At 42.9% G+C, this 124,233-nt stretch overlaps 5 protein-coding genes across 8 annotated transcripts in view; all 5 read right to left on the bottom strand.

Moving 5' to 3' along the window:
• Positions 1-3,091: 3,091 nt before the first annotated feature.
• On the bottom strand, positions 3,092-55,254 carry appa (amyloid beta (A4) precursor protein a). Of its 2 annotated transcripts, XM_084714144.1 has the most exons (17): positions 55,068-55,254; positions 29,031-29,198; positions 25,073-25,202; positions 24,718-24,830; positions 24,039-24,229; positions 23,354-23,697; positions 21,926-22,093; positions 16,845-16,978; positions 15,205-15,279; positions 14,452-14,610; positions 12,824-12,952; positions 12,632-12,731; positions 11,036-11,248; positions 10,842-10,895; positions 9,715-9,806; positions 7,045-7,191; positions 3,092-6,346 (listed from the first exon to the last, which is right to left on the bottom strand). In XM_084714144.1, the coding sequence occupies exons 1-17, from the start codon at positions 55,125-55,127 to the stop codon at positions 6,245-6,247; spliced, it is 2,379 nt and encodes a 792-aa protein (XP_084570270.1). In that variant the 5' UTR covers positions 55,128-55,254; the 3' UTR covers positions 3,092-6,244. The 2 variants fall into 2 exon arrangements, with proteins under 2 accessions (XP_084570270.1, XP_084570271.1); XM_084714145.1 differs by lacking the exon at positions 21,926-22,093.
• A 1,265-nt stretch (positions 55,255-56,519) lies between these two features.
• On the bottom strand, positions 56,520-64,422 carry cyyr1 (cysteine/tyrosine-rich 1). Its single transcript, XM_084713986.1, has 4 exons — positions 64,033-64,422; positions 60,538-60,637; positions 59,185-59,345; positions 56,520-57,274 (listed from the first exon to the last, which is right to left on the bottom strand). Exons 1-4 carry the CDS (start codon positions 64,118-64,120, stop codon positions 57,141-57,143), a joined length of 483 nt encoding a protein of 160 aa, XP_084570112.1. The 5' UTR covers positions 64,121-64,422; the 3' UTR covers positions 56,520-57,140.
• Positions 64,423-68,472: 4,050 nt separating this feature from the next.
• On the bottom strand, positions 68,473-75,706 carry adamts1 (ADAM metallopeptidase with thrombospondin type 1 motif, 1). The gene is made up of 8 exons (XM_084713595.1): positions 74,724-75,706; positions 73,052-73,392; positions 72,680-72,812; positions 72,117-72,574; positions 71,813-71,999; positions 71,478-71,656; positions 71,021-71,196; positions 68,473-70,876 (listed from the first exon to the last, which is right to left on the bottom strand). The coding sequence occupies exons 1-8, from the start codon at positions 75,337-75,339 to the stop codon at positions 70,135-70,137; spliced, it is 2,832 nt and encodes a 943-aa protein (XP_084569721.1). The 5' UTR covers positions 75,340-75,706; the 3' UTR covers positions 68,473-70,134.
• A 6,602-nt stretch (positions 75,707-82,308) lies between these two features.
• Positions 82,309-98,413, bottom strand: adamts5 (ADAM metallopeptidase with thrombospondin type 1 motif, 5 (aggrecanase-2)). The gene is made up of 8 exons (XM_084713696.1): positions 97,068-98,413; positions 87,514-87,646; positions 87,117-87,284; positions 86,095-86,378; positions 84,650-84,833; positions 84,389-84,564; positions 84,125-84,300; positions 82,309-83,441 (listed from the first exon to the last, which is right to left on the bottom strand). The coding sequence occupies exons 1-8, from the start codon at positions 98,097-98,099 to the stop codon at positions 82,736-82,738; spliced, it is 2,859 nt and encodes a 952-aa protein (XP_084569822.1). The 5' UTR covers positions 98,100-98,413; the 3' UTR covers positions 82,309-82,735.
• Positions 98,414-105,997: 7,584 nt separating this feature from the next.
• Positions 105,998-124,233, bottom strand: part of LOC146304834 (sodium- and chloride-dependent GABA transporter 2-like) — a 21,409-nt gene continuing 3,173 nt past the window's right edge. Inside the window, exons 1-15 of one of the 3 annotated variants that reach the window (XM_084714133.1) lie at positions 118,530-118,672; positions 116,396-116,637; positions 115,966-116,100; positions 113,920-114,060; positions 113,502-113,592; positions 113,271-113,403; positions 111,225-111,359; positions 110,303-110,406; positions 109,816-109,940; positions 109,340-109,452; positions 109,104-109,241; positions 108,914-109,016; positions 106,873-106,973; positions 106,375-106,545; positions 105,998-106,238 (exon numbers count right to left, since the gene is read on the bottom strand). In XM_084714133.1, the coding sequence (XP_084570259.1) occupies positions 106,098-106,238; positions 106,375-106,545; positions 106,873-106,973; positions 108,914-109,016; positions 109,104-109,241; positions 109,340-109,452; positions 109,816-109,940; positions 110,303-110,406; positions 111,225-111,359; positions 113,271-113,403; positions 113,502-113,592; positions 113,920-114,060; positions 115,966-116,100; positions 116,396-116,606 (1,842 nt within the window). In that variant the 5' untranslated portion in view covers positions 116,607-116,637; positions 118,530-118,672 and the 3' untranslated portion in view covers positions 105,998-106,097. Of the gene's footprint in view, positions 106,239-106,374; positions 106,546-106,872; positions 106,974-108,913; positions 109,017-109,103; positions 109,242-109,339; positions 109,453-109,815; positions 109,941-110,302; positions 110,407-111,224; positions 111,360-113,270; positions 113,404-113,501; positions 113,593-113,919; positions 114,061-115,965; positions 116,101-116,395; positions 116,638-116,738; positions 116,956-118,529; positions 118,673-124,233 lie in introns of those variants that run through there. The other 2 variants (XM_084714132.1, XM_084714134.1) reach the window with 2 other exon arrangements.

The raw sequence follows: 124,233 nt of genomic DNA, 5'->3' as shown, positions 1-124,233 counted from the left end.
GTGTATGTAGAGTGAACAATGTGGCTGCAGCAGCGAGTTTAAGAGAAAATTTCTAGATGATTTGGAGCCGCTCTCCACTCTAGCGATGACATCACCCACTCTGGCTCTAAGGACTGCATGCAATACACACCCATTATAAAGTCTGAGAGGAGATGAAAACTTCATGTTTTTTAAACTAAAAACTAAAAGAAATATTGAAAATCTGGATTAGTGACTGAAAAATAATAATAAAAATAAAGAATTTTGGTAGTAGAAGAACACAATGATAAGAAGAAGAAGGATAATTTTCTGATGGATCATGAATGGGCAGAATTCAATAACTTTTTCTGACTCTTTAAAGCTCGACTTCCTTTTTTAAATGATTTGTTTCTAGGGAACCATGACAAACTTTGCAGCCCATGATGGTAAATTTGTAATATTGTTTATTATTCTGACAGTGAAATTACAGCTGATAAACAGATAAAGCAATACTGAATTGACTGATTGTGTTAGGGCTTATGAACTGTTTGGCAAAATCTTCTATAAAAGCCAAAATATGTTTGTGAAGTTTTTTGATAAACTTTACAAGACAAAATATAAATGAATCTGAATTGCTGTTTGTTTTTGTTAGATTTGGTTTTGTCAGAGCTGTGGAATATTAAATCATCCATCATTATCCTCAGGTATATATAAACTACAGCTTATATGAACGTCTTCATACACACACACACACACACACACACACACACACATAGATATAGATAGATTTTAAAAAGTCATATTATTAGTTACAAAGCCAAATTCTGAGATAAAAGCCCAAATAATCAGAAAATGTCATAATCAACGATACAACGTTATTATGATTTAAACTCCTAATTATGACTTATTATAGGGATATTGTTTTTACTGGTGTTTATCATCCGCCGTTATGGGAAATCCTTCATTTGCGTAATTCTCGCGAGATTTGCATATGTCGTTTCCTTATTGAGTACGTTGTATAAACGAATTATGTTTCATATTGTGGTTTTATAAGGCGACAACGCTGTGGTAAAAAAGAAAAACAAACCCGTCTGGGTCTATGGTTTAATATAGTTGGTTAGCATTAGAGAAATTTATGGTTTGTCGGTCACTCTCGCGAGATCTGTCGCGGCTCCGGAGTTCCCTTCTAGATGCGATCGTTCGATATACACTTTCGCTCAGTACTCATACACAGGTGGCGTTGATTTACTGTGACAATAACACAAGAAAAACTTGACAAAAGCGATAAAAAACGACATGTGACTTCACACAATAATGTCACAAGTCCCCCTTCATTTTTAATGTTAACTTTCCTTCATTTATTCGGGTGGAATGGCCGCTGTGCGGTTTGTTTATCCGCCTCAAACTGAATGTACACACAGGTGTTGTTAGCTTAGCTGTTAGCCACCTAGCAGCGGACGCAGCGACATTGTTATTGTTGTTTATGTTGTTGTTTATGTTTGTGTTTCAGCTTCCGACTTACCTCAAAACATCCGTTTTTGTTGTTGTTTCCGTGCTTTTGATCTCATTTCCCCTCTCGTACTCCACACGTCTTCATTAAACAGGTTTTATCCGGTGAATTTTCAACATTTTCGGATGTTTCCTCTAATCACTTCGCCGACACCGAGCGACGCTGCGCACCCCCTGAGCAACACGACCCCCCCGGGGAGGGAGGGGGTGTCTGGGTGCCAGGGAACTTTTTCGCCGTTTAATTTTTTGACTGAATTTTAGAATGACAGAAATGATTAAATCATATTTGGTTTTCGCTGCAGAACTGATATACAAGCAATAAATCAATATACAACTTTATAAAAAATAGTTTTGACTGTGCCGCCTTCAAAATAAGAGTCCCCAACTTCCGTCTCTGCCACCAGGTAAACAGTCGCATCAAAATATGAAAAGTTTGTAAAGGAAGTGGAGAAAATTGTATGATCTTGGAGAATCGTTTCATCATGCACACTTTTATGTATTTATTTCTAAAAACACATAAATGTAGTAATTAGGGCTTTCAAGTTTAATTTAAATTGAATTTTAGATTCATTACTTCCTGGTTCCTCAGAACTTGAAAGCAGTGATCTAACTTCCTAAGCCAATGAATCAGAGATACATCACATGTCTTTATTAGAGCTTTTCACTCTTTCCTGTTGCACCAGGATTCAACAGTAAGACAAAGACTTTAAAGTAGTGATCTATCTAACTACATAGATGAACCAGTGAATCACAGATACCTCAGGCCTCTTTCTGAGACCCTTTCAGTCTTGCAGTTGTACAGAGGCCTCAAAACTGATCCTATTTTTTTTTTTAAAATAACTTTTATTAAATGTTTGATTTGTGAATAAATTGATAGCCTTAAAAATAAAGTGTAACAGCATGAAATGAACGGACATGGTGCACCCACAGATGGGTTCATCTGTGCCAGGGGAAAAACACACTGACTCCCTGTCAGCTCCACTCTGCTGCTTCATGTCTGAGACTGACCTCTGACCTTTTTACATGAAGCACAGTTCCTTTTCCAAAAGTCAAATTCAAGCTTTCCCAGCACCTTACAGCTGTGATAAATGACATTTATATACACACACACACAAGATAGAAATGATCACTTCACCTCTTTGTAGAATTCTATCACAAATCATATTTTTGTTTTGTTTAATTAATGTGACAGAGGGATTTCATGTTTCAAAATTACCTGTCTGAGCTCAACTTCAATCTAAATAAACAGCCTTTTCACTTTTTTTCCCACTACTTTTAAAGTTGACGCTCACTGAAATAGAAACCTCCCAGCGTGTTGCCGTCTGTTGGCCTCTTTTCTTAATTAATTTTGTTTGCCTTGTTTCTGTTTTTTGAGTCACATATTTCTATATGTGTATAGCAAATAATATTCATGTTGCACATCCAAACATTTGCATATTAATTAAAAATGTATGGATCCTGTCCGTTTGTGTCTGCTTGTCTGTCACTCATCTGTCTGTCAGAATCAGTTTCCACTTCATTATTACCTGTCTGTTATTAAAAAACACACTTAGACACAAGTTATTACAATAAAACAGGAAGTGCTGCATTAAAAATAATACAAACCACACAGAGACATGTCGTCTGTATGTACATTCAAAACTTTATTATGGAATACAGTGTAGAAAGCGTTTTCCCAGTCAATGCAAATGGCCTGCACAATATTACACAGTGGAAAACAAAACCAATATATAATCCACAGAAAAAAGATAGAAAGAAAATCCTGCTTCCTCTTCTACTCTACTGCCCTCTGTTGGGCTTCTAATGAGCACCCTCTGAAAACCAAGGACCCACCCCACTGCAGCCTCCATATGTACATCGTTCACTCGCCATTCCCTCGCAGATCTCCCTCGCCAACGGAGTGAGAGGTCACGCCTTCGACATGAGCTGACTGTACGAAGATGGGCGGATGTCTGATCCTCGCTTTCACGCCCCCCCCCCACCCACCCCCCCCGACTCCCTCCGTCGATGGTGGACGCCTCTAGATCATCTATGTACAGACTACGGTGCTCTGCCTCTGGGGAGTCAAGTGTGCGTTGATGGCAGAGAGGTGAGCGGCATGCCTGAGGGGAAGTGAAGGCGAAGGAGGGAGGGGAAGGGGGAGGTGCTGGGAGGGGGTGGGGGGGCGAGTGAAAAAATCCATTATATATACAGACTGCCTGCCTGGCTGGCTATCCATCCGGAACTGCAAGTCATTTCCTCTCTACCTCGCCCTCCTTCGTCCTCCTCCTCCTCTAAGCTCTCCACCTGTTCTATCAGCAGACGGCAAAACGATAACCAAAAAATAAAATAAAATAAAATAAAAAATAGACGGCGTCGGCTTACAACTGGACGAAAACACCAGACTGAAAATTACAAAAAAAAAAAAAAAAAAAAAACACACACACAGGTGGAGAAAATCCAAACCCTCCTATCTTTCCGCTCTCGATCAACCTTCACGACACGCCCACTTCCGTAAAACACAGCGACATGAGTTGAACAAAAAAACGACAAAAATGACAGGATTATTTAACACAATAATATACAGACAGAGATGAAGCCAGCCCCCCTCCTGCAGCTTCAGGAACGTTGCGTGGTTTAAAAAAAAAAAAAAAAAAAATCAAAAGAAAATACAAGAAATGACGAACACACGTAAATTCCAAAAATCACAGATCTCTTTTAAATGTGTATTTTACATGATATCAAAGCAGAGCCCGTTCATCTAGATTTATATATGTTTTTCATCATTGTTTGAAGTCACGTGATCACGAGAAGATACTAAATGTACAATCTTGCTAGAATGACAATCTATAACGTGAGAAAGGATCTCGAGAGAGAGAGAGCAGCGATAAGATTTTTTTTGTTTTTCCAAATCCAGTTTGTCATTTGTCGTCATGCACTACATAGGAACAGCTAAGACTTCAGCATTACTTCAGTTAAACATTACACGCAATTTAAAAAAAGGACTTTACATTGGTTCGACTTCTTTTTTTTTTTTTTTTTTTCTCCGTTTTCATTCTTTTTTGAAAAACAAAACTGGAAAACGAAAGAGAAAAAACCCGGAAAATAAAAAACAGCTCATTCAGAATACGTAATTAACTACCGTCGTCTTCAACGTTATTCGTTTTATCATCAGCATCTCCAAGATATCCTTAAGAAGAGCCTTGTGTGACTTAGCACAGCCCAGCTGTCGTAAGAATGCGCAAAGAAAAGAGGATGGAGGGATGGAGGGATGGAGGGAGGAGGAGGAGAAGGGGAGGGGTATTTATACTCCAGTGTAGACTGTAGAGTGAGTGCAGTAGTGGTGCATTTGGTGGAGAAACACTGGGCCTCATTTATAAAAAAAAAAAATCACGTTGCTCGATTTAAAGGGATAGTTTAGATTTTGTGAAGCAGGGTTGCATGATGTACTTATCCATAGGTATTACCTAGCATGGAGCTAAGCAATGTACTGCTGTGGACAAGGTCAGCAATAAAATGTATTTTAGCCACTTAAAAAAGGTCCACCTTAAAAAAATGTATTTCATTGTAAGTGTGTGAATATTTAGAATATTTTTACACCATTACCTTGCCATCAGACAGCTTTTTCTGACAAGAAAATGTTGTTTTTTAAGCCAAATGTCGCTCTCTCCAAACCAACCAAACTCCATTGGCAAAATCAGTAATTTTACATTGCAAGAACACAGGAGTTGCCGGTTTATCGCTGCCTCAATCTTTTAGTTTCTTTGTCTTGTTGTGTGACTTTGGTGAAACTGAACTACCCGTTTCGAACACAGAAGTCACACGATAACACCGACAAACCAACCAATCGAGGCAGCAGCAGACCAGCAGCTCCTGGGTTCTGTGAAGTAAAATTACTGATTTCGCCTATGGAGTTTGGTTGGTTTGGAGAGAGCGATATCTGGCTCATGTAACGGCCTTTTCTCATCACAGAAGGCTGTCGACGGCGAAGTGAAGCATTAAAAATATTCAAAGTAAAATATTGTGAGTAACTGATATTGACTTTGTTTAGGTTGACTTTTTTAAGTTGCTTAAACACCTTTTGTTGCTGATCCTGTCGCTAATACACTATGAACCTCAAACAACCCCACTTCAAATAATCCAAACTATCCCTTTAAGCCTATATTTAATTATATAATCATTACAAAGAATATGATAGAAACAAATGACATGTGAGATGATTCTGCATGCAACTGATTTTTGTAAACGAGGCCCAGGTCAGCGTGAAAATCCCACTAATCAGCGGTCAGATTAGCCTACACAAGTCCACACTTAAAGCCAAAAGAACACAACTACACACTGGCCCTGAATTAGTGTGGAGAGAGCACGCCTCTTTCCCCCGAGAGTGGGTTTGTTTCGATGCACTGGGCGGGGCCTTTTTTTTTTTTTCCCCCCATACATCAGCAGGCCCAGACGGAGCAACATACGAAAACGCCTCTCTTTAATTAAAGGGCGTCCCGCTGCTCCGGTAAAGTGAACAAACTCGGTGCAAACTGGCTCGGCCGCGGTCCGCCCAGGCGAGAACGAAAGAAAAAAAAAACCCAGCTACAGTCGCTCCGTACGTTCGTGACGGACTATTTCGGTCACGCGAATGATCTAAGCCGCCGCTGCCTTTTTGGAGACAGCGTGGGACAAGACAGGGAAGGAGGGAAGAGGAAAAGGAGGAGGAGGGGGAGGTGCTTGATGTGTGGGGAGATGTTTGTGTGTGTTGTTTTATGTGTGTGTGTGTGTCTGTGTGTCGATGTGTGTGACACTCTCCTCAGTTCTGCATCTGCTCAAAGAACTTGTAGGTGGGGTTCTCGTAGCCGTTCTGCTGCATCTTGGACAGGTGGCGCTCCTCGGGGGTGACGGCGGCGTCCACCTGGAGGGGAGTCAGAGAGAGGGGGGAGGGTGAGGGGGATATAAGACTTCTTATCTCAAAATCATGACTTAATATCTCAAAATCATGACTTATATTTCAAAATAATGACTTGTTATCCCAAAATTATGACTTATTAACTCAAAATAAAGACTTATTATCACAGAATAAAGATTTTTTTTAATATCAAAAGACTTACTGACTCAAAATAAAGACTTACACTCAACATATGTTTACAGATGTAAAGAAAATTTTTATTTTTAATACGTCCTGGAAGTGATATTTTTCGTTTTCGGTGTAACTGAAAAAAATGAAGAAACAAAGCTGCCACAACAAGCGTATTTTTAATTAAACGGCTAATGAAAGTTGTGAAATGATAAAGGAGGATAATTAGAAAAAGGCATTCAGGAGATGAATTGTTAACAGGAATTAATCCCATTATATTCAGAGAGCAGATAATTAAATAAATACTTGTGTGAGGAGCGTACAGAACCATCCACTCTATACCATGATGCATGCATCAAAACATACTGAAAAACAGCTTGCACTCACACGGGCCTCACCCCCCACACACACGGCAGACTGACGGCCGTATAGAACAGCTTGTGCACAAACACACACACACACACACACACACACACACACACACACACACACACACACACACGTGAAAACAAACACACAGGTCAGCTGTTTCTCACCTCGATGACTCCGTGGTGGATGGAGGTGTACTGCTTCTTCCTCAGCATCACCAGGGTGATGACGATCACGGTTGCTATGACGACGCCTCCGACCATCAGGCCGATGATGGCGCCCTTGTTGGAGCCCACGTCCTCCGCGAAGAAGACCTGCGGGGAGGCGAAGGACGAGACAAGACGTCGGGCGACCTGTCAGTCAAGTTGGCAGCAGCCAATCACGACCAGCGTGACGAGTTTAACACAGTGAGAGTAGAAATGTGGTCGCCAAGGACTTTTCTTTACACAGTTAGCTCCTCTCTAGAGATATTTAATTCTACCAATGTGATGAAAAAACAGATCCTGTGACTCATTATAATGACAAACCTTCAAAATAAATGACTTAGAATTTCAAAATAATGACTTACTTTGTCAAAATAAAAACAAACTTTCTCAATAAATGACTTAGCATCTTGAAATGAAAACTTGCCGTGTCAAAATAATAAATTAGAATTTCAAAATACTTAATATGTCAAAATAATGTCTTAGTATCTCAAGTTACAGACCTAGAATGAAAAATAAAGATGCATTATGTTTAAATAATGACTTAGAATGTCAATAAGATGTCTTAACATCTAAAAATAAAGACTGAGCGTCTCAAAGGAGACACCAGTCTCTATTTTGAGAAAGGTTCTCATTATACACGTTGGCAGAAATGACCTTCCGTACATTTTTCTCATCGTGTGCAGTGAAAATGTGTTACTATGTTCTCCTAAATCTGCTGAGTGTTTTAGTTTTCAGCACAGGTTTGCTTGTCACTTCTCTCCTCTCAGCTCCAGTAGCTGCTACCACCTTAATTCAGTGTGTTGAAGAGGAGGATGAGAATCCCGGTGACCTTCAGGGTTACAGCCTATTTTTTTGTCATTTTTTCAAAAATAGCATCATTACTGAGTCAAATTTGGCTTGAAGATAACTGCTACGCTGCTAAGAAACAAAGGCGCAACACTTAAAAGCACATGGGCATTACAGCGACTGCAGGGTGAGGGATAATTTCCTGGTGGAGGCTTTAATTCCTTCCTGTGGCTGTCAGGTGATTTACAGAAAGCGGAGCGCGACGTGAGGCAAACACCGATGCAGCGTGACTCAGCTCCAACACAATACAGAGACACATGATTAAAAAAATTCTCACAAAAGGGGCCTCTCCGTCGCAGATTACGCCGCTGCGTGGAAGTCAAAAATAAACGGCTTCTGAAGGGAGGAAAACAAGTCCTGATGCGTACCTGCGCCGACGCCGGCGCAGGGGGATAATGGGACAGAAACCCAGTCAGCTGGCACAAACTTCAAAACGCCACTAAACTGCAGATAATCTAACAGGAACACATCTTGACATCTCGGCGCCGCTACCCCCTGCTTGTGTCAAACACCGCGCAGGAGTGGGGACTTAATTTCAGGGCTGGTGAGCCTCCTCCAGAATAATCCTGCGGAAAGCTGATTGGGGTTACGGTGAATATCAAATTAAGGAGTTGAGTTAAGGAGAGCGCCTGACACTCTGACTGCTCATTGTGAATGCAAGAAATGTGATATGTAATAAAATGTAGGGATTAAGAGATTAAAGCCTTTAGGTGAGAGGAATAAGGTACACGGATTTGGATTTGACTGAGGATGGATTGAGGTTTTTGTGCTGGCATTACAATGCTGGATGAGATTAATGAAAGAACGCAGAACTGGGTTAGAGCTTTAGAACGTTTGGGTAACAATAACCTGTGGCTGACCAGAGAAACACTTACACAGAAAACACAAAACTTAACTCTCATCAGAGGACAGAGGGTTTGTTTTTTTGTTTTTTTAAAGAGAGGAGCAGACAAGTGTGACGCACGTATTATCGCCGGTTGTCTCCATGGACACCTGTCTCCATGGTGACAACCTTGGGAGTTAACCAGGAGGACAGAGTGGAGACGCGGACCTGACAGCGCGCGTGTTTGTGTGTGTGCTTGAGGGGAGGAGGGGGGCAGAGTGCAGGCTCGCATGTGTCAGTGAATGCATCTTCGTGTGTGTTTGTGTGTCCATTTCTTTCTGCTTATTAGCATAAATTAATGACTGAATTTTAAATAAGTCTGCATTAGGGTGGCAAAGTCTGTGCATTTTTCTTAACCGATAGCTGCAAATACTAACAAACGATTGATTAATTAAGCATTAATAATTAATAAGATACAAAAATGCCTCATTCTCGATTTTTTTTTTCTCTCGAATTAGGGCCCAAGCAGTGAACGTTGCGACGATGCTATTGGATTAGCTCGGATTGTAATTTTTTTTCTTCTTCTCTGCAATATTCCACGTGTTGTATTTTAATGAACTCCTCCTACAGAATTCATCACAAAGATTTCAAAATTGGTGTGTGCCATCTAAACTACGCTGTGATCAAAAGCTATTAAAAGATCGCTGAACGGTGTGGCCATGGCGTGGCGCCGAGTTTTGATGTCTCGCCATAAAACACGAAATTGCTACAACTTTAGTATAAATGATCCGATCTGCACCAAACCATGACGACAGATGTCTCAAAACAATGTCAAATGACCTATAATTACTGCCATTTCTGGTCTGTAGATAACTTAATGGCCCTTAATCGATTATTGATCAATCACTAGTCTGCATATCATCACTGCTTGTGTCGGAGCGAGCTGCTGTGTGTTTGTTTACCAGTTTCTGGTGGTGAACTTCATATTCGGTGCTCTGCCTGTCCTCCGTCTCCATCCGCAGCTCAGGAATAGCTTCCATCTTCATTCCAGTCACTGGCGAGGAGGAAAAAAAAGTAACATCTATTATGGATGGTGACACTCAGCTGCTTTCACTTTCTCACACACTCACACACACACACACACACACTGAAATCAAACTCACTCGCTCAAGCCGGTCGGACAGCGACGTGTTGGATATAAATTGAATATAGCACATATACAGCGCATATACGGTACAGTACGCATAGAGCCTGCAGCTGCACCACAGCTGGCGCTTTAACGGAGGTCAAGTGGAGTTGACTGTGTGTAAATAACGGCTGACTGGAGGAGCGATAGCCGAAAAATACTGTCCTGACTTTGTTCTTAAAAACAGTCTTGTGGTGTATTTTAAGAGGAGAGTGTACTTAACCTGAACAAGTATCTCTTGTTAGCCTGTGAGCTACTTTGACATTTTTAAAGATAATATGTACCTTTAACTGCAATCTCATGAATAGATAAACCTGCATACGCTCACACAACCCCACTTAAAAAACTCCAAACTGTCCCTTTAAGAGCAGCTTTTCAGGTTGGCAGACACCTTCTGCTGGTGCATCATTAATATAAGTTACTAACAAAAGGGAAATTTCTGCAGACATGCTAATAAAGCAATTAATACTTAATTGAGTTTCTCCACATCTGCTAATTTTATCAGCAATTATGAAAGTCAATGATCTTTCCCAAAACTTAAAAGTTCTAATTCATAGCTTATACAGCAAATCTACACAGCATCAGTAACTTAACTTAATAAAAAGTGGTACATTTAACTCAGTCAGGACTGTGGAGATTAATTTCACTGTACTTTTATGATTTAATCAGCTGTTTATGACTCTTATTGCACAGTGGCTCTGATGTGGTCACAAACCCAAAGCTACAGAGCCTCCGATATTTCCACCAGAGGGTGCATTCCTTCATCAAGAACCCTCTTTGCACATAAGTAAGCAAACACTGATAAGGGACTTAGAAGGAACATTTTTAGACTCCGTAGCCTAGCAACAATCTGCACAAATACTTATTGCAATATTGCAATAGCTACTGAACAATAGTACCAACCTGGCCGTGTGGGAATGCCTCTGTCAAGATTGGGGCGAGAGTCCACCGGCTCGACTAGAGACAGAGAGAGCAATTTCATTTTGTAGCACAGAAATTATTGGACTTCATGTTGCTTTATAGCATTTATGGGTGTCGTTTCTATCGGCTTTGAAGCAGCCTAAATGCAATAAAATGTTAAGTGCTTCAGTGAGTACCCTGGTTCTCGGTGTTGGGCTGGTTGAAGCTCTCGGGGTGGATGAAGCCGACTCCCCCCAGGCCCAGCGTGTCCTCCTGGGGCAGCAGGTCGGTCTGGCCGTCTCCCAGCTCCTGGTCGGGCATCAGGGCGTCGTTGCCGTAGCTCATCCTCACGTCCGTCTGCAGGTTGGCCAGCTGCTGGGCCATCTCCGCCTGCTCCCTCTGCAGGAGCTCTGGAGGGACACGATGAGGAGGGACACAGGTCAGTGGACTACTACTGTACCTCAATGTATTATATACTATAACTTATAACTTATCTGATGTAGCCTGTGTTTTCCCAGAATTCATAGCAACTAGCAACAAGCTAGCAACAGAATGTCATATATTGTAGATTTAAGATATGACTAGGAATATGTCGCTTTTACAGCTCTCCCAGCAACGTTGTTTAACCGTCTTCAAACTTTGTTTTTCTTCTAGCACAGAGCTTATAAGCGCAGGACACAGGAAAGGACAAAGTTGACCAAAGTTCAAAAGGGGGCGGGACTTCAGGGAGGGATCAACTGAATCTTTAAAGTTGAAGATGTGTTTATCTTTCGGCTTAAAGGAAATGTCACACACAAGTCTCAGAAGGGACTGACAGCCACCAGGAAATGTTGTTTAGCTGATTTTTTTTTTTTAATAGACCTGGCACCTAGCACTCACTGATCGGTGTTTTTTCTTCAGTGTATGTTTGTTCCTGTGTGTGTATTTGTGTGTGTGTGTGTGTGTTTTGCCGGGCAGCACAGACTGTGACAGTCTCCGAGACAGAGACACAGATGGCTGCGTGACGCACTCAACTCCAATAAACCCAAAAACCCACAGAAACCTAGCGAATGCAGGGGTGGGGATGCAGGGAGGGAGGGGACGGGGATTTATCTCGCCAGCGAACAGTTTCATTTGACTATGAACAGAAGAATTAGGCCAAATAGCTCTGATGCCCTTATCAGCAACAACAACAAAAAAAATTGCATGTTTCTGGGGGCTGGAATTTGGAGCATTCAATCTCTGTGGTACATGCAGCACAATCAGGACAGTGTGTCTTCCCCTGTATCTGTCTCATGTCAGAGCCAGAGCAGAAAACATCCAAAACTCACATTTACAAGATGTGCTTCACGTTTTATTTTCTTGTCTCCCTACCTATTAAGTGCTCTCTCAGCTAAAGACTCTTCTCCATCTTTCTTAGTTGCACTTCTGTGGTTTTATTTTACGGCTGCCTGGATGTTGTAAAGCCTCTGTTTTCTCATTTTAAGACACCAAATAGCAGCTAGATGTAACGTTTAAAGGGTAACTTTGATATTTTTCAACCTGGACCTTATTTTCCCCAGTTTTTTTTTTAAATCTAAATGACACTAATTTTATCATCGTACTTCATTCATTCAATTAACCATCTTTCCACTGTTCCAATAATCATAAACTCTGGTTGTTTGGTTGAAATAAATCCTCAATTCACAGAGTTGTATGTGAAAATATTGTCACCCGACACGCTGTGTCTCCTCACCTCCCTTTCAGTCAGACACAAAAACATGGGAAAATAGTGACCCTTTGAGTGTAAGAATGAGAGAAAGTGAAAGACTCACCAACTTGGTCCTGGATGTCGTCGGCCACACCGGGCACCTTGTAGAGAAGTCCCAGAGACTGGTTCATACGCTCCTCGATGACACGCAGGTGGGTCAGGACCTTTAACGCACACAAGGTCATATAAAACTGCACCAGCATCTTCAGAAAAAAACCCAAAAACTGTTGAAAAAACATTGTGTGTCTGTCGCTACCTGAGGTCTGATCTGCGCGGCCTTCTTGGGATCCACCATGCGGACATGCTCGAAGTGTTTGAGGGTGTGCTGCCTGTCCTTCTGCTCGGCGCGCACGTACTTCTTCAGCAGGTTGAAGACGTGGCGAGGCTACAAGACACGAGCAGAGAGAACACGAAAAGACAGATGGTTCAGGAGCAGAAGGAGGACGGGGTGACATGTTCACAAACAGACCTTTGTACTGAACTGAAGCCAAAATCCAAACGATCCAAGCCATAAAATCAGTCAATAACATTGTTTTTTTCCTGCATATTTTTCTCTGAATATTAGAAAATGATTATATTCATTCATCAAATCTCACACATTCAGTAAATGCTTCAGACTGATGTTGCTTTAGAATTTAACAAAGAAGTTTTATGAGTGTTCAGCCAAGTTTTAAATTATTTCAACATTTATATAGTGCAGGAGAAAAACAGTTTTGCTGAATTGCAATCCAAAACATTTATCTGATTTTACAGCATGTACTGTATAAAGGGCTCAGTTTTTTAAAGTCTAACTTTGTATATTCTCCCATTTTTTGTGTCTAAGTGACTAATGGGAGCAACAGTTTTTGAAATTGGTCCAGTTTTGAGGTAAAGTGCTGCAGCTGTCAGAAGCACAACTAAGCTGCAACCTAATCTCTCCAGGCAACTGCACAGTATCAAAGACAATGAGACTAAAAGTGCTTGTTTTTTTTGCCGCTGACAGGCTCAGATTGTTTTTTAGAGTATCTCTCATGATTATTACATTAGTTTGGAAAGGATCCCTACAAAGACCGACCTTTTTTTAAAAAATAATATCGCTTTGTTGAAAGTGACCAGACTCCACTGACAAAAACAGTAATTTTACCTCTCTGGTCTGCCTCTGCCTCGGTCGTCTTTTAATCCTTTAAAACTACAAAATACACAAAATAACAAAACCTAACTAACCCATCAGGCAGTGGTAGACCACAGAGGTAAAGGTACTGTTTCATGCAAAGTTTGGTTGCTTTTAAAACAGCTGTTTCTAGAATTTTACTCTTAAAAAAGGTCCGTCTCTGTACGGATCATTTCCATCATGTTGTCAGACACTTAGAAAAACAATCTGAGCCTGTCGGTGGCAAAAACAAGCCTTTTCACTGGACCTACTTTGATGGCGAGTTTGCCTGGAGGGATTATGTTGCAGCTCAGTTTCGCCTCAGCTGGCTGCTCCCTCAATACTGGACCCGTTTCAAAAATTGTTGTCCCCATTAGACGCTTAGATGCAAAAACAAGGGAAAACAGGGCCCAGGCTTAAAAATACCAAAGCTACCCTTTAAGTGTATTTATACAGTGACAAAACATAGAAGCGGAGGACTAATAAAACAGGAGAGGTATTCATGTTTTGCAGCAGGTCAGATTAAAGACTAATAAAAATATCTCACTTCAAATAAAACCAGAGCAAGAAATATCCTGATGAATAGGTGAGAATCTTAAAAGCAACAACAAGAAGGTGTGAAACGGCGGGACAACAGTGAGCTCTGTGAGGAAATACGATTTTCACAAAGCCATGTAAATGACAAGGGGAGTGACATTGATGGGGACTGTTACACCGCCAGTTGTGTTGTACGCAAACTGTGTATGCGTGGTTACCCTGGGTGGGTCCTGCTGCAGCGCGGTCAGGTAGCTCTCCAGAGCCAGGCGGCGGCGGTCGTTGAGCAGAGCCTCCACCCGGGCCATGTGGGTCTCCACCAGCTGCTGGCGCTCGCTGGCGGCCTCCTGCTCCAGAGCCTCCACCTTCTCCTGGAAACGCTGCAACGCACAAACACACACAAACATGCGATTATTGCAAAATGCAGATGATCAAAATAAGCAACAGATGTTTGTGATGCAACTGCAATGCCACCAGACCCCCTTCAAAAAAATGATCAATTCCTATCAAATTAATCGCCAACTATTTTGATGATCAATTAATAGTTTTGAGCCATTTTTTAAGATAAAAATATCCAAATTCTCTGATTTCAGCTTCTCAAATATCAATATTTTCTGGGTTCTTTACCGCTCTATGACAGAGAACTGAATATCTTTGGTTTGCGGAACAGTGATCAACATTTTTCACAATTTTCTGACTTTCATGGCCCAAACAACTAATCTATCTTTCAAGAAAATGATTGACAGATTAATTGATAATGAAAAAAAATTGTTAAAAAAGGAAGACAACATTTTATTGATGGTAAACATATCCAATTTTATAAACACAGTAAACAGTAACCAAGATAGGCTACTTCTTTGTCACTTGTGGAGACAGTCTCCCTTAAAAAATCCCCAACTGTGAGGTCTCAATTCTGTTAAGACGAGGTGTAAACAGGCTTGTAGATCAATATGTCCAGAGGCTGGGCGTCTCACCTGGATGACGGCCTTCTTGTCTGCACGTGGAAGACTCTTTGCTTCCCTCTCAGCCTCCTCCCACTCTCTCATCACCTGAGTACAAGGAAAAGGAGGGAAAAACATCAGTTATACTTGTCTGTCTGCTTTATCTCTGCACATGTTCTATCACAGGTTGATTTTACACTCGAGCGAAACATCTCATTGCTCTTTGTGGCGGGGATCTGATCTTTTCACGGCTGTCTAAGTGGAAGAAAATCTGACATTTTACATGGCTGTGGAAAGATAACATCTGTGCTGCGGGGGGCTTGAAAATCAGATGCTTCCTGTCTGTGTAAATAATCCTGTCAGATCGACAATGACGATACGAGGGAGCTTCTGCTTTTTAAATCGCAGGGGGAGTTACACTGCCAGGTCAAAGTGCAGAATGATAAAAATAATCAGTTTCTGTTCCCGTTTTTGGTCACTTAGAGACGACCGTAGCTGCATCCTCTCTGACTCACCGGGCGGCTTCTTTAATTCAACCCAAAGACGTGACCCAACAGCGTCTGTAAGGGTGAAGTCAGCTGTGTGAAATCGGACGATGCTGCGCCTGTAGCCGCCCACGCAAAACAAACACAGCCATCCAGAGCCGCGCACAAACTCTGGAGAGAAAAACGAGCCTCCGAGAGCCGCACAAGGTTGTCAGCGTTCTCGTCTGGAGCTTTTGCAAACTGTGCCATCGCTGCGGACCATCTGGCTCTCTTCCGGAGACGCGAGCCAGTTGATTAAAGAACACAATTAAAGTTGAATTGGCTCGGTCGGCTCACCCGGGAGGGATTAACAAACGCACCTATTCGTCTAACTTGACGCACCTTTTTCTCCCTCCCTGTTCTAATCATAGAAATGTCTCCGTCCTCTCCCCGCTGCCAATAAAGTCCTCGTCTCTGTTCTCCTGCTCGGCTGCTCATTACTCATTCATGTGTGTTCATGTGACTGCTGAGCTGCAGACTCACAGCAGTGACTTATAAAACAATAATAAATATGTTAAAGAATAAGAAAATAAATGTGGAAATACAAGGAAGAATAAATAAAAGAATAAATGTAGATATTTAAAGACCAATAACAAAATCTAAAATAATCTGTTAACTGATTTCTGTTTATATTTTGAAGATTTTTATTTGTTTAATGCATATTAACTACTATATTATTTTATGTATATTTTAAATGTTTTATTTATTTCTATATAACGTAAATTATTTATTTTCATCCCTTCATTTTTCAGTGTTCTTTTCCCTATTGCTTTTGCGCTTACTTGAAGCGTCAAGAATAAGTAAAAAATAAAAAGATAGAAACAAATGACATTACATTTAAATATTAAAAAATATACACAGAGAAAATAGAGCAATTTATATGAATTATATATATATATATATATATATGTATGTATTTAAGCAGAAAAAAAATTTAAATGCAGAAAAAATAATATTTCAAAGATACATATTCTTTTATATTTTGTCTTTCCACATTAACTAACTTATTTTTCTTTGTATATATATTTATATTTTCATCTACTGATTTATTCTTTTATTTATGCATCTTACATGTATTTACTTATTATTTTGCAGGTGTTGGCTGTTAAAAATCCACCCACAGTGAACACAGTGAATCTCCGTCAGTACCTGGGACATCCTCTCGCGGTGTTTGGCCTCCAGGCTCTCTTTGGCCTTCTGGAAGTGGGCGTGTTCGTTCTCGTCGGCGGGCGTCTCCAGGTAGTGGTCCACGGCGTCGGGGGAGCTGGGCGTGGCCGTGGGTACTGCACGAAACGAGAGGGGGGACAAAAAAGAAAAGGAAGCGGGGAGGTGAAAAGACTTAGGCTGATTGGCTGGCTGCGCTGCCTTGGCACACACAAAAGACAAAAACACAGAGTCCAAAGTGGGTTAATAGGGTTAGTGTGAGATCGGGAAGAGAAAGAAAACAAGATAGTAGCTGTAGCTGGAAGCCAGGACCCTCCGAAAGCAAACAAGCGAAGTCCTCAGATGACCCTCTAGTCCTTTATAGAAGAGAGACAAAACCCCTCTCTCATTTTTATATAACTTCATTCAGAGCGGCTCTCGTGCCTTAAATACCGATGCTGGAATATTTCCTGCAGCTCAGAAAGTACAGACGTACCAGCGAGAAATAGAAACGGACCACCAATTGCGTGAAACCTGGATTTAATAAGTGGAAAGTTGATTATCTTTCACAAGTGCGTTATCAAAAGTGGAGTGTGAATCTATGGGTGCATGCATGAAGACTGCGCGTCATGTAAAATTGATTATCCCTGCTTTCCAGATTGAATACTATTTTACACACTGTTGCATGCAGTATGCAAACAATTGGGACACACTACTTCCTCATAGCATGTTGCCTTAAACTGCTCATACACCTATGATGCTGGGACGTTGTGTAACATGCAAATAGAAGTGGTTTTCAGTGGTATGGGGGGGTCTGTTGGAGCCCATGGCCCCATGGGTAACTGAAAATGTGTGGTGCATTACGGAGCACAAAATACAACAACAAAGACCCTGCACTCTTGAGCACCTGAAGCATATCAAGCAAGAATGAGAAAGAATTTCACTTTCAAAACGTCAATAATTAGTGTCCTCAGTTCCCAAACACTGAGTGAGTGTTGTTAAAAGAAAAGCTGATGTATCACAGTGGTAAACAGGCTCCTGTCACAACCTTTTTGGAAGGTTTTCCAGGCATCAAATTCAAAATGAGTGTTTGGGGTTTGTGTAACTGGACCACAAACTGCATAAAACCTGGATTTAATCAATGGAAAGCTGACTATCTTTCACGAGAGTGTTATCAAAGTTCGTGAAGGTTGTGCGTCATGTGCAGCTGGTTATGTCTGATGAGAGCGCGTGACCGCACAAGACTCAGAAACGACGGCGAGATGTTATTCACTCTGACCTGCGCTGAGTGTTTTGTTAGCCTCTGCTCCTCAGAATCATTTCAAGGATCAGTTCACAGAGCTTTCTGGTGGTACGATAGCAGCAGATAACAGCAAAGATCTCTGGGATTCCTGCCTCGACCCCCGACAACAATGGAGGTGGATGGAATTTAGCTCGGGATGCTCGCGGCATTGAAAAATTCTGTTTGAGGAATTCAATACAACTCGCATCCTTGTTACTCTGATAATCCACGGAGCACGCTGTGAAACAGACTATTTGTTTGGCGGAAAAGCGGCTCCGGTGAAAATTGATCGGGCGTGTAGATTATCCAGAGTAACAGCGACGTTTCTTGAGGAAAGAGATACCCCAGCAGGCAAACAAAACTATCTGCATGGTTAGATAACACCAGAGGTTATAATTTTCAAAGTAAGGCTAAGCTGTCCTCTCTGGTCTTTAAAGAGCTTGTGAATCGGCTGCTAGAAAAACATACTTGCAACTGTTTTAGAGTGTGCATATACAGGCAGGGATAGGGGCTTACATGTATATATAAAGGAGTATAAACAACAAAACTATGAATGCAACATTCTTGTTTTGGCTCCCATTTTTCATGAGTTGAAGTAAAAAATGTACATCTTCTTCCATGCACACAAAAGGTTTATTTCTGTCCATGTCAGTGAGCCGAGATAATCCATCCAGCTGCCAGGTGTGGCACACAGAGATGCTGATTAAACAGCAGGATTATGACTCAGGTGTATCTTGGACTGGTCACAATAAAAGGACACTATAATGTGCAGTTATAGTAGTATATCACCTCTCTGGTGATAAACTTAGCATTGATGCTAGTCAGTATAGTCAAGGTCAAGATATTTTAGGGATATAAACATGAGAAAAACACATATTTGAGTGGATCTTTAAGTGATGGTGCAAAATGATGGTAGCTATCTGAAACATCACATCCACATAATTAAGTAAACTAGCAGCACAAGTGTTAATTGTGTACAAAGAGTCAAACACTGAACACGGGGATGATTTCCCTTGTTACTGCCCAACATATAAAGTGCATCACTTCCTAAGTGCTGCAGAACTTTCCCAAGAACGACCTTTTAGAACAGCGAAAGCTTTCATTAAGTGAACAAACACTGAATCAATACTGTGTGAGTCCGAACTCTCAGAGAACAAAAACAGAAAAGTGACATTTGCGGTAGGAAAATTGCTGTAATTATCATATGCTTTACATTTACAAAAAGGTGCCATTTGCAAAAAAAAAAAAAAAAAGACTGTGAATCACTGTTAATTGACCACATGTGCGAGTACAGTGTGTGTGTCTGTGTGTGTGTTTGTGTGGATCTGTGTGTTGGCGTGAGGGGAAAAAAAGAAAAGAAAAGACACTGCAGCACTTTCTCACCTCCTCTATGCTCAGCAGAGCAGAACTCTCAGACCAAAACACACATGCACATGCACTCTCACACCTAAACACACACACACACACACAAACAAATACACACACACATACGTACACAAACACACGCACACAGACTGTGGATAAAATTAGATCACAATATAGGGAGATGGAGATAGCATGACTCCATTTTGCTGCAGGGCAGATCGTCGTGACTGAGGCGCACACACACTCACACACACTCACACACACACGCATATCGAGCAAGGTCACCGAACCTTACACAACACTGAAATCAGCACTGAGCCAAACACTTAAACCGCCTCATCTGTAACACACACACACACACACACACACACACACACCGACACACGGCCCTGGCCATGAAAAAAGGCCAGGGGAAGAAGAATAGGTTACTATTTGAAATCCAATCAGTTCACTTTGTGACTGAATGATCTCGTCTACGCTCTTAGAAACAAGGGGTTCTTCTTGGAGGGGTGTGGTTCTACCCAGAACCATTTGCTGCTTAAGAACCCTTTTTTTGAAGTAAGCGTTCGTCAAGGGTTCTTTGTAAGAATAAGGATTCCATTTTTGGAAGAAAGAGTTCTTCAGGAATTCTTTTCTGCAGGGAATCATTAAATAGCTCTCTGGGTGGGTTCTAGATAAGACCCTTGGAGGATAAAGGGGTTCTCAGTAGAACCCCCTGGGTGGGTTCTAGATATACCTGTGGAATGTAAAAGGTTTCTCGAGATGCATTTCACCTTCTCCTTTGGAAACAAAGCGGGCGTGTCTTGTTCTGCAGGTTGCTGCACACATCCTTGGTTTCAGTGGTTCCCCTCAAAACTAGTTAGCACTTTTCCTACAGTGTAGCTCAACAGAAGGTGGTGAGAACTCCTCTTTCTGTTCTAGTCTTTTTCAAACGATCTAATGGACAAACACAGTAACATGGTGGGAAAAATCACGGAGCACAATCCTCATCCTCCATGTTCCCTCTGATAATCAATCACCACAATGTGATGCAGGAGGCAGGCGTTCTCTGAGAGTGTGTAATGATGTATTGACGAGCTCTTCCTCACCGCAACCCGAGGAAACCGCTCACGTTTAAAAGAAAAAAAAAAACTGCAGCATGGTAATTTGACATCCGGTTTTAAGTGAATGTAATGAATTAACCAGAACTGATTTCCTGGAGGAGGGAATAATGTAAGCAGGCCTGCAACAGCGTCGGGGTTGTGAGGGATAATGTGCAGCGAGGTGAGGATTATGGAGAAATAATTCCTGCCTGGATGATTTTACGGCTTGTCTCTGTGTTAAAGTAATATACAAGACGACGCCCATGAAATGACTGCAATCAGAGAAATTAGAGCAGTTATCATACATACTCTATAGGGAAACATCCCTGTTACCATGGCGATGTAAAGAGATATTCAGCCTCTAAAGCAAACTGTGCATGAAAATAAATCCTCTGTATCTAACTGTTATTATATGAGCATACTGTACAGTTTTCACCATCATGTTTCACTACTTAATATCAGTGATGGAAAGTAACTAACTACATTTACTCTACTGTACTTAAGAACAGTTTTGAGGTATCTGTACTTAACTTTAGTATTTCCATTTTATGCTATTCCACTACATTTCAGAGGGAAATGTTTGACTTTTTGCTCCACTATACTTTATTTGACAGCTGGATTTACTGAGGTGATTAAAGGGATAGTTTGGATTATCTGAAGTGGGGTTGTATGAGGAAGTTATTGATTGTCAGTGTATTTTCTACAGTAAGCAAGGTCAGGGTCAATTAACTATTGTGGACAAGCTCAGCAAGAAAGGGTACTTTATCCACTTTTTTTTTTAAAAAAAAGCAAGCCAAATATCGTTCTCTCCAAACCAACCATCTTAAATCTGGCACTAAGAAATACCAAAACAAGAAGTATCTTCACTGATGTTTCAGAGAAGCTTTTCAGCTTTTCAGTAACTAAAGCTTGGGCATAAAACCTGAAACACCTCTGCGACTCTTAACAGCTTTCAAAACACAACTAGGTCCGGTGCAGCTCAAAGGAAAACGAACTGTAAATGTCACATAGCTATCTTACACACTGGAAGGATTCCACCTACAAACTGAGTGTGAAAGTAAAGACAAAAGTGGCACAATCAGGTTGGTGGCTTTCAGAATCCACAAGAGATTACAGGGAAGGTAAAGTCTGTTTTTTTAGTGCAAACACATTTATTTGTCAGACGGACGCACACAGAGACGGGGAGTTTGAAAAGTAAAGGTTAGCCAGGAATGGAGCCCCCAGGTCAAGAAGAGAAGCACACCGAGCAAGAAACCTTAGAGCAGCTGTTAATATCTGACAGACAGCCGGTAAAAGCAGAGGGTTAGAGACAAAACGACTGGCGCTCAGGCCGGTTAGCTGCTGCCGGCAGGACTTACTGACGCTGCTGCAGACAGACAGGCAGTACTCCTCTGACTCAAAGTTATTCCTGTTGCCCCCGCAGCCGCCGTAGATAAACTGAGCACAGCGGCCCTCCTGGCGGTCAAAGTACCAGCGGGGCAGCATGGCCCGACAGGGACCTGTCTCTGCGTTGGCCCAGCACACATCTTGGAGGACACACACACACACACACACGTCATCAGAACACTACCACAGAAGTCTTTCTAGGTCACCATACACCATGTCATCTTTTTGTTGTCTGTCCACCTATAAAACATGCCACTTAAAGGGATAGTTCAGGTTTTTCTCCCCTGTTTGGAGAAACAGCAGGAGTAGCAGTGGAGGAAGGCGTATTTTAGTCACTTAAAAAAAAGCCCCAGCTAAAAAAAAAGAATATATATGACCTATATTTAGAATATTTTCACTGCTGTATTTTGTCATCAGACAGCTTTTTCTGATAGGAAACTGCAGCTATATACGTGAAATATTGCTCTCTCCACACAAACCAGCAAAAAGCAAAATCACTAATTTTACAGGGGAGTTGCTGCTTTACTGCTGCCTCCGTTGGTGAGTTTGTTTGTGATATTGTGTGCCTTCAGTGTTTAAAGGGTTCATTTGGATTCACCGAAGTCACAGAATAACTAACAAGCTAACAACAAACAACTTAACCAATCGAGGCAGCGACTCAATCAACTCCTGTGTTCCCATTGGAAAAGGCTGTCTGACGGCAAGGTGAAGCAAAGAAAATATTCTAAATGTAGTTATATATTATAGCTTTTAAACTGATTTTGATTTATTCAGGTGCCTCAAACACCTTTTGCTGCTGGCTCTGTCCCCAGCAGTACTTTGTTTAGCTTCCTACACCTGCACTCCTCCTGCTTCTTCATACTGAGGGGTGTGACCATGACCATGGATAAGTTCCTCATACAAACCCACTTCAAAAACTAAACAAACTATCCCTTTAAAGTCATGTTACAAAACAGGCCATGTGAAGAAAGCCAGGTTTAAGCATTATTAATGGTACTTGGAATTTAATTTAAGAGCAATTTAACACTAAAATGAAGAAACAAAGCTGGAACAACCAATTCTGACTCTAATGGAACGTAGCTAATGAAAGCTCTGAGATGACAAACGAGCACAATAGGAAAAATGACAGCAGGAAATTAATTGGTGAGGAACATGAAGTTCAATTGTGTTTAGCAAAGCATAAAAAATGGAGGGAAAAACATGTTTTGGATGGTGTACTGCCACGTTTGTTCCAAATTAATCTAAATGTGAAGAAACCTGTCAGCTGATCGCTGTATTTTCTTTAAGGACATTTTCAAGGCTTTCTCAAGGATTTCCAGGCACCTTGATGAGGCTGTTTGTATTCATGAGAAGATGAGAGACAAAACTAGACACACGCCCACGTCAGAAATGTTCCTCACCCCTTACAACCTCTTCCACAGACTCAGTGGTGGTAGTGGTGGTGGTGGTCGTCATGGCAACGTTGGTGGTGGGCTCATCGACGTCATCGTCCAGCGTGTCGACGATGTCGTCATCTCCGTCCTCCTCCTCGTCCTCCTCCTCCTCCTCCTCCTCCCCCACCACCTCCTCGTCCTCCTCTCCGTCTCCGTCCTGGTCATTGTCCAGCACGTCCTCCTCCTCCTCCTCCTCTTCCTCGTCGTCCTCCTCAGCCGCCGCCGCCACCTCCTCCTCCTCCTCGTCCTCCTCTACCACAGATGGCCTGGTTTCCTCTTGCTGCTCCGCTGGCTCCGGCTCCCGCACCATACTGGGAGAGGAGGGGGGAGAAAAATGAAGGTAAGGGAGACATATGGAGAGGACAAGAGCAATTGGGGGAAGGAAAGGTGACAGAGGAAGAGGGATGATGAAATGAGGAAGAAGAGGAGGATGAATGGGAGGGAGGGAAGGGCAGACAGTTTAAATTATAACCAACCTGCAGTTTGCTTCCAAGCAGAGAAATTTTATTCTCACGGCAACGTTGAAAATGAAAGTGGCGGTATCTATGATCATCTGAGCACTGATGTATTACTCTGCTGCTGCCTTGTCCTCATTTATCTGTGTGTGTGTGTGTGTGTGTGTGTGTGTGTGTGTGTCTGTGTGTGTGTGTACCTGTTGTCAGAGTAGTCAGTCTCCGCTCCGCCCCACCAGACATCGGAATCATCAGCGTCCTGCTCGGCGCTGTCGGCGTCGCGCTCTGCCTCCGCGGGACAGCAGACAAACTCCACTCCGCGGAAACGGTCGATGCCGCACGGCAACAGCATCCCGTAGTCGTGGAGGTTCATGGTGCGGTCTCCGCAGGACTACACAGACACAGAGTAGATCAGCCACTGTTCCTGCTGCTCATTACAGTAGTTTAAAGGGTAACTTAAAAGAACATCCACTGAAAGTACTTGTTTTGCCACTGAGAGGTTCAGAACATCCCTTCCTAAGTCCCACCCCTTTTTGCTCTGTGTTCCAATAACAGCTGAGCAAGCTTGGTACCAGGCAGAACGTCAATCAGCTTTCTCCTTTCATTTCCTGTGGGCAGATGTGATGTGTACTATTTAAAAAAAGCTCCCTCTATGTATGGATCTGTCCTATAATGTTATCAGACACTTTAATTAACAATCTGAACCTGTCAGTGGCAAAAACGAGCCCTTTTATTGGACGTAGTTTTACATTTTTTGCAGGATTTCACAGCTAACGGCAGGAGTCTTGCTCAATACTGGACCAGTTTCATTTTCACTTAGACACAAAAACATGGGGAAATATGATCCAGTTTGCTTTTGGTCTTTGTGCTTGTACTCACCTCCTTGGCCACAGTGTGCCAGTGCAGGTGGCTCTCGCACTGGTTCATGCGCTCCTGGTGCAGGAACTTGCACTTGTCGGGAACGAGCAGGGCGTCACTCACAAATTCTCCCACTGCAGCAGAAAACAATATCCATATTTATAATTCATACACACAGAGGGCAGCTTCAGACCGATTGAAGACACATCTCAACCAACGCTCATGACTCCCATTAAGCAGAGCTGACTCCTTAGTTGCTATGGTAACCCTTGTAGTAACCAGAGCATAGATAGTGTCTCTCCTGCTTTCCTAAAAATGAATGTTTGCTTTCTAGAAATGCTTTTACACGATCAGGAGGAACATATTTTGGACTCACCCAGGCAGCGGTAGGGCACCACAATGTGCATGTGACTGCGACACTGCTTGCGTCCCTTCTTGCACCAGTTCTGGATGCTGACTGGCTGGTTGGCCTCCACCACGTTGGTAATCTGGAGCTCAGGGTACACCTACACACACAGTATTATATGTTATAATCAAGCCAGTTTCTTTGAACTCATCTGGAAAGCTCTTGAAAGACCTTTTTTCTCAGTCTTTGTTAAAATATTCTGCTCTGTAACTTTAGGAAATTTGTATTTTTCAGAGATATCTCCATCTTTACATTACCGCAGTGTTCCCTGATGTCGTTTCTGCTCGGCAGCCTCGGCTCTGTTTACCTCTATGTTCCTCTCAGCCATGCATGACATCTGCCTCTGCACAATATTCTGAGTCGACGTGTCATCCCTCTCCAAACACCTCTCCCCTCATTCTTTTTCATGACACCTCCTCTTCTGTTTTCTCTCCCTCCGAGCCTCTCAGAATGCAGATAATAATTCCGTAACCTCCGCGGTTCCCTCTCGCATATGCCAAATCTGCTCTTTCATTCAGCATCGGGTGGGGAAAATCCTCAAGTTCTGCATATCGCTGTTTTTCTTTTTTTGATATTTGAGGTTCAGAACGTTAAAACATTTAAAGCCGGGGCCTACGACTGATTGTTTGTTATCGCTGGATGTTGTTATCAGTGGTTACAATGGAGAGATGAGCTTATCTCGCCTTTGAGTCGGTCTTACAAGCTTTTCAGAGAAATCTCATTATGCATCACCTTCTCTTATCAGACAACTTTTCTTACATTGTGCGTTTATGCAGCGAAAGCCTCCAGTACACTGCAGGAATATTCTCCAAAGAGATGTGGTGTGTGGTTGGAGGCAACAGGAACTGAAAAATCACAGTTTTATTCACCACAACAGTCGGTTTATGAACATCTGCCATGAGGAGTTTGTTTAAAGCTACAGTAGGTAACACTTAACAATGAAGACCACAAATATAGTGCATTATGGTGGCATTTATACCGGATTATAATGCATTCATAATGCTTTATGACCCTCATAAACACATACAATGCTCATGTGCAATCAGGGGTTGACTGATGGGGATTATTATTGCACATAAACTCTGCACCCATCAGCTGTAGTAAGGGCTCATATTATGCTATAATAGTCCATGCAGTATCAGTTGTTAGTTAGATAGTGAAGTGCATATTGATGCATCTATAATAAAGCATCCTTCATCATGGATGAGAGCAGCCTGTCTGGGTACTTTGCTCCTATGCAGGGTTTTTTTTTTATGTGGATACACCTGCTAAAACAGGTGACTGACTTTTTCCATTGCCAGCACAAAATTTTGCCTGTTCTTCTTTTCTGATGTACGAGCTCTTCATCACGAAATCCACAGCTTCAAGGGGGTGCAAACTCGCCACAAGCCTTCATTGCATGGCAAAAATATCATGTCCACTTGGGTGCCATATTTACATCACTGCCTATCTGAAGCCGATATATACCTTTGACTACTGCAGGGTCATTTGGCCCAAGAGCGAATGCCGGTTGTATCTTTTCCAGTTCAAGAAAAAAAAACAAGACATCAGCAGGTGTTAGTGACTTTTTCCTGTGTAGTGTAGTGTCTAGCTTCATTTGACTTCATACAAATTCGGAGGTCCTTGCTAGTTTAAACATATTAAATAAGAAAACCATTTCAATTTTTAGCTATTAGGAGCCCAGATCCACTGGCCAGTCAGGTGAACAATCATGCCAATCAACAATCAGTGTTGTTACATTAAAACTGACTAACTGACATATACAACTACTATACTGAATCTTCAGGTAATGTATTTCAATCTTCATGTTTTACAATATTAAGTCTGGATCACATCTGCGAGCGTTTAGCCAAGGGAAGCAGGAAACAAGTTGGCTTGAGCTCCCCTTCCTACATTATTTTATGCCTCTCACAAGGCTCATCGTTAGAAGATAGGTCAGCTCAATTTACGTGAATTATTAACATTAAAATACCCAAATGGACAGGCTGTTGAGCCAAACTCTGTTCTGAAAGCAGGTGTTTCATGGTAGGAACCTATTTTTCATAGCTACACCACTGAGACTCTTTTCTGATTCACTTTGATCCACAGACACAATCGGCACACATCATTTACGCGGCAACATCACTAATTAACCTGTGATAAAGTGTTTGCCACAGATGAAAATAATGACTGGCTGCTTTTACACTGGTTGTTTTCAGCCAAAAAGGGGGGCTATGGTTGTTCTTAAGACAGGGATGAGACATATGGCTGCTCTCATCCATAACACTTCACTGTTGGTGGTAAGTAAATGTAATACATTTTCATGCAATTAAAAGAATCTACGCTGCATCATAAGTGATTATTATGTAAGTGGCAAAATGGAGGGAATTACAAGTAAAATCTGTCAGCTTGTCTGCATTACATAGATGCATCAATATGTACTTCACTTTACTTGACACATACAGTGATAATCTGTGATACTGCACAGGCTGTTATAACATATTTTGAGTCCTTGTTGCCGTTAATTGTCGAGGTGAGAGCATCCATTCATTAGATCACATCTGTATTGTTCTATGATTGTTGATATAGTGCATCAGGAAGCATTAAGTGTGTTTGTGAGTGTAGTTACAAAGATGTTTTATTCATTGAAAGGGTTACTCTACAGTTCTCTTTGGTCAAACAAAAAGGTCTGTGTTTTCTTTCTGTATTCGGTTTAGTTAGCTTCACATTACCTAATAAAAGCCATCCAGAGCTTTTAAAATAAAGTCACATGGTTTTAAGCAGCTTGTTTACTGAGCGGAGTTTTGGCATAGTGTCACGCTGCCAAATTGGGGATTTTGGTGAGTAAAAACAAATCTGCTCGCAGACTCTGCAGCCCACTCACTTTTCTGTGCTCTTGTATTCTCTCTAACCAGCGAGAACAAACACCTCGCTCTGCATTTTCCAATTTGTGTATAATCCTAGTTCCGAAAAAGGTTGAGACATTGTGCAAAATCTGCAGTCCAGATCTGTCTCCCACTGAGAATGTTTGGTGCATTACGAAGCGCAAAATATGACAATAAAGACCCCGGACTGTTGAGCACCTGAAGTCTACATCAAGCAAGAATGAGAAAGAATTTTTCTTTCAAAACTTCAACAAATAGAGTCCTCAGTTCCCAAATAAAAGAAAAGGTTATGTATCATTGTCATGGACATGCATTGTCTTTGTACTTGGCTGTATTCAATTGAATACAAGCTGACCGCGTCCCAACTTTTTTGGAATTACAGTTGTAGCTTTTCAGGCAGTTTTTGGTGCCTTCGCTGTTGGAAAATTGTCCTCACGTGCCCAATCACGGCAAAACAAAATTGTAAATGTCCTAGAAAAATAAAGCCCAGTCTTGCTCGCTGTGCGCTCCCCTGAAGTCCTCTCAATAAAGTAGCTGCACCGCTACCTGCTCAATCATTATAATTTGCTCCGAGTGTCAGCTTAATGGCTAAAATGTAAATTATCCGACCCAAAAAACCCAACTAAAATGTCACAACTATAAAAATTTATCACCTGGGCTTATTGCTCACTCAAAACAAAATAAACACTGGGAAATTACAGTTTAAGTAATCCATATATCATAGCATACGTGGCCAAATGAGAGCCATTTTGAGGGCACATTAGGTGCTGAGAATGATGATTACAAATGGTGTGAGAGGAAATGACCTCCCTAACCTGACTAATAAATTATTTTACCTTCACAACATTATTATTTCAACACTATATATAACCTCCACCTTTTCTACAGCGCTTTAGGCAGATTTAATACAATACATACAATAGAGATTCATATCAGCTTTAAAGAGTGGATTAATACGGCTGTGTAGTATCAGACTTAATTGATTCTGCAGGGGAAATAAACAGCTGTACATATAAAACAGCCTCTGTTAGGCTAACGCCCACACACCCCCCGCGCTTCTTTACCTCCTGGCAGTAGTGCAGGATGCCCTCCTTGGTGCCGATGCAGCTCTTGGTGCCCGAGGGGTCCGGCTCCCACTTGCCGCTCTGCACGTTGATGTGCATGTTGAGTTTGCCGCAAAACATGGCCACCTGGGGCTCTGCCAACACGCCCATGGAAACATCTGTAGGCACCTAAGAAGAGAAGAGAGGCAGACAAGACAAGAGAGGAGGAGAGAGATTTAATGAGATATACCACTCATGTTAAACTCCTTGAGCACTCGCGCTGAAAAATGCAAGACGGATGCAATTAAATTTTATTACTTAGATAGAGGAGGGGGGATCTGGAAGAGGAGAAGAGAGAGGACAGAGGAAAGGAGAGGAGAAGAGAGGAGAGGAGAGGGAAGGAGATTAGCGCATTAGATGAAAAGTAAGATGAGGTGAGCTAGTTTAACAAGAGAGGGAGCGGGAGGACAGAGAGAAGAGGAGGAGAGGCAAAGATGGAGAGTTAGCAAAAAGGAGGGTGCACTCTCAGAAAAGGGTTCCAAGGGTTCTTTGAATGACTAGGGGTTCCATTAAGAACCCTTTTTTGGAGGAAAGAGTTCTTCAAGAACTGCTGAAAGCATTTTTTCTCAATTTAAACATTAATTGTAACATAGATTGTTAAAATGATGGACGACCACAGTATACAATCTAATTCAATCATTTTTTTGCCTCATCTGTAGAACACAATATGGTTCTTCATAGAACCATCAGAAGACAAATATATTTTTAGATCCCGCTGGGTGGATTTTACATGAAATCCTTATGATATACAAGTTCTTGGGAAATAAAAGGTTTCAATATATATATCACTTTCAATATATAAGGGTTCTTGGTAGAACACCGTAGATGGATTCAAGGGTAGAACACACTGGATGGGTTCTTGTCAGCACTGTTAGAAAGTGGAAAGCTTCTTTGAACAAGCCAGAGAACCCTACCAAAATAAATTAGCTTGGAAGTTGGTGGAAATGTGGCAAGTTTGCTTGATAGCACCAAGTTTCCAGGAATCTTGAATGGAACTGGAGCTAATGTGGTGGAAAAAAAACACTTTTATGGTTCTAGTTAGCATTTTCATTTCTAAGAGTGTCGGAACAAATCTTCCTCTCCAGACTTCATCAACATTTTGGGCCTGATCTCTGTGTTGCTCTAATCAGACTCTGCTCGATGCCTCTGTTCATATTTGCCACCGGAGAGTTGTCAGATCTGCAAAAGATCTCGCAGAAAAATGCAGGAAAAACAAGTGATGGACACAAAAATCAATAGCTTTAGAGGAATAAATTGCCTCAAACAAGAGGCCTGGAGCAATCCAATATACCCTCTGTTGTCTATGATGCTCATGCACAAGCACACACACCCACTCAGCTGGCCCTGCGCAACACCATTTATGGAAAAAGTGTACATCTGTGTCCATGCAGGCTGTTTTTAAGAGTTTATCCAGGACGGTATGGTGTTTATATAACCTCTGTTGATTCATTTTCGCTTCATTTCTCTCTGTCTGTGTGAGAGCGCAAGAGCAGGTTGGCTGGAGGCAAGGAGAGGAGCAAACGTGTGTGTGTGTGTAAGTGTGTGAGGAAGTGTACGTTCGCCTTTGGCATGAATGTATTAATTTTTGTGTTAATTTACGCTCCTGTGTGTGTTCCTGCGCGCGCTTGTGTGTGCGCGTCCCGCTGCTGTCTGCCTGCATAAGGAGGTTTTGTGCTGAAGTTCCCTCAGGAGAGGAGGTGCAGACAAACCACTGAATGTCTGCATTGTACTGGCAAATGAGCTAGAACAAAATGGGAGGGAATAAGAGGGGGAGAAAAGGGAAGGAGACAGAGGGAGGGAGGAGAGGGACTGTTGCCATTGTGTGCTCCCTAATCTTGTTAATGGTTTTGAAGGCCCTGGCAGGCAAACAAATGTTGTTTTGTGAGATGGATAGCATATTTTTTCCTCCAGACTTGATTCTCTCCAGGCAGCCGGGGGCATGAAGTCCTCTTCCAATATGAGAATAGCTGGTGGGGGGCCATCAATTTGGATACATTTGAAGCCGAAAACTAGGATCTCTGAATCGATTTAGCGGGCCTCTACCTGCTGTATCAGTGGGAAGATGAACTTTATTGGCTTTCTTTATGTTTCATTTATACACATTGACTGTATTTACACATTTGGGAGGAGAAGAAGAAGAAGAAGAAGAAGAAGAAGAAGAAGAAGAAGAAGAAGACAGCCCTCTCTGGAACTGTTAGTTCCTGTTCTATTTTTCCAGACGAGCCAGAACAGATAGCTCTGCACATTCACATCTGTACAGGTTAATGAAATTCAATGCTACTGCACACCAGAGAAGGTTGTAATGATCAGTCTGACGCCACAGAAGAACAGGCATGTTAATTCACTTCTGTTGCTTTACTGCTATATATTGCAATATATTTGCAGAGTGCGTTTAATATTTTGTCCAGCCTCCAGAGGTGAAAGGGTCGGGACTGTGACGGGTGCAAAATATTAATAAGATCCACAAACAAAGACTTTATTGCAGGGATATATTGTGTTGCATTAAGCTGCGCATTTGGGAAACTGTTCCTATCCTATAGATTCACGCCTGAGACGAGCAGATGTCACAATTCATTAAAGGTACTAACTCTGTATCTATATAGTTTGCTTCTTTACATATGATAAGCACTAAGTCTTCTTTGAGCAGAGCCAGGTATGTGATTGTCTGTCTGCTCAATCAAAGCAACAGCCAATTAAATTACTGACTGTCCTGTTTCTCATGATCGACACCGAGATGAAAAGTGCGGGATTTAAAGAAAAAAATATCTGCAATAAATATCTGTTATGGTGAAATTGACTGTATTAAAATGTTGAGCTGTTCATTTCTGTCTGTCAGTTTGTGTTTGCTCCTTACAACAGTTTTCTGGGAATGTCACCACAAATAAATCCAAACTGAATTTCACAACTCTGGAGTTCATCAGCTGGAGTCACACCTCTTTTTTTGGGGGAGTGGATGATCTACGGCCTGTAAAGTCATAAACCGCTAAATGATATATCACTCAGTCAGCTCAGGGAGGGTTTGGTGGTTTGTTTGGAAATATTTCAGAATTTAATAAGGTTTAGTTCTGCTAATGGTTCTGATTTTGTCATGCTCTCATGAGATATCACTGTTTATCCAGCTCACGGCCTGTTTTCTAAAGAACTGATATGAGCAATAAAATACTCTTAAAGCCAGGAGTTAAATGATTATCAGTTTGGTTGATTACAGCCTCTAATTTTTAAAATGATCAGACTTGTTTGTCTATAAAATAATACAAAAAAACAAGCAGGTAACCAAACAGACACTGATATAGTTGAGGTCTTTAAAATTTTATACTTTGAAGATTTTTTATTTTAGCATTGATTATTATACAATCAATAGTGGCTGATCCGTATTAAAGAGTGTGAGGAAGCCTAGTATCTATATAGTTCATATAGTATACTTTAACTCTGCACTTATTTCACCTAAAGGAACAAAACTCAGTCAACTAACATTTGACTGTAATTCGGTGCCATGAGGATCATTTTAACAGTCACATCATTTCTGCTTCTCTATGAAAAAAATCAGATTGTGATTATGAAGACAGATATTGTGATTGCAGCGGGAGCGGCCATTTTTTCCTTTAATTTTCACTGGAAAATAATATAAATGATGATGATGTGATTTTTGCATGTTCCATTATGTCGGGAGAATATGATTTGTAGGCCGGGGAACGTCTTTAGCGCCACAGTGCTTCATTTATAATGGAATGTTGTGACACTTTTTACCTTTATTAAAAAATCTGTCCACGCCGTGATTTCGATAATCGCTCAATTAATTGTTCAGCCCTAGAAACAACTGTCTAAAAAGTGTGGTGTTCAATCTCTTATTGCAGACAAATGGGGGTAAAAACAGCGCGCGCACACACACACAGATCAGTGTAACCTGATTCCACGGGTCAAATATCCACCTACAAAGTTCACATCCCTCACAGGCAACACGATGAGCCGCAAGCTGTGGTCGCATGGAAATGAGTAAATCCCTCACGCACAGACTCACGCACACACACAAAGTAGGTAAAATCCCCTCCTGCCCCCGGACCTCCTCAGCTCCAACACATGGCAACTTAACACTGGTGGTCATCAGTCTTGACACCGAGCCATCTGCACCACACGGGGGTTATTTAGGGGGTTTTTGCCGCCTGATTCCCACACTGCCATCTGTGAGCGAGCAGTGCTGACGGGGTATAGATCAAATCCATTCCTGCTCATTAATACTGAAACCAGAGGGAAAGTGAGAGCAGAAAGTTTTCAAATAATCTTTAAAAAGTCGTTTGCATGTGTGCTATCTTTTAATTAACTCACTTTCTGGGTGCCCGGTTTCATTTTGACCTTATCTGAGCAGCCTCTGGCCTCTCCCTGTCGCGTTCTGAAAGAGATAAACCGGCTTCCTCTCTGCTCGGGGCACAGGTAAGTAAATCTGAGCCAACTGCTCGCTGACATTCAAATTCTTTGTGTCGTCCTCTTTTGGCTGGCAAATCATCTCCTCGCCAATCGTTTCTCCTTCCTGCCTCTCCGCTGCTATCTCTCCACCGCTCCGTCTTCTACTGAAGAAGGAGGAGGAGGAGGAGGGGGGAGATCGGCCAAGCCTTCACTGCAAGCTTATAAATCAGAGTCCCAGGATGATGGCGAAGGCAGGAGCGGGGAGGAGAAAAGTGAGAGAAAAAGAACAATAACCACAATGGCGAGAGACGGGGAGAGATTGGAGAACAGATGAATTGGACAATAAGCCTTCGGGCTCGAGCAGAAGGTCAAGCGCTCTGTAGAACAGAGAGGATGTGGGGACGCAGACGGGAGAGGGAGGCTGGAGGAAATCAGGCGAGGCTTAATGGAGAAAAGATGGGGAATTCTGGTGTCAGAGAGAGGTGGTTTAGAGAAAAGGAATGACTGCATCTTCCATCAGTGAAGTTCAGCGCCGGTGAAAGATCAACCTGACAAACAGTGCTGGAACTCCAACGATTAATCGATTAACACTGGATTAGAGTTGAATCAATATGTAGCTGTTTGTTTACACAAATTAAAATAACTAAAAAATGAAAAATACATTTGTGTTAAGAAACGTTACATAGTTTGCTAGCTAGCCAGAAAGAAAACAAACGTTATATTGTTTTCTAGCAAGCTAAAAAGTTAAACACTGCTAGCTAGCCAACTAAAAATAAATTAGCCTTAACCTAGAATTATTTAGAACGAGAAACAAACATGTATTGTTTAAGATTATTTTAACATTTAAGAAATTTGTCCCTTCACAAATATCAATGACGACTTACAGGGAAGGGCTGGAAACAAGCAAAATTAGTTGCTAAGCAACCAAGACGCATCTCCAACCGTGCAAAAAAGGAACAATATAACTGGAACAATTACTGTGCGGTCAATGTTTCACCTTTTATATATGACAGTAAACTGTCATATATTTGGTTTGTAGACAAAAACATTTGGGCGCTTTGGGAAACATTTTTCACCATTTTCTGACACTTCATGGGCCAGCTAATCAATTGATCGAGAAAATAATCAACAGATATATCTGCAATGAAAATAATTGTCAGTTGCAGCCCTAAATGTTCCCTCTACTGACTATTCTGTGCACATAAATATCACAGCACTTGCCTTCTACATCTTCAAACGACTGCAGCAGAAATAAGGGATTGCACACAATTTACATTTTGCAAATCCTCCCCGTAAAGAAAAGATAATGACAGTGAGAGTAAACGGGTTGTTTTTGTGCTTGCTTCAGTGCTGGGAAGCCAGAATCGACCCCGAGCGAGCAACAGATGGACTGAAAGAGAGGCAGACTGACGGATGGCGAGACACATCAGCAGCAGAGAACGTATATTACAGATGAAGACGCCAGGCTTTTCTCATCTCCGTCTCTCTCTGTGCGTCTTTATCCCATCTCAGCTCTGGTTCACACAGTCCTGCCAGTCTGCCAGCCGTCCGGTCACCCTGCGGGGAGGGGAGGGGAGCGGTAATCTGGGCACTGAGGATTAGGACGGCAGCCTGGTCAGGAGAAATATCCCCTTTTGGTCTCAATCTGCCATGATAGCCATCACCGGAACGACAGGGAATAAGCCAGAAGGGGAAAAGGAGGCTGATGCTACACGAGATTGACCCTGAGAAGATAGTTCAATTAAAGTCAGCAAAAACCCCGGTCACGTACTGCTAGGCGTGCTAATTCCCCCTCCAGTGATGCAACTAAAGCAGCGATCCATCCATCAAAACTGTTTTGCAGCTTCTTGCGGCTTTTATTAGCCGTACTATCTGATGAAACCGCTCTGTAGGGGAGCTAAAAGTTGCAGTCGAGGAAGCAGAGTCACAATAAATTCCATAAAACAGATGGCACTGTGTCCAAAAATCAAGCCAGTCACGGAAAGAAAACACAGACTTAAGCTACCGGGCCTGCTGACCCATATGGGACCATGAAATTAAGTTGCACAGAGACCGTGTCCAAGTTGTTAAAGCTGGCCATGCAATGTCGGTTTATAAAGTATACAAAGCATTCAGCATCCCCATAATAATTTGAGGATGAATGGAATTTGTTTTAGCCCGGGGGAGGCACAGAAAAGAAACAAAAACAGAAACAGACAAAGCAACAATCTAATAATGTAATGCAATAACATACAAGTTTGTTGTAGTAAAGCGATTAAAGCGAGATTATTTGCTGCTGCAATTTGATAGAGTGGTTTGCTACCCCAAGGAGGTTTATGACGAGGATGACAAGCTCGCTGCAGCAGTTTGCATGAGCCGTGTGTGTGTGTGTTCGTGTGTGGGTGTGTGTGTACACGTGTAATTTTGTTACGCCATGTCTCAGACAGGTGACCTATTTCCACAGCTGGAAACAGTGACCCCAATCACATGCAGGCAAACCTCAGATACACGAAATGTGATCTTTGATTCGTCATCAATCATGTGTCCAGCTGTCATGTGTTCTGCCTTAAAGGATCATTCCGGTTTATAAGGAGGTCTTGTTTTTGTTTTGTGCTGTTCAGGTGTAGCCTGGGAATCGCAGGAATGTGCCAGCTCATGTTTCATTTGCTCTGGCAGATATAAGCCTGGCCAATGTCCCGCTCAGACAGATTTCCAGCCGCCTGGGTCTCCACAGACTAATCACAATCGCTTATTTAATACGGGGCAGCGACCAGAGTCACGTGTCAGTGATGTCACACACTTCAAGCTCATAAAGATCAAATTAGGCAGTGCTGATCAAACATGAATCACGATTCTGTTACTGCAGCACCTGTTTCTCACCTAAAATGTTTTCAGAAGCAGAACTGAACTGTAACTTGAGGCTGCCATTTTTTCCTGCTAGGAAATACAAAAAGTACTGCTCCAACTTCCATGTGTCGCTCAGCGCTGTCACACGTTTCATTGCAGTTCACGTTTGGTTGATCTAATTGGTTGTAGGACATGTTTAATTGCCCTTAGTGGTTATAGGTCATGTATCTTTGCTCCGATTGGTTCATAGCCACCTTTCATTGCTCTGACTAATCATAGGTCACGTTTTGTTGCCCTGACTATTTGCACGTCATGTTTCATTGCTCTGATTGGTTGTAGGTCACGTTTTGTTGCTTTGATTAGTTGCAGGTCACGTTTGGTTGATCTAATTACTTGTAGGACATGTTTTATTGCCCTTAATGGTTGTAGGTCATGTTTCATTGTGCTGATTGGTTGGTCTAACCAATTGCATCCAGATTTATTTTGGTCTGCATCTACTGATAAATCAAAAATGAGCTTAGAGATGTCAGGCTAGTGCAGATGCACTTGCTTTTGGCTTAGTAAAGTTTAAAATAAAGTTTGATTACAGCTGAAACTATATGGCTATTAATTGATTAGTTGATTGGCAAAAAAAAGTGCAAATCTTTTGCATTATTTTTCAAACAAAATTTCCAAGTAGTCCTGGACTGCCGGCAGGACAAAATGTTTCACTATTTTCTAACATTTCATATCCAATCATTCTGCATATCAGTAGTAAAATTTAGATAATTGCATCCTGGCTCAACTGCTGATTTTACAACCTGTCTCAACTCCACCCAAATTTTAGAGAATGACATCATAACTTAAGTTGTGATAATCCTTTACAGGCTTGTCTCCACATGAACTATTTTGACTTTGGGCGAAAAGCACACATTATCTGCTCAAAATTCAAAATATTCAGCCAGAAAAAAACCTTTTATAGTTTGTATTTCTGCTCCTCAGTCACCTCTCAAAGGCAAGAGCCTTCTCATCTATCTCTGCAGCTGCACGGCACTCCACATGTGTGGGACTTTGTACAACATAATAACTCCTCGTCTCCCCCCTTTATGTAAATCGCCTAACCATTCCCATCTCAAAGTCATTGTGTAAAGAGACTTGCATAAAATGTGGCGATATGTGTGAACGAGCCCGCTTAGGCTGGTGCGTTCACAGATGTGATCAGCAGCACTAAAAAGCAGGGGGAAAAAAAAGTGGGAAAAGGTTTATTACCCATTAAATGTAAATGGGGCGTTGTCAGAAAAAGAAATATTGCATCACACTCTTACAAACACACACACCCCCACCATGTTTCCTCTCACTCACACCGAGGCTGAGAACAGTTTAATGTATTCAAGTGCACAGTAAGCACACACACACGCACACATACACACAATCTTTGAAGTGTCCCCGTGGGTGCTGGTCCTGCGGTGCTATTAATTGTACTGTCTTATCTGAGTGGCCCAGGCCTGCCACAGGGAGTTGGGTGAAGGTGGTGGAGGGGGTGGGATGAGGGAGGCAGGGTGGGGGGTTGGGGGGGAGGGAAGGGTGTCTTAGATCTGCTCACATCCCAGGGGGAGACTCCCCGGAGAGCGAGATGTGTCGCAGGAGCTCCACACACACACACACACACTCTCTCCCTGGCACACATCTTTAGCAGGCATCTCTGGCTCCGTCCAAGCTAGCAGCTAACAAGACGAGGCTTTTATTGTCCAGGCCGGGACATCATGTACCACACCCCAGATAGTGTCAACCGCTGAGTGTGAGAGACGAGCAACAACGGCTCAAGTACACAATCGCTTTGTAAGAACTAGGGCCTGACGGATACTGGAGTTTTTGGGCACACATGTTTTGCAACGACACCGCTAAGTGTTTCAGGGATGTTACGGAGGCTGGGTGATTAGATGAGATTGGGTGAAATTCAGGACAGGGAGTTGGGGATGGGCGTGTCATGTCAGAGGGATTAAAATAGAATAATTTCATAGCGTCATTTGTTACTAATATAATGAAGATCAGTTACAGATTGGGGTTGAGGATGATGTGACACAGTGCCCTGGAACAGGTGACAGGTACATTACTGTCACTTTAAATGTCTTTTCAGCAGATAAATTGTCATTAAGCTGTCAAATACTTTTCTTTGAAAAGCATAAATTCCTCCAACAGTGGTGGCTGCTCAGTCATCTGGTTTAAACTGGTCAAATTACATAAACAATCTATTATTTATGACAGCTTAAACAGTGCAATAGACACATCAATAACACTCTTGCAAGGAACCAGGACAATTTATGATAATTAAAAGCAGAATTTTAGCCAATATAATTGATTTCTTCATCTTCTGTCACTACAACATTTAATTTTCAGGACAGAATTTGGGACATCTGCTTGTAATTTGGGACTGCACCCTATTCATTGGTATTTTTAATGATTACAAATATCTATAAATAAATTAAAAAACCCACACAAAGAGAGCAAAATATCAGACCCCATCTGGTATATAGGTCAACTGATATTATTGGCCTATCACAGTTATAGAACTATATCAGTCTTGGCATATATGCTGTTTGAAATGCACATATATATAAATTTTTAGGGTTTTCTTTTGACTGAACATTATGTACATTTTTTTTTTTTTTTTTTAGCTTTATAGGGCAGTATTTTACAAACTTTTGATATATACATATACATACATTTGTGTTTTATTTACATAGTTATTTATAATTTTTAAAAAGGCCAGTGAAAGTTTGCCATTTCATTTTGGACAATAACTTTTATTGCTACACTGTAAAATATCCTGCCTCCATAACATTTCTATAACATATCTAAGCACTACAAATATATTAAACACGTATATGTTCTTCAGATAGATGCACATCAGACAATAAAGGATATAGACTGATAAATCTAATATTGGGTCAATATCAGTCGACTGATTTATCGGTCGGGCTCTGGTAAGAAGAGACAGAGGGCGTCTCCTGCATGTTGCAGCTGTAACACAATGCAAATAAGGAGTTTATTGAGTTATTCTTGGCTGCCTTAAACATTTATGACCAGAATAACGCGTCGTGTAATACAATAAACTTATATTGCTCTGCTTTGAGTCATTAATCAATCAATTTGCGGTGGAATCGAGCAGAAGCGCAGCTGTCTGTGGGTTGTTTACAAGATACATCACTGTGGGAATTTGTTTGCTTAGCTCGAGAGGATACGTGACGGCTGAATTAGACAAGACTGGCGAGGTGACAGAGCTGCTCGATGCACGCGGTGGCGATTCCTGGTCGTGCACGTTCACATACACACACACGCTCTGCAGTCACCTTGGCAGGCAGGCGCTGCTGTTACTTAAAACCATCAGATCATCTTTGACTGGACTTCAAGTGTTGGTGCAAAGTTATCCCACTGTGTGTGTGTGTGTGTGTGTGTGTGTGTGTGTGTAAGTGTGTGTGTCAGCCTGATGTTTAGGAAGCAGATCCGGTGGGTTGTGATTACAGGGCCTCTTCCCTCCACCTCACACTCCCTGCCGGCCCAAAGGTTCAATTACAGAGCAGATGTAAAACCAGACAGAACGCCTTCATCAACAAAATTAATACACACTGTGGAAAAACACAAGTTCTGGCCCGAATATGTGACAGAAAATAAAAAAACTGGAGGTGGGATGGATTGCTTGGCTAAACGGCGCTGCCAACGTTTTAGGCTGAACTAAAAAGAGGTGAATCAAATTATTATGAAACCCGAGCACCGCAGACCACATCACACCATGTTCATTCAGGCATTTCTTCAATCAATTGATCTAAAGCAGTCTGGGAAATATTGATCTTCTAACTTATTATTGAGCTCGAAGAGTAAGTCAAGTCAGAATTCTCTGATTTCAGCTTCTTAAATGTGAATACTTTCTGGTTTCTTTGCTACTTTATGATGATAAACTGACTATCTTTGGATTGTGGGCAAAACAAGACATTTGAGGATGTCATCCTGGAATATGGGAAATATTGTTCAGCAGTTTTCAGTTTTTTTTTGACATTTTAGAGGCAAACAACGATTAACTGATTAATTGAGAAAATATACCCCACAGCCCTACAAGTTAGCATGGTGCAGCAGTTGGCGGATGTAGTCCAGTAGACAGAAAATAGTTCCTACATAAACTTGTTCACAACCAGGTCTGTGGATTATCTTGAGTAACAGGGTCATGATTTCAGGGAAGGGACATTGCTTTTGACTTTTTCAAATGGATTTGTTTAAGCTCTTAGAGCACTTCAAGTGCCGAGTACCATTTAGTTATATTAGATTTGAGAGAAGGCAGACATCTCTATGGACAATATCTCAGAAATTCTGCTACTCTCACCAAAAGCAGCACTGCAGGCCAGAGAAAAAAAATAGTATTTTTTGTTTTGGGGGGTGAACTGTCCCTTGTGGCACCTTTCAAACTGCAAACATTCACAACTATGTTCACATCTAAGATCAACCACACCAATGTGATACATGCTCTCTTCATGTGAATACCATGACTTTTTTTTTTTGCTTATTCACAGCTCGTCCTAGCAGTCCTCATCTTCAAAAGTTTATTGAGTCTGTGAGGAAAACATAAGTTTGTTTGGAACATTATCTTCATTCATATTCAATGCGATTAAGCTTTGTCTCGGGGGGGGTTCCACGGGAATTAGCATCTCAGACAAATCTGTTTCAAATCTGATTAGAAGTGTGTAAGAAAAATAGTTCTGACTTCTGCCCACTTAATTTGTCTAGACATGATGGAGGGACTCTTGGTTGCCTTAGTTATAATCACCATGGATACGCAGCCCTGCTCTCAGCCCTGGGGACCCGCCTGTTATAACCTCCCTCTGTCATTGCTGTGGCAACCTGAGGCAACACCATTATCCAAGTCACCTGGGAGCGGGAATTTCATCATCGGGGTGGTTCGCTGTCGTAAGGAAGTGTGCACGTGTGTGTGCGTGCAGGTGTGTTTGCGTGCATGAAACTCAACTTAAACCAGTGAAATGGCCGTCTCATTCATGCTAAACTGGCTCTGACCTCGCTGGTAATCGGCTGGGAGGCACCCTGCAGCGGACCGCCAACACACACAGATGGACACACACACACACACACACACACACACACACACACACAGAGTGAGGATACACTCAGAGATCTTGATCACACCACAAACTGTGGCTGCTCAGATCAGAAATTACCCAAATCTGTTTGCAATCTCACCCAAAAATATGTTAATGAGGGTTGTTTTTGCCAAAGCTAAACAGATCCATCAATGCCTTGCATCATAAAATCGCTGCATTTTGATTGATGATTCAGTCTGAGTATTTCCATGACACAAGCATTTTATCACTTGTTCTTTTAATGATGAAGGAACCATCTTCCATTTCTAAACTTCCACACTTCTCCAGAAGACTTTCCAAATCTAAATATCCCATTAAAACCTCAGTGTTGCTGTACATTGACTTTGTCCCTTTTGCATCATATTACATCATCTTTTTTTTTCCAGTGGTCCTTGTTTGGATGCATAGGCTACGTGTCAACTCTCAACAAAAAGATTCAGCATCTGTAGCAACAAACAGCATCTTCATTCTCCAGTTATATTAAAACCAAGCTGACTTCGCCTGACAGGAAATGATCAAAATGTGCTTTTCATAATTTGTCATTTGCGTCAGACACACGCTGGAAACGCACAAAGTAAACAACTTGGTTTAATGGAGCACATTTTTTCCTAATGTGTTCAGAAGAGGCTAAACGAAGCTAAAAGCAACAATTAACTGTCCTTAGAAAGCACGGCAGACTTTAATTTCAAACAAGGCTGAAATCATCCTGGCTGTGTGCAAACCAGAAGCCTAATAACCGTGATTGCAGCAACATAAACAAATATTTTACAGGTGATTATGATTTGAAGTCACCCTTAAAGGGCTAATTCATCACTTTAAATGTTATCAATCGAAGCAATAATGATATGGTTAATAATATATTTTGCTTTGGAATTGCTGTTGCTGGACAGTGTGGGCTGCTGAAACAGACTGAGTTAGCAAGCAGCTGTTAGCTTGTTTCCACAGTGCAGAGGAAATATACACCTGACAGTATGAGCATGCATGTCCCTGTGTGTTAAGCATGTGACGTAAAATGGATGTGCAAGTAAAAAAATAAAAAGTCAGATATCCCAACTAATCCTCTAAATGTCACTGATGTAAAATACGGGTTGAATCATAAAGACAAGAATCACTTAATATTTAAGAGAGTCAATTTTTACTTTCACTTCTATTTGATATCCATATGAAAACGGAACTGTCCCTTTAAGCAGTGGTGTTACTAGTATTCATTGTGAGTCAAGCCTCTGGGGTGCTGATGGGTGTGTGTACCTGGAATCATCATCAGTGGTTACGAGCACCGGAAGGTAAGTCGGGAACACAGTCAGTATTCCCAACAGGAAGAGTAATTAGTGCTTCTCTGTACAGAAAGGCTCCTACTTACCTCCTTCAACCTCACCTACATTTTAAATTAAATGAATAAAGACTGAAGTATTACTTTGAAATCACATTATATCAGCTCAAGGAGAAAATTTGGCGCTTTCCATGGGGATGTCCTATATTGACTGCATTCTCTTGCTGCAAAATCTGTTGTTCTTGCTGCATCCAATGATGTCACAGTGGTGTCACTGGTGTTAAGGAGAAACTATGAAGAAGCTTGCACACAATGCATGCACAAATCGACCCACAGCTTCTGTAGATGTACAGGCGGCTCATTCATTCTCAAGGTAACCAAGAAATGATGCCATATCTTGCCCCCTAAATCTTACAGACTGGACCTTTAACGAGAGGAGAACATTCTGTTTCACAAATCCCACAATTCCTACAATGCATACTGTCTATTTAAATGTGAGGGATTTTCCAAGCAATGGCTTCCTACAGTACACACACACACACACAGACACTGCACAAACACAGGAAGTCCGCCACTATCATGGAGACCAAACAGGAAGCAGGTCCAGAAATAGCAGGGCGCAGTCGAGAATACCCGTCCACTTTCTGACGCAAATCTCCACCTCAACCCTCTCTCGTTCGTGCCCACACACACGTGCACACCCCCGCATACACACACAGAACTTGGCATTTTAAACAAGTGTTCCAATTTCACACTTGGACTCCGAGAGGACTTGTCATCTACAATTGATGGTGTGTCGCCCCTGCACGAGGAGGTACGAGTTTCATAAACCCTCTGAACTGTGAATCTCAAGCCGAGGGCACGCAGCACATCAGTAACATGCTGTATGGATGACACAGCGTTTCAGAGAGTGAGAAATCGCTCTGGTGGAAAAACTGTTAAAAAAAAGGAGGGTGAAAGGGAGAAAAAGGGTGAGAAGAACGACGGGAATAACACACTGCAGCCTAATTATAGTCCAAGTACCAGGCACCTGGGGAAGACTTCAGCGCTATGGCAACCCTGAACACCCAGGACAAAAAGAGGAGTGCTAGGACGAGGGGGTGAGATCATTGCTGTGAGTGGTGGAATACAGCCTTCGAAAACAAGGGCCCTCATGGGCATTTTTGTGTGCTGGTAGAGGTGGTGAAACCAAAGAACTTCATCATTAAGTAGAAACTCGCTCAGAAAGATCTTTTTAAAAAAAATGAGTCAGCAACCTCTGCAGGAATCGAAGATGTACTGGGGCAAAGCGCTTCCTTAGAAAAAAAATGAGTGTTAAAAAGATGAAAATCTGAGCACTAGTAAAGGGAAAATAGAGCACACAGTCTGCAGCTCCACTGTGGTTCCTGGAAACATTTCTATGGTTTGTTTGGAACAATCGGTTTGTACCGGTTTTGATGGAAAGACTGTCTGAGAAAAGCTTAGGCATGGATTTGTCATTAAACCGCTGGGATGAAATAAAGAATTTTAAACCGAATCAACTGAAAGGCAGGCTTTTAATTTGAAATTTAACTCATCGAGGGATATATTTTTAAATGCTCCCACTTGTCTCTTTTTATTTAATTTCTACACTTCTTAAAAGCTTTCTGACCTTTTAGTCGAGAGCATCTACAGCATCTGGTGTGTGTCTGCCAGTGAGACAGTACATGCTCTTTTTGGACTGTGCCTAAAAAAATAGACTCAGAAATTCATTAATTAAAGTTCATTTATGGAAGAAAATCTTTTTTTATTCTAAGCAGAACTATGTGCATGACAATAACTTTATTCATCTCTTTGAGCACTAATTTAATTCCAAACTTTGATATTTTTATTGTGGGAAATCAGGGCAGAAATTATACAAACAGCCAGTGCTGACATGGCCATAATGTCCCAGTTTATTTATTTACAAGTTTCCCAGCGTCTTAGTCATCAGTTAACATTATGTGATAAGCACAAGCAGCAAAAAACTGTGCAGTGTAAATATTATTACGTGTCTTACCAGGATATTTGCGCATTGTGTTAGCTATCTGCAAATGTACATTAAGTTTAAGCCTATAACTTGCTGTGACATGTGACAGATTGCTAGGTTACTAGCCTCACATCTCCACACATTATCATTCTGTGATAGGGGAAAAAACACTCTGGTTTGTTCGCATTTTTCAAAACCAATCACAATCGTCTTGGGCGGTGCTAAGCCCCAGATGCAGCGACAGTGCCCCCTAATTTGCCATTAGCATTTAGCATGTAGGCTGCTAGCTCAAAGGTTGCTATTGTTCCCAGGGGACTTTGAAAAATGCAGATAGCAGATGTCGCCTGAAATAATAATCCAATGGCATCCAATGGTGACTTAACAGTGTTACAAGTCAGTATTTAATTTAAGCATGTATCTAATCCACAAGCCAGCATGTACTTTAGTGAGAAATGTTAGTATTTGTAAAGACTCAGCTTTCATTTCCATGGTTGTCTCCTACTCAAACAGCGCACATAACCAATTAAACAGAAATACAGTTTGTCTTTACTGATTATATTGATGCCGAATTAACAAGAGGACTGTCAACATGTGACAACTTTCATTTTTTATTTGTAAAGTCATGCGTTTTTGTGAACACATAAAGAATTGTTGAAATGACATACTTCTTCAAGGGAGTTTGGTACAATATTTTCCCCACAGTGTGCAGGAAAAAGCATGAAAGCATGACAGGTTGGTTTGATTAATTGTTTACAGTCTAATAAAGTGTGTTTGCATTGATTACTGACAGTGGCTGATCAGGCTCATTATCAACTAATTGTCCTAATATTGTTTTGTCTTCATACAATGTAATTATCATTAATTGTTACTGCAGCATTGGTTCTGGCCTTGGTGACCTACATTTTAGTCACAATGCCCCAATAAATTTGTATTTATCAAAGGCCAAAGTGGCCCTGCCCTAGAAATGACTTAATCCCATGTCTGTGTAATGGAAAGCATCCTGTCCAAATACGTACACTTTTTGTTGTTGTTTTTTAGCCTTTTCCTTGACAGTAAATAGGCAAATATAAAACATAAAGGGAGAGAGGGGGCAGACATGCAACAAAATCCCACTTGCAAATTGACTCTGAGAGGTTGTGACTACATGAAATGCATCTTAGCCTCTAAACTACAAATAGCCCTGCATTTGCTAACCCACTTTGTCGCATGCTTTTAGGACAGTGGTATCAAATATGCTGCACGTCTCTCTGGTTTCACGGAGTTATCTCTGGGCCGACTGAATTTGCGAAGCCACTTCATATCAGCCTTAATGCACTCGACCCAAAATAAATGTCAAAACTGGCACAGAGGTGGAGGCGGGACCTCTGCCGCCCGTCTCCTCTCTTTACAACTGAGAGCTTAAAGGGTGAGCTGGCATTTCTTTGGTTCATTACACAACTCCAGTCTGGTATCAAACACGCAGGACACTAAGCAGCCTGTTGGGTCAGCTGCACCATTAAAGTCAGACACCTCTGAGTGCTAGGCGGCCCTGAGTCATGATATGGGGACGACAGACACACACACAAGTTATATATTATTTTAACAGCAGTAATATGTGTATTATGTAGTGTTATAATTACACAAAATCTGTATTAAAGGAGCAGTATGTAACCATGTAAGCCTGGCTTCTGCCTGCCAAACTCCATTAACATATTGCTCAATTTAACGATTATAAGCATCTACTCCTTCTAAAAGATTATTAATGATCTGTTACAACTCACAAACAGGCACTCACTCATTCGGCAAACATTCTGCATTGATTTGAAAACTGATTAATGTGAAATGGACACACAATAACACAAGCTATGGGCTGGAATAGGAATTTCTAAGGACAGTGAGGCTATAGCACAGATGAAGCAAGGCCTCAATCACTGATAACATATCATGGTCATTTAATTATTTATTACAGTAAATATATTACAGAGTTCTCCTTTAACAGTTACAACCTGAGGCCTCCACAGTCAATATGTGGAAGGATGAGAGTTCATATATTTTTTAATCAGTTAGATTGATTAATCATTAACATCCCTAACTGGCATGTTATGCGAGAAAAAACTTACAATACAGCTGGAGTGAAGAAATGCACTAGCCACCTCAAACGTGTCATATCGATAAAGCAGCACAGAAATGACGATTACCAACATAAAACAATATAAATCACTGTCTTTAGAACAAACACAAACAGGACACTGGCAAACTTCAATTCTGAACAATGCATCATGGGAAATTATGCAAACAAGGGCCATCTCTCAGCCGCACATTTGAATGGCACAAGCTATTCAGAGTGAAGTTCAGCTTCAGCCTCATGTAATCTATGACTATGACGACCACTACTACTACTAAAAATAATACAATGTGTTAGAATAATGTCAGAATATACAGAGATCGTCATCAAACACAACGCAGACAACACTGTACACCACCGGTTACGTTAGAGTACACTGATTGCAGCTGCATCTGTTCGTCACGTGGGCATGAATCTACACATCAGCACTTAAATTTATATTCTAACTCATCCATCACACACTGATCATGTTGCATTCGTGTGACAAATCCATGATTAAAAGTTGATTGCATCGACCTTGGTCAGATTATAACCGACTGGGTCATATCTGAGGTCAGGTGGAAGGTCAGTCACAAACACACACCTCAACACAAACATATACAACACGCAACAGCCTTGACTGGGACACATGACACTTTACGGAGACTGATGGAGGCTGTGTGTGTATGGATAGCGTGTGTGTGTGTGTGTGTGTGTGTGTGTGTGTGTGTGTATGTGCAGCTTCCTGCTAGATGAAGTGAAAGCTGGATGCTCTGTGCTGCTGCTGCTGAGTAATTGCGCAGGTCAGACCGAGTTGTTTCTCGCCTTATTATTCAGATTCTGTACCAACAGCTGCTTACTCAGCAGCGGCGAAATGAAGAGTGTGTCTTCATGGCGCACTGCTGATATTTACAGATGGAAATAACGCTCCAATGGTGATGAATGGTGCTGCCTAGTGGGAGATTCGCTCTAATATGAGGAGTGGGAGGGAGAAAGTCGTGTTCCCGGAGGACCGCGAGGCAATAAAGCCGGGGGCGTGTTCATGTTTGACCTATTAGAGCTAATTATGAGCCAGTCATAAAGAGGAAGAGGTGAGCATGATGAAGAGGCTTTTCACAGGACTGACTTGTGACCTCGAATTAGTAAGTCATAACATTTTGTACACAAGCTGTAGCAATCGTATTATGGTTAATGCAACCAGACTTCAACTCAACAGAAGCCCACGTAAAAGCTTAACAACTTAGGAATACTCTATCTCTATAGTCCTGGTTTCCCTTCCATAAAACCTGATCCCCAAACTAGCTAAAAATAATTCTCAAAACTGATGCACCATCAAGCCATGAACTATAGTATTTTAGCCTGGATTTCTAGCCTCCCCTTCTAGGTAGCCAGTAGGGCTGCAATTAATGCTACTTTTCAAGATCAATTACTTGTATTGAATGTATATTATTAGAATAACAGAGACGCTTCACTTTAGCTCGAGTAGCCAGGGGGTGTGTTAGATGAATATTTTTGCATGCAAGCAGGAGAGCTCAGTTTTCGATTGATTTATTGCTTTGATTGACTACATTTGCCATCAACACTGACTGGACGTCCACATGAAAAGTGCAGAATTCTTCCTTTTTTTTCACAGCAGGTATTTTAACATGATACAGCAGTTTAAACACAGGTGATGCTAGTATGCAATTTTGGCTCACTGGAACAGGACCTTAAACGCACCACATGTTCTACCACTGTGGGGTCTCTCTCACATCAAAACAATGACAAAAGCATTTGATGACATCTGATGCAGCGTGGGATCATGGAAGACGGTGCCCTCATTGCTAAACAACCACCTACACAAAAGAAAATCTTTCTGACATGACTCAGACGAGAATCACGTTCACAGATGAGATCAACGATTTATTCCGCCTGACACTTAGTCACTGACTCACTTCCTTTGACACATCCTGTGTTTATCCATTATAACAACTAGCAACTAGCAACTAGCAAAAGAATGTACTGTTACCTCAAATAAATTAAGGATTTCTCTGAGTTTGAACATTGTTGGAAACAGTATAAGAGGTGTAGCCTTTTTAGACATTTAAATGCAGAAATGTTACATATCATGGCTTCAATAAGTGTCACTGTTAACACCTGTGTTTACCCTACTATTTCACACCAATATGGCTGCCATGAAAAAGGTCTATTGCTCTGTGCTGCTTGCAGCAGAGTGTTAAACATCTCCCAGACCGTCACTGTAAATCAGAGTGTTCTCTTGAGTCAACAAGTGAGGAAACAGTTTCTTACGCTATCAGATACTTGTTGGATCTAATCTCATTCGGAGGCCTGGTTGCACTGCACAAAGCAGGTCTTTGAGCTACACGCTGGTCTGTTACCACTGAAATCAGCGCTGCCAGATTCCTAACATGCTTTGAAAGCGGGGACTGCTTCTTTTCAGTAGGAAAACATATTATGAATGCACAAAGAAGACTCGAGACTGACAAAAAAATGCAGAAAGAGGCAAAAAATATCAAGCAAAGCCATGTTCAGTGTTGATGAACAGCTGATCGACATCACTACCAGGGACATGTAGCTGTCTGAAGTGTCATTAGGTGGACACACGAGAGAGGCAGTGGACATGCAGCTCCATCAGTGCCATGACAACAGAAACAACAGTATCAAAAGGTCAGGAATTCTTTTCTCCAGGACACACAGAGGGGGATACAGGGGGAACATTAATTGGGAGCGCTGCAGCGTCATTGTTGTTGTTGACACAGCCAAGATGGACAATGTGCGATGCATGAACAAGGACTTTTTACAGGCAGCTCTTTGCAGTACCGGTTGGACATTACAGACTAAAGACACAATAAAAAAAAAAAGAAAAGGGAGTGCTGGAGACAAACTCCTTTCATGTCTCATTATGAGGAGGACATCCAGTCCTGCTGCATGACAATATCCGCTGTGTGCTGAGATGGGGAAAGACAGGCACAGAGAGGGCACGACAGACTAATATTCACCACAGCGACCGGGATGACTGGTGGCAATTTTTCTTATTTCTGTGGCAGCTTTTTCATCCTACTGATTAACCATCTGGTCTAAATGTCAATGACAAGTTCTGATTACTCACTTTGTCCAACTAACAGTCCAAAACTAAAGGATATTCAATTTATAATGAGAAACAACACACATTTTAGAATCTGGAACTGGCATGTTTGGCAGTTTTGCATAATTTAAATGAGCTTATTATTTATTTATCACAACTGCTTTTATGTGAACACTCATATGTCCAAATGAAGATGAAGATTTCAGATAGTTTTCTCAATTATAAGGTGCACTAAGCGATTCTGGAGAAAGACAGCTGATTGCTGAATTTCTCTCCTAGGTCATCAAATTACTGACGCTTTGGACTGGTCACTCGAAGATGGCTGGTTGTTGGGTCTCATTGCCAGGTTGTTAAATACGTACACTTTAGGAAATTAGACTGAACAATCAATTATCTTACCAACCTGTGACTGGCCAAAGTCTCTTTAGATTTTATAAAGCCTGAAAGCAGAGTCACGAGATGGAACAGAAGCTTGAATTGCATTATGCTTAAAGGTTATTATGGAACTTTTGCCCCAAAACACCGCAAATAAGCTTTAAAATATCTTGTTTTGTCCCACTAACATCAAAAGTCTGAAGATATTCAACTTACTGTCCAAGAAAAACAGACAATATTCACATTTGAGAAGCTGGAACAACTTTATTTCGACATTTCTGCTTGAAAAAAATAATTTCCTTAAAATAGTCTTGTGACCATTTTAGTGCTGTGCCAGTGCTGGAGAAAGGTCTGACTATGACTAAGACCAGGATGTAGTGATAGTGCTGGCAAAATAGTACTGGAGGACAGCTTGTTTTGGTGGAACATTTGCACTAAAGCTGCAACAATTAATCAATTATAAACTCATCATCAACTAACCAACCATTTTGATCACTGATTAATCGTTTGCGTAATTTTTTTTAAGAAAAAAAGGTCAAAATGATCTGATTCCAGCTTCTTAAATGTGAATATTTTCTAGTTTCTTTACTGTTTAATGAGAGTTAATTGAATATCCTTGGGTTGTTGTGAAAAAACAGGACATTTTCTAAGACTTTATAGACCAAACAACTAATCTATTAAGCAAGAAAATAATCAGATTATTTGACAATGAAAAATAATTGTTTATTAAATCCCTAATGTGTGTGTGAGGAATCAGTCTTTGGCATTAAAAATGGCTAAATCTCACCAAAGTAAAAGGTAACAGCTGCTAGCTTCTTTGTTCTCGTGCCGTTAGCGACCAGGTGAGGGTAACTTTCCATTTTCATCCCATAGGTTTCTAGCTCGGAGGCTGTCATTGTGTCACGTAGCCATGGGAACACAATCAACCAATGGCAACCTATTCCAACAACCTGCTTCCTGTTAATCAGACAAATCAGACAGCAGAAAAAAACCCACCAGAGCAGACATGTTTTTGTGTTCGTCTCTCTGAATCAGCTCAACAGTTACCAGGTCAGGGGAGCAGTCAACAATCAGAAATAAATCCAGAGATTGAGAAACTGAATTATTCACTGACATTAGCCTCAGCTGACCTGAATACAGCAGAGTCATAAGACGTGCTGCATTCTGATTAAGAGGTTTCTTACGCGTAAGAACTCTCACAACACTTTTTACTGTCAGCCTGTCAAAAGGCATTCTGCAAAATGTAAATTACAAACTGTAGCAGGAGAATAGGCGAGGCAGGCGAAAGTGGGTACAATAAAAAGTAAAATAAGAAAATGGAAAAGCGAGGGGAGATATATTTAGTGTCAGGGTTGGATTTCTCCTTCAAAGAATCGAAACTGCAGCGTGAGCAGCAGAGAAGGTGCCAGAGAGGAACACTGGTGGTGCCAACAGGCATAATGGCATTAAACTCACTAATAAGGGGAGAGGGCTGGTCCGCCCCGGGCTGAAAGACTGCAGTATGCACACAAACAGACTGCCTGCACCCATCCAAGAGCCATTTCCCAAGGATTTACAAATACACAAAGGCTGGCATCCAACTCCCACGCTCCACACCGCGGGCCCGTCAGGAAAAGCAGCTTCCTAGAGCTGTGTGTTCAGAAGTGTGTGTGTGTGTGTGTGTGTGTCGAAGGCTATAAACAAGCCCTTACAAGATCAAAAAAAACTTGCAATATTTCATTTTAAGGCCGATTTAATCTGTGCTTATATTTCTCCTGAAATTTTAAACAACGTTGGCTCACATTTGATCACTCCTGTCTTTGATGCTTGTAATGTAAATACAGGCGTCCACACCAAGGGTAAAGATCGCCTCAAGTAAGCTAAGCAATGGATTATGAACAAAGCCAACGTTTTGCTTGATGTGCAGCCCAAACTATTCATTCCAAGTGCAGTGATTACAGGCTATGTGAAGGAAACAATGAAGGTCAGCTGACATATTTCACCTTATTCATCTGTGGAGAAAAATTACTCAAAAGCTGAAAAGCAGAAATGGCCAAGACAGCACAAACAAAAGCCCTAAACGCAGTGTAACAGCCATTGTTTGGCTCTATCGATCCATTCCGAGTAACACCTTTATCAATACGAGCTATAATTGTTGCAACCAGAGATCCCACAAACCACTCTGAGCTGCTCCACCACAATTGCAGGTCCCATCTGAGACGTTGTGGCTATGTGTGGCTGTGCAGGAATGTGTCATTCCTCTCACAACATAGCCACGCTGCAATTTTTTGGGGGCAGCACAGCCTTCACAAAATCCACATGAGTAGCATGACCTTAAAGGGACAGGCCAATCAAAATTACATACTTTTATGCTGGTCTGCTGTGCTGTTTAGCCGTCTAGATTATTTTGGTGCAAGCTGCTGAGTTTTGGAGTCATCGGCCATAGAAATCATGACCAGGTTTCTCAGGATAATGCACAGATGTTGTGCAGATGTTTCTTTCTACTATACAGTAAGAATGAAGGAACTACTTTCGTTCTACTAGAAATTATATATTTTTTCTACTGTAGAATGTAGCAGAACTATTTTCCTCATGAAAGTAGTTCTGGTAGATTGCACCTCTCTGTCAAGCAGAAACAGCGGTTTCAGTATTTGACAAGAATTCCCATGTGTCAAATGGGGTTCCCCTTGTGTTGAGAATGTTACTAACTCTTTGTTGAAAAGGGGAACTAAAATTTTGGTGTAAATTGTCCCTTCAAGTTTTAAAATTTGTCATTAAAATAGGTGGAGGACAAAAAAAAATCCCCATGTGTCAAATTGTTTTTCGCTTGTATTGGGGGATTTTTGTAGCCTTTCTTTAAAAAAGGGGAAGTAAAGCATCACTGCTACAGACTATCAAGAAAATTACACTGCTGACAATGATGACATGACATTTTAACAAACGTATGGGGGCTGAAAATGGCTGAATTTGATGAAATAATTGATTTGTCACAGTGTTAACATGTTAATGACATGTTAAAAATAGATATTTTTTGCTGTGTATTGTTAACAAAGCGTTATTCTTGGCAAAGATGCTTGAAAAATGGATGAGCAGTGATTTATTGAAACTAGGTCCACTGTAAAGGCATTATAAAACAATAACTTCTATTTCAGATGGCACTGTTGTTACATCGAGTCTGTTAGCGGAATAAAAAAAGGAGCTTTAAAGGCAACAATGACAGTCAAAGCTCCTGTTGGCTTCCCAGTTTCCCGACCCCTCGATAAATGCTGCAGTGCACCGCCGCCATCTTACTTCTCTATTCTCCTCTCTACTCTACCATCTGACTGAAATATGAGGGAGAGCGTTCATAATGTTTGTTTTCCAGGGATCCTGTCATCTTCACGGCTTCGTTTACTTCTGCTTCGACCAGAATATGGCGTCAGGGTTTCATTATGAGGGAACACGACGTCTTATTGACATATTTTCGTTCCCAAAACACGCCCACTCCCTTAAAATTAGCCCCCGGGATATGGAAAATGAGACAATAAGCGTTTCATTTATTCTCCGTGATGATTTTAGCTTGATTAAATTAGCCCGAATGACCAGTAAATAGGTTTGTTACAACGGCATCGTTTAGAGATATTACCGCAGTATTGCTGGGGGGTAAATCATTTGTTGACAACTTGTTTTAAAGATTTTATATCAGAGAAGAGCAAGTTGCTTCTCCGTTTCACACAAAGGAAAAAGAAACACTATTGGAGCAGCTTTAAATCAATGGTGTCGGACATTCACCCCATTGTCACACGGTCTCAATAAATCAGTTACAACAGCATTTAAAGGGAGACTTTGCCCGAGAAAAGGCATTACGGAGCATCGGGACCGAGGGATGTAAAGAAAATACGCGTTTTAGTCGATGTGAATACATAATGAATTGAATTATAATCACATGTGAATTAACGCCAAATACTAACAAGGTATGTTGATGGTTTTGTGATGTATTAATTAGCGTGTAATGTCTGATTTAGAGACATCCAAGTATTCACAATCACAGTCAAGACAGTAGGCTTTTAACACAAGACATCCGGTCAAAACCTTCAAAATAAAAGCGCAGGCAAAAGAGCTGCCTCATTTTGGAAGAACGACATGTTCAGCAATAATGAGAAAATCAAGACGAGTTTAAGTAGATGAAAATTTAAAATTTACTTTTATATGAGTAAGTTTCTAATCACTATACTGTGGTCTTAAATGACCTTTATCAAATAGAGCTGAATCGATTAGACAATGAATCGATTAAAAGTCTTTTGTTTAGCAAATACGTCAAATATTTGTATGTTACAGTTTCCGATATGTAAGGGTTTGTTGCGTTTTATAACAGTAAATGAAGACTATTTCAATTTTAGACTTCTGGTTGAAACAAAATCAATTTTAAGACGTCACTCTGGGCCTTAAGCAATTCTGATGGGCAGTTCACAAGGTGCGTTTTTATAATTTATCTACTTAACAAGAAACTGAATAATCGTTAAAGTAATCAGTAGATTGCCCTATGAGGAAAATAATCAATATCATTAGTTGCAGCCCTATAATCAACTTGAAATGCGTGTGGTTATATTCAAATTCAAAATACCACATACAACAGCAGAATAACACACCACACATCGTATAATTATTGCGTATTCCTTATAAGACTGAAAAAAATGTTAATACTTGATATAATTTAAGATGCCTGTATTTAAACCGTGCCCTTGCTCCCCTCGAAGTCTTTAACTCTGAAAGTACAACCGCTAAGCTTCCGGTCATGTCGCAGCTAGATCTAGCTAGCTTGACTCAGCTAGCAACAACAATATGGTGGAAAATACTACAAATTCTCGCACAAACACTGTATTTTCTTACCTCGGCAGCCAGAGCCGAAGCCGCTAGAGCCAGCAGCAGTAAAGCCACTCGGTCCCCCATGTCGTTTTCACGGACACAACGCTCCTGGAGGCAGCGTTTCACCGAACGGTTATAACGTTTAACGTAGGGTGAGAAACTGAGTGTGTTCAGCGCCGGTGACTCCCGTTGTCTGATGGTGAGCGATACCGAGGCTGCACAGCTGCTCAGCGCCGGATCACCTGACCAACCACAGTGGAGTGGGATTAACACGCACGCGCGCGTGCACACACACATACACACACACTCAGAGTCGTGTTTTCATCACTTCAGAGGACATTACTTTGACTTAGGTTAATTTTCTGGACATCCTAACCGTACCCTTATCCATAACCCCAACATACCTAATCTTATTCTAAACTCCCAAATTTTATTATTTATATTATTTGGATTTGCGTTGTGTCCCCACAACATGACTAATACATGTACACACACGCACGTACACACGTTATCACACATGCGTAGCTCTACATGATTGATTATTTATATGTAGAAATAATGGAGACTGTAGACGTCATTCTTCATACTTTAAAAAGGTTTTAATCACATGTTTAATTTACAATACAGCCACTGAAACAGTAAGGAAACACTTAAAATCATTTATGTGACACATTATTAATACAGTTTAATCCCTTCCATCATTCACAGTCATCCATAACAGGCATCAGTCATACCACAGTGAGGTCAATTCACTTTTTTTCATGGCAGCCATATTGATATGAAGTGGAGGAGTAAACACAAAACACAGGTGTTACCAAAGGTACAAACTGACCCTGACCAAGTCCCGCCCCCTTTCACTCTGTGCTCCAATGACTTTTGGTACCTTGCGTGACTTTTTCTTTTCCTGCTTCCTGTGCTTGCTGAACTGAACTGAATCCATTAATATGGCTGCAGTGAAAAAGGTCTCTTACAAACTTAATTAGCATACAACTCCAACTCAATACATGGATGCTTCATAATTTTCAAGAATCTGGCAAAAGGCAAAAGAATTTCTTTTTTCTTTTTTTCTTTCTTTTTTTCTTTTTTACAAATGTTCCATTTCAAAGAGAATTGGTTCAACTGATTGTGACATGACCCCCAGTTCAGCTTTCACCCTCACACTGTTTCAAGTAAGGCGATAAAAAAGTTAATTACCAACAACCCACTCCTTTCAAGTCGTCCATCAGTATAGAGATTTTTCACAGCAGCCATTTTCATATGAAGCAGTAGGATAAACACAGGTGTTACTAATCATACTAATAATGTTTCCACTGGAAAGGCTCTGCTACACTAAATGGAACGAGACCTTAATCAGTATCACCGGTAACACCTGTGTTTCACCTGCTATTTCATATCAGTATGGCTGCTGTGAAAAAAAGTCCATTATTATGCATAATATTCAAGTCTTTGAGTCTGCACATGACAGGTCCACACCTGACTTCTTCCAAACAGCTTTAATCATCAACGTCCGCCTCAGTCACTGACATAAATCAAGTTTTTTAAAAATTGGGCGAGGAGGAAAAAAAATAGATAACTTTCAATAAAAAGCAGAGTCTACATTGTGTCCTGGAAAGACTTTTTTCCTCCAGTGATGTGAGGTTCCCCTCCATGCTGACAAAAGTGGTCTTCACCTTCATCAAAGCGGCACGGCGCCTTTGATGTGCACAGCCGGGGACGGATAAGGATATTGGTTATTAGCGGGGAAAATGTACCAGCTGCAGGCTAGCAGGGCTGCTAACGGTTAAGTCTGTCGGGACGTGGACTCGCTGGCGCGTTCTCCTGACCAACATCGTGTTAAATTGTTTTTTATTTCCCCGCCATTTGGTCCAGGCTCAGCAGCAAAAAGGCAGTGACATTTACACCCTGCAGGCGCATGGCAGGGAATTCTGACCAAGCTGCTGAACAATATTGCACCAGGCCACGCTTTTTATAAAAATACGGAAACTGTTTTTAACCCTGTTAGCAACAGCACTGCTTTAGAGTCACCTCCAGGTCTGGGAAACCAGGCCATGAGAGTTTCCTTTGAGCTGGCCGCTGCATGATCCGTGCTGCAGGGATTCACTTGCGAGTGCAGCCGGGGTAAGGAGGAGGGGGGGAGTAGTTGGCCGGCCGAGGCTGAGTCGGGGTGTAAGGCGGGGGGTGCAGCGAGGGAGGGTACATCTCATAGTCGTAGGTGTATGGAGGGGGAGGACCTGAGTTCAAAGAAAAACACATAAAGGAGGATTAGCTAAGCAGGGAGGTCAAAATCATTTATTTCCTTCATAATTACAAACTTGTTTGAAGGTGAATGAGGCCCACTTCAGCTCAGGAAACCTGTCCCCATTTTACACAGGGTTTGATGGGATGGTTGCACCATCTAGTGGCTGAACTTAGAAACTGCACTTTGTGCAGGAAGGTGCCTGGACTAACACTGAAGATCAAAAATATGGCAGCTTTTGTTGACCACAATGCACGTTCAGGGGGAAATTACATTATTTACTGAAACATCAGAGATGAAAGTAAAGATGAGTGAACAAGCATGAGGTTGCATCAGCTAAAGCTCATATTTATGACACTTTTATTATTAGTAACTCTCAATCTAACATGTTACCAGAGGACCTTTATTTTGAAATGTCCAGTGTTGATCCGAAACAAGAGGTTTTACAGGAATGAGACCTTGCAGGAAGAGAAAAAAAGCAACTTAATAAATATTTTAAATCTTTGCAAACACTGTTGCTTACTTGTACACTGTAAAAATAAACTTTGTTTTGACTTTAAAAGGGTTTTTTTGTATTTTTTGTGGTTTTTTTTGTAATAATTAAAAAAAAATAAACTTCTGTTGTACTTCAGACAACATGTCAAAAGAGCTTAATACATTAACAGCTAATATTCTGATTATGTTACTTTAAAAACTTAATTTAATGAGTTGATAGTTCTCTGTTCGGTACATTCTTTCAACTCATTTCAATTTAAAAGAATAAAAATAAATAATTTAATGAACTTGAATAAATAAAAAATGGCATATTTATGTTAAGTCATGTGATTTTTTATAGTGTAAATAAAACAAGCGAATAAGCATTATTCAAAAAGGTTTATTAAAACCACATATAAATGTAGGTTAATTAATCTTTGTGGCAAGTGGAGCAGGAAAATAGCAGCATGACAGCTCCTCACATCCTTTGCCAAAACAGAAAATAATTCAAACCGCTGTAGTGACATACATATGCATCCATATTGCATGGCTTTGTGTGTTTGAGCGGCATGTTTATGAAACATGATCAGAGCTGCACAGCAGAGCGACCAGCGCCGGTCCAGCGCAGCGTGAAGGCGATACGACGACGGAGAATGAAACGAGATGAATAAATGATGAGCCCCAGAAAGAAAAACAGCATTCCTGGGGCAGGAGAGAGTCACAGAGTACAGACTCTGACGTGAGGACAACGTGGGAACATTGTCAAAAGGGGACAGAAAGTAACGGACGTGTAAAAGGGAAGGGAAGAAAATCATGCATGTGGGAGGTAGACGGGCAGATCCGGGAAATGAGGTGCATTTATGTGAATTTCAAAGGGCAGTGATGTGTCTAAAATCACCGGGCTCACGGTTAATGGTTTATAGCCTTTACAGTCTGAAAAAGATCCACTTTTCTCTTTGTGTAACCGTTGAGGGACAGCACTCAAGGCTGAGGACGTCACGTAACAGTCATTTTTTTTTTTACGTTTGCTGTTTTCTTTTCAGACGTGGACGCCTGAAGACAGGAGAGGAAGCGCCACTCTGGCAGTTTGTCTAAGGGACCACTTTGAGCAAATTACAGTGAATCATCACGGAGACACTCTTAAATAACCACTGTCACAGTCATACTATGTAAACTTCCAACAAATGCTTTATTGATATTAATGAATTATTTATTTACCAGCACTTTATAGATCAGTCTTTGGTGTGTCACACCCATAAGTCATACCTATCATTAATATTATTTCAGCCGTTGAATTACGTGTGATTGATCACATTCTGCTAGGTCATACTTTAAAAAGTGTGTGTGTGTGTGTGTGTGTGTGTGTGTGTGTGTGTGTGTGTGTGTGTGTGTGTGTGTGTGTGTGTGTGTGTTTGACCCCTGCAGACCCACCTGGGTATCCCTGGGTCACAGTGTTGATGTAGGAGGTGCTGAACACACCGACCCGCGCACCCCGCCCGTTCTTCATGCACATACACACGCACAGGAACAAGGCCGCCACCGCCCCCATCAGGAACACCACGCCGAAAACGATTCCGGAGATGGCAGTGCCCCTGGAACACACACACACACACACACACACACACTGTGAGCCACCCAGCCAAGTGTGATGGGAGGCAGCTGTCTCGACCGGACATGCTACCAATACTTCTAGGTTGCTGCCATGGAGATGGACTGCAGCATCTGATGAAACTCAGCTGCGTGATGTGTGCGCGTGCAAAGTGTGTGACAGCGTGACATAGTGTGTGCACGTTGGTGTGTGTGTGTGTGTGTGTGTGTGTGTGTGTGTTCACTGCAGAGGAGTCTGTGACTTGGCACAAAAAAACTGGAAAAACACTCATCATTAACAGGTTTGTTACGTCTTCGTAGTCAGCGTTAGTCAGCATGTCACACTCGTTTTCAAGAGCAGCAAATTCTGACTTTTACCAACTCATTCACAACTTTGCATCAAGAGATGACAAATACAATTTTTATTAAGCTGTTATTGGAGCAAACACAGCTTCATCTGAAAGCAAACAGAAGTCTGACAACTAGGTGAAAGTGTTAAAGCAGCTGTGCTGAATCAAGGCAGGCAGAGGTCAAAGGTCAGATCCTTTGAAGGCTCTTCTTGCACCTTAAAAAGACAGCTGGTATGCGAGTTAGTTGTCTCTCTCGTTTGAATCTTTGTCAAAATCATGCGTCTGTACAACCAGACATTTTCTAAGTTGTCTTGCCTCCAATACCGAGTGACACATTTGTTTTTGACACATCTGTCTGTTGTTGGACGACTGCTACAGTATAATTAGCGATGTGGTGAAGGTAATTTAGGCTTCCTGCAAAACCAAGGCTATTAATGCCTGCTGGACAGCTGCACTGAGGCCTTCAGACAGTAAGTATTTTATCGTCACCGAGGTGTCGGACGACAGGAAAAGGACTAATTGAGGATAGTTTTGGCACGGACTCTGTGGCCCTTGTAGTCCAAGGCTGGAGAACACAAACAAATGCAAATCAAACCAGCTGCTATTCTATACTACTCAGAACTTCATTAAGTATCTACATATATGTATAGAAAACCTGCTATCTTTTGGTTCCAGCTGGGAACCAACTGTTCCGATTCTCAATTTATTTATTTGTTCAGAATTGTTCAAAACTAGGTGCAAAAACCAAAACCAAAGCCCTAAATTCGCTCACATTTTGGTCTAAAATGTCAGATTCAGAGCCAAACGCATCTGCGTGGTCTTACTTTGTGTCTGAACATTAACTTACGAGAGGACGTCCCCCACGTAGGCGTAGTAGGAGCAGCAGAAAGGCGGCGATCCATCGCAGCAGTACTCTATACAGCCTTCACACTGGGCTTTGCTGCCACCTGCAACACACACATACACAAATAAGAACACACTGAACAGGAGAAGTGTCCATTTACACTAAAAGAAGCCCTTAAAAGAAACTATTAAGGAAGGTCTTGTTATCTGGGAAACTTTTTTGCTTCCCATAGAGGAAAAAAAAATAACAAACACTATAATGAAACCTTTCATAAACTCACGTCAAAGCACACAACCCTCAACCAGCGGCCTCTATTTATACCTTCAAAGACTTTTGATTTAAAAGTGTGAAGACAGTCGATTTATTATGAGCTCTGAGAACTGGAGATTGAGAAAGAGGCAATCAATACCTGTGGAACGTCTGGGGAAAGGAAAAATACCTCTGCGGTGAACTCTCACACAGACCTTGGGTTTTGTTCCAAAGAACCCAGCCACCCCTGAGGGTCTGTATTACTGTATTCAAGATTTTTAAATATGAGTCAGACGTGGGGATAAAATAAACCACTGCAAGGTTTACATAAATAAAGACTAAAAGTTCCATCTGTGCATCTGATGTTACCCGTCTTGTTTTCTTGAATTTGCAAATACAAATGGACTCCTGCTCGCATGTAATTTACAATACAATGCACAGATTACATGGCAACAAGTGACCGTTGCCATGTAACAGCCGTGCATTTCGCTGAGTTAATAGTAGACACGCTCGATTTATCTTTCCACGTCCTGGCCGGCTGAGGCAGAGAATCAGCCCACATGGCCGAGCAGCTGAATCAAACACTGTAGGCTGCAAACTGGCTCGATCTGACGGACCAGTCGGTGACACAGCTTGAAAAGGAAAATTTAGCACTTTTCTTTTGACAACGTGGCATTATTGATGAGTTTGGACCGTGTTTAGTTGCCAGAAATGCTCCTTCAAATTTGCTGACAAGTTTTTGTCCATTTGTTGGTTCGCTCGTCTTGCCAGGAGGATATTTTGAGTATCCATGACGGTTTGGATGAAACTTGGTGGACAGATCGGCAACTAGATATGAGATTTTTGGTGCTAACTGATTCACACATTTTGAAAATTGTTTTAAAAATGGAATAATGAAAAGAATTATTTGTTCCAAACCTCTCAGACAGAAAGATTTGACTCCAGGAGATCTGTGGAAGTTATCAGATAAATTCAGTGGTCTGTTTACACCAGCACACACACGCCCAGTGTATGGACAGATTATTTCTGAAATGGTCCTAAAACACTCGTGACTGGAGGTCGTTCTTTAATTTTAAAGGTGCTTCAGCTGACTCTGGAAAAAGCTGATTGTTCAGTCTCATTTCCAGGTTGTAAAACACAGATGCTTCTAGTCAAATCACCGACTTAAATCAGGAAAGCAGGTGAGCTTCGTCCGGAATCTGCTGTAGCACCTTTAAAATGTCAACCCTGATAACCCTGATGACATCAGGGTAACCCTGATGACATCAGGGTTATCAGGCAGGCATTTACAAGGCAGAGTTGCATTATGGGAGGTGTAGGATCCAGTGTTTTTGGAGAATGACCCATACTAAGAGATAAAACTTTTTGTCTAGTTCTGCTCAAAGTTTCTGCCTGTTAAAATGAAGGTTTTCCCTCGTCACTGTCGCCACAGCACTTGCTCATGGTGGGAACTGTTGTGTCTCTGTAAATGATATTATGAAGAGTACAGTCTGATAAATCTCAGCCGCTTTGATCTCATGTGAGGCCCAAACTTTACGGAAGTGCAATATCACACCACACACCTTCAGCAGTAACACACAGGGCTATTCATTCAGGGGTTAATGGAGGTTACTCTAAAACTGTGCTCAGAGACGGCAGGCGTGAAAACTGTGCATGATGGACACAGAATCGTGAGCCACGGTGATCCAACAACTTGAATTAATTACTTTCCGAGTGGGAGGTCATTAAAGTGGGACACAGAATGACTGACGCGTGTTTTGCGTGGGGGCCAAATTAGGACGATTTAGGAGCCAACGTTTGCCACTCGTTCGCCGACGCAATTTATGATCCAGCACGATCGTTTTACATCCAACATGCTTATTCCTGCTATGAGCAGACGTGGCATTTGCAGGATCTATTACATGCTTTTGTGTGTGATAAATGCGGTTCATTACCCAACCCCCGCCCCCCCACCCCTTCCTGCTCAGCCATATTCAAAAGCATTGCACACACAGCTGTGCGTCTTTGTGTGTGTGTGTACTCGTCCAAACCTGCTGCCACGACACGAGCCCGGCGATGTTTTTGCTGTCGTTCTCTGTCGTGCAGACGGTTCGAGTCTTTCAGAGTCCAGACACACTTCAAATGAAGGACAAATAAACAAGCCCCGTGCACATGTGTGTGTCTCTGCTTGGGATCTGCTTTCTCTCAGCAATCACTCACACTCAAATGATGTGTGCCTGCAGGCAAATGTGCACATTTCCCTGCATGGGTTCACATACCGGCAGAAAACTTGTTGTGAGACAGAAAGCAGAGAGCTGCCTTTTAATGCTTTTCTCAGAATACTTGCTGAATGAAAACCGAGTCTGCAAACATTTTTCCTGCACTTTTAAGACGGAAAGGGGTCATTTCACCGAATCGTTGCCATTTTTATGTCAAAATACACTTAAAAAAACTAATTAAATTGAAATTAAACTATTCAAAATGTGTAATGTAATGTGTAATTGTGTATTTGTGCATCCCAATTACATACTTATACTACATGTAATCCAGTTCCTGATTATACAGATACTTTTCATTATGCATGTGATATCTTGGGGACAGAAAAAGCACAGATTCGGTGAAATGGCCCAAAACATGCTTTTCTATAATCAAAGCAGGCTCTGATGGATGTTTCCTCTACGATGGAGGTCACAGTCAACCCACCTTTCTAATTTGACGCCATGCCCCTGCATGAAAAAGCAGAGATATTTCAAAATAAATGCCTCCAGGAGGTCCCACCAGCAGACTCCTGGTGTTGCTTGCTCTGTCTGGGTGGTCCCCTCGAGGTCCTGGCTCCTGTCTCTCCACACGCTGGGAGACAATGGCACTATGTCCTTAACCCCCCCAACCCCCTAAACCTTTCTCTCTCTCTCTCTCTCTCTCTCTCTCTCTCTCTCTCTCTCTCTCTCACACACACACACACACACACACACACACACACACACACACACACACACACAAGTCCTCTCCCCTGCCCCCCATCCACAGCACTGTACCACAGACTTGACTCATAAAAAAAAGAGTTTCCAGCAGTTTTCAAACTGGTAGTTCCCCAGGATAAAATATTACACATCACACTTTAATTTTCTTGACTTTCTGTACTTTCCCAAAACTTTCCTCTTTTCTCCAGCAGCTCAGTTCTCAGGCTGCAGGAGTTACACCTTTAATAAAACATTAAAAAGTGGTAAATAATTGACAAGAGTGTGCAAACTGATTGAATAAATAACTCACCGGTGAATAAACAAAGCAGCAGCGAGTTCCTCAACAACTTCCATCTGATCGCCTGCGTCCCCCTCCTCCTCTTCCAGGGGTTTTCCATAACACTTCGGGCTTTTATTTTGTTGATGTCTAGCAGAGGACAGCAGAGAGCGCTTCTTTCCAGTGCCTGGAGCAGCAGTCACCTATTCGGCTCTTCCAGGAGCATCGTCGTGTCCGTCCTCCTCCCAGAGACAGGGGACAACTGCTCCTTATTATGACTTCGGGTTATTTCAGTAACTCAAAAGTGAGGCTTCGCTTCTTTCTCCACGTGTGAACGTCTTTTCCGTGGCTGTTCCGCCCTGCTCCCACACCTCTGCCTGCCCGCTGAGCTTTTTATCCCCCTCTTCTATCCTTCCCTCTCCTCTCCTCCCCCGCTGTCTCCCCCTCCAGTTTGCTCAAATTACCCTGTTGAGTTTACGCCGAGGAGAGAAAGAGCGCAGCATGAAGTCAGCAGCCATCATGGAACAAAGACTTCCGGTCTACATTTTCAAAATAAAAAATGACAACAAATATGACATACATGTACACAATTTTCGTTCCCTTTCTTCCCTTAACAGTGTTCCGAATACTGTAAATTTATGTTAATATTCATAAAATGCCAATAATTCAAGATAATCACCTATCTACCATATCTAATGTCGCGTCTGTGCTTTTATTTTGAAGGCAAAATTACCACACTTCCTGTTCTCGTTTTGTTAGGTCTGTTAAACTTGACGCAGCAAGAGGGGGGGAAAAAAAGTGTGCGCGTGGGTTTGTGCGTATGTGCGCGCGTGCACGTGTGCGCTCACGTCAGCCTGACAGATTCGCTGACAAGCTGCCGTCACTTCATCACGACCCGTTTTGAGATGAAAGAGGAATCGGACCGTAATGACCCGAGGCCGCGCAGCGTGACGCTTCACACCTGTGTGACACCGCGCTACGAGAGACGCGGGACTATTTTCAGACACCAAAACAGCACGAACGTTTTGTTTAAAAATGTGTCCCGGGGCCGTTATGTCAGAGATGGAGGAACCCGAAAACTTCATCTCATTAAAACTAACTGAGGGATCAGGCGGGCGCTGTGTTTCACCTGCAGAATGTCACTGAAATAAACACAAAGTGACCACAAAAGGATGTAAAACGACAACAAAGATGCAAAATTGCCAAACACATCCAAAGAAGCACAAAACAACGCCAAAAAGGCGTAAACAACCACAAAAAGGAATAAACAACCCCAGAAAGACACAAAACAACCCCAAAAAGGCATAAACAACCACAAAAAGGATTAAACAACCACAAAAAGACACAAAACAACGCCAAAAAGGCATAAACAACCACAAAGAGATACAAAAAAGACCACAGTGAGACACAAAACAATAACAAATACATACAAAAGACCACAAAAAGATGCAAGATAACCACAAACACACCAGAAATGACCAAATACTAATATATAATGAAGGAAAATGGCTACAACAAGACAGAATGGCCACAAAAAAGCATAAAACGATGACAAGGAGGTGCAAAATGACCCAAAAGAGACACAAAATAACCACGAAAAGGCATACAATGACCACAAAGATTCAGAAAATTATCACAATATGACACAAAACAAAGTCAAACACAACCACAGAGATGCAAAACTACTACAAAGAGGCACAGAATGACCACAAAGAGGTACAAAATGACTACAAAGGTGTAAAATGACCAAAATGAGACAAAATGACCACAAGAAGACATGAAACAGCCACACACAGACATTAAAACACCTCAAAAGGCATGAAATGACACACAAAACATGCAAAATAATCGCAAACTGACACAAAATTACCAAATACTCATGCCAAATGATGATGAAGAGACACAAAGTTACCACAAAAACATTTAAAATGACTATGAAGAGACATAAAATGACTACAAAGGCACACAAAACAACAACAAAGAGACACAATAGACCACAAAAAGATGCAAAATAACCACAAACAGGCCCAAAATTACCAAATACTTGCAGAATGATGATAAAAATACACAAAATGACAATGACATGTTTATCAGTCTTGGTGTCTTGCTTCCATATGTTGGGGGGCCTTAAACATGTCAGTGCCCGGGGACCTGTTGTCTAATTATCCGTCCTTGGCAGTTAAAATTAAATTAATGAGGGCACAGTGGCTTGTTGTTGCCCAGAGGGTGTCACCCTGCACCGGTCTGAGGGGGAGACAGAGTCAGTGCAGGATCCATGATGAAGAGCAGCATGTGAGGAGAAAAACAGCTGGTTTCACGCTGAACCTAAAGACAAAAAGGGGCAGCGGCAGACCCCCCCCCCCCCACACACACACACACCTCCTTCTGTGCTGGGATCAAAAACGCCACTTGTGCTAACTTGTTGAGACTTAACAACAGTCATAAACCTCATAATTAAAAGGCTAAATTATAGCTCTGAAAAGGCCCCTGGTAGCAGCCGTAAAAGTTCACCATCCGAAAGTGGTGTTATATTTTGCAACCATATTTGTTTTTTAGGTGAGATCAGTAGCAACCGGCGGACAGCAGCAACGCAAACACTTCGCAGACTACAATCCTGATTGCACATGTGAATTATCTTTAAAGTTGATTTCCCTAATATGACGTAATCAGGAGATTTTGTCACTAAATGATGCACAAACACACCGAAGCTCTGGGCCATAATAGGTTTAGATTTTTCTTTCGGAGTTTGAAAACTTTGCCATAATTTAAATTAAACAAACTTTTATGGGCAACCGAGGGTGGCAAAAGGAGGAAGATAATTTAGAGTCGGAAATGCCACCCACATTGAGCAGCGATGATTCATAATGCCTTCCAGATGTTTCTTTTTGAGCTGTAATGACGCTGAGACAAGAAAAAAAAAAACAAGCAGGTAAAAACACACGTTTCTTTAGAGGCGTACATACAAATGATGACACTTCCCTCCCCAATTGTGCGCTTCTTTTTTTTCTTTGTCAGTTTTGAAATCGGGGAAAAAAGAAAAACACGCAGCATACATCCTCGCCTACAGCAGTTGTTTAGAGTTTGGTGACACATTAAGCTATTACACAGATTACAGAGATGGCCAATCTTCTTCTTAACCAACCATAATTACAGGATAATGATTTCCTTTGTGCAGCGGTGGGAGACGACGGGGCGGGAGATCTTCTTCCTCAGGGCCCAACCGGAAGCGAAAGAGGCGATGCAGGCTTCCGCTTTTAGTGGAAGTGCTGAGGTATTTTCTGATCTGGTCCCAGGTGGGGTTCGGAGAGTTCAGGGGAGACGTCTGACCACAGAGAACTTTGATTGGCAGTTCTCTGATTGATCCAGTTTGACGTCCATGTACTTCGCTAAAAAGTTGAGATCAACAGCGTTCAATTCAGCTTTTATCAGCGTCCCAGTATAATTTTTCTCTCAAGACTTTCCCCTGGTGATGCATCTTTCTTTTCCAACCTGTAACTTGACAATCTGTCTGGAGCCACAACTATTAAAGTTCTCTATTTCCTCAGAGACTTTTCATTTTTGGATTCAGCATCCAAAGCTAGCCTGGGGACACGGGGGCTAGACACCGGCCAAATTAAAGGAAAAGGCGCCGAGCACTTAGACGCCGCCTGTGACGCACGTTCTAGTAGATGAAACATTAAATTTAATTTGAAATTAATATATAGGCTGACAGACATATTAGGAGGCCATCTGGTAGCCTTAAAAGTCATTTTAGCCTCATGCTGGATTAAAAACCTGGCAAAATAGGCAACAACTCCATACCCCCTCACCAAAGAGGTCCCTAAAAAAGATTTTTGGGAGCACATAAGTTCAGTTTTTCCCTCTAGCAGATATGATCAGTCTGATCTGTTGAGATTGTGGAGGGATTGAGGATGCAAATTGAATGACGTGCTGAAATACCTCTATCTGGTGGACAAAACCCGAATTACAACAAAAGCATTCAGATTCTGGGTAGGTGCAGCATATCGTTCCAAATCCATGTAAAGTGTTAAGAGTGTCCAACAGCACCCTCTAAAGCTAAAGTTTAAAAGAAACATCACCAGAGTCCATGATAGATTTTGTGTTTGTGTGTTTGGCGGCTTGTATTACTATCTTAAAGAGGACCAGTCCCAGTTTTAAACCATTGCAGTGAGGAATTTTCTACATTGTTAGTTTTATGGTTTAGGTGATGGTTAACAGTTAGGGGTGGGGAAAAGGGAATTCATTTTGCAATGAGGATCCTCACAAGTATAAAAAGACAAACATGATATGTGCATTTGTTTCTCCTGAGCTTCTGCATTGGAATACATGCTTATGTGTGACAGCAAATCCAGAAATGTAGAAATACTTATCAAGACACAACAAAGTCCCCTTCACCTTTTCTCCAAGTGTGTAAATGTGATGTAAATCAGTGACCCTCACGTGAAACAGACAAACCACTCTGGAGACATCAGCTGCACAAGTCAATGTGATACTTTATTCATGAACCTAGGACCATATATATATATAACATTGTATAAATACTCTATATATTCTACTCCCTTCTGTGATCTCAATAACAAATAAAAAATAATATTAAAAAAGCCACATGATTATATTTAACAGGCTGTACAAAAATAAATAATGTTTGGATATTCTGTACAAAAAGGAAAAGACTTGATAGAAAAAAAACCTTCGCAGAAGGCAGGAGAGACTTACTTATGAAGTAGTAGCAGGAGACAAGTCCCTCTTTAGGTCTCCACATACACACACACACACACACACACACACACACACACACACACACACACACATGCTCTCACACTCCTCTTTGGTCTTTGAAGAGTTCCCTCATTGAAGGCTGTGTAGACGAGGGCAAGATATGGCTAAAGGTTAAAGTACTGTGTACTGAGGCATTTAGAGACAACTGGGTGTTACAATGTGCCGCTGGCAAAAAAAAAACAAAAAAACAAAGATGAAGTGCTACAGGTCTGTGATAAATAAACTGGCAAGGTTGAACATAAACACTATGACTATTAGCTATCTTATTTTCCATACCTGATGGGGTGAGCAAGTAGAATATGAGCTATTCTCTTTCATTTTTTTTCAATATACTCTGCAATAACCTCCCCCACCCCAACCCTTATGTGTCCGTCCAGCCCAGCTTGGACAAACATCATATACAAGCATTAAAAATTTGACAAACACACACACACACACACACACACACACACACACACCATCTCATACTCTCACACACGCACAAACAAGTATGACATTGGCACTGTAAGCAGCATGCTCCTTTAGGAAATCAGGAATGTCTAGGGTTGGGTAGCGGGTTTTTTTTTTCTGATACTGGTGCTAAAATTGTACTTTAAAAGCAGTACCGGTGCCTAAACGGATCATTTAACTCAAAGAAGCACATTAAAGAATGTTTTTTTTCATTGCCAATTGAACTTGAAAATGAATAGTATTCATTTCAAGTGAAATACAGCCACACTTTAGACAGTTAAGTTGGCATTTTAACTGTGTTTATGGTAGCTACTAGCTAACAGTAGGCTACCTGCTGCCAGAGCCATGTAGTGAGAGTGCTGCTGTAATGATAACTGGCAATGGTACTTAGGATGATGCTTCTGTTGCCTGTAATGTTTGCACCAGATGGAAACTACTTTCACCTGACAATTTGGGCATTTAAGTGGCTCCAAAACCTGTGTTGTGATTCTGTCTGGTAGTTACTGGTTGTATAGGAAACGGTCCTATATTAGCATCAGCTTTCGGTACCCAACCCTAGGAATGTCCATGCTTTCTTCCCCTAATGGGAGGCAAAATGTGCCACTGCTGCTGCACTGAGGCCAGACAGGCAGCAAGCTGTAACTAGTCTTTATTGCTGCAACTAGGTGGCAGCGCCACTGTGGACCAACATCCGGCCTCGAAATGGATGGAGGAAATGGGTAAAAACTGGCTGTTACAGTCGCAGTCACTGTGGACCCATTGACATGTGTCTTGCTCTGGATGTAAACATTCACCTGCCTCTTTATGTGTCCGTGAGAAAAAGGAGGCAGTGAGGATCAGAGTCTTTATCTGATGTCTTTCTGAAAGCTGGTTGTATGGAAGGAGGTTAGATTGTGGAAGCAGTCCTTAACAGACACCCTGATTGCACAGTTCCAGTAAGGGTCGTGGCCGGTCTTTGGGGTCACAGCTGTCATGGGTTAGTGTGCGCCCATCATGGCCGACGCAGCGCAGCTGGCGTTTGCGGAAGCCTCGGCCGCAGGTCTTAGAGCATGCTGACCATTCACCGAGAAGCCAGGAGGGACAGGCCTGGGTGGCGCAGGACCGTGAGGCCAAGGGACGCAGCTCCTCTGGGCAATCTCTGGAGGGACGACCCTGGGGATCCAGACACACCACCTCTCTCTGCTGCGTACCTCCACCACAGGTCTGGGAGCATGGACCCCACTCCCTCAGGGTCCACTCAGCGCCACCCACTTCTCGGATGGCATTGATGGACTGCCGGCGGCCTCCATTGTTGTTGGCCGATGAACCAGCATTGTTGGGTCTTGGTGCAAAGTAGCTGTACTTCACCCGGGGCCTTGGGGCTTCCCCCACAGACAGGACCTGGATGGTGAGGGGCTCAGGGAGTGGGGAGAAACTCCGGATGCGCTCCAGGGTGGCAGAAGACCCACTGTATCGCAACAGCGCCCCTCGCAAGGGGATGTCGGTCTCCATGGTCATCAGCTTGTAATCACCATTTAACAGATAGGTTCCATCCTGGCGACGCACTGCCAAGTAGCTGTTATCATGACGACCGTTACCAGGGGCACGTTGCTTGACATCCACATGAGTAGCACCAGCAGGGATAGTGACAACATCCTGGTAACCAGGCCTGGAACACAAATAGACAGAGGTTAAACTCAGATATTATTTTGATATACATGCAATGAAGTTTCAGTGTATAATATAAAACACATATATTGTTTGTTTATATTAGTGTATAGGTATAAGACATAAATGGATGTTAGATGTTTACCTTGCACGCTCCAGAGAGCCAGACACTTTCTTGCAGGTGGAGCCATCTCCGCCACACACGCCACACTTATCAAAGCGCCGGTTAGAACCGATGATACGATCACACCCAGCCTTGACACACTGGCCTTGAACACATACTGTGGTGGAGTCTGGGCTGCAGGGCGTGCCATCAGCCACCTGGGGGCAGCAAAGAGACACAAATGGAATTTCAGAGTGCTGTCTCGTAAAACTGTTATATAAGAGTCTAAGTCAAAAGGTAAAAAAGTAAGTATTTTCTCCAGCAAAACAGTAGCCTGGGGCTGAGAGAAATTACAATAGATGATGCTTTAATTTGCATAGCTGCACAAGTAGGAGGACTTTTGTGAGATAAGCTAAGACCCTGAGAAAGTTGTAACACCATTCTGAAACAAAATAACAAAAGAATTTATAAATACAATCTAGCATCTAGCAACTCTCACCTTGGATTTGAGGACAAAGAAGTATCCAGTCCCCTTGGCCCGGCACACCAGCTTGCAGCGGTCTTTGGGTGAAACTCCAGCATACTTGGGCACCCACTCAACACCTTCGCCTGAACCCAGCGACACTTGGGCTGACATGTCGTTGTGGGCCAGGCACTGTTCCTCACGGAATGACAGGCCTGAGAAAGAGACACAGAGAGGTCAGATTTACTGCTTGTTCAGCCTGACAAGCCTTGCTAACTTTCACACCCATGTGCAAGCCAAGGTGCATCAAAATGTGACTTCTACATTCAGGCTAAAGGACTTATTGCTTTGGAAACATGAAAATCTCTTACCGTTCGTATCAGGGCAGGTCTCAGTGTTACAGGAACGGTACTGGATCCTCTTGCCCTCACAGTATTTGCCCCCGTTCTTGGGCAAAGGGTTGTCACAGGAGCGGAATGAATACTGCACCCCTCCGCCGCAGGTACGAGAGCAGTCGCCCCAGGGACCCCACACTCCCCAGCCACCATTGACAGGTGTCTGAAAGAACCAGGGACATGACTGTTACAATTCTGAAAGGGGTTGGAGTTCACTGATTGATTCAGGGCAGGTTTTTTGGCTATTTATAAGTGTAATTAGGTTGGGTCTTGTCCCTACCTGGTGTTTGGCGGCCTGGCTCTTAGTGAGGCACTGTCCAGCCACACAGTAGCTGTCATGCCCACATGGCGTTCCATCAGCCCAGGGGAAGTTCTTCGTCTGGCACACCAGCAAACCGTTGGATGTAGTCACGGTGCACCACAGAGCTGCGCATGTGGTACTCAGATCAGGGCAGTGCTGGGAGTCTTCACCAAAGGTCAATCGACACTGATGGTCGGCATCGTAGACCGTCCCGGGCAGGGGTTGGGGCAGCGGCTGAGGTTTGACCGGCTTATCCAGCAGGCACTGACCGTGGCCGTTGTCCAGGAAGGTGGTGACCATAAGGGCGGAGCAGGGGGACCACGGCTGCTGCTGGTCCAGGTTGGACAAGGTTGAGGCCATCATGTGGGAGCCCCAGTGGGCACCGTTGACCCCGGAGCACAGCTGGGCATCATCATGAGGCATGTTGAAGACATGGCCTGCAGGGCAGAGATGGAAGACAAGAACTTTGAGTACCTCTATATGTGATTAGATACAGTTATAAGGTTTTTCGCACACAACAACATGAATTTTCTTCTACCTACCCAGTTCGTGTGCCACAGTAAATGCTGCTTGCAGCCCATCATCCTCAATAATTGAGCAGCTTCTGTCAGGGTCGCACACTGTGCCAACATCAGCCATGCCCAGAGTGTCACAAGAGTGGGCACCACACAAATCCTGCACAGGCAGAGAGAGAACAAACATAATGCTTGAATTAGAGTCAGATACATAGCCTAGCACAGCTAAATCAGTCTATTGATTTCAGCTTTTATATTATAAATACTTTTTACAGAACATGCAAGTCAAGTTGTTCTATTTGGTTATTGATATTTGCACCAGGGGTGGAATAGTTAATGTGGCTACTTGTTTTTCTATCTCTGATCCACTCTCTATCCTCTCCTTCTACTCCGACTTACCGTCCTGGTGAAGAGCACGGCGGTGTCATAATGCTCAGGGTGGCGGTCACTCGCCGGGTTGTGCTGCCGCTGCCACTGGCAGAAGTTGCGAAGGGTCATGGCAGCGTTGGATGACACCTGAGGGCCTCTCTCCTCCTCGTACACCACCAGCAGCTTTACCACTGCCAGGCTGATGGAGTTGTGGATGCTGGGGTGGCGGTAGAGGCGGGATGCCACTGCCATGATGGTGAGGAGGTAGGGTTTGAGCCCAGCACCGTGGAACTCCGCCATAGATTGGTCGGCCACGATCATGATCTCCAGGTAGCGAGGGGTGGAAACAAAACGCCTGGTCCTGTGGTGAGCTGAGGGGAGAGAAGAGAGAGGTCAGACCAAAACTAGGTTCACAGGTCAGGTTTCGGTCCTGATTTTACTGCCCTCTAACATTTGACACATTTGTTATTTTTGACAGAAATGATCCAGTTTGTCTGGAGCACTCTGCACACTGCAGAACTGTGCTACTGTTCTACAAAGGCTGGTGTTTTTTCAGGGGGGATAGAGGCTCCAAAGAGAGCTCCGGATGTGCCTGGAGGAGCCTGGCTGTGACTCAGCGTCACACCACCGGCGGCTCCTCCTCCTCAGAGTCCAGCATTCCTGCACTGACCTTCTCTGGGTGGAAAAATTATGCGAGTGAGAAAAAGGGCGAAGGGAGAAAATCCTTTCTCAGGGGGAAAAATGTCTGCCGGTGCGACTTGTACCAGGAGACGAGTTTACACGTCTCAGCACTGCCGGGCTCTGGCTGGTCCCAACCCCGCTGCTCCCCCTCCCCTTCCTCCGTCACTACTCCACCTCCGCCTCTTTCCCCCTCCCTTCCCTTCCTCATCTCTGGCAGTGCTTAGACAGCACTGTCAAAAAGGTAGCTGAGTCCACTGGCACATGCTCAACTTCAGCTGACTGCAGTGTATTCAGTGACTTATATACATACAGGAATTAAGTGACATCAACCTATCTTTTCCTATTAACATAAATATATATGTTTTATTGATCTCAAGTTAATTCAGCTCAAAATGTCCAGTTTTTATTTTATTTTCAGACCACTTGAATCTCATCTGAAATGAGTTAAATAAATGCACTGCTGTGAGTTCACTCAACTTGTCAAATTAAACTTCAAAAGACTTCTAGATAATTTTTAACTAATTATTTAACTTAAGTTATGTTTTTAAGTTGAAAATGAGAAGTCATTTACTTATTTGAATTCAGCTGTAGATAATCTGTAGTGTAAATAAAAAAAAATATGTGTTTCCTTGGTGTGGCAGTTTAAAACAGTGGTTTCCAAGCTGTGGTCTACAGGCCAATAAGGGTCCTTGGGTGTGTTGAGGGGGACCCTGGTAAAAGAACAGAACATTCTAACTTTTACCTTTTTTTGTGGAGGAAGTGTTGATTTACTTTAATTTATAGTTATCCTAGTTTGATAATCGATTGACTATGAAGATTCTTTTTTATTTCAAATCTAAAGATGACTCAGGGAGACAAAATCCTCTAAAACTGGGGTTCTGTGGTCTAATGTGCATCTACTGTGGGATTCTTTGACATAAAAAAGTTTGGGATCCCCTGATTTAAGCTAGTGTAAGATGAATAATCGTGCGTAAAATGAGCAATCGTGCGTAAAATGCGCACCGTCTTCCTGCAGCCTCACCTGTTTGCTCTGTGTTAGCGGCTCCGTGGCTCCTGGCTTCTTTCTCCAGATTCTTTGGCACCCTCTCCTCGTCCTCGTTGACCCCGCATTTGGAGCTCCCCTCCTCAGCCAGAACTGCCCGACCTCTCCGGCGGATCATGTGGACCTCCTCCTCCTCGGTTCCGAGGAAGTCGGTGGAGTTGAGGGGCTGGATAAAATACTCTTCACCCTGGAAGTAGAATCCGCCCCTGAGCCCGTGGCACAGGTTGAGGGCAGCGGCGGAGTGTTTGTCTCCGTTCACCGTGCCCGAGTAGAAACAACCCGGCTCGGCTCCGGCGCTCTTGGGCTCCTGTGTCGGCTCGGGAGTCCCCACAATGTGGAAGACAAACCCCGGCGCCAGGAAGGTCTGGTCAGGCTCGAGCTGCAGGACGAGCTCCTTGCCAAATACGTCCAAGCGGTACTCCCTCATCTCCGCCTCTTTCTCCTTCTCCTCCGCGGAGAGAGTCCGCCACGGTTCGGCGTCGCTCTCCGACCGGGCCGAAAGGTCTAATCTGACGGGCACCACGGTGCTCTCCTCCCAGGCGCTGACGCACAGAGCGGCGATTAGACCAATGGAAACGCGTAAAAACAACATCATGGAGCTGAAATCCGACAGGTGCGAATAAAATTGATAATAAAGTCTCAAGTAAATCCTTTAAAAGGTTTTCCACTACAAGCTACACACCCAAAGTCTTTGAACTTCCACAAAACTGTCCCCCAAATTACGCACACGCATAAAAATCTAAAAAAGGAGGATCAAATCCAGTGCATTTAAAGTTATGTGCAGGTCTGACTTGTTGCAAAAAAAGTAATTTCATGAAATGGAAATAAAAAGTAAAATTCCAACAGGTCTGTTTCTCTCCAGAACTCAGCAGATGTCTCAGTTTCTTTGAGTCAGTGGGGGCAGCTTTTTCCTCTGCTGGCCCGTTTACTCTGTTCTCTGCTCTTTGCCTTGCAGTCAGAACTGAGCCGGTCCCTCCTTTATATGCCCCTGCTTCGGGACCACCCCTTTCCTGAGGGCCCTTTGATGTGAGAGGGGCCAAATCCCGTGCGCAAGGAAAACGCACCAGCAACTTGGAGCGTTTCCATAATAATCAATCACTGTGGAGGAGAGAAAGATTTGGGCAGGGGGACAGTTTTTGCTTCTGACTCTGATTGTCTGTCACAAAGATGAACATATACACCCATAACACACTAATACCGTCACGGAATCTGTTTTATTAATATGTCATATAATCTAAAACAAACATTTATCCAAAGGGCCTTAAATGCACCATATTACTGTATATATTTATGATCTGAGTGGCCAAAATAAAAACCAAACTTGTGGTTAGTGTGGAGCAGTGTTTCAGTGTCAGTGCAACAGGAGAAGGCAGATGGCAGCAGGTCCGGGACGGTAACCAGCTCCGGGAGCCCCACTAACCTCCCCGCCGTGCCAAGCCGGCTGTGGTGCGCCGTGGCCCGGGTTCCGCAGCTCCGCTCCCCGGGGAGAGGGAGCAGAGAGGGGCCGCCGAGGTCTTAAGGTGGAGCGGGCTGCTCCGCTGCTGCGGCAGGGCTCATATCAAGGCAGACAGAGCCCCTGTCCTCCGGAGTCTCACCCTGCCCGCCCGGGCTGTCCCCCCCTTCTCCAACAGGCAGGAAGAGTTTACGCAGGAGTTTTATTAGAAGTAACTGGCAAAGCAGAAATCCTACTATCAGCTGCGCACTGAGAGGCATCACAAATGAATTTAAGTTCATTTACAGCAAAGAAAAACACATTTTTAATTAATACTCGTCAGAAACAGCTTTTTATTAAAGATAAACTGACGCAATCCGTCAATATTTTGAAGCATATCATAAGATCTAGAACTAAAACTGCAGAAAAAGGTGAAATATCTGAAAAATAATGATCAAAATATAAGAATGCCACGCTATAATATAAGAATAATGGATGCTTAGGTGTGCTGAAGTGTTTTTGAACAGGCACATGATAATTTAAATGGACTTTTCAGAGCTTATTGGCTTCATTTCCACTGCAGTGTTTTAGTTTTGACTCGAGGCTCTGAGGATACTGACTGTCTAAGTCCACCTTAAAAGCAACAGGTCAGAAAAAGTGATTAGCTGTAATTCCATAATTTTCCACTAGATGGTAGGCACGACTTTTGGAAATTCCCCACACTGCTGTAGAATTTTTCCATGACTTGATGGAGCATTATCAAGTTCTGCCGGCAGGTGGCGCCTTAGCATCACATTTGGGAGATTGTGAAGGTGCAAGCAGGGAGGCGTTCACTGATGTCTGCTTGGAGATGCTCATCTTAGTTTGGCATCAGCCTGTTAATAAGTTAGATATTTAGCCACTCAAGTTGATAAATAACTGCATTTGCAGAGCTAAGCTGACTCTACTGTTGGTGTAAGAAAAACATGTATTTTATTATTAACTCTGGAGTCATCAGACCTCAACCCTCCTGCAAAAGTTCAGCAGCCAAACTCACAATTTTAAAGCATTTACAAAAGAAAGTTATCAATCATGGTCAACAATGGATAAGTATGGATGATCAGCATACTTGCCAGCCTCCACACAGCTGAAATCGTGAGGCCGAACCTCACCGAGGGTATCTGGGGAGTTTCCCACCAGAAAAAAATGTTTATTTCAGAGACTGTTTTCCTGCATTTAAATGAATTTGTGGGCGAATTTTGTTGCAGAAATGTGGAGTCAGGAGGAAAAGGGAATGAAAAATTGGGCCCTGAGGAGAATCTGGAGGGTTGACAAGTAGCTCTGTTTAATGACGGTGAAACTGTACGAAAAGTAAATGAAGGAGGAAAAACACATTGTTCAGAGACAGCGGATCCCACAGGATCATTTCATCCAGAAGACAAAGCAAATTTCATTAAACTACAAAAGACAGAGAGACAGAGCTGTTGTCTTGTCTCCTCAGCAGTGAAAATAAGTTTTTAACCAAAACGTGATGCCAATAAAGAGTTTTAGTGTCTTTGAAAAGTGGAAAAGACATGTGTCTGCTTTTATAATGTCTTTATATACTGTATCTTCTGGCTAGTTGTGGAAAACGACTACTTTACTCAAGTACTGCACTTAAGGACAAATTGGAGGTATTTTACTACGTTTTATAGGAAGATGTTGTGGTATAGCTGCTTTAAAGATCAATATTCTGCATCCCTCTGCTTACAGAAATGCCTTCAGTCCATTTAGAGCATGGAGGAGTGGTGCACCGCAGCCTCTTGTGGCTGAAAAGAGTATCACAACAACAAAACTTTTTGTTTTTTACACCTGAGGAAAACTTTTTTCCCCACCTGTTTCACAGATGAAAAACAAGAAGTAACTTAGACAGATTTTCCTGGCAACCCCCCCACCTGTTCTTAAGCCGTAAACACGGGAGAGAAAACAATTTAGATCAGACTTAAAAAATGGGTCACAAGAATGTTTTAACTTACTTTTGATACTTTAAATATATATTTTATTTTTATATTTCCTACTTAACACAAGAGTATGGCTCCTTTTAGAAGCTGTTTTAACATGATGAAGCCATCTTTAATCAATATGCTAAATGTATTGACACATCCCTGTTCCTGTTTCTTCTCTGCTGCTTAATCTCATCTTGCTTTAACATTGCAGAGTTTGTGATGACAGTGACTGGGCTGCAATCATTTTTTAAAATCCTGCAGCTCTTTCATAATGTTGTCAACGCAGCAAACATCTGGATGAATGATATATTTAAGTATATTAGGTTTCTGTTGCTCAAACAGCTCATGCACCACAGAAAACTTTCAGATCAAACTGTGATGAGACTCTGTACCTGCTGCTTTTGTCCCTGGAGGAGAGAGTGTGTCAACACAGGAGGCAGCCTCACAGCTTCAGGTTGTTGCAGGGCTTTCAGCTGAAGCAGGCCGAAGCCGTGGAGGATCTGTATAAAATCACTTTCTGCGGGTACCATCCACAACTTCTAGGAGTACCGATGAAAATCTGAACAAAACACTGTCGAGATAAAGCGGAAAGTTGATGCTATCTTGTCGTCAGGAGTGGTTTCTCTGCAGCCTGCATGAACATCTGACAGCTCTGCTTGTGCTGCCCTCAATTGACAAACTCACTGCTAAATATGTAGAAGTAACACATGAAATATGAGTGCACTGATGCCAAGAAAAAATGAACAAGACGCACACAAAGATATTTAAATATATAGATTTTATGTACATATATTCATGTGGATGACTAGAAAAGAAACACTATATTCTTACAAAGGAATGATTCTGCACAGTCATATTCCTAAGTTAAATAGTAATTTGATACAAAATTACTATAATAAATAAAACTCATCTCATTGTTTTTTTATTCACACATACCAGTTGTACAAACAATAAATTACAAGTTTCAGTGCTGTGTTTTCTGTCGTTCAGCGAGAGGGGTTTCCCCACTGGAAGAGTCAGAGTCGGTTGTGTGTTTTTGTTTGTGTGTGTGTGTGTGTGTGTGTGTGTTTGTGTGTGTGTATGCATGGAGTGTGTGTGAGGGTTTTCTGGAATACTCAAACACTGCGTAAATGATGGATTGTTTCAATGGTGTGTGTACATTTCCGTGTAAATATGGTTGAATACTAACACATATATGAATGATCTATTCATTGTACAAAAATGTCTACATAATGTAAATAAATGTGAATGTGTGGGGGGGGGGGGGGCAGAGAACGTCTTGCGAGTGGTTTGTTGACCCGGGTAGCATCTGAAAGGCTTTCTCGTGCTTTGTTTTCTCCTGCACAGATGAGTGAGGTTTACCACGCAGGAAAATATAACAGGTGCCAGAAATTTTAACACAATTACAGTAAAGTATTTTGGGTATGTAATCAACATGAGGATGGTTACCATTCAGGAGATCTGACATAAAGTTCTCAGCATAATTTTCTTTAAAAGTACATTTTCTTTTCTTTTTTTCTGCACGTTTTTACACAAATAAGAATCATGTTTCATATTTTGTGTCAAATAGAAGCCCTGTCTTGAGGCATTCTGATGCCTCCTTGATCAAATAACCAAATTAATGCTTGATGCTGTGAAATTTGGTGGAGGAATTTAAAGGGTGAGTTCAACCAATTAAAAAAAAAAAAAAAGCATACTGACACAGTTAAACCTAGTGATGCAGATTTTGTTTTTCACTTCACAAAAGAAATAATTCTACATTTTTATTCATCTTCTTGAAAATTAGACGAGAAGATTGATACCACACTCATATATGTCCAAAGCTAGCACAAGGAGCTTATTAGCTTAGCATTGAAAGTAGGGGAAACATAGGAAACTTAAGAGGTGTTAGCAGGCATATTTTTTATCTTTTGACAGAGCTATGCTAGCTGTTGTTCCCTGCTTCGAGTCTTTATGCTAAGCTACGCTAACCATTTCCTGGCTCTAGATTCACATTTAAAGGACAGAAGTGAGAGTGGTATCATATATTTCTCTGCAAAAGAATGAAAAGATCTATCCATCAAATATGAAGCTAGAAAAAGTAGCCTGTTAGCTTAGCATTAACACTGAAAACAGAGGAAAACTGTCCTTTTTTCACTATGATTTTTCCACAGATTAAACAAACAAGATATAGCATGTTAATGAGTGAATTATGAAGTGTTGGCCGTACTTTTAATCTGTTGACTGAGGCAGGCTAGCTCTTGCTTACAGTCTTTATGCTAAGCTACACTAATAATTTCCTCGTTCTTGATTCGTTCTTAACGGACAGACTTGAGAGTGGTATCATTCTTCTCGTCTTTTTCTCTGCAAAAGAACAAATAAGTGTATTTGTTCTTTGTTTGTATACTTTCCAGACTCAGTGACCCCGAGTAGTCGCAAGGACTACTTCTTTGGGCAAAAGTAATCACTAAGAAATTGCTGACACTGGTGACTATGGATCCTCTGAAGTAACCATGGCATTGTTTCTGGTGTTCCAAGTTTCCGAAAATTTTTACATGTAATTTTTCAAAGCTGTGACCACAAATGAAATTCTATTCATCAACTGTGGTGGAGGCAAAACAACAAAACCAGAACTATCTGCACTAACTGCTCAATTCCACTTGTGGTAAATAAGAAACTGAACCAACCCTTTAAAACTTTCCATTTTGTGGCAAACAACACCCATCAGGACACAGGTTGAAACAATCATTTGCAAATACAGAATGTAAAGTAGTAAAATGAGGGAACGAGTGATGAAAAGAAAGAACGTGAAGAGAGTTGAATTGCAAAAGGACATTAATGACTGCATTAGTATCTCTCTTGCTGTCTTTGCGAGTATCCAGGGCACACATTGTCATATTAGCATTGCTTCCTAAACAGATAAACAGACAAACAGATATTACAACAACAACAACAAAAATGAGGGCCGTAAACCTCCCAGCACCAGCTTAATGATTGATACGAATGGAACTGAGAGCGACGAAGCTTCGAGACAAAAACACATGTTCCCGGTACATACTGCATGTGCTTAAAACACAGGCCGGGGTACATGAATGTGCTAGCACATAACACACACACACACTCAAACACACACACACACACTCACACACACACACAAGTCAAGCACTGCCCCAAACCTGTGAGTCATCATTAACCTCCAAAAATGTTAAGGAGTGTCGTGGTTGCTTTGTCCCTTTGTCAATTTAACTCTGAAGGCCGGCGTACGCTCCCTTTCCATCCAATCAGCTGTTTTAACATTGTACAGGTGATTATCAGTTTAAGTACTTGTGCGATCAGGAAGAAGTTTCCTCCAAACTTCTCAAGAACCGTATCTGAACAGTTTAAGACTGATTTGTTGCCCAGCTGTGTATAATACCACTGTGCTGTTTGGATAAATTTCTGGGTTTACCCATTCACTGTTGGTCGAGAAGTCACCATCCCATGCCACCGCCTTATATTCATTCTACTGGATGGTCTTCAGCTGGACAGATCAGTCAAAGAAAGACATGGAACGCTTATAGTCGGGGCATGTAGACAGCCCTGATCCAAGACCGTCACACATCTCCTGTAATTTGGACATTGCGGTCAGAGAGTGGCTCATAAAATTCTTGGACATGCCTCCGATATGGTCTAAAATACTGCAATCCGATTTCACGCAATAGTTAGCCCTGAAATGGGACCCTGCTACCGTCCAGTAGTGTACACCGTTTTAAAAAAAATGTGAGCCAGGTCATACAATGAAAGTAATATTTATATATATTTCAATGTACTGGTATCAGATTGGTACTTCATGTTTACCAACACACAAGGTTCTGTATGAGAATTGCAACATGAAGGAAAAAAACGGTATCAGAACAACTCTACCATCTGTTGAGTTTGTCAGGCTTCCTGTCGCAAATTTTATGAGCCATCCATTTGTCAAAATATCCAGATTCAGGGGAGCGGCAATCCAGGACCGTAGTCCGGAATGTAGTGTGACGGTTGCGGGTCAGAGCTACAATACAGGCAGAAATTACGACACGGTGAATAACGAGTGCTTCCCATCGTTGGCGCTCTTGTCTCGGACACACAGACATGACAAAAGGGGTGCGACTTCCGAATCCCCACAGTGATTAGAACACATGGAATAGCATAAAAAACAAACAAACAAACAAACAAAAAAAAAAAAACACGACACGCATGCCAGTACAGGGCAACACACACTAAGCCTCCAGGGTTTGGAGACAGAAGTAAAGACAATCAGTTACTGTCCATGTGGAAATGACATGCAATTTAAGTCCTTAGCTGTGCCAGGGCCATACTTGTCATTATCGTACGGAAACTGTCCTCCGTCCTACTCTGCATAGCTACTATGATTCCAGGACATTCCTCTGGCATATCGTCGGGTACATCCATGCCGATCTGTCTCTGAGTCTCTGTGGATTTGGTCCAGGCTCTTTCGGCCAACATTCACAGTCCGGTTTAAGGTTCTATGTCTGAAACTCACTGGTCCACCGTCCCACGTCCAGCACTTGAGACCTTTATCAGATGCACAGTCTTCCAACAAATTGTTTCTTGTCTTGCGACTTGTTGCCACCTCAACATTTCTTTACCAGACAGTGTTTGAAGGCAGAGGGGCGGGCACCCAGCACGCAGCCCTTGGATAGTTTCCCGTCCCGGTCCTTACACTGCACTGTCCGGCTCTGCCAGCCAGTGTCACAAGTCCTGGAGCAAGTCATCCAGGCCCCTGTTACCCACTGGGGCCCTGGGGGTGGGGTGGAGGCACCTGGGGCTGTAGGAGGCCCTGGGACCAGGACAGGGGGAACAGAGGAAGACGTAGTGGTGCTACTGGTGGTGGTGGTGGTGGTGGTGGTGGTTCTCGTTGTGGTTGAGACTGTTGTAGTGCTGTGCACGGGGATTGACTTTGGGTTGGGGACGAGTGGAGCCGAGGGCTGCTGTGGGGCTGTCCGGCGGGGCATGAAGAAGCTATAACGAACGTCTAAGGGCTTTTTAGCATCTGTCGCTAGAATCTGGATCACCAAAGGTTCTTGGAGGGCCCCGGGACCCATGCTGTGAAGCCACTCGTCCCTTTGGCTCCAGCCGCTGTAGTTGAGCACAGTACCGTTGAGTGGGATGATTGTCTCGGAGGTGGAGATCATGAACTTGCCGTTCAGAAGGTACTCGCTGTTGGGGCGTCGGATGGCCAGGTAGGCGGTGTAGCGAGTCTGGTCCTTGGCCTTGTGCTGACGAACCTTGATGTGGGTGGAGCCTGCAGGGATCTTCACCACGTCGGTGTAGCCCTTACTGTTGAGCAAGAGAAAAAGCAGAAGTGAGGTCAGATCAGTATGTAGTACAGCTTTTAAACCAAATATTGGACTGGAGCGGTAGTACCAAATATTACAGCTAGGTGTCGCACATAACTCAGCAGTGGAACATAATGAGAGACAATGAATTAGACTGGAGCTGCAAATTTTCCATGACATGTTCCTGCAAATGTTTCACAATAAAAGCCTTGGTGTTGCTACCTTTTGGAAATACAACAACCTTACATTTGCACCACCACAACAATTTATTTATTTATTTATTTAAAACTTCAGAGGTTTGGGACCAGGCTAACCTGTTAGCTTTCTGCCCAAGTGAGGAAGCAGAAGCACTATGAACAAGCTGAACAACTTGCATATAAACACAATCAGTCATTTGTTCAAATTGGATTTTTGCCTACAATAAAAAGGCTGGATTTCCATTTTTAGTCAGTGTGACTGCGAGGCCTTCAATTTGGGAATACTGTGTGAATGTTCAGGAGCTTTTCATGTTTTTCCCACTCTGCCAACATAAGATGAAAGCAGCATTCATCATACTGTAAAAGCCACAACGTATCTATATTGCATGAGCAAACTTGACATCACTAAACTGAAACTCTCCTCTGGTGTGTGTGTGCACTGTTCCCGTTCTCTAAAGATATATAATGCACTTGTCTTTTTTCTTACCTCTTCTTGGTGAAGTTTCCCACGACTCGTATGCATCCCGTGCTGTCGCCTCCGCATATACCGCACTTGTCAAACTGGAGCTTGGAGCCGATGATGCCATCGCAGCCTGTCCGGATGCATTTCCCTTTGACGCACACCGAGCTGCTGTAAGGACGACACTCCGTCCCGTCTACCACCTGAAGACAAACAGTCACACCATTGTTACCGTCATCTTCCAAACTTTTTTTTTCCAATTGCACCTTTTTTTTATTTAAACTAACTCACCCTCTGAGAGAAAACCACATAGTATCCTGTTCCTTTTGCTCTGCAGGTCAACTTGCACACATCTTTAGGGAGGATTCCTGCGTACTTCGGCACCCACTCGACGAAGGTCTTTACCCCTTTAGGATCTGTCTGGGGACCGTTGCGCACCTCACATTGCTCCTGACGGTAACTCTTACCTGCAGAAAAGTTCCAATAAAATTAGTGTGAAATTACCAGTGAATGAATTGGATCTGTCTGTCTATCTTAGGCTGTCACACTCACTTGATGGCGGACATGGTGTGACGTTGCAGGACCGATAGATGGCTCTCTTTCCTGTGCAGTAGCGCCCGTTGTTCCGCGGCGGCGGGTTGTTGCACAGGCGTTGAGCGAACTGCACCCCGCCTCCGCAAGTTCTGGAGCACGCACCCCACGGACCCCAGGAACTCCAGCTGCCGTGGTTGGACGCCTGGGAGAGGGAAGATGAAAAGAGGAGATGCGAGAGTTAAGGGGGAAATGACAGCAGAGGAGAGATCAGAGAGTAGAGACGACGAGGGGAAGAGAAAGAGGAAGAAAAGAGGAGATGAGAGAGGACAATTAGTGCTTATCAGACACGCTGGGAGTCAGTGTGGTTGCTGGGCCAAGCCACGTGTCACAGGGAAAGCCCTTTGGAGAGAGATCTGCGATAAAGAAAAGTGTGGGATGCATTGTGGTGTGGAGAAGAGACAGACGGAAAAGGAACGAGGCTATCCTCATGTGGTAGAGCCGCTCATTAAGGCAGCATGACTGGATCTGTGGTGTAACAGCTCACATGCTTCCCTTGAGGAACAGCCTGAATGAAATTCTTAAGGTAAAACAGTTATTTTTGTGTTTTTCCGACCAGCGCCACATGAGTCATCAGTGATAAAAACGACTGGATAAGTAGCATTTAACATTTTATGAGACAAAGTTGATTTTATAACCCTGAAGTTCTGCTTTTCCATTTCGTTCCACTGCTCAGTCTTAAACGGCTTCTTTCCACAGTAAAGGCGACTTAATCTGCAATCATACTACAAGAAACATAGAGAGGTTAAAGGATTCTGAAGTCTGAAATGGAGGGGCTTAACATTTCTCGGAGCTGCAAACTGGTCGTCATACTAGGCAGTGAAAATGAAGCGTGTCAGAACTTGGGCCGGGTCCACGCACGCAGCCGTCTGCCAAGGATCGAGTCAGACTCGTCAAACGTCATGTGACAAATAAACACAAAGAAAATACTCTTTCCCGCTCTCATTCTTCTTGACTTTTCACTTGCTTTCCCTCCCTGACACACACACACACACACACAGGCGCTGTCGATGGCCTGCCAAGAACAGATTTGGTCCTTTAACTCATTACGGCCAAATTCAATTTAGATGTGTTTAACTGAGGCCAGGAGAACAAATAGCTCAGATCAGCAGTGGCATAAATAACATAGACCACACAATGAAGTCACATAAAGAACCCGTGACATTCATTCCTCTCTTGAAGTGTCTCTCTCTCTCCTTTTCTAATTCATCTTTTTCTTTCGTACCAGCTGCCCTGTGTACTTTGTCTCCCACAGACAAATTTGTGCAGAGTGGAAACAAGCGCTTAAAATATCAGTTATTGAACTATAATAAGGAATCTATTTTGGATTCGAGTCATTTTTGTCTCATATCTCCATGTGCTTTCCCTGTTCCCCCTCATTTTCTGATACCATCCATCCGTCTTACCGAGTAGTGTCTCTTGCGGGTCTTGTCCACACACTTCCCCTGCAGGCAGATGCGTCCCTTCCCGCAGGGTGTTCCCTCCACGGCCGGCAGCTTCTTGGTCAGACACACCATCTGTCCCTGGCGGATCACGGCGCACCACAGCCGAGAACACACGTCCATGCCCGGACAGACCGTGTACTCGGGGCCGAAGGCCAGGCGACACTGGCGGACGGCATCGTAGCTCTGCCCCGGCAGCTCCTCGGGGCCCAGCAGGGGCTGGCGAGGAGTGTCGAGGAGACATTCAGCTACAGGAAAGAAGGAAGAGAGGATTTTAAAACAGGGTCTACAACCTATATTTACTTGGCTGGTCTTTGAAAGTCTAATTTAGTCTATTCCAAGGTGTTTTGATTTGGTCACCAACTGGCAAAGTAGGCCACATACCGTATTTTCTCAAATAGTGGCCAGGGCCTTTATTTATCTAGGATTAAGACTGGGGAGACATCAAATGTATCTTTTGGATCTTTAGCTGAAAAAGTTTGCCTCTGATTTATTGACAAATAAAACCTGCACGACCCATCAGTCAATGTGCTGGAGCAGCAGCAGATACTGTCAAGCTTGAAATGATGCTGTTGCTACATGAATCATGCTGGAAGCGTTTCTTAGCAAAATGTCAACAGGCAATGCTTTATAGCTGTCATGAATGAAACTACATGATGAAACGAGAACGCAAAGTATGACTCATCTTGATTTCCAGCCAGTGATCTGTCTTTGGCTGCACTGTAACTGCACTTTTTTAAGATGTTAATAGGATTGTAAATAACTTGTTGTTAACAGAGATTACAGCTTTTCTCAGTAAACAGCTCTCAGTGAAAGGTACTGTGGGAGAAAAGGCAAATTCACATGGATGCAATTTGTAGTCTGAGAAAATAAAACTCCTACTAGCTGGGAAAAGTTCTCACTCCTAAAAAGAACCGCAAATGTTTGCTGAACCACAAACGCTGACCCTCACGCTTTTGTTGTTGTACATTCTCTCCCACACTCACCGTTGCCATCATCGAAGAAGTCTGTGATGGTGGCCGAGGTGCAGCGGCTCCACGGTTTGGAGGCGTCGATGGAGGTGAGGATGGAGGACATGAGCCGCTTGTCGCTGTTCACCCCGAAACGCTCCTCGCAGAACTTGGAGTCGTCGTGGGACAAGCCGAGCAGGTGACCTGCGGAGCAGAGATAAAGGAGATGATGGATGAGAGAGAAGTGATGAGACTCAGCGCAGGTTTGCACAAGCAGCAAGAATGAGAAAAGAAAACATACAGATGAGTGCTCAGGTATCAGGTGGATGACATCAACAACACTCCTGTGATATCGATCGACAGTGTATGCATGCACTGGTGTGTTTTATCTTTGTTTCTGTGTTGATGTGTGCACGTGTGTATCCACGCCTACCTATCTCATGCGCGACAGTAAACGCAGCGTGGAGGCCGTCGTCCTCGATGACGGCACAGCTTCTCTCCGGAGAGCAGATGGTGCCGACGTCCGCCATACCCAGGGTGTCGCAGGAGTGGTGGCCGCAGAGGTCCTGGACGAAGGAAATAAGAGTTTAAATAAGCATTTCATCCCACAAAAAAAGAAGAGAAACCATGTAGTTTTCAATAAACAAGTAACCTCACTCTGATGAGTTCAGTCTTAATTTTAAGCCGATGCTTTAGTTTGGGAGCCACGAACATAAAGTCTAGTTTTCTCTCAGACGACCTGAATTACAATCTGTTCATTGTTTAATAACGTTATTATGAATTATGAATTCTAAATTTCAGCCATTGTGAAGACATTAAATTCAAGGCGTGATGTTCTTCTTATTGCTTTTGTTCTCTTGATCAAAGCCACTGTCTCTTAAAATGGGCGCTGACTTTGATCAAAAGCTGTTGCCCATTTTAGCTTTGCGATTCCATAAAGGAAAAAAAAAAGGACGGCCAAAATCGATGCAGCAGAGCTCCACACTCCAAAAACCCTGGGTACAACTCCCATAATGCAACGCTTCCTTTCGAACTCCACAACCCTACTCTGACCAAACTGAGACATTCAAACGATGCCAATGGAGTCATTTTCTCAGACTTGACAAATCTCCTCCAGAGCTACAGAAGACGTTTCTGCTTCCTGTCTGTCGGCCTCATGGGGTGCCAGAGTACATGGTATTGATCTTTGTTTTGATTCCCACACATGTCCATGCAGATGAGGCCTCAGGGTGCCCTGCTCGGCCCTGCTGAGTGCAGAGATCGATCAGTTAATCATACCGTCGCATCAGAGCCCACAAGCCTGCACACGGGTCTGTGCATGAGGGTACAGACTCACAACACAGCACAACATGTTTAATGTACATGTGCATACCACGCAGGCGCACATACGTGTACAGAAACAAACATCCATGCATGTGCACATGAGAACATCCGAAAAAGGAAAACACACACACACACACACACATCCCGTGGAGAGGATGAATCGTCATGTTAAGTGGTGCTGACAGGCCTGCTGGGTCGTGTGTGAGAGGCTCTCTGGGGAGGGTGTTTACCCGTTCCAGGCAGATCACTTTGGAACAAAATGCCTTGTGTTCTGCGCTCACACACATGACTGACTGGGTGGAACCACCTCAAACGCACAAAACACACACACAAGTACACGGGGATGTGCAGAAGTGTAAGAACGTGCGTGTAAATACAGCACAGGACACTGATGTTCACCACCTTCAAAAACTTTATGTTGACTTGACACAAACAAGACAAGTTTTGATTTTTTTAGTTCATTTTACTAAAATATATCAAGTTAATTAATTTACCTTGAATAATTTATGGATGGATGAAATATCTGAGATAATGTAAGCACACATTTTAACAAAATACATCATATATGGCTGGTGTTTTTTAGGCATTTTAACATGGAAATTTACATATTATAGCTTTAAGTTGAGTGAATTAATTGGGTTTACAGTGGGAGCAACATAAACTATACTTAATGGTACACATGGAGACAGAGAACAGGAAGAGAGTAAGTGCTTTTGCCAGTTGACTGCTGGATGCACAAGAATCAAACAAAGAGCGAGTCAAACACGCTCGCTGCATGGATGCTGCTCAGAGCCAAACTGTGCTCCAGTTTCTCTGAACTTTTCCATGTGCCGACGAGCTCAAGAACGATGGCGGGAAGCCTGTTTGTTTTCAGTCACACAGCGAGAACGTATAGAGACATTTGTCTTCATATTTGGTCTGTTTCTCTTTCCCCGTTTCCCACACTCTTTCACCCTGACGCTCTTTACGCCTCCCAGCAATTCATTTATTTATTCATTCACCCCCCCCCTCCCACGCCCTGGTCCCAGAACCGTTTTTGTTTCGATCTTGCTTGTACGTGCGACTTTTGTTACTACAACACAGTATAACAGGAAACACGTGGGCGATAAGTTGAAAATGGGGATCTCCTGTTAGAAATTAAATGGTGACATGCGAAAAATACCTGAAATTACTCCAAAACTCACATCCCTATCTACGTCTTATTTACTTCTTCCTTCTGCCAAATCTCTTCCCAACTTCTTGACACACATCTGACAGAGGACGGGAAAGACAAATACTTTCAGGAATCAGATGCTTAGGGTGGAGGAGGGGGGCGGAGGGCTGCAGGAAATTAAAGACAAGAACCGAGAGAACAACGAGTTACAGAAATATTGGCAGAAATAACAGGAGAACAGGTGGCAAGCTGGTTGTGAAGGTCAGGAGACGATCAGAGCTGCGTATGTGTGTTACAGGACCACTCGCGATCTAAGCCAAGGCCTGTGTTAAACAAACAGCCAGCCAGACCCAGACACACACACACCCCTCTCTTGCAGAGTGAGTTTAGCTCACTCCGTGATGAAAACACGCCTCAAGCTGATTCAACAAACCTGCTAATCAAAAGCAACAGAAACCAGCCCTCCGTCATTTGCTGGACAGGTTACAAATGACTGATCACCAGTGACTGACAGGTTGTCTAAATAAGTTCACTTTCATGCAACTTTATACTTGTTCTCTATTATATTTCATGGGGAAATATTGTACTTTCCAGCCACGCTAGCAGCAGAGCTACTGGAAATGCTAATGTTTCGAGTTTCTATCAGAGTCAAAGATTGTTCATTTCTGACAGAGCTAATCTTGTTATATTGGCCTATAAATAACCTTAATAAGTCGGCCTCTAAGTCCACGGCATCAAAGGTGGCATTCAGATCTAATAACAACATGACATGTGAGATCAGAACAGAATAAGCACTTGATTTCTGGTTAAGTGATGATCAAGTCCTTTAAAGGAGAAAGGAAGCCGCTTACTAAGAAAATAAAAGTGTGTGTATTTGACCTGAGTAAATGGTATTATTTTTCTTTTCATGGAAACGGGCCTAAGGTCAGCACTCGAAGGAAACTTAAGCCCATGATTGCGAACAGGGAGTGCAGTTTAAAGTCACTGATGCATCACGGCGTGAAGAGAGCGAGGTTCATGTTGTTGCTGATGGGCGGACTGAACTCCCTGGCCGGCTGTGTGTGTCGACAGGCGGAACCCCGGGTTCCGAGGTCCCGGGTTTGGGATCCAGCGGCTGTCTGCGGGTTGTCAACATACGCCAGTCGAAGTACAGCATGTGCGAAATATCAAGAACGGTTAAAACAAATAGAGGGACTGGCTGTGACGGGGGCGAGGGCTGGGAAATGTACACCTTAATGTACACATGGAGGAGGAGATGAGGACAGGAGGAGAGGAGACAAGTGCACAGGAAAAGGAGGAGTCCAAACTTCACACATGTGCACATTCCCACCTTCACTGTAAAAGGTTAAATGACATAACTGTGTGTTTAACACGTATGGAGGAAATGGATTGTGTATACGTCTACGCTTTGTCTATATCAGTGTGTAACTTACATCAATCATCATGACATAAGAGCCCCTCTGTGTTTCTGCAGGTTATTACTGCTTATAAACGTTCAGTGGAATCAGATGGTGATAATATGGAATTATCACTTCATCATTTTATTATTTAATAACAAAATCTGTGGTGATACTTTATTTTGATGGCAAATCACTTTGACTTTTGCACATAAAGGTGTCAAAGAGAGGTGTCATGTCAGTCTTATGAACACTCCTTCAAATAACGTTTCTTTGGGATCATGTATTGCATAACAGTGGTATATAATGATAGTTTTGAAAAGTTTGATTATTGTTATGTAATTTTGGGTACATTTTGTATCAACCTGGCGTATAAGTGTCCCTTATAATATGTCTGCACAATGTCAATGTCAAAAAGTTTTATAAATACTATTTTTCACTTGTGTTATGACAGGTTTGACAGCGGCCTGACCTCAGCCCAGGTTGAAAAGGTGAGCACTTCGGCATCACTGGCATCACAAGTGCCTGCTAGCAAAGTCTATCCAAATATTTGAGCTATTGCTGCACGAAGCAACTGAAAAAAAAAAAATCCAAATAACAGCATGAGCACACATGTATGTCAGTATCTCCACGGCTCCGGCTCTCTGGCCTCCTTACAGTGGGGCTTTGTCTTCTGTCTCCGAGCTCACAACAAGTGAACACAGCCATGCATAACACTTAATGTTCCCATATACACGAATGCGCGCTCAGAAGAGTCCCCGAGCCCCCTCAATGTGCCCGTTGTTTTGTTCTGGTGCTGGTATGTGTGGAACAGGGTGACACCGCCACACGGGTCAGCTCACTGCGGGTACGGGGTGTTGGAGTAATTGGACCTGACCACAAAGGGACGAGTTCCCTCAAACCCTGTGCACTCCCGCTGCAGCCACCCACCCCTCCTCTCTGTCCCTCCCATGTGGGAACAATGGACTGGTCTGACTTCACAGTCACTAAGTCTTCAGTGAGATTAAGTTCTAGTCCAGCAGGCTACAATAATCAGGGTCTACTTTACACACACACACAGGAAAAAGGCTATTTCTTTACACACATAAACTATAATTTGGTTACTTGACACCTCTGACATTCAGCACAATGGAGCGCTACGCAGACTGTTTGCCATAACACATCTGAACTGGATCTACGGTGCATCAATGTTTGTCTTTCCACGTTAAGTTTCCACTGAGGTTACAACCTAAGTTATTTTCCTGAGAGAGTCTTGAGAAAATAGCTACCACATTACCGTTTCTCTGCATCCAACTTGTTTTTTCTTTCTCTTTCAACCCAAAATGCAGTGAGGTACGAGGTACCTGCTCCAAATAATGGCTCCTTCCTGTTTGTGAAATGATGATTACTGTGCAGCTCTGGACGTTGAACGGGAACATTTTCTGACAGCCGAAAAGTGTGATTCTCGCAAAGAACAGGTCAAAACGATGTCGGGACTGTTGGGATAGACTTTGCCTATGCTCACATTAGAGCATTAGAGTTGGATAAGTTCTGGTTGGAGATAACTTTGCTGTTTTCACTGTCTTGATGGACTTGGATGATAAGCAATGCATCCAAACATTACCAAAAAGACAAAGAAAAATGAAAAGTTTCTGACAACAAAGATGCCATGAGGCTGTATAATCTCTGGAGAAAGAGGCAAAAGTGGAGAACCATAAAATGCATTGCAACATGTGGATGGAGAATTCTTTTCACTAATTAGTTTATGATGCTTTTCGATTTTCAAAACTTCTTTGGTCAAGTCTCGCTTGAACTATTGGCTTCATTGCTACACTGCACTGCTCCGTTTCATCCGTAAAGTTTCAGAAAATGTGCACAAACGTGAACAAAATGAACGCAGAGTATAGACAGAAAGCTCCGTCCGTTTCTGTATCAAACATTTGGCACAAATGAGCGTTTATACTCAGCCGCTGGCTGCATCTTAAATTCTGTAACAACATGCTTTTTATTACGCTTTAACAGTATGTGAGGTTTATTACCATGTCCAAAACCTCAGTATGAAATCAATAGGGCACATTTACAAGGAAATACTACAGTATCCAATTTATTGCTGTAGGGACAACAACAACATAACAGGAAGGATATCACATGCGCTTCCTCTGAGACACCAAAACAGCCTTAAATGCCCTGCTGACAGACTGACAGGATCAAGGTTGCACAGGGACAGGCTTGGTAAAGAAGAGGGAGGGATTTTGAAATTTAGAAGACATTTTTTGTTATTACAAGTATTAAAATACTGAAAAAGGTATTGTTTGATACCTGTACTGAATTCCAGTGCCAGCATCTATTCAAATGTGGACGTTACACGACCCTAACAAACATTTCTCAAGGAAAGAACTCAAGAATGTGACTTTAAAGTATGACTTGTTCTGAGTTGTTCTGTTTTCCTGCAGTGTTCAGGTGTAAACAAGCCTCAGCGCTGCTCATCTGTCCGTCATGATGATGGACACAGTAAAGTAAGAGCTATTTAAGCACTCAGACACAACACAGATGCTTGTTCAAAGTAAAATTAGGTAGCTGCTGCTTTCTGTAGCTTTTTAAGGTCACGACCTTGACGTCAAGTCATGCATCAGCTTTGTGTTTATTCTGCATGGCGCATTAAGCCTCATTTGTCCTGCAGAGATGCAGCAGATACAGATCACAGACTGTGTTTCTTAGAAGTCTGTGCTGTGTGACAGAGGCCACAGTGGATGATTATACCCTCTGCGTGCGACCGAGTGGGATCACCTGCCTCCGCTGCTGACAGCTAACATCCACAGTTTGACCTCCACCTTCAGCGGCGAAGGTGAGACGCGTGTGAATGAAGGTCAGGAGACAGGTGTATGAATAATGCAGGAGCTGCGACAGGTGAGACACAAATTAAATGCTGACAAACAGCTTTTTTAAAGAGGAAAATTCACTTTCAAGGTACCTAAACCAGACATTTACAGACTCTTGAAGGCTTTTTCATCACATCTAAGTTGCAAAATCCTTTATATCCACAGCGATCAATGTATATTTTACCAGCTGTTCATATTAAACTTGGACCGTTTGTTTGGTCAGGATTATTTAATGCTTGGTTTACATGAGTGATTGTGTAGCTAAATCACCAGTTGATGTTGATTTTTCAAGGAGCATATTCAAATTTAAGCATTACATTGAAAACATAACAGTTAAATTAAGTATTTTCCAAGCTTTCAAGACTTTGTATGAACCCTGCATACTGGTAAGGTCAATTTAAAGCTAATGTTGGCCTTTTATCCCTGATAAAAGCAGCATAACAGTTTGCAAAACATGTTTTTTCTTTGCATTGTTGAGTAATTCCTCTGATCATTCGTGGTTTTCTAGTTTACTGTCATCCTAAGGTCAAGATATTCCTGTTTTCCCTCCGTTAACAAACACACTTTATCATTTTCAGTTTTTTTTAAACAACATCCTTCTTCAAACGGGAATATTTTCTGATTTCTTTATTCCTCTGTGACAGGAAACTGAATATCTTTGGGTTGTGGACAAAATAAGACATTTGAGGACATTACATTGGGTTTTGGACAGTTAACTGGACAAATAACCAGTGATTTTTGTTCTAATACAGTTTCAGAGGTTTTTCTGATCTCAAAAGAATGTGGAAACTCTGCAGACTTGAAGGTTTTGGTGTGAAATACGAACAGACATTTTAAATCAACTGAATGCTACCCAGAGTTGAAGGGTGGATGGGTATTTTAAGAGCATCAAAGCCCCAGAAGAATTAAGAAAAATCCACAGTTGACCACCTGTCATGTTTCATTAGTTTACTGTCCATTTTGACTCTCTGCCTGCGCGTCCTGAGGCTGCCTCAGAGGCATCTGGATAGCTGTTTCCATGCCCGCCTGACCCTTCCCGCCCTGCCAAAACGCAACCACCGGAGGATGGCACCGTCTTCTTCCAGTCCTGCCCTTGCAGGTGTAGTGGCAACGGGGTTAGGTGGTTGGCATGGAGAAAACTGTGCCACCTTGCCAGCTCGCTGACCTCAGGTATGCACTACCGGCCGCCTTGCCAACGCATGACGGCGCCAACTTGCTGCCGATGCCAGGAGATCCGAGGTAATACCCCCACTGCTTGCTTTTTCCGCCCCGAGGAGCCGAGACAAGACCCTGCATGAGCTGAACACGCCGCAATCCAAGGCGAGCTATCTGACACGTCAACTGGAGCTCACCACCATAAAGCCACACCCGGAGAGGAGCGCAGAGGTGAAAAATGCATGTAGATGTGCTGCTGCTGCCCTGCGGCTGTCGACCGGGCAGGCAGGGAGGGAAGGAGGAGAAAGAAAAGGACGGTGAGAGGAGGGATAAATGAGTGTGGTCTCGGTAAACGTACGGCTCCTCACAGGGTGGATGTGTTTGTTTTTCTGACAGCTCCCAGCCCCAGCTGACAGACGCTGGAAAAGAAGTAACCGGGAAAAAATGTGCAGACTGGAGTGATGAGAGGGAGAGAGAAGGAGGGAGGGAGGAACTGCAATGCTGGGATGACTACCCAATTAACTGCAGTTTCAAGGGGAGTTTTAGGGATATTTCTGCAGTGCACCCGGCAGCTGATTTCTAACCTCCTACCCTGGGAAGAATTTGCGCGCACGCGCCTCAGATCACACACTCGGAGGCTTTTGGGCCGTCAGGGGACTGGGAGGGGAGGCTGGAGACAGAAGAGCCCGCCTAGAAAAACATCAGGCGCAGGAAATACAGCTTTTTAAGCGTTTCACAGACGCTGGGCTGAGTTTTACGCATGCAAGAATCAGCAAAAAGGAGACAGAAGGAGAGGGAAAACATGTAGGGGAGAGCAGGGCATCTTGTAACATGGGTAAGTTGTTATGTCTCCAACACAAGAGGGCGCTATCTAAAAAAATCTAAGCTTTACATGAGAAACTCACTGCTCTGAAGTCATTTTGCTCTTCATATACAGTATAGAGTGCTGCAGGAAACAGTTAGCATATTAGCACATGTGAATTTTGAAAAAAAAGTCACTAACAAGTGGCTAAATGAGACTGCAGAAATTGTTGGAGACATTAAACGTCATCACACCAAACATTCACTTAATGGTGGCAAAATTGAGTCACGCAACCGTGTTGTAGCTCATTTATAGCATAATGTTAGCTCTTTATTTCTGGCAAGTGCATTTGCGCCTCAAAAATCATAAGAGTGGTTTTCGTGTGAGAAGATTATCTTGCTGAACAAAATGTGGCAGTACTTTTGTTCGCCACAGACCTTATTTTCTGCACCAACACAATACAATTTTTTGTAGAGGGAACCAGAGAGATGCTCATTTCTGAGTTATGTCATCCCAGCAGCACTCTGCTTTATTCTTGACATGCAGTTGGCCAAACCTCAATATACACTGGAAATAAAATAATAAAACTTTGTAGTAAGTAAGTTTGTGAACAAAAGTATTGTGCTAAAGCTATCTTGAGATATAGCGAGCCGTTACCTTGAATAAATTATCAGTTTCTCTGCATTTGAGCATTATTGCAAACATGTTGGATAATGTAAGCACTTAACAAAATATATGCATATATCTAGCATGTTAATGCAGAAATGTTACGTATTATACCTTTAAAAATGTATAACTCTATATTTAGGTGAGAATTTAAAATCTAAAGGTTGTACATTTGTGCACAAGTATTTACTCTTTAATGCAAGATGGAAAATGAGTGAGTGTGATTTTCTGAGACTGAGAAATTGAAGTGAGAGCAGAAAATGTGACAAAAAGCCCCGCTCTCCCCTACAGAAGGGGTGGATGTAAGGAGACGCATGTGGGAAGCAGGCTGTAGTTTTTACTCCTGACTGACTGATGCAGAATGACGACTTTATGTGATGTGTGTCAGTTATTTTCACTACAGAGTGTGTTTGAGCTGTTTATAAGCTATTTGCATTAAGCCGGCCGGGGATTTTAATCTGCAACCGCTTAGCTGCAGTCAACCAGCTGCCACCGCGTGCACCATCAAAATAAAAACAAACCGTGGCGTCACTACGCTGCTTGGCGTCAAACCGCCTCTCCTCCGCCGCGTGGGCCGGGAGACAGGCGGCGGACAGGTGGAGGTGGAGAGAGGAAGGAGGGGAGTTTGTTTACCTGCCTGGTGAAGAGGATGGCGGCGTCATGGTGATGCTGGTGATCATCATCCAGCGGGTTCTGCTGGTTCTGCCACTTGCAGAAACTCTTCAGGGTCGCGGCAGCGTTCTTGGACACCTCGAGCCCCTTCTCCTTGTCGGTGACGGTGGTCACCTTCACCACCGACAGCCGGATGGGGTTCTCGATGCTGGCGTGTCCGTACAGCTTGGAGGCGATGGAGGCCAGCGTGAGCAGGTAGTGGTTCAGGTCCTTGCCGTACTTCTTGGTCATGGTGTCGTCGGCCACCAGGAGCAGCTCCACGTGCCGGGCGCGAGAAACCGACCTCTTGCGGCGCGCAGCTTTGGGGATCTCGCTCCACCACCTCCTTCCGCGCTGGCCGTGCGCCTCCGCCTCCCGCGCCCGCTTCCCGGCTCTGCGCCGGCGTCCCCTGCGCCCGTCGCGCGTCCCGCAGCTCTCACGCCCCTCGCGCATAGCCTCGAAACTGAAGCTCTCGCGCGTGAACACGTGGAGCGCGCTCTCCGCGTCCTTGTCCTGGAGGGTGCGCGCGTCGTGCTCGTGTCCCTTCGCCCTGATGATGGGCGTGATGGAGTAGCGCGCATGGCTCACCGCGAAGAAGCCCTCGAGACCCCCGCCGCACAGGTTGAACACCGCGAGGGACTCAGGGTTCGAGTCCACGGTCCCGCGGTACACGCACTCCCGCTGCAGGGACGCGGGGCTGTCCCCCATCAGAGGGAGGACGTACTGCGGGCTGAAGTGATGCGACAGCACCGACTCGTCCCGCTCCATGTCCAGCTGGAAGCGGCTCCCATCCAGGTACAGCAGGTAGCCCACCCTCCCACCGCCGTGGTAAATCCGGTCAATGGTCCGCACCACCCCGTCTGTCCTCCGGGCAGGTGCGAGGAGAGACCCGTTCGCAGGTGGCAGATAGAAACCCTGGAAAGTAGAAGCTCCAAGCTCCAACTCCACGACGCACAGCAGCAGCACCCGAAACCAGAGCCTGCACCCGGCCAGAGCACCAAGGAGCCGCACCATTGTTCATTCCAGCCCGAACAACATCTATAGTATCCACTAAAACAGCCGCGGACCGGCCGAAGAACGCGCAACTTTTATTTGTTCCTCCAAAAAGCGCATCCTCCTGGTGTCCAAATCCCCCGTGAAAACACACACAGGAGCAACCAACAGGCGAGCAAACAAAACCATTGAGGAAAAGAAAAGGAAACTGGAGAAAGAAAAAAGAGCAGCAGCAGAGAGGGACCGTGGAAGTGTGTGCAGGCTGGAGAGCACTGAGCTGAACTTGGAGAACAAAAACACAAAGTTTGCTCTTAATAGGACCCGGAGAGAAAAAGTCCTGCCCCCTTTGCGCTCAATCACCACTCCTCCACCACCACCCCCCTCTCTTTTCTCTCTCTCTCTCTCTCTCTCTCTCGCTCTCTCTCTCTCTCTCTCACTCTCTCTCTCTCTCTCCTCTGCCTCCCTCCTCTCTCCAGCTCCCTCTCCTCCTCAAATCAGAGTAAAGTCAAGTGCCGGAGGAGAGAAACCTGAACAATGCTGTCAGCGGAGCAGAGGAGAGAGAAGTCCGTCAGAGAGAGAGAGAAACAGATCCAGTCTGAAGTCACTGCTGGTTTGGAATAAATCATAAAAATCTACCTCATGTGTGACATGATGGTAACAAACAAATGATGATCACTTTTCCCAAAACCTGAGGTGATTTCCTAAAATGTTTTGTACCGTCCACAACCTGAAAATACTCAGTAGAGCCAGACAGATATATCAATCCAATGAATATTATCGACCTGATACAGCTAAATCCATATTTCTGTATTTTTCCCCCCTTTATTTCACATATATTTGATCTTTTTTCTTAATTTGAGTCATTCTTTTCAGTCCCTGATATCAGTATTGGCCTCCAACATCCAATATGGGTCAGGCCCTCAGGTGTTTTGGGCCACAAAATGTCACAAATTATCGATCACAAATCAAAAAGTGACGCCCACAACCCAAAGATACTCATTTTACTGTCACAGACGACAAAAGAAACCTGAAACTGTTCACATTTGATAAACTGAACTCTGACAATTTGAACTTTTATTTCTTAAAAATGACTCAAAATGATAAAATAGTTGCAATTTAATTTAATAGTTGACAACTAATTGATTAATCAACCAGGTCTTATTTGCGACTGGAGCTGCAATGATTAATTAGTCGATTAATCGATCATTTCAGTAATTTTTCAAGAAAAAATGTCAAACATTTGCTCGTTTCAGCTTGTTTAACGCTTTTCTTTATTTGCACAATGTAGTGTGACATTTATCCATTTTTATAAGCTGCACATCTATTTACTTCCTGTCATAACATAGTACATATTATTAATAGTATTTACTGTTTGTTTTGATTGTTGGAACAGTGACAAGACAAGTCAAGATGTTTTTATTTTGTTTCTGTTAGAAAGTCTTTGGATTTTATACACATCATTTCGTGTGATGAGCGTTTTCTACATTTTTCTTTTGACGTCTTACAGACTGAACGATTAAATGGGAAAATAATCAGCGGATTTATCGGTAATGAACGTAACGGTTAGTCGCAGCCCGAGCCGGGACCAACACCGTTTATCTCAACGGGAAAATGTCTCCATTAAACACCGGCAGCCTGTTATTTTTACACTTTTACCACTTTGACTCCTTTAATAATTGAAGGCTAAAAAAGTCCAACGTGATTTGACTGGAGAGTTTCAGCAAACTAGAGGGGAATAGATAATTTATGGCCAGTCCCGAATAAGAGTTCTGGGAGTCCACTGTTCCCGTGTGAGACATGTAATGGTGTGTGTGTGTGTGTGTGAGCAGGAGAGATGGAGGAAATCTGTGGGCATGCATACAGTAGGTGCTGTACCGCGGCACTATGAGTAAGTGAAGTGTTTGTGTGTGTGTGTGTGTGTGTGTGTGTGTGAGTCTGCAGGTGTGTGAACTGCCCTGGGAGCTGTCTTGATTATTTATTGTACCTTTAGGGAAGTGTGTGCGGCGGTGCCAACGGGATGTCATACTTGTGTGCTGAGAGGGGTTTAGCCATGCACAGCTCACTGGAGCTGAAGTCACACAAACACAAACACGCTTTCAGAGGGCAGCCAACAAGAGAGCGGCTTCTCTTAAAAGTCTTAAAAGTTCCAACACGCTGCTCGTTTGCTGAGTCACCTAACAGCTATTACCTTCAGAGGGGGTTTCAGCGTGTCTGCGTGCCAAGAGGGAGCCCCCCCGCCGCCATGCAGAACTCGAGAGCAGCATATTACGTTTCATTTTGTTTGCGTCGCTTTAGGAGAGCCGACGTGGGCTCTCCTAAAGCGCCGCGCTAATCCAAAAAGCCCCTTCTACGTGACTGAGCGGTGTGGGTAGTATGGCCTGGCGCATGCAGCCAGGGAGTGGGCGTGAGAGCTCGTGGGCGGCCAAAAAAACGGAACACGGAGTGCTGCCACCGTAAGCCTCGCCGCCCCTGTCAAATCCCACCGTGGTACGATCCACACATGAAACCTCCCACACCGAAGGATGCTCTCTGCATTCAGATGAGCCTCCGGAGAGACGGTGACGGTTCCTCAGCAGAGCCAACACCGAGAAGAAGTGAAGTCAAGTGACACCAGCAGCAGGTTTAGACTCAATGCATTTAAATTTGAGAAATTTTTAAATATCTCTGCTACAGCCCTGCTGCCCAGTATTAAAGGAATAGTTCAAATTATTTTAAGTGGACTTTAATGAGGGTAGACAGAAGGAGAGAAGCAGCAGGAGTACAGGTGTCAGAGGCTAAGATTTGGAATACTATCACCACTTTCTCAGCCGTCAGACAGCCGTTTCTTACAGGAAATCGTTGTTATATGACCCAAATATCACTTTCTCCAAACCAACCAAACTGGTAGACCAACAACTCCCGTTTTCGGGGAGGTAAAATGACTGTTTTTTGCTCAAGGAGTCTGGTTGCCTTGGAGAAAGTGTTATTTGGTTGCAAATATTCTAAACAGAGTGCTGCAGAGATGATGTGTTTTTGCAGGCCAACCCGGAGGTCAGCATCGCCTTTGGATTTTGGATTAGTGCAGAAAATGAGCTCTGAGGCGAACAAAACTTTATGGAACTGACACGTTTTGTTGATCTGCACAACTAAACAACAATGTTGGACAGGTTTAACCTGAGCCAGTCCAGAAAACAACTACAGCATCCATGCAGGACTGGTGCAAACATGCGCTCGTATCAGCCAATATGCAAAGTTTAGGTATCGGTATCAGAAGAGCTCTACATTCAACACTACTTCAGAAAATCCAAGCTATCACTTTCAACATAAAAACACTGTACCCTCATCTTCCACAACTCCGCGATGGTGACCACTGCAGAGTGGATCCGGTATCGAGCTGAACTTCACGTCCAAATCACCAAACGCGTTATGCAACGCACCTCCGCCACCCCCACTGCTCGCCTCCTTTTTCCTCTCTGTGCTCGAGTCTCGTCTCGAGCCACCACCCCCCGCTGCTGCTGCCAGCCTGCTTCTCCTTTACACCAAACTGTCAAGTGTATTACCTGCAGTAAAAAAAAAAAAAAGAGACGCCGGTAAAGACAGACAGCAAACTGGAGCTGTGTGTGTGTGAGAAAGGATGTTTGATCAGGACAGTGTGATGTTAAGACTGTCTTGTGCATCCTGAGAAGTTAATATGCAAGTCTTCTCTTGCTGTTGCATGAGCAGACATCTTGATATAATTCAGACGTATGTATGTTGAGTTTATGTTCACCAAATGGGTTGTTAATACATGTAGTGAAATGTATTGCAGCTGCAAAGTAGTGGCACAGAGCCTGTGCAAAAATCAGGCAACTTTCCACGGCATCTTTCAATGCCACACTGAAATGAAACACACACACGCTTTGGCTCATACCCCTACAATGTCCTCCTCTCCCTCCCTCTTCCTCTCTCCCCTTTGAATCTCACTCACTCAGCCCATTGGATCATTTTTAATCCCTATCATCTGAAACCGAGATGTATGCCAAAGCAACCATATGGACATAAACCGCCCCCGTTATCCACACACACACACATGCACACATACACAATTACATAGTAACCCGGATCACACGTGCAAAGCAGGCTGCATACAGTATTGAGCGCCACCAAAACAAGTTGTGTTGTGTGAGAACCCGCGTGCCGAGCCACGTGTGCGCGGGGGACCGGCCCACTTCCTACGACGGCCCGGGAGGGGAGGGAATCCAATACGGTTAATTGACAAGCCGAGCCTTTTACATAACCGCCAGGCTCTGTCTAAGTGGTGGTGTCAGAATCCCCCCCCCTCACCCCCCTCACCCGCCCCGCCTCCGGCACTGCATCTCTACATGACTGCCTCTCCTCCTCTGCACACTCCATCTCTTCCCTCCGTCCTCCTCTTCTCTCCCTTCATGGATGTTAAACCAGTAATTCCCATCAGGATGAAAATGCTTCAGATGAAGGCAATCACAGCGCTTGTTCATGAGATGGTTGAATGGCTGATGGTATGTGTGTGTGTGTGTGTGTGTGTGTGTGTGTGTGTGCACATACTCCTCTTTCCTCCATCTTTCTTTTCTCTCCATTTCCTCCTGTCCTCTCTTTTCACAGAAGCCAGGTGTGTTGGTAGCATCTGTTACCATGGCGCAGAGGGAGAGGCGCAGCGTCTCCTGGGTGACAGCATCGTCCACAGGTATCCTCTGTTGTCAAACACACACCTACACACACACACACACACAAACACACACACACACACAGAAACACACGGCTTCTTACTCAGCTTCTTCCCTGTAAGAAACTAGAATTACTGGCTTGTAGCTGCAGCCTTTGCAACCAGTCAAGTTGCAGTTTGCATCCATGTCTGACTAGACTGACAAAATACTGTAGGGAAGATTTTGAGGGAATTTAATTTTTTGGGCAAATTGAAGTTGTGCCTATATTGACACGTATGATTCCAGTGAATAATCCGCAGTGAGAAAGATGCTGTCTGAGGTCACACTGACCTTTGACCTCCAAATTCTTATCACTTCATCTTTGAGTCCAGGTGAACATTTGTGCCAAGTTTAAAGAAATTTCTTGATATATCAGCTTCACGAGAGTAGGACGGATGGACGAACAGACAACCCGAAAACACGACTCCGTCCAAGGCTTTCGCCGGTGTGGAGGCATGATAAAAATAAACAGACAACACAAACTCTTTTATCCACAATATATAGATATATTTAAATGTAAAAAAAAAAAAAAAGAAAACACATATAAAAGAAGCCCATTTCAAAATAAAGAGGCAAACCTGTAAACAGAGATGATCTGAAGCACATGAAAGCCTTTGTAAAGACACCAGATGGGTTTAGCACTTTGCATCTTGTTAAATTAATCTCACAGGAGCAAACTGAAAGGATCTCAGCCAAAAAAAAAAACAAAACAAAACATGATACAGGTTTGAATGACAGTGCAAAGAAAAACAGCAAGTTTCAAGTTTGCATTATTCAAACACACGACGCGCTTGAGAGTGAAGAGTACATTCTGTCCTTGTACAGTAAGTTCATGGTGATCCCACAACTAAAAAAACCCAGCTGAGACACTGAGATGGTGATGAAAAAAGGAAAGTAAATTATTTAAAACATGTCATTGTCCGTTATTTTCAGTCTGTAGTGACTGAGTGATGCAGGAAAAAGAATGAATTCAAGTTATTTTATGAACAAGCAAAGGGGCAACGATTACAGAGAGGCGAAGTCCTTCCTCTTCCAGTGGATGATTTTGCCATAATTTTGTCATAAAAGTGACAATCTGTAGATCCTAACAAACCAGAACTTGATAGCCGAACTGTGGCACAGTGCTCAGTGCTAAAGAAATCGAAAAAATGGATCGTGACCTTAATGACGATGCTGATGTTGATGATGTATATCGTGCAGGATGAGAGACGCAGCTCACTGACTGCTTTCACGAAAAACTATTTACTATTTTGACATGCATTTAAAAAAAAAAAAAAACACATCCGGATTCTGGTATCGGATCAACCCTACAAATGTCTTATGTGTAATTCATAGCACATTTTAAACAGCTGACTACCGTTCGTTTTTCTTCCGTGATAAGATCCCACTGGAAGGAGAATGGACTCTGCCTCTCTGTGAACTGGAGAGAAATTTAAAACTGTCCTGTCTCTCTGCATCAGGTCAATAATACAAAAAAAGACAATCATTTCTCTATAAAACTGACATTCACAAACTGTATTTTCTTCTCACAAATATAAACATCTCTACGCTGCATAGAGGTAATTTCTCTGTTTGTCACTACTGCATGTTATGACTCACGTGTTACAGTGAAAGATATTATAATTGTGTTTACAAAGAGAACTACGCTGGAGCGGCACGGTTGATTTTGCAGATACTGTCACATTAAAAACATTTAAAGTTAAACATTTAATAAAAACACAGCAGCAGCAGTATTGTAATATTGTTTCCACACATGCTGAATCAGATACTTTGACTGCATGTTTCCCAGTTTGATAAATGATAGTTATTTTCGGTACAGTGCAAACACATTTTAATAATGTCTCTTATTTTGAAAAGACCACACTTGGTGCAGAAGAGTATTGGGGCCAGGCATAAGAAAATATAAATCCAAGTCAAAATTTTTACTTTACTCTTAAAATGCTGTAAAGAAATAAGTCTTTTTGCATTTTGAGAATGAAATCAAAATGTTAAGAATAAAGTTTATTTTGTGAATAAAGTAAAAAAAAAAACTGCAAAACACATTTAGACATTATTCTCAAAATGTAAAATAAAAAACATCTTCCTCCTCTCATTTTTTCTCTCATGTTTGGCCCAAATACTATTCTGCACATTTAAGAATGCATTAAACAACAACTAAACAAACTCTAACTCTACAAAAATAAACGTGTTGAATGGATGAAAACAGTTGCAGTCGTACAGTGTAACCACGACTTTGAGGTAAGCATATTGGCAGTGAACAAGTGTATTTGGATAATGCAGCTCTTGCATTGGCAGCACATATTAGTCTGGGTGTAAAGCACGTTATGAACCATTCAAACTCCATGGTATGGTGGTCACAGAGGACGCAGCACAAACTAGTGACAGATCACTGTATGAAACACGTCTGACTCACAGAGTCATGTCACATGATGACAGAAGAAAGAGTCAATGCTAAGAACACGAGCAGTGATCTCTCATAGAGAGTAAAGTGGTGGGTTACTCTGCAATGCTAGCCAAAAAATAGATAACATTAGCATTATTATTTAGCTAGATGGCTATAAGGGGCTGCAGTTTAATGGTCCACAAGTACAGTGATTCAAGTTTTGGTTATTAAGCAGATAAAGTTGTGATGAATGAGGATAACCAACTCTGCTAGCAGCTGATAACGGGCGGGTCAGTCTTAAAGGTAAAGCAAAGCTGCCTCCCAATCCAGGGCCAGACCCTCTGGAGAAGTGGGCCAGACTAATCGTACACCTACCTCTTAAAAAAAAGACCTCACTCAGCATCTTTCCGCCTGTTAGGGATGGATGCTAACATTTTTAAGGCCACCTCGGACCTGAATTTGGTGCATTTTTGTTGGTCCAAATGTAAACGTATGTACAAACAATAAAAGAAAAGGCAATTTAACAGGTAACCTGTAAGAACAGGTAATCAATGCAATCTACCAACTATTAATGATAAGAAGAATTAAGAGAACCAAGAGAAATGGTATGTAAAACGCTTTTTACAAACTATAGGATATGACACGCCCACTGATGTCATCGTGGTTTGCACTTCAGGTCAAAGCAAACCTGATATTTTTTTTGGTTTCCAGCTAGGATTCAACTTTTTCAGCTCCAAGCCACTTTATTTACTGTAAAAGAACCGGTTCCATGTTAACGGAAAGCGAAACTAATGAAGAAAGTGTATAATTTTTATGATAAAGCCATGCAACTTTCGATTGGGACCTAGCAGGGTTTGCTCTGACCTCAACCCTGACCCTTTTGGCCACGCCTGATTGGCCGACCAGCATCCAATGTTCCGTCGCCACTGACCATCTTCAGGTTGTGTGATTCTGGATCACGTTTCCGATCGGCTCCTTCTCGGTGAGCAGCAGTGCAGGGCTGTAGGGGGGCGCCGAGCCGTTGTGTCGAAGGGCCAGTGGTGAGTTTTTGTCGGGGCTGCACAGACGCAGGAAACGCTGGGGGTAAAAACGGTCAGTTAGTTGATTATTATAACAAGTCTTTTATTCTGTGACTGGTTTAAAATCTTCCCTCTGCGTTCATTATCATATCATAATCATAATTCAAGGCGTGGGGTGTGTGTTCTCGTGTAACCTGTTTCAGGGTTCCCGGGGTGGTGGCCAGGGCGTAGATGGCCCAGATGGGCAGCAGGGAGACGGAGGAGAAAGTGAGGAGCCAGCCCAGTGTGGTGGCCCAGGCCGGAGCGACCAGGCCTTTACCCAGCTTGAGTGGAGACCACTGCACCAGGGAGAACAGGAAGGTGGCCTGTAGGAGACGGACAGAAAGAGGACCGGGACTGTTAGTCTTTAATTTCATTAATATTAGATGCTCGTTATTTTCTTGTTGTAATAAGGACAATCTTTTTTCCATCACATTAGCAGATTGGAGCTTCATGGCGTTTTGCCTTTGAGAAACATAAAAACAAACAGTTATTGATTGGTTTAAAATAAATATTTAGACTCATGAAAAGGCCACACACGTGATGGGATGCAGACTGACTGACGGGCACGAGGAGGAATTTGCGTGATATCCCAAACATGCGTTTGTGTGCAATCTATTTCACAGCAAGCGGAGTGAAAGCAGGTCACTCACCGTGCACACGGCCGGGGTCAAGTATTTCCAGCACAGCTTGAAGACGGGCAGGGGGCTGTAGCCGGTCATATCCCTGATGTTGGCACTGAAGCGCTCGGCTCCTGTGGGCGACAACAACAACAACAATGATGACGGCAGCCATGAGTGGTTGTGGTCTGGTTTGACATCATGGTTTGGTTTATGACTGGCTTGTTGTTTTTGGTGGCGGCAGCTGAACGTTGGTGGGAAAGCATGCTTTATTTTTTTGCCAGTATCAACCACTACAGAGGAAAGTAGTAGAAAGAGAAAAGAAAACTTTAATCTGACATTTTTGTTATTCATTTAAAATGCAGATAACAATCCTTCCTGTGCGGGTTATTTGTGAGCAGGCTTTAAGGTTTCATGGAGGTAAACTCCTCCAGGACCACATAACCAGCAAAAACTGTAAAATGTCACAGTCATAAAGACGAGGGGGGGTGAAGGTGCAGTGCAGTCCTGACCGCTGTGTTACCCAGTCCACTTAAAAACCCCTCAGCTCTCCTGCTCCACTCACCTACTGCTGGGCGAGACATAAAAGCAGACTTCTGTGGTATTCCCATTCATCCACACACTAACACACACACACACACTAACGTACACACTCCCTGCTAATCTACTCGGCTTGTTTGTTATCACCTGTGATGACACTGCTGCTCCTGAACTCTTTATCAAAGACAAACCTGCTCCTCTACACACACGCGCTGCGACTGTATTGTCCTGATGTACGTACACGGCACATTCCAGACATCTCGCTCTTAAACAAACAATGTTTTTGTTAATGCTCTCGAGCCCCCAGGTCTGGCTGGGATAGGGGCTCCCTGGGGCCGTCGGGCTGAGACTGAGAGGCGACGGGGCCCGGGGGCTGATTTAGGGCCCGGAGGAGACAGACAGGGGCCTGGCTAGGAGCCAGTCTCCTTACAACAGTGGGTAGCTGCAGCCATGTTAATATACTGTCTACTGAGTCCAAGAGGAATGCAGGAGGAGGGGAGGAAGTGGACCAGTGGACCTCTGGAGTGTGTTTATCAGATTCTAGGAACTACTTTCATTAGTGGAGGGATAAAAACACTCCAGGTTCTGGTCTGTCTTGATGTTTTCTATATGGACTGAATACAATCAACCTGAGATTTATTTATAGGCTTTTCCTAATTTAGCAGAAAGTGGACTGTCGGACTAATGAGCTCCAACAGAACTTATTTACAGTAAATTCACACATGGAGCGGGATGGAGGGATATTTTCTACATATAAAAAGACAACAAAGACAAAAGAGAACATGTGAGGCTGCAGAAAAAGGAGAGGGGAGAGGAGAGTAAAAAAAAGACAGGAAAGGAAAAGAGAGGAAAGGAGAAGAGACAATGGGAAGGGACAGGAAATGAAAAGAAAGTAAAGGAAAAGAGGAAAGAAGAACAGAAGATGGGAAAGGAAAGGAAAGTGTAGAAGAGATGGAAAGAAAACGGGAGGAAGAGGGGAGAAGGAAATGAGAGGAAAGAAAAGAAAAAAATGGCTTAATGAGAGGAGAGGCAATGAGTGAAGAGGAGAGGAAAGGAAGTGGTAAGAAGGTAAAGGAGAGAAGAGAAAAGAGGAGCAAAGGCAGGGGAGAGGTGAGGAATGGAGAGAGGGAAAAGAAAAGGGAAAAAGGCAAAGTAAGGGAAAGAAGAGGGGATGACAGGAAAGGAGAGGAGAGGAGAGGAGAGGAGAGGAGAGGAGAGGAGAGGAGAGGAGAGGAGAGGAGAGGAGAGGAGAGGAGAAGAGGAAAGCAAAGAAAATGAAAAAGGAAATGAGAGGAGAGGAGAGAAGGAAAGAAAAGGGGGAGAGGTGGGAAGGCATGGTAAGGTAAGATGAGAGGAAATGAGAGGAGTGAAGGGGGCAAAGAAAATGATGGAAAGAAGGGATGACAGGTGAGGGGAGAGTAGAAGATAGAAGGAAAGGAGATGAGAAGAGGACGTGAAAGGCAAGGGAAAGAGAGAAGAGTGAGTGTAAAAGACAACAGAAAAGAAAAACAGGAAAGAGGAGTGTTATTTGTACCGTAAATCCAGCCGATGGCCACAGACTGACAGACGGAGAGAAGCAGCAGACTGGCTCCACTGCAGGAGAAGTGGTCGTAGATCTGGAACACATACAGACCACCCTGCACACAAAAGACAGAACGGGACGTTATTTCATATCATAAAAACCCAAACCGGGTGAAGGATCACGCACACATCCCTCCACTCACCGGCGTGACCATGACCAGCCCAACCAGGAAGCAGACGACGCAGACAAACAGCAGCAGCAGCTCTCGGCGGTGGCCCCGTCTGATCAGATGGGGGTACAGGTCAGTCACCGACGTCATCAGAGCCTCCAGACTCACGAACTGGACGACAGAGAGGGGGAGGAGACGGGGTCAGCGAGGGTCCCGTCAGGTTTACACGATCCTACAAAAGTCATTCGTCAGTGTCTGAGTGTCTCTACCTGTGTGTCCAGCCCCAGCATGATGATCATGAGGAAGAAGCAGACGGACCAGAGCTGCGGCACCGGCATCATGGCTACAGCTCTCGGGTAGGCGATGAAGGCCAGGCCAGGACCTGAGAGGACACAGAAAAGTATTTTCAGTGAAGTTTTAGCATTTTTACTCAAATAAAGCCTGCGAATTCTTCTTCCACCTGTGAGAAACTCTGCTGTCTTATTACCTGCTGCAGGATATGCTTTCTTGTAGATGAACTTCCTCTGACATGTGATTATTTTGTGATTACACTTTGCTGCATCACTACTTTTAAAAGTAATGAACCTTATCAAGAACGCCAGAGCTAGCAAAAACCTTTATCTAAATCTACTCTGACATGTCATAATTCCTACAACTAAGCCCTGCAGTTTTTAATCTCACCTCGACATTAAATTTAAAGGTCAGCATGAAAATTCATGATCTTAAAAGTTGCTGCGCGCCTCACCTGACTGCGCCACGGTGGAGATGTCCACGCCCTGCTCCTCAGCCATGAAGCCCAGCACAGAGAAGATGGCGAAACCTGCCAGGAAACTGGTGCTGCTGTTCAGGAGGCACAGGAGGAAGGAGTCCCTGGGAGGCAACGCGCATAAAATGCAATTAATTTAGCATTACAGCGAGGAAGGAGACATGCCTAAAAGAAGCCAGTGAGGTCCTGTATTGTGTGGAGCTCTGGTCTGTTACTGTAAACACATGCTAAGAGTGAAACGCTTGGCTCTTTCTGCGTGTGTGTGGGAGTCCTAAAGTGTGGGAAACATGGCAGTGAGGGCTTTTCTTCGAGGTGTGGCTGCATCTGAGTGTTTTCTCTGTCCATTCCAGCCATTCCTGGTGGAAGCCGTCTGACCAGCGGGAGCTCACGTCGTACTTTTCAGTGACTACGGTTTGTCTGAAGTGTGAGGAGGCTACAACGGCGTGTGTGTGTGTGTGTGACTCACTTGTAGCAGTCATTGTTGTATTTGTTGTAACTGCCGAGTGCCGTGAGACTCCCCAAACAGATTCCATAAGAGAAAAATATCTGGGTACCCGCGTCCATCCATACCTACGGAGAGACGGGAAAAAGACAGAACGAAGGGACAAAATAAGACGGAAAAATGTTACTGAATGTTAACACATTTATTCTGGACCAAAAGTAGAGCTAATGTCAGTAAGATCTTACACTGAAAGACTCCCTGAGCATTAAAGTCTTTCACTGTGGGTCCTGCAAGTGACACCAACATCATCTCTACTGTCATACCATAAATTTGTTTGTGATGTTGACGAACTTTTCACCTCATGGTTGCGATTGTTGCTAAAACGAAAGCCTGTGTGCAGCATTATTGAGTTCCGGTTCTGACGGCATGATTTAAATATCACTAATGCAACAAATACTAAATATTTATTCATTTCTGGGTGTGTGTTTTGCTGTCTGCTATCTCTGTTTTTATATGTTGAAAAGTGTTTGCCAGCAACCGTCGACTTCTGTCCCAGTGTGTTAAGCAACAAAGTGTTTGTATCTATGATGCTGGAGGCGACAGACAAACAAAAGAGGGTGCTATCCCACAATGCACTTGCATCTCATTCAGAGTACTAGATGAATGTCTCTAATTAACTCCCATAAATGAGTAAAAGTTTGTTTCAGGAGGATAAACTCTCGCTGTTGCTGCATGGGGCAAATCTGCAGAAACACAGGACAGAAAGTCTACAGTTTTTGTGTGGACGACATGAAGAGTCCTGCCTGCTGCACTGTAGATCTGACAGGATACCTCCTCACCTGACAGGTCGGCTTCATGCCTGCAGGAGCTGCTCTACCACCTGAAAGAATTTTTTTTTTTTTAATGCAGCACAGTCTAAATACATCCAAAGCGCGTGTTTTTGTACCTGTGGGTCTGCCAGGCGGGTGACGTTGGGTTTGAGGTAGTAGATGATGCCCTGGGTCGCTCCCGGCAGGGTGGCACCGCGCACCAGCAGCACAAACAGCATGACATATGGGAAGGTGGCTGTCAGGTACACCACCTAGAATGTACACACAGCGGCGCGGGGGGATGTGGTCAGGACGGCGCAGAGGCAGAGAAAACAGGAGGGACACGTCCGTGATGTCCTCAAACAGAGCTGAGACGTATTAAAAGAGGGAACCCTGGAAAGTTGGAGTCTTAAGAGCTGTTGACGGATGGCGGCAGTGACACAACAAACAAGACCAGCAAAATAACTGCAGGGCCCAGTCCCTTATTTCATTTACTCGCCAAATGAAAAAAGAGGATTTATGTTCTGTCTCTAACTTTGCCACCAGGGTTTTGTTGTTTCAAAAAAGTTTGTGTTATACAAGTTTATGCCACTGAATGTAGGCTGGTTTGTAGAAAATGGTAAAAACTCCAAAATGTAATGATTCCATCAAATAAAAGGAGGACCATGGCTTTATATGCACATCCTCTTCACTAAACTAAAATGTAGATTCAAAGAGAGAAACTAAACGATACTAAAAACTTTTAAAGTATTTTTCCACAGCTGGAACTTTTCCAGGAACAAGGAGTACACTTTTCTACTAGAAGCGCGAGGAACTACTTTTCAAGGAGTTAAAAGGTTCCTTTATCCCGCTGTTGTCTGCATTTCCAGTGTGGATCTTAAGAACTAAGAACCATTTAGAAAAAAGAAGAAACATTTAAAGCAAACGCGGGAACTTTTCCAGGAATCCGACCTTGAGCTCTCTGTTCTCAGAGGACTCACCAAAAGAAAAAAGATTCCTCTAGAGCAGGGATTTATTTTTAAAAGTTACACTGAGGTCAACCACATGAACCCCATTTCATTTTGTTTGCATTTTGCCAAATTAGCACCGTAATAAATTTACAGAACTAGCTATTAGCAGGTCTTGTTTGCAATGCACAGACATTGTTTGTTGTCGTACGGACAATGTTTGGATGCACAGACATCTATCACTCGATTACTTTGAGATTAATGAAAACATGATGATTATCAGAGAAGTTCTGAAATAGAGGAGCATCTTTTTTCTGTGATGTCTAAATGGATTTATACATCAAAGATAATAATATCCTGAGAAAATGTAAGTCACGCTGACGCTGAATATAAAAATATGTGTGTCATAACTGCGTGTTCAGATTTGACCTAGTTATGACTCTCGGAGGAAGCCTTTATGACCTTAATGAACTGTGGTTTACGGCCGCTGCTGCTGCCACAAACTGCTGATCACGATGATAAGCCGGCCAAACAACCATAACTGTCTGTACTGTGCTGCTGTTGCTGCAACACTGACCTGCACCTGTTCCTTTCAGCTGACTCAGGATCTGTGCCTGTTCCAGCTGCTGCTAAATGTTCCTGCCTCTCCTGCTTTACGCTGTTATGTTCATATCAAAAACAAATCTATAAACTTAAAAGGAGCAGCTCAGATCAGTCAGTGCTATATTTAGAATACTTTCAGCGCTTCACCTTGGAGTCAGGCTGCCTTTTGCAACAGGAAACGTTACATGAGCCAAACCAACCAAACTCCACTGACGAAATTAGCCATTTTACTCTGCAGAACACAGGATTTGCTGGTCAAACAAGAGAGTGATATTTGGCTTTTATAAATATTAACTCTCTTCAGTGAATCCAAACTTACCTTTAAAAAAGACAAAGTCACACAATCATGCAAACAAACTCACAAATCAAGGCAGCTGCAGTCCAGCAAATCCTATGTTCTGCAGAGTAAAATGACTGATTTTGCAAATGGAGTTTGGTTGGCTTGGAGAGGGTGATATTTGGCTTATATAACAGCAATTTCCTGCAAGACAACGCTGTCTGACGGCAAAGTAAAGTGGTGAAAATATTCTAAATATAAAGTGCACAACAAGCCATTAGACAGAAGAGAAGCTGTAAAGTCCCCAGACAGCCATCATCCTGTGGCGTGGCGATGCCGGTCTGTTCTCTGCTCACCTTTCCGGTGGACTTGACCCCCTTCCAGACACAGAAGTAGCAGACGAGCCACACGACGGCCAGACACAGAGCCAGCTTCCAGCTGACTGGACCGAGCTTGTCCAAACTACTGGAGAGATGCAGCACCTCCCGCCTGTATCACACACACACACACACACACTCACACTGCTGTTAATGCCTGATCACTACAGCAAAAAAACACTAATGAGAAACCAAAGAAGCTACACTCACTCCCAAAACTCCATGACAGGGGAGGTGGCGTTCACCAGTAGGCTGCTGCCATTGGCTGTCTGGTTGTGATGGTCAAACAGGGAACAGGTCGCTGCAGGAGAACACACACACACACACACACACACACACACACACACACACACACACACACACACACACACACAATACAACCTTAAAGTTTTGCACAGCTGCCTCATGTTGCACTGACAGTAACAATAACTGAATTTTAAACTATTTGACACCGCGGGGAACTTTGCACCATCTTTGCTTGTGAGAAACTGATGCATTCACAGCTTTTTTTGGAAAGTGTTGCAGTGTTCATCAGTTTGCTCCCTGGCAGAAGAGATATTGCATCTCAGTGGGACTCTCCTGGTTAAATATAAAGGACAAATAAAAATAAATGGCTGCGTTCACTGACCAGTGTTCCACGTGTTGTTACAGTGCGACCAGGGCAGCTCCGCCTGGAAGCTGTAGGACAGGTAGAACAGTGCCCACGCCAGGATGATGATGTAGTACACGCAGCCGTGCAGGATGATCACCTGGCTGGCATAGCCGAGACCTGCACAGACACGAGGAGACGGAACCAGGCAGACACAGGGTGTGATGATTTACACAGGCAGATCCTATCGTCAGCTGATGTACAGCACGATTACAGAAACAGATAAACATGTGGAGAACCACAGAAACACTTCAAAGCATTCACATGAGTTAAATGAAAGCATCCATTCATTGAGACACTTGACTTGCAGCCCACATCTTGAATGTATATCTTCATTAAGAGTGAATGATGGTCTTATGATGCCTCGAGTGGGTTAGAAAGCGTAGGCCGTGGACAAAAAGCTGTTTGTGGTACCCGCAAATGAAATTCAGGCCTTGATCTGATGATGGCATTTTAAATTAGCAAGCCAGGGAGGAGTTCCTCCTGAAGCATTTCTTTGTTTGCGTAAGTCTGTCTGTAAACGCCAGAGGAAGTGCTGCGTATTCTCCGCTGCAGTTTGTCCGAGTGGCGCTGAACACATGGCCTTCACACGACTGGCTGTCAACGAAATGCCGGTGACCCCGTGAGCATGTGCAAAAGTGCATGTGTGTGTGTGCATCTGCAGGCCATATGGACCACATGTAGGCACACTCATAAAAATTTGTCACAGAGCTAAAAAACAAAAAAACAAAAAAGAAAGCACAATGAGTTTCCCAGGTGGTCCGACCAGCTAGCATGCGACTGAACTTAGCTGCACCTGCAGCCTGCTTTAAAAAAAGCTTTAAGTTTGACAAAAATGAGTTTAACTGGAATATTTTGTCTCCTATAGCCTCTACCGCACCCTGAAGACTCTGAAAATATTCCTGGAATGTTCTGGAAGAGGGTCCGTATGTCAACAACAAATCTCGTGGTTGGTTGTACGCCTCCATCAACCAGACCAGTCAAGTCCTAGTTTACATCCATGTCGGACTCATGCAATGTATAATAAAGACTTTGTAGGAATTTAATACAAGGTATTAAGTGTATTTTTTTGTCAATTTCCTGCAAGAGAAAAAAACCAAAACAAAACACAAATTTAAAAGGCAAGAAAAAAAGGATTTAAATATTCTCAGACATTATAAAGTCATGGGCCAAGAAGACAACTCTCTGTCGCACAGGTCGACTTAAAGACACTCCTGCCATCTAAACATTAAACTGTCTGAACCAGCTTCAGCTGGAGGGTTCGGATCATCTGTGCACAGCTTAAATAACTCCTCAGGGTGTTAAAAAAAAAACATCATGTTAATCACGACAGGTTCTTCTTACCTGAGGCTTAACTGTGATGTTTTGTTTGGATATGAAAACAAGCAATACGGCTTCTCAGGGAAGCAGCGTGTCGCACTTCTTAAGTGTTTTGATACAGAAGCTGAGATTCAATGTGACCCGCGCACGCCTGCAGCTGGCGGGGCACGCCAAACCCTCTGTTGTTAAGGTGTGTTTTGTTTTTATGCTGACAGAGGAATGCTTTGAATGCTCGCACCAGTACGGAGGCAGATTGAGAGGAAGTAGATTAAGAAAGTGAAAGTGAAATTAAAAGACGATGTTTGCCAAATTCTTTTCACGTCTCACTGTTTCTCGCAGGCCATCTACTGTAGCAGCAAATCAGGGCTGCATTCTCCGGCTAAACATCCATGGCCGCCTTGCAAGAGCAGCAGGACGAGGTACCATGTACTGAACAACTACTGAGACATAAAAATAACAAATATCTGTGTGTGCAAATCTCTGTCTTTACTCTTGCTGGTTGCTCATCCTGCACTCTGAAGCATCCACATAAATCTATCCAATTAAATCCAGTAGGTCTGGAGTGAGCAGCTGACATCGTGTAGAATTTAATGAAAAAAAAAATAGAAAAGAATAGTTGCATTGCACCTTTATACGATGCAACACAACAGCAGCTTTAACGGCAGCCTAAAATAGCCCACCGATGACATAATTAGATAAGCATACCTCCGAATAGGGGGCAGATAGCCCTCCAGGCGCTGACCCCTCCCAGGCTGGTGTACTGTCCCAGCGAGGTCTCCAGGAGGAACAGGGGGACGCCGCACAGCACCAGGAACAGCAGGTAAGGTACGAAGAACACACCTGGATACACAAACACGAGTCATTGATCACATTCAGCCCGATATCTCACCCTAAAATAACTTTTACCCCAGTTTTTATTGCAATCTGAACTGTCACAATCCTAAATTACTCTTTACAAAATTATAAATCGTAACTAATTTTGATATTTTAACCCTAAATTCAGTTCAAGTCACCAAACACACACACGTCTCTACTCTAACAAACACCTTGCACATGTCAATCTCTGAGAAAAAGAAGGAAGAAACAAATATTTCATACGTTTTAGCTGAAATAAAACGCAGCCCACAAGCTTTACCTCCTCCGTTCTTGTAGCAGAGGTAGGGGAACCTCCAGACGTTGCCCAGGCCGATGATCTGCCCCGCCACAGCGAGCAGGAACTCGGCCTTGCTGGCCCACTGGCCCCTGGCGTGCAGGCCGTGGTCTTTGGCGGCCTCCTTCCCGTTGGCGAGGCTCCCGTCTCGCAACAGCAACGCGCCTCCTTGCTCCGGAGGCGTTTTGTCGGCCATCACCGGTTCGGGCAGAGACACACATACACCCCTGGAGAGAAAAAAATACAACAACAAAAAACAGATACGATCCCTTAAACAAACTCAAAGACAAAGACAAGGAAGAAAGACCAGAAAGCGAGGTTCACTCACATCCTCACAGTCAGCGTTGTGTAACAAGAACTGGACTTTTCTGACAGTTGGTTTGGACGCCTCGCTTATCTGTTATGTGTGTCTCAAGGACTGGTGTGCGAGGGTGTGTGTCCTTTATCTGTGCTCTGCAGGACACTGAGGGTCTTAATGTGTTGACTGAGGCTCGTATATCTGGACAGGGACTGTTTCTCTCACAGCGCCGCTTCATTAAAAAATGTTTTATCATTCTTTAAAACTTTATGTTTCTACATATCAGAGGTGCAGAAGGACACACATTCCTTTCTCAAGTACAGATATTTGTGTAAAAAAAAGACGAGAAGTAAATGAAAAAGTGCTGATTCAACTTCTTTAGTCAAGTAAATGTGAAAAGTATCAAATCTTGTCCTCTGAAGGACATTTTTACCACTTTCTCAAGGCTTCATTTGTCTGTTTTGTCTCGTCTTTTTGATCTTGTTACGTCATTTTTATATTGTTACATCTTCTACATTTCTTTCATCCTATTAAGTTTTTAACATCATTATTGTCTTGTTGACTCTTTTTTTTTATCCCATTACCTTGTTTTGGTCTCATTAGATCACTTGCATCATGTTTATCTTGTTATGTCTTTGTTGTTACATTGTTTTTATTATACAGATTCTGCACAGATTTTGTCATATTGCATAATTTTTGTCTCGTTACACCTTCTACATGTCTTTTACGTCATTTGCATCTCGTGATGTGGGGGAACGGGTTGTGCAATGATGCAAAATAAAAACTAACCAATAATTTCCCACGAATACATTAAACTACCCTGTTTTGAAAATGCATGGAGACACAGTACATATATTGTGATAAAAAAGGGTGCAAAAGTAAAATATGCATTTTATATAGAGACCAGATGAACTGACCTTTGTCACAGGAGCCATACTGACTGAAATATCAGGTAAATACTAATCAAGGTCCAGTTCCAGTCAGCTCACCTGCACAACAGCAGCAGCCTGACTCCATCTGACCTGCCTGGACCTGAACCTTCATTAGTATCACTGATAACACCTGTTTATGCTACTATTTCATGTCAAAGTGGCTGCTGCAAAAAAGGTCTATATATGTATATGATTACATAACCACAATATTGTTATTTTATGATAACTTCTCCAAATGTCCACTATGTTGTGTATTGCAGTCCAACTCACTGGACAGGTGATCATTTTGAATGATGTTATTTCATATGGTATGTGGGTGATTCTTATGTGGTTTTCATAACCAAACAGACATGTTGGCTTCCTGTGATGCACAGACTATTATTCCTATTCTTTCAGCTCAGTTAATTTTAATTAAGATCACTTGGGGGATTGCTGCACCTGCTAACAGGGTTTTCTTTTTAATTTTACAGATGAATTTCTGCAGAACTTCTTTACTCGCTGGAAGCACGACATGACCTCAAGGAAGCTACCAGTTCCTTTTCCTCCACGTTTCCCCCTATTGTCCCATGTGACGCAGGAGGACACTGACATAATGGGCACCTCGTTTAAACCATGTAACGTTTTTTTTTTCATTATAGCCCGTAACAAATAAAAAAACATACGTACTCTAAAGGGAAAAGACATTTTTAGCAGCACATGGAGTCATTTGGACGTTCCGCTATCTCTGAATTGTCGGCTACACGTAACACCTCCATGAGAGCGGTACGCTCCTTCTGAGGAATTAACATTTTGACGTTAATAAAAACCGTTAACCTGTTATATTAACCTTCGCCGGGTTTCTGTCCCCTTAAAGGATAAATCGCAAGGAATGCGACATTTCTTTGCCTACCTCCGCGTTTCCTGAAGGTCTCTACACCGCGACCACCACCCCCGTGTCCGGGTGGTCGAATGGTTTGTTCCAGTAGCAGGAGCGAGGCGGTGGGGGGCGGGTTCCGTTATTACAGCGTGCAGAGGTACTATGTTTGGATGCAGCCTGGAAGCAATTAGCAGGTTACAAAATAAACATGTGACCTTTTATAAAACTAAATTATTATTATTTTTTAATATACATAATCTCTGATATTTGCACTAAACTACAGACTTTACATGTCCACTAATGATATAAAAATAAAAGTGTTATTTATGCTATTATAAAAAGCTGTGGCATGATGTTCAATATTTAGCAGGAAAGAAGTCACTGTAACCTAATTATGCTGTCTCATAATGTGATCACACCTCCCCCTGACCTGCAAGAGGACAGAATATTAAAAGGACAGTTTATCTCCAAAAGAAAAAATACATATTTTCCCAACTGGCTTGTAGTGCTATTTATCCACTTATATATTTTTTTGGTGTGTGTTGCAGAGTTTTGGAGTATTTTATTACTTGTTTGTTGTTATTTTTTTGCAGGTGTCTTAAACTTTTGCAGGTAAATACTGGGTTATGACAGGATACTCAGTAGTATGGTCAATTTAATAACAAAACCCATCCCAATACATGTTTTAAACGGGTTAAAAGGTCTTAAAGGTAAGAGAAACACCAACCTTCCGTTCCCTATGTTGGGCCGTGGCGTCTTAACCATTTAGGCCACCTCAAGCACATTTAATGGGCTGCGTCATTGCTTGTGCTCAATCAGCTGAGCATTTATAGCCACAGTAAAAAAAAAAAAAGTCCAGGCTCTAGCTAACGCTCTGCACCAAGGACTTCATTCAGAAAACTGCATTCCACTGTATGGGCATATTAGGTTATATTACCAAGTGTGTAAATCACATGTACAAGTGGAGACCATTACGCTCTGACCTATATGCATACCTGTGTTTCAGCCAGGAGGATCATGTGATAGACTGGCTGTATTCTAAAATAAATTATCCTTCTTAAACTTTATAGCAGCCCTAGATCTCCTAGAACTTAACCGAACTGGCACTCTCTGCTCTTGGACTCAGTTTGATACGGCATGTTCAGTACACCAGGATGTTGTGTCTCCTGGTTATTCTACATTTCAGCTTCTTACTAATTATAACCGAGGGAGAGGGAGAACTGCTGCCAGTGACATTCCTCTCAGAGAAGAGTTTTCTTCAGATGTGGATTATGCAGAATATACAAATAAAAAAAAAAAAACAAGGCTTTAAAAAAAAAACCAAGCACAGATCATCTTGTTCTAGTTGTACTGTTTTAATTGTATCCCTTCATGGCTCACAAGCTTTACGCTGATAAAGGTTAATGATTAAATAGGATTCAGGTGTCATAGAGTGCAATCACCTCACATTAGCAAAGCCAAAGAGGACACAAAAGCATGTTTACATGCTCAAACGCTGCACCCACAGACACACACAGACACACACACAGACACACAAAAAAAGTACTTGCGACTCGACTTCACTTGAACTTGAGCCCTTTGACAAACGCTGACATGATAAAATATTTTTAAAAAGTTAAAATTACAGCAAATTCTGACAAAAGTAATAAAATCACAAAATCTGCAATGATAGCTGAACATTCTTCATGCTAGAGAGATTCTGCAAGTAAATCCCTACATTCATTTACAATACAGTTACAATTTACCTTACTCTCCCTCATTAGTGCACAAAATGCCGCCCCAGAACAATCTAAAAGTCAAGGGTCAAGAGTCAGGAAGTGGTAAAAAGTCTTGCAATCATATACAATGCGCAAATTCCTCAACCACACGTGTGCACTCCTGCATATCCTCTCTGTGAGTGCAGACTCTGCTTTGCTTCCCAGGGGCCAAATAAACTCCCTTCAATACAGTCGCCATTGTTCTGTCCTGACAAACCTGCAGCCCCTGTAAATGTGGTGCCACGGCGTGTAACTCAGACCAGCCGTGGCCGTGCACAATTTCTGCATGCTTTATGGCTGCTTTTATTGGTGTCTGGCATTCGGGACAGGGGCAGTGGGTCAATGATATACAGTGGTATGCGTCGTGAAACTCTTCCAGCCCGCGACTATCCTGTTATATAAGGTTATAACTGCAGCGTGTTAAAGGGATCAGCTTTGATTATGATATCTGCTCTGTGTTCTTTTTATGAACACTCCTCATTTTGTGCAAACACCCGCAAACCACAGCACGTAGTCAAACGCTTCCTCGTGTTACAAACGTGCAGCAACCAAATGCAAATGTAATTCTGTAGGCAAAGTTTTACGCCAAAACACACCATATAAGCCACACATTTCTGAGCCAAAATCAACTTAAAGGTGATATTTAAAGCGAGCTGACCTCGCCTTCTGTTTGACTGCATCGTTTTAAAGGAAATGTTGGTACTGAGGTTCTTAAATTACCTCCTGAAGACCAGTGTGTGCAACCAATGTCTGCAAGTTTTGGGATTGGTCAAAGACATCGTCCGACAACCATGGTGTCCAACAGGGATGACAAAAACAGACACTAGGGAGTTTATTGCTTCAATTGACAGCATTTACCATCAACACTGAGTGGACATCCACATGAAAAGTGCAGAACCTTCCCTTCAGCATCACCTGCTTTTTCCGTGGCGTGACCGCCTTATTGAAGCCAAGTCGGTACGAGCTGTAAGCCTTTCATTCACGAGATTAATAAAACACCAATGCAGATGCAGTTTGACAGCTTAACAAAGGATTTAACGACTGAATTGTGTTACTAGACAAATTATCTTTTTGACCCCCTTGCGGGAGGTCAGAGGTCCGCGTCGGTACGGTACAGTTACCCCCGCAGCTGACTCAGAAACACCTTAACAGCGTGAATGTTTGACAACACGAGGCCATCCATTTGATTAAAGTCTGCCAACAATCAGACCAGAATGTAATTCAATCTTTGGAGGATGATTCAAATTTTTTGTGCAGACAGACCAGACACAAAAATTAGGTCAAACTGAAATTAAAGCGGTCTAGTTCAACTCCTCTGAAAGAAGTCCTGATGTGGTCAACATCAGACCTCTAACTCCTCGCCTCCTTCGACTCGACTTCCTGTGTCCCAGATAGGTAAACATTCCTGTGGCTTAACCCCTTTCCTCCTCAACCTGCGTGAAAAGCATACCCTGTAAAAGAGGAGTCGTTTAAACGTAACCTCTGGCCTTATGTCCACACTGTACAGGGCTCCCTTGAGGCTTGTGGTAGGCCAGATATTTGGTGCTGATAATCTTTCCTGGAGATTTTATGGGAATGTCTTGAGGGGCAATTCCCTACATGAGTCTCTTAACCACAGCGGGATGTCCCATGATGTGTTAGTGCTGCTTTCAGAGATTTAAAGTGATTTATATAAATCTCAGTCTACACTAGTATGTTATTTTTGTGTTATAATTCTTTGCAGATGATTTGTAACTCCCTAATCCCTACTGTCCAGTTATTAAACACCACACTTAATATGTGCTGTTCTGTGGTCAAAATGTTTGCTCTGCGAAGTCGGTCAGTCAACAGCAGCGGATAAATGATTCAACAAATAGGTGTAACCTGAGCCGTCTTTACGTTTCTAACCACCGGTCAACAATCTGACATGAGATAAATGGAGCAATGGTCATTTTACATTCTCACAGAGGTATTTGCTCTCTATGCTGCTCAGAGGAACCAATATATGACTGCAGCCTTCCTACAGTCAGTCTGATTTCCTCAGCATGGGAATCAGATTCTATCAGATTCTCAAAAATCTGACTTCCTGGTGAACGCCAACAGACCCAGCTTGGGAATCTGATCAACATCTTTGCTAATTCAGTTTACTAGCAAGACACATATGATCCGATGTGGAGACCCCACCCCCCCAATGGGGAGCAGCCAAAAACAGAAGTGTGCCAACTCTTTGCAAGAAAGCAAATAATTTCTCATATTTTCGCAACATCACTCATGCAAACTGGAATGAAACCTTCAGAACAGAGCATCATATCATGCTTTAACAAACTCCTGCAACCATAACAAACCAAATTCACCAGGAGAAGAAAAAAACAAACAGCACATAATATTCATCATGTGTCTGTTTTCTCAAGAACAAAACTTCAGTTGCCGCTCAGGAAACCTACAAACAGAGCTTGTATTGTGTGCACGTGCCAAATAAGTTTGATTTTTTTGTGAGGACAGCATTAAATATAGTTGTCTCTGCTTGATACTTGCTTCTAGGCAACAATGCACAAGTTATTATGATCACTTTATAGTTACACATATTATTTGGCAGCACAAGACGGATAAAATCATGCCAAAGAATGATACAGTACCAAGGATATTTTGAGAATAAGATTCTCAAGAGGCATGTCCTTATGCTGAACTTACCTCTGGTTACGTGGACGTGGAGCCTCACTAAGCCTTCGCTGTAGCCCCTTAATGAGACATGTTAATTAAGACCGTTCGTCCAGATCATCTTACAGAAAAGCGAGTACAACCCCGCCTCTCGCCCTCGTCCATCCCGCCTCTTTGCGTGATGCTCCCAGACAAACCTGGGCAAGTTAAACAAACCCAGATTCCTGTTGCTCACTGATCCTGAAGACAGGAGCTACATTTTGTAGGGTTGTCCACTTTGGATGAACCCATAAGCAACACGGACAGTGGCCTTTCTGTGTGAAACAAACAATGCTAACACTGTTTAAAAACATTTTTTCACAGTGTAGAAGATACCAGTATAATATAACTTGTATTAAGGGGTGCTGCATACACTGGTTTTGGATGGGTTAGATTGATTTTGCTATATATATAAAAAAAAAAGGCTGAAAGTGGACATCAAGCGTCCAGCTAGTAAGTCAGCTGTACTGTGGGTGAGGCACCCAGACCTTCACACCCTGGGATGAGGTTGCCCGAGGGAGGAATGCAGCGCAGGATTAACTCAAAACATCAAATAATAAACCGCCCCCCCTCTCCCTCCTCCGCCACCACTGACACCAAATAGAAAGAGTCCCATTTTTCATTCAAGACATGAAGGAAACTCCGCGGGGGTCTGACTTTGACGGCAACTTGATGAATTAACTGGATGGGAGCCGCCAAGTCCACAAAAATAATAATTTGATTAATTTTCAGTGACTGGTACCCCACATATCTCCATTGTTGTGCAGATGACAACGTTGTGGGGTACCTGCAAGGTAATTATATCATTACAGGCCATCGCTTCCATTATAACCTGATTTGATTATTTCATTACTGCGCTCTTTGCTGACTTGGCAGCTCTCGCTGGCAAAGGTTTCGCATTCCACTGACAGTCGTTACATACGCTTGGATGCCAAGAGACTTAATAGAGGTTAAGCACCGCGGTCAAGGGGCTCTGAGGGCCACACTGCTCCACTGGGGATTGGTGGAGGGGCCCCTTGAGTCTCTGACCGGCGAGGTTGCAGGAAAACACGGCCGAGAAATGAAGCGTGTCGCGTGAAAAGTGTCCAGACGGGAACATTTGGAAATAAGCACCACGCTGCGTTGGTATAGTAAAAGAATGTCAATGCACTTGAAGAGAGATGATTAAAATTACGGCTGTAGATATCATACGAGGCATCAAGGTCACGTCCTACGTCCTGTATAAAGAATGTGAGCGTTTTAACGACCTGAGGAGGAGTTTACGTTCTACAGTTACATACAAATTACACATGGTGGAGTATGAC

This window comes from Lutjanus erythropterus, chromosome 24, assembly GCF_056507025.1.
Source record: "Lutjanus erythropterus isolate fLutEry1 chromosome 24, fLutEry1.hap2, whole genome shotgun sequence".
Lineage (NCBI taxonomy): Eukaryota > Metazoa > Chordata > Actinopteri > Lutjaniformes > Lutjanidae > Lutjanus > Lutjanus erythropterus.
Note: the sequence above shows the minus strand (reverse complement) of the source record. Positions and strands in the feature narration are given on the sequence as shown.

Excerpts from the sequence above, each read along its gene's own strand:
- appa (XM_084714144.1), bottom strand. The coding sequence starts at position 55,127 with ATGGGGGACCGAGTGGCTTTACTGCTGCTGGCTCTAGCGGCTTCGGCT. Across the intron at positions 24,230-24,717 it reads GGCACACTGTGGCCAAGGAG|TCCTGCGGAGACCGCACCAT; the intron begins GTGAGTACAAGC and ends GTGTCTGTGTAG. Across the intron at positions 11,249-12,631 it reads CGACATCCAGGACCAAGTTG|AGCTCCTGCAGAGGGAGCAG; the intron begins GTGAGTCTTTCA and ends GTGTCCCTCCAG.
- cyyr1 (XM_084713986.1), bottom strand. The coding sequence starts at position 64,120 with ATGGAAAACCCCTGGAAGAGGAGGAGGGGGACGCAGGCGATCAGATGG. Across the intron at positions 59,346-60,537 it reads TACGTGGGGGACGTCCTCTC|GGGCACTGCCATCTCCGGAA; the intron begins GTAAGTTAATGT and ends TGTGTGTTCCAG. Across the intron at positions 57,275-59,184 it reads TGTGACCCAGGGATACCCAG|GTCCTCCCCCTCCATACACC; the intron begins GTGGGTCTGCAG and ends CTTTGAACTCAG.
- adamts1 (XM_084713595.1), bottom strand. The coding sequence starts at position 75,339 with ATGATGTTGTTTTTACGCGTTTCCATTGGTCTAATCGCCGCTCTGTGC. Across the intron at positions 71,657-71,812 it reads GACCTGCCCTGATACGAACG|GCCTGTCATTCCGTGAGGAA; the intron begins GTAAGAGATTTT and ends TCTCTTTCTCAG. Across the intron at positions 70,877-71,020 it reads GGCTCTCTGGAGCGTGCAAG|GCCTGGTTACCAGGATGTTG; the intron begins GTAAACATCTAA and ends TTTGTGTTCCAG.
- adamts5 (XM_084713696.1), bottom strand. The coding sequence starts at position 98,099 with ATGGTGCGGCTCCTTGGTGCTCTGGCCGGGTGCAGGCTCTGGTTTCGG. Across the intron at positions 87,647-97,067 it reads CCATCCTCTTCACCAGGCAG|GACCTCTGCGGCCACCACTC; the intron begins GTAAACAAACTC and ends TCCTTCGTCCAG. Across the intron at positions 84,301-84,388 it reads ATGTGGTTTTCTCTCAGAGG|GTGGTAGACGGGACGGAGTG; the intron begins GTGAGTTAGTTT and ends GTTTGTCTTCAG.